Here is a 126,083-nt window from a genome sequence, read left to right as displayed (position 1 = left end):
CTAAAAAGCAATATATTGATTGTTGTTTGCTTAAAAACAAACAAGGTATCAGTATATCATGCATGTTTTCGAACAAAACTAAAATGAAAATAAATTTTTAATTTTACGATTGTTTTCAGTTAAGAGAACTCCTTGGGTCGAAAACTTTGTTTGTATCCCGTATACAACAGTATAAGTGCATTTGTTACGGATCTCTGATGTTTTGGGGATATCAACCTGACATTTATAACACCTGTTCAGTGTGGTTGGAATTTTTAAAAGTATATATAACAGAATTATGATTTAGAGCAAGAATTTGAAAATGGAAATGATAAATCAAGGGTTTGACATGGTAATTTCTCTTGTTATGAATTCCTTAAAAATAAATAAGTTTCAAAACTAATAGAAAAACTTCAATTCATAAGATAAATTTAGATGTTGATTTCGAAGCACCTGTTAACATGGTTAACGCTTCTGTTTTTATTAGTTTGTGCATACTCAAGTATTATATTAGTAATATGTCTTCAAAACATATTTTCTCTAACCAGGCTTATTGCTTGGCTTACCGACGCGAGTAGAAGGATGGGAACGGTTATTAGACTGATATATTGTTGATATCATTGAAATGTTTGCCACTGAAAATCAAACATCAATTCGTTATAAATATGCTTTCGCTGATATTTATGTAATACTTCAACAAAACATCAGATACCAATTCATAACAATCTACATTTAAACTTTTGAGATTGTACAGCCTTCCAAATACCGTTTCGATCAGTATCATCACTGAAGGGCAAATATTTGTCGAAATCCGTATATGGTGAAAATAAAATTAAGCACCTCATGTTTGTGGTTTGCCATCTTTGCTGCAAGTTTATTATTTTATGTCTGGTATTAAATTAATATAAAGATACATTATTTTTTTTTTTTTTATTTCATTCTTCACCTTACAGTTTGTATTGGACACTTTTAATGTTTTGCAAATTAAAAAAAAGCGAAAAGAATCGTGTGAAAAGATAAATGAATGACGTGTTGATAAATCAAGACAGTATATAAATCTAACTTATAACGTCTCAGACAAAATATATCTATGTATGATTTTCTGTTCAGAATAAATATATATATTTTTTTCATTCTTTAATGCCCGCGTCACACTGTCCTGATTTTTATACACGATGGACACCCGAATGCGAAAATTGTAAGTTCGTACGAAGTTGGTCCCGATCTCGTTAAAATACCAAAAAGTGACCGAAGCAAGTACGATGAATAACGAAGTATATATGATGGTGCCGAAAATATATACGATAGCAAAAGATGGACATACGAAGGTTAACCGAAGACGGGTATTTAAGCCTTATATCTCAGCCGAAGCCTACACGATGGATCACGAAGTCTACACGATGGATTACGAAAGCTACACGGTGGATTACGATGATGGCACGATGGCCATACGATGTCTAAAGGACATCGTGCACAGCTTACGATGCATTTAAATTATATGCCAAAGGCATCATCCGTTTTAAATTGTTTGATCAATATTGAATATATATTATATTGTACATTTCATTTCTAATTGAATCATTAGACGAAAGACCGTGGGCTTGAAGGGTAAAGCTTGACTCTGAGTCTCTGCATATAATTACACCAAAATAAGGAAGAGGGAGAGGGAGAGGAAAAGGGAGGGGTATGAGTCTAGCAGGAAAGTACAAGACCAAAAGAAAAATAGATATAGAAGTGGACAGTTCGGAATCGGATACCCATAGCACAGAGAAAAAGAGACAAAGAACTTTTTGTATGCTTTTCATTATGTTAATTAATGAAAATTGACAAAAAATGATATTTTACTTGTAAAAGTAAATCCTGAGCCTGTAATATTTGCTCTTCTGGTTCCATTTGAATTAATAGAAACAACGCTGTTGCCTTTCTTGTTCTCATAGAATCATATGATATGAACTCCATGTTTTTGGAACGCTTTTCTTAACTGTCGTATTAGACTGACCAGTGCATATCGCACATGGCACTTTAAATGTATTTTAGCGCAAAAATTAACTTATGAATCGGAATCGGATACCCATAGCACAGAGAAAAAGAGACAAAGAACTCTTTGTATGCTTATCATTATGTTAATTGATGAAAATGGACAAAAAATGATATTTTACTTGTAAAAGTAAATCCTGAGCTTGTAATATTTGCTCTTCTGGTTCCATTTGAACTAATAGAAACAACGCTGTTGCCTTTCTTGTTCTCATAGAATCATATGATATGAACTCCATGCACAACTCCATTTAGTTAGATTTATTGACGTCGTAGTTCCATCTTGTCACCTTCGTACTTTTATTCTAAGGTAACACGACGGGATTACGAGGTCTTCACGAAGTCGTGTTGCCATCGTAAGACCTTCGGATAGCTTCGTGATTCATTCGTGTAGACATCGTAATGTCAAAACTGACCGATGGAAACGATGGAAACACGAATGCAATACGATGTTCAAAGATGCATTCCCGGTGACATAACGATGGTGAGGATGGTGATACGAACTAAATACGAACCCTCAACATCGCACGCACCTTCGGGGATTTTTTAACATGTTAAGAAAATTAGAACCTTTCCCGAAGTTGTCCCCGAAGGCTAGAAAAAGTGGCCAATGGTTCTACGATGGTTAAAGATGGCAATACGAATAGCCCGATCTGGATACGATCAACTATCGATTTTTAAAATTTCCATAATCGTGTTGCCATCGTCGTAAAAATCGGGACAGTGTGACGCGGGCATAAACAATTCAATGTCCACAAAACACTTTCTTATCAACAAGCATATTCATTTTTAAATATTATCCTTTTTAAAATTGTGCATTATGAACAAATGATAAACGTTAAAAAAATTATAATGGCGAACAAAAATAACTAAATTATAAAGTGAACTGGTTTGGTCATGTGTAATAATTTTATTCCGTGTCCTATGAATTCAAGCTGGCTGATCTAAGACATGTATGTTCAATACGTTTTGTTCGGTTTGTTTGTTTGGTTATGATATAAGAGGAATGTTTATCATAGTTGCACACGTACAAATGTTGGAAGTACGTATAACATATCACATACGCGTATGTTTTTAATTATGTTATTTATGAAGAGTAAAGTTTCACCAATAAGTGTATTTTTTCAATACAATAGACTTCCACTTTCCGATTATAAACTTGTGAACGCTATTTAAAAGACCTCTTCTGTATGTGTGTCCGACTTTGACATCCTTAACTGATCTCGAAACGCCTGAGATAATTCAAATATTCTCCGCATTTATCATATTATATCGTATATTCTTCTATTTTTTCTTCATAATATGTATGTTTTTTGTTTTTCCTATAATGAATATAAGACTTGGCAATTAAGCTATTTTGGTAGATATCTATTTTGTATCCATACTCCTCTTTTTTTCCCTTGATACATCTAATTGAAACTTTCTTACGATCTCAAATATAAAATTCTTCTATTTGTTTTACTACATTAATGGCTTCCCTTATAGTGCGGTGACTGAAGGTAGATTTTTTTGAATTTAATCTCCCAACGGAACACACACCTATATAATAAATCATTGGAAAGAGGAAATCGTGTACTATAATAATATGCCTGTCGTCAGGACTTAGTATGGTCACAATTTTTTTAAATTGAGGTCAAAGGTCATATGTGAAAATCTGTGAAAAATGGGAGGGTTTCATTTTTGACATTTTTTTCTATTTTTAAACTCTACATAAATACAAACGATACTGTGTTGGCTTTATTAATGTTTGTTATTATACATAAACCTTAATCATTAAGATTTATTTTATAAAAAAAATCCTAAAACGACGTTTTATAAACAAAACTTCAAAAATTAAGTTTTCAACCTATAAAATGTTTAGAGCACCATAACCTTTTAAAAAATTTCAATTTCAGGTAAAAATCAAGTGTTATGCAGGACAATACTTCAAAATTATTTTTTAAACTATCATATTGTGTGAGGTATTAAATCAAAGCAATAGAACACTACAGTCAAATATGACCTTAAATTGAATTGCGGATACTTCAGGTTTTATTATAGACTATTCGTTGCTTTTGTTTTTTTTTTCACAATTATTACTGCTTCCATATATTATTATCTGTGATTGCGTATTTTACGCTGGTTTATATCTATTACATTATAAGTTTTGTACCTATATCCCCCCTTTTTTCCTTGCAACGTACCACAAACTTAAAAAGTATTCCATATAAAAAAAAGAAGATATGATATGATTGCAAATGAGGCAACCCTCCAAATGTAACATAAATTATTATATGCAGATGATCTTGTTTTATTGTCTGAAAATACAGAAGATATGCAGAAATTGATTAATGTATTAGGTGTATGGTGTAATGATAATTGTTTAAAAGTTAATTTAAATAAATCAAAAATCATGCATTTTAGAAATCCCTCAGTGTTAAGATCAGATTTTGTTTTTAATATAAATGATGAAGTCATTGATTATGTTTCTAGCTATCAATATTTAGGATTAGTATTAAATGAATTTTTAGATTATAAAGTTATGGCAAAGGCAGTTGCAAAGTCAGCAAGTCGGGCATTAGGCCTTCTTATAGTAAAATGTAAAGCACATGGTGGCTTCCAACACAATATTTTCACCAAATTGTTTGACACTTTAGTTTGGTCAATCATCAATTACGGCTCAGCTATTTGGGGTACAAGTGAGTTCTCCTGCATCTCAGCAGTTCAGAACCGAGCCATGAGATTTTATATGGGAGTTGGAAAGTATACTCCCAATGATGCTGTTTCAGGTGACATGGGTTGGAAGCCTCCATATGTTAAACAGTGGTCAAACATTTTTAGACACTGGGCAAGATGTTCAAGAATGGATAAAGACAGGATAAATTATAAAGTATTTATATGGTCAATTAGAAAAAGTAGTTATAAAATTAAAAATTGTAGTTATAAAGTGATAGAAATGCTGAAACTTTACAATATGGACAGATTTTGTAATGTAGATGATTATATACTGGATAAAAATATAATTCATCAGTTAGAAGTTAATATTTTTGATAATTATAAAACTGAATGGAGTACAAGACTTGATTCTTATGGTCAAGGAAATAAGTTAAGAACTTATAAATTGTTCAAATTTTCATACTCTACTGAACAGTATTTGTTGCAAAATATACCTTTTCGATATCGCAGTGCATATGCGAAATTTAGATGTGGAGTAGCACCTTTAAAAATTGAAACTGGTCGTTACGAAAGATTAGATTTAGATAAAAGATTATGTTTCAATTGTGATAGTATAGAAGATGAAAAACATGTATTGTTAACATGTCCATTATATGAAGATTTAAGGCAGTCTTTATTTATTGATATAATTCAACAAAATGATATGTTTTTAACTTTGTCAGATGATGAAAAATTTATATTTTTGTTCAAAAATGAAAATGTTTGTAGTTCTGTTGCCAAAACCTGCAACAATATTTTATTACGACGAAACAGTATCTTATACTGTTAAAAATCAACTGTTTCAGTTATTTTTATTATGTACATGAATCTGGTTTTATCCTTAGATGTGCATGGTGATATTGCACTTTTATGTTTTGTATAAATAACAAAACTTATGTTTTAATTCTGTCATTTTAAAATTGTATATAACAGTCTCTCATAGTTCTTTTAAGAATGGCACATGCATTCTAAATTTTATATTGTGTACTTGATATTATATTGTGTTTATACTTGTATGTATGTGGTGAGACTTTAATAAACTATTGAATCATGTTTTTTACTAATTATATTGTCCGGTAAACACAAACAAGTTGTTGTGTAAACAACCTATTTCTAGGTAACCTGGTCAATTAGGGTTCTTTGTCCTGTCCAGCAAAGACCTTTCCACGCCCCTTTTTACCCCAAAATATCAGGGTAACTAAGATAGCTTGATTGTTTAGCGAATCTGATTGGACGAATCTGAAACAGTAACGCAAAATCGAACAAGTGAATTTCGGTCCCTAAAGTGGCATTATCAAATGCGCTTGAGAAGATATAACATCTAAAACCAACTTCACTGTGTTTGTTATAACTGTTTTCAGGCCCTTACCCATACTCAATAGTCCGTAAGGTGTGCTGTTGGTTAAGTCCAACCATAACAGGCAAACGTCAGTACATACAACCCAGCATTTGACAACTCAGATAACAGTCAGAAACCCAACTCTGATACTGGGACCGTGTGTATCAGTTCAACAAGCTCTATACATAATCAACCGTTATCTCCATCATCTACATTTTCACCAACCGTCACAAGACATGTTTTTAATATTTCTATACATTTCACTCATGGCCACAGGTATGCACATGAAAGGTTCTGCTCAAAGCAAACAAGTTATTTTGAGTTTTTCTTTACAAGGTATTGTAGGAAGTCCGAAGACATTTGTTCCTAAAGAAATACCAGCTTTAAATCATCCCTTTCAATTCATCCAAGATTTAACAGAGATCTAAAATGGGGTTAAGATGACATCCATATGCTTGTTTGCAAAGATGACGGGGAAACATTATGCATGAGACGTACACACTATCTTAATTTCGCTTTGGCAACACATTAGATAGCGTCGCACTCTACTTTATGAAGCATAAAATCCATTGGCATTCAATATTTCAACAAGGTGTTTCGAACCAAACGCATGGTACATTTGTAAAGCCAATCCTAAATGAAAAGGAGTAAAACAAATATTCACACAAACGGTTGACGCAACAATTGCTTAAGCAATTACGCAATTTCTGTGATGCCATTTTCTGAGAATAGTCTTGGCTATGCAGCATCATCGAGTTACCATGAAATGAATTGCAATAAAGACGAAGGCATTGACTGAATTGAAGAAGAAAGAGACAATTCTTCCGAAGTTGGGTATACTTCTGTAGAGTTTGTAGAGAGGTCTTTTCTATTGTATACTTGCAGCGGAATTACATAAATGACCGTTATTTGTGTCTATCACATTTCACATTAAAATGTTGAGTTCAGTTTTCAGTTGACTGGCAGCTGATATGGCATCTCAAATAGTTTTTTTGCTACAAAATATTGTTATATTTGCCTTGAACTTGTTGAAGTTGTTTGACAACTGAATTTCTATAGAAATCAATGAGTTTAGACTGCATTTTACAAGTAGAATATTTTAAATTAGAATCAGCTGGAAGAAAAGATCTACTACTAAGTAGTATATTTATCTAGTAACGGTGTCATGAGGAATGACCATTAAATCGTTGTCAATAGCCAAAATAAAATTAGTAAAAGCAGTATCGTGATCTGAGATATCTGCTTTTGTTTTGTTTTTAGCAAATAATTTGTAATGAAACCAAAATGACAGAGTGCTTGAAGTTTAAAAGATGGACGGGAAACTGTTTCAACTTTAACTTTATCTGACACGATTAAAACATTCTCACTACGCTCATCTGATTCAAACTTGAGTAGTTTTTGATCTTTCCAAAATGTTTTGTTGCAACAAAATATACAAGCGCTCCAGTTGAACGACTGCAATCTAGAACGCGTACACATACCCGAAACTGAAGATCAACAGTCCGATAATCGTATGTCGTCATTAAATATCAGATTAGAAGCTTCCAGGCTCTAAAAGGGGGAACAAATATGTTTACTTGTGTAACTTTTGTAGCATGAACAATGATAAACAGCCTCACGGACTGTAAATTAACAGCTTTCGCATGAAACATATTGATGTTCACCTCAATTAATCTTTTATTCAATGCAGATACAAAAATCGACTTTCCTATACTGGTAAATTGACTCAAAATTTCAGTCCATTTTTTCTTTTCTTTGCATATAAAAGCACTGCATAATATTTAACAACTTTTGTCTTTTCTTTGGACTTAATGGAGTAAGTTGCAACGGACTTGACATATCACGGAATATTTACTGAAACTGTTCGTCAATTATTTTGATTTTACAATTAGACTTTTCTGACAAAGTATATTTTATGTTTTATAACCAAAAAACATAGAATATAAACACATACAAACAAAGAATGTAGCATATATCAGTGCACATATGTGTATATAATAGCGAAAAGGTAGTAATATCATATTTCAGTTGAGAGCAAATTATTGACTAATACACAAAATGTGACGGAAGGCAAGTGATTAAGTTCCTTGATGAAATTGAAGTTTTTTATTCCATTCTTTTTCCATTGATTTCTTAAGTTTTTTTCATATTTTTGTTCCGAAATTTTTATCACTGATTAGTTTTATGAAATACTATATGCTAAAAATATTATGGGATAATTTTTATTACTGCTATGAAGAAGAAACTAAAGTTTGTGTCTGAATTTGCAATTAAAATTACCTCAATTTTTAACAGTCTAAACTTCGCAAATTTTATAGATTATAAGAAAATGAAATACTAAATAGAATATTTCGATTTATGAAAATAGCTTCAGGAAAAACTTTTTCAGTTAAATGTAAGCAAACATACACAATTTTTCCTTTTGAAAAAGGGGGGTTGAAACTCTCCAATATACTACTAGTCATTAAAATGACTTTTTAGAAAAATGTGACCGTACGAAATTCTGACGACAGGGCAAAAACTAAATAAGACATATTTGTCTTTAAGTTAAGACCATTTTTAGCCGTGTGTTATTTGGGGAGATCAAACTCGCGATCTAGACGACTTTTTACACTTCTGTCACCGCACTTTTAGTAACTTACTAATGTATGGACTTTGCCATTGCTTAAATTAGGCATGACGAAGGGTTTTTATTATTCACAATAATTTTCAAAACCGAAGAATGAACCATTTTTTTCTAAATACAAAATAAAGACGTCCATAATGTAACAAAAAAGGTATACAAGAAGATTAAAAGACAGTCTTTCGCAGGTTGCGACCACTTTCTGCTATACAACATGTTTAAAATGCATACGATCCTCCCCGAGTCACAATTTTGAAATGTCCGATGAGATCTAAAGTGTATATTTCTTTTTCTCTTTCTTGTGTACCGATTAAAAATAATTTAGCGAAACGATTTTGGAGAGAGAGTACGTTTTGGAACTTCCTCAAATATACAATTATAGAAGTTTGTAAAATTGATTAATTCGTTTTGTCAAAGTCATTACATTATAACAAAGCGTTACAGCTTTACAATAAAACTTGTGTTCATAAAAAATATCTTAAGATCATTTCCCTTTGTTTCGACAAGTTTTATATAACAACAACTTATGAGGCGTTAAAACTAATGTTTAAAATAGTAGAACGTAATATATATTTTTAAAGATCAGATTTCTGTTGTTCCATTTATTATGGAGACGTGATTAATCTGTCACCAATTGTTCTTTTTTGTAGGTATTTTTTTTTTTAAGATTATTCTTTTTTTGTCAAAACAATAATTAAAATGGTGTCGTGCATTCCTTCTTTTATAAATTATGATTGGTAATAATCATATCTGTTAGAAGGGCTGATATTAATGGGAAACACGAGAAAAAATATGTCTTGAATGTTTCCCCGATATCGTTCGTTAAAATAATAATTTGGAGGCGTTCGGACTATCACATGAACCTCACGGATAACTGGTGCTATATTTTTTTAATTCAGTAATTTGTTTTGCCTCCTCATTCCGCTATAATATTACGATTTTAGTTTAATTGTCTTCCGATATTATTTTTTTTATAAGATAGCGTAAATAGTCAATGATATATTGTAAATAGTTTATAAGATTTTGTCTATATTTTATAAAACATCTTATATAGTTCATGAGATGTTGTATACTGTTTATAAGATATCATAAACAGTTTATAAGATAGCATAAACAGTTTATAAGATATCATAAACAGTTTAGAAGATATCATAAACAGGTTATAAGATACCGTATAGTTTATCAGATATCGTGTATCATATACAAATATAGCCTTTGTATGAGGTCGATACAAGGATATATTGACCTGAAAGAAGTATATTGACTGAGGACGAAGTCCGAGGTCGATATACTTCTTTGGGTCGATATATCCTGTATTGACCTATTACAAAGGCTATATTTGTTATATTATTAATTTCCGACCATATTTGTATCAAAATCGTCATTTAGGTTAGTTTGAATTTTTTAAATATTACATCAATTTGTCTCCTTGACAATAACAACATATTAGTAGTTATTTAATTTACTTTTTTTTGGACATCTTATGTATTTGAAGATTTTTTCCGTCAAATTATTGATCACAGATATCATGTGTTTCAAAACGTTAAACAATATCCTGAAATTCATTACATGACGTCACAAAGTATATCGGTTTTTAGATATTCTAAAAATAACCGTGCGATATGCATTTTGCCAGTCAATATGCTTTTTGCTATACGCCGTTTTCTCTCTACCTTCGAAAATATAGTTTATAATGTGACTATGCCTAAACGAATCAAATTTGTTAAATAATACGAATTAATAATATTAGTTTATAGCATATCTTATAATATAACTTTTAAAATATCTTAATATCTAGTTTATGAGATATCTTATACAGTTGATAATTTATTTCATATAGTTTGTACTATATATCATTTGATTTATAATATATCTTATAAAGTTTTCTTTATAAGATATCTTATATATTATAATTAATGTGATAATTATTGGTTATAGGGATTGCCATTTGTAAGGTAGACATTGAGTACGGAAATGTTTTAACAAAACCAGCAACTTTTGTGTTCATAGTACGAGCACAGAAGATAACTTTTAATATCACACCAAATGTTTTGTAATGTCAACAATTTTGAAATTTTACTTTGTGAGAAGATCAGACATATAACATTACCTAATACTTGTCTTACAGACAATGCTGAAGATACGCTAAATACATCAGAACAAACAAAAAGCATTGATATCTACCCAGACGCACATACCGTATAAGTAAAGAAAAACAAACTGCAAATCTATCATTTAGTAAAAGGACTTATTACTAATTGGACTTTAAACATATCTGGCGTACTCTACATTATCATGGTGTGTTTGAATAGACTCATGTTTTTGTACACCAAAGTTTTCACTCTGAATATTATGGAACAATTGTCATGAATTGTTACTAACAGAACCGTATTTAAAGCAGGTTTTACATGCCTTGGGGTAAGTATGTTTTTTTTTTCTTTTGTTCTTCACCTTGATGTTTATATTTGACAGTTTAAATGTATTGCATTAAAGTTAAAAAAAAGTAAAGGTTTCGGAAATGTCCGATATTCGTTTTTCATGAGAACTTATAATACAACGCACATGGGGATAAATAAAATGTGTCTAACAAATCAATGAATGCTGTTTTAATAACCACGACAATATAACAATTTTAAGTGACAAAGTCTGTAGATAAAAAATATTAATGTATGGTTGCAATTAGCTGTTTATACTAATAAAATTGAGAATGGAAATGGGGAATTTTTCAAAGAGACAACAACCCGGCCGTAGAAAAAAAAACATCACAAGGCCTCCAACAGGTCTTCAATATAGCGAGAAATTCCCGACCGAGACGTCTTAAGCTGGCTCCTAAACAAATATATACTACACAAAATGTAGTTCAGTGATAATGAACGCCATACTAATTTCCAAATTGTACACAAGAAACTAAAATTTAAATAATACAAGACTAACAAAGGCCAGAGGCTCCTGACTTGAGACCGGCGGGGTTAAACATGTTTTTGAGATATCAACCCTCCCCCTATACCTCTAGCCAATGTAGAAAAGTAAACTCATACCAATATGCACATTGAAATTCAGTTCAAGAGAAGTTCGAGTTTGATGTCAGAAGATTTAACCAAAGAAAATAAACAGAAAGACAATAATACATAAATAACAACAGACTACTATCAGTTAACTGACATGCTAGCTCTAGACTTCAATTAAACTGACTGAAAGATTATGATTTCATCATATGAACATCAGGCATAATTCTTCCTGTAAGGGGTTAAGTATCATACCATCATAACATATATGAGAAGAACATAACCCGTGTCATGCCAACAACTTGTTTTTGAATAAATGTGTTTAGTTCCATATTAACGCCAAAATATGCAATCTTTAATGAGCTGACAACAGTATCGTAACTATATCCCTTCTGAATAAGTCTATTCAAAGGTTATGTTAGTTTCTGATGTGAATACTGACACCTTTGTGCTTGATAAAGAATATTTCCATAAAAAAATGGATGTGAAATACCTGAACGTATAAGAAGTTTGCATGTTGAGCTATATTTACGTATGATTTCCTTATACAGATGATAAAATTTAGTAAATGTTTTGACTAGTTTGTTTTGTGTTTTCGAAAACCCTGGTGTAATAATTTTTCAGTAATGCATACATTTCTCTCGTTAAAATCTAAAACAGTGTTACATACAAGAGCGAATCGTACAAGTTGAGATATATAAACACCGTAAGATGGTGACAAGGGAACGTCACCATCTAAAAATGGATAATTAACGATAGGAAATGAAAAATTATGTCTTTATTATAAATTTTAGTAATCAGCTTTCCATTAGTGATATAGATATCAAGATCGAGGAAAGTACAGTGGTCATTGTTAGTATTAGCTTTATTTAGAGTAAATTAAACAGGATAAATGACTTTAATAAACATACTGAAGTCGTCATTATTGAGAGCCAAAATAAGTTTATATTGTTTTATTCTATAAAACAGTTCAACTGCAACAACACATTTGCATACAGCTAGCGGGCATATACATGTTTAACTATCATATTGTTTTCAAAATTATACATTACTAAGCAATGACATTGATACATTTACGTATAATGGTGGAAGAAGGAAACTCAATAGAGTGATATGTCTTCGTCGTGTTCAGTTCAATAATTTAATGGGGTATGGAATCAAGCTGGCTGATCTAAGTCATGTATGTTCTTTTGACATTTAACAAGTTTGGGAACGTTTGTGTTATGTTTTTGATATGTTTAGATTGTTTTTGGCTAATTATGGGTTGTGCCATTTGTTTCTGTTTACATATTTGATTGGTATGCACTCATACATGTAACGATCTTAACCATACAATGTACTTCCTACTTGTTTTTCATCTGAATACGTTTTGTCCCTTACTGAAGTATAAACTTTGCCATCGCCAAATTACAACATTGATTGTAATCACAAACATAAGACATACACAATCATTGATATAACAGCTAACAATGGTCAACACATCATTTCTAAACAGTGTTTGTCATTGTTTCTAGGAAACAGTTTGCTTGTCTTTTTCAGTAGTTTTGTAGTTTTTGATATTTTTTAATTTGACTCCATATGTTTTAATTTCATTTGTTGTCTGTTTGCTTTGTAATGCGTTTAATTCAGTTTAAGTTTGTTACTTTAATTTTTTTTTATCGATTTATGAGTTTCGAACAGCGGTATACTACTGTTGCCTTTATTAATAACATAAAAACTACTAAGATGGAACTCCATATGTACATAAGCTAGACGGATCAAAGTATTTAATAAACTTCGAATGCATGAATGCAACCCTCCAACTCCCCACGTCACCTTTTTAATGTTCCTGTAGATCTACAGTGCACATGTAATTTTATCAGTAACGATTGAATGCAAAATAGAGAGAGTCCACTTTTTTGTAGTTCTATCTTCTTCGTTATACGAATATAGAAGTTCCTACAATTAATTAAATTGTGTTTGTCAAAGTTGAACTGTTTTACAATAACAAATCTGTGTTTATACAAATAATCTTCAAATCATTTCCACGGGTTTATATACCATAACTTGTGAGGCGTTAAACTAATATTTCAAACATTAGAACGTGATCATAGATTTTTTAGATTAGATTACCGTTATTTTGATTGTCATTGAGATGTGGTTAATCTTTCCCCAATTACATGTTCTTTGAAGACTATTTATGTGTGTGTTACAATTGTAAAGTTTCTGTTCCCGTCAAAACACAAATTAGAAATGTTGTGGTTTTTTTTTAATTTATTTTATCTATAATATATTGGTCATATTATTATGATTCTTGAAGCTAGTTATGACGGGCAACATTTAAATCAAGAATCATGAATCTTGAACAACCTTTTAATATTTTCGACTGTCTTTTCACTTGCTTGATACTTTAAAAAAAAAACACTAGACCATTACCGCGACATCGCGATATCGCGGGTCCGTGACTGAATTCAAATAACTACGCCTTATTTTAATCCTGATCTTTAGAATTCGTATTGTTATTTCGAAAAGTCACGTTGTTTATAAAGTGCACTGTTATTCCCTGTATAATGATGAAGTTCGGGTTTGATTATTACCCGTATTTATAGAAAATCTGTTTAGTTATGTGCCTTACACAAGCGAACATTACATATTAGGTTACACGGATTAGGCAATTTTGTGACATAAACCATTGAAAATAGGATTCGACTCGGACATTGTTAATTATAGGTAAAATCAACTATGCTGAAAACAGAAGGGCTTGTAAGGTGATATTTAAAATATTCAACATTGTTTATGAATTAAGTTACAAATTTAGGAAGTACAAAATACTACATTAAAGGATGTTCGCTGCTCAGTTTCAAAATAAATAACTTTTCATAAAACTAGTATGTATTGATATTGAATTGAGGAATCGAAAAAGCAAAAAAAATAGGTCAATGTGCTTGTTTTCAAGATATTAGTCATTGCAATTTTTGCGGTAAAGTGTTATCTCTTGATTTTTCCTAGCTTTAGTTAAAATTCTGAACTACTATTAAAAATAAATAAATCTGTATAATTCGCTACATTGAAGACCTGTTGGTGACCTTCTGCTGTTGTTTTTTTTTTCATTTAGTCGGGTTGTTGTCTCTTTGACACATTCCCCATTTCCATTCTCAGTTTTATAAGACTTGTACAAATGACTTACAATTATACATAAGTTTCTTCATAATATGTATGATTTTTGTTTTTCCTATAATAAACATAAGGTTTTGCAATTGAGCTATTTTGGTAGACATATATTGTGTATCCATTCTCCTCTTTTTCCCTTAATACATCTAATTGAAACTTTCTTACGATCGTACCTATACAGTTCTTCTATTTTTTTTTAATTTAATACATTAAGGGCTACTTTTACAAATGTATGGACTTTCTAATTGCTTACGATAAGGCATGACGAAGTTTTTTTTTTATTTACAATATTTCTTAAAACCGAAGTGGGAACATTGATTCTACATACAAATTAAAGACGTACATAATGTAACAAAAAATGGTATGAAAGAGGATTTAAAGACAGTCATTCTCAGGTTGCGGCCAATTTTTGCTATACAATATGTTTAACATGAATGCAATCCTTCCCGGGTCACAGTTTTTAAATGTCCGATGAGATCTAGAGTGTATATTTCTTTTTCTCTTTCTCGTGTAGCGATACAAAATAGTTTAGCGAAACGATTTTGGAGAGAGTACATTTTGAACTTTCCTTACAATTATTGAAGTTTGTAAAATTGATTAATTCGTTTTGTCAAAGTCATTACATTAAATCAAAGCTTTACAGCTTAACAATGAAAATTATGTTCATAAAAAATATCTTGAGATCATTTCCCATTGTATCGACAGGTTTTATATAACAGAAACTTGTGAGGCGTTAAAACTAATGTTTGAAATATAAGAACGTGATAAATATCTTTAAAGATCAATTAGCTGTTGTTTCGTTTATTATGGAAACATGGTTAACTTGCACTAATTCTTCTTGTGTGTAGGCTATTGTTTTTTAAGATTTTTCTTTTTTGTCAAAACAATAATTAAAACGGTGTTGTTTACTTTCTTTTATTTATAAATTATGAGTGTTGATAGTCATATCTGTCAATAGGGCTTGTATTAATGGGAAACACGAGAAAACAATATATCTTGAATGTTCCCCACGATGCTGTCCGTTAAAAAAATAACAATTCGGGGGCTTTCGGACTATCACCTGAACCTCACAGATTACTGGTGCTATATTTTTTTCAATTCAGTAATTCTGTTTGCTTCCTCATTCTGCTATTATATTACGATTTTTCCTAGCTTTAGCATTGACCAGTTAAAATTCTGAAATACTATTAAAAGATTAATACATTTTTATAAAACTTTTTCAAATGACTTATAATTATATATGAAGAAGATTTATTAAAAGAAAAATTGGGGTTATTGGGGAAGTTTTTTTTTAAGGCATTCAAATGGATAAAACCAGAGGATTCTGAAAATCTGACAAACATTCAAAAAACATGACAAGCAGACATCCTTAACAGCTGTAGTTGCAATCCTATATCAACCGAGCTATCAATACTAACATAATAATAAAAATAAAGATAACTGGTCTAGTATGATCGTCAATGAGACAACTATTCATAAATACTTCTGTATTAAATTAAAGAAAAACTGTAGAGATATGATCGCCAATTAGATAGCTATCACAAATGACTAAATAATAAAGATAAAGATAACAGATGTGGAAATGGGCGCCAATATCCATAAATACTAAAAGTATTAACCTAAGGGGCACCGGTTTTGTATAATCGTCATAGAGTTCTCTATCCTAAATGAATACCGTATAATTTAAAATGAGAGGTATTTCCTTTTGTAATGTAAAATACATGTTCCAATAGACGTAGAATGTATTAAATGGTTCTTACACACAAAAAGCTTAAAATATAAAAAAAAATCAACAAATTCGCTTTTTAGATGATGTGATCTTTGTGAAGATCATCAGTCCACAATGTCGTTGCAAAATGCCCCATTGGTCTAGGATCGTTGGTTATATAGTAAAAGCGTTAAAGCTGGTATTGTCTTTTCAGAAACCTAAAACAGGAGTTATGCCCCTTACGGAAAGGTCAACTCTCTTCGGTCAAATGTAAAAAAAAGTTGCGCCTCATCCACTTCAACGTTCTTCACTATTTACTTTTTCTGAAAGTACAATCGTTTTTGAGATATCGACTAAAAGTGTTTTGTAATATTCTACTGTTTAGAATTTAAATACGCTTCTGGGCTTCTATATTATAAGGAGAACGTATTGACAGTTGAGAGTAATTTTGTGTTTCTTTTTTTGTGATCTTGAATTTATGTTACCATTATCTCATTTAGTCTGGTCTGATAGATGTTTGTAACATTTGATTTCGGGTACAGAGGTGCATCAACTTTTTTTTTACATTTCATTTTAATGTAAAACAAATACCTAATTAAGAGGTGAAAACTATTGACCCATTATTCGTAAACGCAAATACAATAAATGGTACCAAATTATTGACGAAAGAAAAGCAGTTTGTATTTTAGGACTGTTGCATGAATTATTTTATATTTTATTTGAAATGCAATGCAATGCCCCATATATACCATACTTTTGTATTTGCGCTAGACGCCTGTTTTGTCTGGTTATTCTGCTGATATAGAACTCAATGTAAGACATAATCCTGACAACAATACAAACTGCTATGTTCTAATACTTATCTCGCTATGTAAAGTCTCTGGTTTGAGAACATAGAATGGTTTTGCGAATGATTTTACACTTTGTGGTGTGGATGGAATGACCGTTATAGACTACTTATCTGTCCCAGTGTCACTTTTCCCGATAGTGCGTCAACTTATTGTGTTTAATTTTACAACCTTTTCCGACCATTCATCATTACATATTCAACTTTTATTACTGTGTAACAAACAAACTAAAACGGTTTCAGGAAGGTGAAAACGGAGGGGAACTGTCGCAGGACGAATTAAATCGGATGATGAATTGAAAAAACAATGTAGAGATTGTTTACTGAATACAATGCAAAAGATAAATGGTGTCGTGAACGGATTGACTTTGAAGGGCAGCAATTACTGGACAATTCGTTTTGCCGAATTCACTAGTACGTTACATGACAGTATGGCACATTTTTTTAAATATTGGAATGTCCATCTAACAACGAAGTATAACAATAGAACTGGGGTTAAAAAGAAGATAAATATATTTGAATGTCCGTCTAACAACGAAGTATAACAATAGAACTGGGGTTAAAAAGAAGATAAATATATTTGAATGTCCATCTAACAACGAAGTAAAACAATAGAACTGGGGTTAAAAAGAAGATAAATATATTTGAAAGTCCATCTTAAAACGAAGTATAACAATAGAATTGGGGTTAAAAAGAAGATAAATATATTGGAATGTCCATCTAACAACGAAGTATAACAATAGAACTGGGGTTAAAAAGAAGATAAATATATTTGAATGTCCATCTAAAAACGAAGTATAACAATAGATCTGGGATTTAAAACGAAGATAAATATATTGGAATGTTTTCTAACAACGAAGTATAACAATAGAACTGGTGTTAAAAAGAAGATAAATATATTTGAATGTCCGTCTAACAACGAAGTATAACAATAGATCTGGGGTTTAAAACGTAGATAAATATATTTGAATGTCCATCTAACAACGAAGTATAACAATAGATCTGGGGTTTAAAACGAAGATAAATATATTGGAATGTTTTCTAACAACGAAGTATAACAATAGAACTGGGGTTAAAAAGAAGATAAATATATTTGAATGTCCATCTAACAACGAAGTATAACAATAGAACTGGGGTTAAAAAGAAGATAAATATATTTGAATGTCCATCTAACAACGAAGTATAACAATAGAACTGGGGTTAAAAAGAAGATAAATATATTTGAAAGTCCATCTAAAAACGAAGTATAAAAATAGAACTGGGGTTGAAAAGGAAGATAAATATATTTGAATGTCCATCTAACAACGAAGTTTAACAATAGAACTGGGGTTAAAAAGAAGATAAATTTATTTGAATGTCCATCTAACATGAAGTTAAACAATAGGACTGGGGTTAAAAAGAAGATAAATATATTTGAATGTCCATCTAACAACGAAGTTTAACAATAGAACTGGGGTTAAAAAGAAGATAAATATATTTGAATGTCCATCTAACAACGAAGTATAACAATAGAACTGGGGTTAAAAAGAAGATAAATATATTTGAATGTCCATCTAACAACGAAGTATAACAATAGAACTGGGGTTAAAAAGAAGATAAATATATTTGAATGTCCATCTAACAACGAAGTATAACAATAGAACTGGGGTTAAAAAGAAGATACATATATTTGAATGTCCATCTAACAACGAAGTATAACAATAGAACTGGGGTTAAAAAGAAGATAAATATATTTGAATGTCCGTCTAACAACGAAGTATAACAATAGATCTGGGGTTTAAAACGAAGATAAATATATTTGAATGTCCATCTAACAACGAAGTATAACAATAGATCTGGGGTTTAAAACGAAGATAAATATATTGGAATGTTTTCTAACAACGAAGTATAACAATAGAACTGGGGTTAAAAAGAAGATAAATATATTTGAATGTCCATCTAACAACGAAGTATAACTATAGAACTGGGGTTAAAACGAAGATAAATATATTTGAATGTCCATCTAACAACGAAGTATAACAATAGAACTGGGGTTAAAAAGAAGATAAATATATTTGAAAGTCCATCTAAAAACGAAGTATAAAAATAGAACTGGGGTTGAAAAGGAAGATAAATATATTTGAATGTCCATCTAACAACGAAATTAAACAATAGAACTGGGGTTAAAAAGAAGATAAATATATTTGAATGTCCATCTAACAACGAAGTATAACAATAGAACTGGGGTTAAAAAGAAGATAAATATATTTGAAAGTCCATCTAAAAACGAAGTATAAAAATAGAACTGGGGTTGAAAAGGAAGATAAATATATTTGAATGTCCATCTAACAACGAAGTTTAACAATAGAACTGGGGTTAAACAGAAGATAAATATATTTGAATGTCCATCTAACAACGAAGTATAACAATAGAACTGGGGTTAAAAAGAAGATAAATATATTTGAATGTCCGTCTAACAACGAAGTATAACAATAGAACTGGGGTTAAAAAGAAGATAAATATATTTGAATGTCCATCTAACAACGAAGTTTAACAATAGAACTGGGGTTAAAAAGAAGATAAATATATTGGAATGTCCATCTAACAACGAAGTATAACAATAGAACTGGGGTTAAAAAGAAGATAAATATATTTGAATGTCCATCTAACAACGAAGTATAACAATAGATCTGGGGTTAAAAAGAAGATAAATATATTTGAATGTCCATCTAACAACGAAGTATAACAATAGAACTGGGGTTTAAAAGAAGATAAATATATTTGAAAGTCCATCTAAAAACGAAGTATAACAATAGAACTGGGGTTAAAAAGAAGATAAACATATTTGAAAGTCCATCTAAAAACGAAGTATAACAATAGATCTGGGGTTAAAAAGAAGATAAATATATTGGAATGTCCATCTAACAACGAAGTATAACAATAGAACTGGGGTTAAAAAGAAGATAAATATATTTGAATGTCCGTCTAACAACGAAGTATAACAATAGAACTGGGGTTCAAAAGAAGATAAATATATTTGAATGTCCATCTAACAACGAAGTTTAACAATAGAACTGGGGTTAAAAAGAAGATAAATATATTTGAATGTCCATCTAACAACGAAGTATAACAATAGAACTGGGGTTAAAAAGAAGATAAATATATTTGAATGTCCGTCTAACAACGAAGTATAACAATAGATCTGGGGTTTAAAACGAATATAAATATATTTGAATGTCCATCTAACAACGAAGTATAACAATAGATCTGGGGTTTAAAACGAAGATAAATATATTGGAATGTTTTCTAACAACGAAGTATAACAATAGAACTGGGGTTAAAAAGAAGATAAATATATTTGAATGTCCATCTAACAACGAAGTATAACTATAGAACTGGGGTTAAAACGAAGATAAATATATTTGAATGTCCATCTAACAACGAAGTATAACAATAGAACTGGGGTTAAAAAGAAGATAAATATATTTGAAAGTCCATCTAAAAACGAAGTATAAAAATAGAACTGGGGTTGAAAAGGAAGATAAATATATTTGAATGTCCATCTAACAACGAAATTAAACAATAGAACTGGGGTTAAAAAGAAGATAAATATATTTGAATGTCCATCTAACAACGAAGTATAACAATAGAACTGGGGTTAAAAAGAAGATAAATATATTTGAAAGTCCATCTAAAAACGAAGTATAAAAATAGAACTTGGGTTGAAAAGGAAGATAAATATATTTGAATGTCCATCTAACAACGAAGTTTAACAATAGAACTGGGGTTAAACAGAAGATAAATATATTTGAATGTCCATCTAACAACGAAGTATAACAATAGAACTGGGGTTAAAAAGAAGATAAATATATTTGAATGTCCGTCTAACAGCGAAGTATAACAATAGAACTGGGGTTAAAAAGAAGATAAATATATTTGAATGTCCATCTAACAACGAAGTTTAACAATAGAACTGGGGTTAAAAAGAAGATAAATATATTGGAATGTCCATCTAACAACGAAGTATAACAATAGAACTGGGGTTAAAAAGAAGATAAATATATTTGAATGTCCATCTAACAACGAAGTATAACAATAGATCTGGGGTTAAAAAGAAGATAAATATATTTGAATGTCCATCTAACAACGAAGTATAACAATAGAACTGGGGTTTAAAAGAAGATAAATATATTTGAAAGTCCATCTAAAAACGAAGTATAACAATAGAACTGGGGTTAAAAAGAAGATAAACATATTTGAAAGTCCATCTAAAAACGAAGTATAACAATAGATCTGGGGTTAAAAAGAAGATAAATATATTGGAATGTCCATCTAACAACGAAGTATAACAATATAACTGGGGTTAAAAAGAAGATAAATATATTTGAATGTCCGTCTAACAACGAAGTATAACAATAGAACTGGGGTTCAAAAGAAGATAAATATATTTGAATGTCCATCTAACAACGAAGTTTAACAATAGAACTGGGGTTAAAAAGAAGATAAATATATTTGAATGTCCATCTAACAACGAAGTATAACAATAGAACTGGGGTTAAAAAGAAGATAAATATATTTGAAAGTCCATCTAACAACGAAGTATAACAATAGATCTGGGGTTAAAAAGAAGATAAATATATTTGAATGTCCATCTAACAACGAAGTATAACAATAGAACTGGGGTTAAAAAGAAGATAAATATATTTGAAAGTACATCTAAAAACGAAGTATAACAATAGATCTGGGGTTAAAAAGAAGATAAATATATTTGAATGTCCATCTAACAACGAAGTATAACAGTAGAACTGGGGTTAAAAAGAAGATAAATATATTTGAAAGTACATCTAAAAACGAAGTATAACAATAGAACTTGGGTTAAAAAGAAGATAAATATATTTGAATGTCCATCTAACAACGAAGTTTAACAATAGAACTGGGGTTAAAAAGAAGATAAATATATTTGAATGTCCATCTAACAACGAAGTTTAACAATAGAACTGGGGTTAAAAAGAAGATAAATATATTTGAATGTCCATCTAACAACGAAGTATAACAATAGAACTTGGGTTAAAAAGAAGATACATATATTTGAATGTCCATCTAACAACGAAGTTTAACAATAGAACTGGTGTTAAAAAGAAGATAAATATATTTGAATGTCCATCTAACAACGAAGTATAACAAAAGAACTGGGGTTAAAAAGAAGATAAATATATTTGAATGTCCATCTAACAACGAAGTATAACAATAGAACTGGGGTTAAAAAGAAGATAAATATATTTGAAAGTCCATCTAACAACGAAGTATAACAATAGAACTGGGGTTAAAAAGAAGATAAATATATTTGAATGTCCATCTAACAACGAAGTTTAACAAAAGAACTGGGGTTAAAAAGAAGATAAATTTATTTGAATGTCCATCTAACAACGAAGTTAAACAATAGGACTGGGGTTAAAAAGAAGATAAATATATTTGAATGTCCATCTAACAACGAAGTTTAACAATAGAACTGGGGTTAAAAAGAAGATAAATATATTTGAATGTCCATCTAACAACGAAGTATAACAATAGAACTGGGGTTAAAAAGAAGATAAATATATTTGAATGTCCATCTAACAACGAAGTATAACAATAGAACTGGGGTTAAAAAGAAGATAAATATATTTGAATGTCCATCTAACAACGAAGTATAACAATAGAACTGGGGTTAAAAAGAAGATAAATATATTTGAATGTCCATCTAACAACGAAGTATAACAATAGAACTGGGGTTAAAAAGAAGATAAATATATTTGAATGTCCGTCTAACAACGAAGTATAACAATAGATCTGGGGTTTAAAACGAAGATAAATATATTTGAATGTCCATCTAACAACGAAGTATAACAATAGATCTGGGGTTTAAAACGAAGATAAATATATTGGAATGTTTTCTAACAACGAAGTATAACAATAGAACTGGGGTTAAAAAGAAGATAAATATATTTGAATGTCCATCTAACAACGAAGTATAACTATAGAACTGGGGTTAAAACGAAGATAAATATATTTGAATGTCCATCTAACAACGAAGTATAACAATAGAACTGGGGTTAAAAAGAAGATAAATATATTTGAAAGTCCATCTAAAAACGAAGTATAAAAATAGAACTGGGGTTGAAAAGGAAGATAAATATATTTGAATGTCCATCTAACAACGAAATTAAACAATAGAACTGGGGTTAAAAAGAAGATAAATATATTTGAATGTCCATCTAACAACGAAGTATAACAATAGAACTGGGGTTAAAAAGAAGATAAATATATTTGAAAGTCCATCTAAAAACGAAGTATAAAAATAGAACTGGGGTTGAAAAGGAAGATAAATATATTTGAATGTCCATCTAACAACGAAGTTTAACAATAGAACTGGGGTTAAACAGAAGATAAATATATTTGAATGTCCATCTAACAACGAAGTATAACAATAGAACTGGGGTTAAAAAGAAGATAAATATATTTGAATGTCCGTCTAACAACGAAGTATAACAATAGAACTGGGGTTAAAAAGAAGATAAATATATTTGAATGTCCATCTAACAACGAAGTTTAACAATAGAACTGGGGTTAAAAAGAAGATAAATATATTGGAATGTCCATCTAACAACGAAGTATAACAATAGAACTGGGGTTAAAAAGAAGATAAATATATTTGAATGTCCATCTAACAACGAAGTATAACAATAGATCTGGGGTTAAAAAGAAGATAAATATATTTGAATGTCCATCTAACAACGAAGTATAACAATAGAACTGGGGTTTAAAAGAAGATAAATATATTTGAAAGTCCATCTAAAAACGAAGTATAACAATAGAACTGGGGTTAAAAAGAAGATAAATATATTTGAAAGTCCATCTAAAAACGAAGTATAACAATAGATCTGGGGTTAAAAAGAAGATAAATATATTGGAATGTCCATCTAACAACGAAGTATAACAATAGAACTGGGGTTAAAAAGAAGATAAATATATTTGAATGTCCGTCTAACAACGAAGTATAACAATAGAACTGGGGTTCAAAAGAAGATAAATATATTTGAATGTCCATCTAACAACGAAGTTTAACAATAGAACTGGGGTTAAAAAGAAGATAAATATATTTGAATGTCCATCTAACAACGAAGTATAACAATAGAACTGGGGTTAAAAAGAAGATAAATATATTTGAAAGTCCATCTAACAACGAAGTATAACAATAGATCTGGGGTTAAAAAGAAGATAAATATATTTGAATGTCCATCTAACAAAGAAGTATAACAATAGAACTCGGGTTAAAAAGAAGATAAATATATTGGAATGTCCATCTAACAACGAAGTATAACAATAGAACTGGGGTTAAAAAGAAGATAAATATATTTGAAAGTCCATCTAAAAACGAAGTATAAAAATAGAACTGGGGTTGAAAAGGAAGATAAATATATTTGAATGTCCATCTAACAACGAAGTTTAACAATAGAACTGGGGTTTAAAACGAAGATAAATATATTGGAATGTCCATCTAACAACGAAGTATACCCAAAAAACTGGGGTTAAAAGGAACATAAATATATTTGATTGTCTATCTAACAAGAAAGTAGACATAACTTCCGTATTCTTTTAATTTGCACAGGTATCATTGACTTTACGACAATTGAATGATCCAATCAGGTGAATAAGACAAAAAAATATAGATTCATGTTTCCGCATGCCAAACCCGGCACTAAAAACATAAAACTTTCGAAACACACAATTATTTTCAGAAGATTAGTTTAGTTATCAAACTAAAAAAAAATGAACTCAACATTAAAATGACATGGTGTGCTTTAAGTTAAGATTTCGATTATAGAAAACCATCACTAAGAGTGATCTTTCAGTAGTAGGCGACTTCCGGAATGTTTTAACTTATCGACAAGACATTTATCTTATCCTCCATCTTATTTACCCGCAAATCCGAAGTTTACTAATTTTGATGGATTCAGTCGAGGATTATGCCAGGCAATGGGCTAAGCGCGAGAAGGAAGACGTAGACACTCTATCCGAATAGATTAAGGCAGTGAGGTCGTTAATACAAATCAGAATTAAGAAACTGAATGGGTCCATCAATGCCCATGCTACGTCAATCTTCAAAGATCCAAATGTTGCTAAACACCTATCTGACCTCCATGATGAATATGTTGTTGTCCCCGCAGACAAAGCCCCAAATAACATCGTTTTTATCTGTAAAAGTCATTACATTAATTGCTTGAAAAACGAATTAGGTATAGACAATTCACTTGGAAACCCAACATATACCCTCACGACACTTACCAAAGAGGAAATCCTGGATAATCATAGGTCTGTTTTTTGTTCCTTTGGTATTTCAACCAAAGATGAAGAACTGGATCATCCATCACTGTATTGGATACCTAAACTACATAAATGTCCTTACAAACAACGTTATATTGCTGGGTCATCCAAGTTCTCCACGAAACCCCTTTCTAAATTATTAACATCCATTTTATCAGCAATCAAAAACGGGCTTCAAAGTTATTGTGAAACTGCCTATTCTAGAGGTGGCGTGAATCAGATGTGGATACTTAAAAATTCCAAAGATATTTTAGAGTACATACAATCTAACTCTCTTTCATCTTGTAACAGTATTAAAACATTTGACTTTTCTACTCTTTACACAAGTATTCCACATTCCAAACTAAAAGACAAATTAAAAGAGTTGGTATTACTTTGCTTCATAAAAAAGAATGGCCAACGTAGATACAAGTATATTGTCTTAGGGAGGGATAATTCATACTTTGTAAAGAACCATTCTGATTCAAACAAAAAATTCTCTGAAACCGATTTATCAAGATGCTTGATTTCTTGATTGACAACATATTTGTTACGTTCGGAGGACGTGTTTTTCAACAGACTGTCGGCATCCCAATGGGAACGAACTGTGCCCCTCTACTTGCTGACTTGTGTCTTTATTATTATGAGGCTGACTTCATGCAGGAACTTCTTAGAAAGAAAGACAAGAAGTTAGCAATATCCTTTAACTCTACTTTTCGCTATATAGATGACGTTCTTTCACTAAACAATTCAAAATTTGGCGACTATGTGGATCGCATCTATCCCATCGAATTTGAGATAAAGGATACTACAGATACAGTTAAGTCGGCTTCATATCTTGACTTACATCTAGAAATTGACAATGAGGGTCGGTTGAAGACAAAACTTTACGAAAAAAGAGATGATATTTTTCTTTTTATACCACAATCGGGATGTTACCTTTTAAAAGAAGGACGAAAGATACAAAAGGGACAGTAAAACTCATAAATCTAAAACAAACTGAAAACGCCATGGCTAAAAATGGACAAACAGACAATCAATAGTACACATGAAACAGCATAGAACACTTAAGAATAAACAACACGATCCCCACCAAAAAACTAGGGTTGACCTCAGGTGCTCCATAAGGGTAAGCATAGTCTGCTCCATATGTTGCACCCGTAGTGTGGTTTATGTTATAACAAATCCGGTAAATAGTACAATTGCATAAAGTACTTCTGAAAAGCATTTATGTCACGTCGACCTCCTATGCAATGTATTACATTCTATTTTGCTATGAATTTGGAAGTAGAGATACATTATTGAAACAATTTACCAGGCTAAATGAGATAATGGTAACATAAATTAAAGATCACAAAAAAAACCACAAAATTACTCTCAACTGTTAAACTGGAACGCATCTATCCCATCGTATTGGAGATAAAGGATACTACAGATACAGTTAAATCGGCTTCATATCCTGACTTACATCTAGAAAATGACAATGAGGGTCGGTTGAAGACAAAACTTAACGACAAAAGATATGATTTCAGCTTTCCAATTGTGAACTTTCCATTTCTAAGTAGCAACATTCCAGCAGCACCTGCATACGGGGTATATATCTCCCAATTGTTACGATATTCCCGTGCTTGCATTTCCTATCATGATTTTCTTCGATAGAGGGTTACTGCTCACAAGGAAGCTATTAAACCAAGAGTTCCAAATGGTGAAGTTGAAATCATCCCTTCGTAAATTTTACGGACGCCATCACGAAATGGTTGACCGTTATGGAATAACCGTTTCACAAATGATATCGGATATGTTCCTTACGTCGTAACTACAATCCCCTTCCCTTTCATGAATTTGACCTACCGAATTAGACTATTTACCGGATTTGTAATCACATGAGCAACACGACAGGTGCCGCATGTGGAGCAGGATCTGCTTACCCTTCCGGAGCACCTGAGATCACCCCTAGTTTTTGGTGGGGTTCGTGTTGTTTATTCTTTAGTTTTCTATGTTGTGTCATGTGTACTATTGTTTTTCTGTTTGTCTTTTTCATTTTTAGCCATGGCGTTGTCAGTTTGTTTTAGATTTACGAGTTTGACTGTCCCTTTGGTATCTTTCGTCCCTGTTTTATTACCACTGGGTCGATGTCTCTGCTGGTGGACATTTTGTCCCCGAGGACATCATCCAACCAGTAGCAAAACTACAATTGCATGAACTTACGAAGAACTAACAGGAAACTGGCTCGGACGTCGCCCAGTATAAAAAGGTCCGAAACAGACGTCACCATGGACACGGTGTCGTCTGATACGGCAGGTGTCCCCTCATTTCCAGACAAATAACCCAAACACGACTCATTCAGATCATCGTCCTAGTGAAAACAGCAATTATACACATATACAGCCTTGTTCAGTTCTCCTTAAAGACATTTTGGTTTTTGATGACACAGTACAACACTGTCGCATTTCAAAATTTGAGACCAAAGGCTGCAAAACTTGTGCTATTTTAATTACAGATGATGAATTCACTAGCAATTTGACCAAGAAGTCATTTTTTACCAGAAGTTACGAAGATCTGAATTGTAAATCGATAAATGTCGTCTACGGAGTAGAGTGCAACCTTTGCGGCTTGGTATACATCGGTGAAACGAAAGGAAGGCTAAACAAACGTATGCGCTTTCATATATCAGACATTAACCTCAATGCTAACGACATTCTATACCAGCATTTCAATCAGCCCGATCATTCCATCGTTTCTATGACAGTTCGAATTATTGAAAAAATATACCATAGCTCGAACAATCCTAATCTTTCAACGACTCTCCGTAGACAAAAGGAAGACTACTGGATTAGACAATTGGGAACTGCAACACCGTATGGCTGCAATGACAAAATTGATGGTATAGGTATTCTATCTAGTCCTTCGTGTAACTCGGTGAATGTGATGAATATTTTCAACTCGACTCCTCGACGTAGAGATAGTCATGGCCATCGTCATTATACATCACCCTATCTGCATGATGTCTCTATTAATGACTTGCTGCCATGCATACAAAAACCGTTAGGTATTCATCACATTCGCACGAAAATTTATTCATTACCCCTTTCAAAACTTCATTTCCTGTTCAATTTATGTTTGGAATCCACTATTACAAACCCTCATTCAAACCAATACAAACTACAAGCTATAATTTCGGATATTGCTAGTCACAGACTTTTCAAGCCAGTTCGCATTGGAAAAGATGAAAAAGAGAAAACATCTTTTCTAAATCTTTCCTTTGCCAACAAAGGTCTCGATGGCGTCAACCTAGGCAATATCCTTCATCATAAATTAGTTCAATCGAAAATACCTCCTTATTTCAAAGACCAGTCTGTACCAATAATTTCTTATACCTATACCAAACCTATTGCAACTAAAATTTTCAATTACAAACGCGTTTTGCAGGATCTCGATTTTGACGACTTCAAGTCTAAACCTCCTGATTGCACTTGTGCTAGTTCCCAATTCACATATAATCCTGCTGGCCACGTTATTACCGGTGACCTTAACATTGTTAATAACACTTCTCTACGAAACGTGTTATCGAAAGGTCCGAAATGTCGTGAGCCTAAATCCATCAATTGGAAACACAACTTTAAAATTTTGATGGATTCAGTCGAGGATTATGCCAGGCAATGGGCTAAGCGCGAGAAGGAAGACGTAGACACTCTATCCGATGGATTAAGGCAGTGAGGTCGTTAATACAAATCAGAATAAAGAAACTGAATGGGTCCATCAATGCCCATGCTACGTCAATCTTCAAAGATCCAAATGTTGCTAAACACCTATCTGACCTCCATGATGAATATGTTGTTGTCCCCGAAGACAAAGCCCCAAATAACATCGTTTTTATCTGTAAAAGTCATTACATTAATTGCTTGATAAACGAATTAGGTATAGACAACTCACTTGGAAACCCAACATATACCCTCACGACACTTACCAAAGAGGAAATCCTGGATAATCATAGGTCTGTTCTTTGTTCCTTTGGTATTTCAACCAAAGATGAAGAACTGGATCTTCCATCACTGTATTGGATACCTAAACTACATAAGTGTCCTTACAAACAACGGTATATTGCTGGGTCTTCCAAGTGCTCCACGAAACCCCTTTCTAAATTATTAACATCCATTTTATCAGCAATCAAAGTTATTGGGAAACTGCCTATTCTAGAGGTGGCGTGAATCAGATGTGGATACTTAAAAATTCCAAAGATCTTTTAGAGTACATACAATCTAACTCTCTTTCATCTTGTAACTGTTTTAAATATTTGACTTTTCTACTCTTTACACAAGTATTCCACATTCCAAACTAAAAGACAAATTAAAAGAGTTGGTATTACTTTGCTTCATAAAAAAAAATGGCCAACGTAGATACAAGTATCTTGTCTTAGGGAGGGATAATTCATACTTTGTAAAGAACCATTCTGATTCAAACAAAAAATTCTCTGAAACCGATATTATCAAGATGCTTGATTTCTTGATTGACAACATATTTGTTACGTTCGGAGGACGTGTTTTTCAACAGACTGTCGGCATCCCAATGGGAACAAACTGTGCCCCTCTACTTGTTGACTTGTTTTTTTATTATTATGAGGCTGACTTCATGCAGGAACTTCTTAGGAAGAAAGATAAGAAGTTAGCAATATCCTTTAACTCTACTTTCCGCTATATAGATGACGTTCTTTCACTAAACAATTCAAAATGTGGTGACTATGTGGATCGCATCTATCCCATCGAATTGGAGATAAAGGATACTACAGATACAGTTAAGTCGGCTTCATATCTTGACTTACATCTAGAAATTGACAATGAGGGTCGGTTGAAGACAAAACTTTACGACACAAGAGATGATTTCAGCTTTCCAATTGTGAACTTTACATTTCTAAGTAGCAACATTCCAGCAGCACCTGCATACGGGGTATATATCTCCAAATTGTAACGATATTCCCGTGCTTGCATTTCCTATCATGATTTTCTTGATAGAGGGTTACTGCTCACAAGGAAGCTATTAAACCAAGAGGTCGAAATGGTGAAGTTGAAATCATCCCTTCGTAAATTTTACGGACGCCATCACGCGTTGGTTGACCGTTATGGAATAACCGTTTCACAAATGATATCGGATATGTTCCTTACGTCGTAACTACAATCCCCTTCCCTTTCATGAATTTGACCTACCGAATTAGACTATTTACCGGATTTGTAATCACATAAGCAACACGACGGGTGCCGCATGTGGAGCAGGATCTGCTTACCCTTCCGGAGCACCTGAGATCACCCCTAGTTTTTGGTGGGGTTCGTGTTGTTTATTCTTTAGTTTTCTATGTTGTGTCATGTGTACTATTGTTTTTCTGTTTTTCTGTTTGTCTTTTTCATTTTTAGCCATGGCGTTGTCAGTTTGTTTTAGATTTACGAGTTTGACTGTCCCTTTGGTATCTTTCGTCCCTCTTTTACTACAATTGGTTAATTCTCCATCAAATGTTGTTTTAGTAAATTTGTTGAAATATAACAAAGAAAAAAAAATGAAAATAATTGAAAGGAAAAGAAAATGGATTTTTTTTAAAAAAGGAAGGGGACACAACAAAAATTGTTTTTAAATGTATTTGTTCCGATCATTATAATGCCATCACTAAGACTCCAACATTTTAATTTGCAATAAGTGTATATACAGATAAAATGTAATGCATGATTTTAACAAAAGCTACCTTTGCAGTTTAAATATGAAAAAAATGACTCAATTGTTTGCATTATTTTATAAGGATTCACATCATAAGTAAACGCTAACAAATGAAAAATCACAAACAAGTTTGCATTATGTACAAAAGCCTTTCAAAAGTTGATCTTTGGTATCGGTTCAATAAACATATATATGTTATATGCATTGATGGGTCTTGTATTACATACTAGATACCCGTATGTAGAAAAGAATTGTATTACATACAAGATACCCGTATGTAGAAATGAATTGAATTACATACTATATACCCGTATGTAGAAATGAATTGTATTGCATACTAGATACCCGTATGTAGAAATGAATTGTATTGCACACTAGATACCCGTATGTAGAACTGAATTGTATTACATACTAGATACCCGTATGCAGAAATAAATTGTATTACATACTAGATACCCGTATGTAGAAGTGAATTGTCGACAATCGGCAATGTTTATAAAGGAAACGAAAATGGAAATTCTCTTTAACCAACAGGACTACTTTTAAAGGTAATTTTAGTAAGCTCTGTTGAATATTTATTTGAAATATCAATATGATATGAAGTTGTTTTTCATTTGTTTGATGTTTTTAGGTTTTGAGTTTGCCTTTTGATAAGGGACTCTCCGATTCAAAATTTTCTTTCAGTTCGGCATTTTGGTTACTTTTGTTTCCACTATTCAGACAGAACTTTAGTTAAAGTTATTTTCTATAATTGTGTTTTACATTAAATGACCTTTATGAGTAAAATACAATTGTAGATTTTTGTGACTATGGGCGTATCAGGGAGATATCTTATTTTGAAACATATGTTTTAATTTTTTTTTTAATATTGAGCGCCTGCTTCAAATAATTTACACCTCTATTTCCTCCTCCCTCTATGAAAGCCTCCATCTGCTACTGCATGGTGCTAAATACCATATGTTACAAGTATGTATACCCTTTGAGCACCTCATTCTGGAATATGAGAAGACAACTATTCAAGTTATTATTTTAAATCATAGTATATCAAATAGAAAAGCTGGACTTCATAATAAAACTTGTAAAACCTCGTAAGATGTACATATTTTTTTTGTTTAAAATACACTTATAAACAAGTCTTACGGGTATTTCAATCGTCTTTGTGTGTCACGCAATGAATGATTTGAAATAACTATCGGTGCTATTTCAATGGGTTGCTAACACTGAAAGGTTGATCTATTTAAAGGTCCAACTAAATAAGAATACATACTTCCTTATTCATTGCACACGCAATTTGAATGATCCAGTAAAGTGACCTAGACAAAAAAGTCCCAAATGAAACCTACCGAATTAGACTTATTACCGGATTTGTACTAACATGAGCTACACGACGGGTGCCAAATGTGGAGCAGGATCTGTTTACCCTTCCGCAGCACCTGATATAAACCTCAGTTTTTATGGGGTTGCTCAGTGTTTAGTTTTCTATGTTGTTTTTATGAACTATTATTTGTCTGTTGGTCTTTTCATTTTTAGCCATGGCGTTGGTAGTTTGTTTTTGGCTTATGAGTTTGAATGTCCCTCTGGTATCTTTCGCCTCTCTTTTATTGATTTATTTCCTCTGGATGACAACACCTACACTAAAACAACAATTAAAACTTTAGGCACAAATCATTCGTCTTTTTCTGAGGTATAGTTAAACATTGTTCATTAAAAAAAAAATTTAAAAAGTAAACAACATTGACATGACATAAAATGCTTAGATAAGAGAAAAGCAGCATCTATCTAGAGTACTATTTTAGCAGGCGCCTTCCGGAGTGTCATTGAACTTATAGACAGGACATTTTTTTTTTGCCCTCCACCTTATTTCAAAATCCCTTATTTTTTGTTTTCTTTTAATTGTAATTATTTTTTTTGTGTGTTTTTCTGTGTTATAATTCCATAAATTGTCGACAGCGGTCACTTATAATTTATTTGTATAAGTATTGCCGATTGACGAACAAATGATAGATTTTTCTTAATTTTTTCTATGTGATCTTCATACTGCAAAGCAAATAATGTTTTGGAATGCAACATTTTTTTGTTTTCTTTCAAGAAAACTGTTCGCATGATCACATTTAGTACTAGTACAATTCAGACTCATTTAATATATCTTAAAAGAGGTGGATGTTTTTTTTCTGAGGGACATCAAATGCCATTTCTTAGGCCCGATTGGCTCAAATAACTATCTGAAGGGTCCCCATATTTGTTTCTGATGGGTCTTTTGTTGTCTTAATATGTAAAATTGAGGAAATGCTGGAACAATTTGGCATCTGAGGGGTTTAGAAAAAAAAGCATGAGAGTGATTGAAATTTGCCTGAAATTTTTCTTAGGGGTCTTTGACAAGGTATAACCCCCTCTGCTTTTCATATATTAAATGGAATGTCCCATTACGAAATTGTTTCTATGCAGCTTTTTTGTTTACCATACAAGACTATGGATCTGTCAATATACAAGACTCAGGGCGAGTCCAGGATTTTTCAAACGAGGGTGCGGCGTTATTTCAGAAAACGGAATCTGTCTACTACTGACGAGCGGAAACTCAACTTTGCTGACTATGCGGTATGGGCTTTGCTCATTGTTGAAGGCCGTACAGTGACCTATAGTTGTTAATGTTTGTGTCATTTTGGTTTTTTGTGGATAGTTGTCTCATTGGCAATCATACTACATCTTCTTTTTTTATATTTTGGAACTTATAGACGATGTTACTATAAATATTGAAAACTCAAAACAAACAGATGTACTTATAATGGACTTCTCTAAAGCTTTTGATAAAGTCAGTCATAACTTGTTAACACTCAAGCTAAATTACTATGGGATACATGGGAAAGCAAATGCATGGATACAGGGCTTTTTATCATGTCGCACCCAAGCAGTTATCCTAGAGGGTGAGACTTCAGGCTATCTCCATGTTGGGTCAGGAGTGCCTCAAGGATGTGTTCTGGGTCCAAGTCTATTTTTATTTGAAACCCTACAAAAAGACCTTGACACACTAGGCATTTGGGAAAATACATGGAAAATGGCTTTTCACCCTGACAATTAAGTGTATTAATGTTATGTCCATCAGCCGAAATAAATATCCATTCGCATATAACTACACTCTAGACATGGCCACATTCTTGAACATGTTGATAAGGCAAAATACCTAGGCGTGACAATTCAATCAGACCTAAAATAGCAGTCACATAAACACCATCTGTAACAAGAATGTGTCCTAAGTACACGGATGCCCCACTCGCACTATCATTTTCCATGTGCAATGGACCGTGAAATTGGGTAGAAAATCTAATTTGGCATTAAAATTAGAAATATCATATCATAAGCAACAAGTGTATTCAGTTTCAAGTTGATTGGACTTCAGCTTCATCAAAAACTACCTTGACCAAAAACTTTAACCTGAAACTCGCACTTTCATTTTCTATGTTCAGTGGACCATGAAATTGGGGTCAAATGTCTAATTTGGCTTTAAAATTAGAAAGATTATATCATAAGCAACAAGTGTACGAAGTTTCAAATTGATTGGACTTCAGCTTCATCAAAAACTACCTCGACCAAAAAAAATAACCTGGAGCGGGACGAACGAACGGACGAACGAACGGACGGACGAACGGAGGCACAGACCAGAAAACATAATGCCCCTCTACTATCGTAGGTGGGGCATAATAAAGCCAACAGTACAAGGTTTTCTGGGAAGGAATCTTAACATCAGTTCCACCTCAGTAAAGGAACAGGCATATACATCTTTATTTAGACCATCACTAGAATATGCCTGTTCAGTCTGGGACCCTTACTTTACTGAGGATATTAACAAAATAGAAAAAGTACAGAGAAGGGCTGCTAGATATGTCACTAACCGAAACAAAAACACATCAAGCGTTAGTGACATGATAGAACATCTAAAATGGAAAGACATACCACACAGAAGAACAGAAAACAGTTTTTGCCGCAATATGTATCACATAATCAAAAACCCCATGAGGATGCTCCTTTTATAAATAAGGTGTATTTGTAAATGCTTTTTTGTTCCGACGTTGGAAAGTTCCGGGCGGAAAGAACTAACTAGTCGAAAAGTTCCGGAGGAACTTATTAACAGTTATTTTGTTTTCCTCCTGTTTAAAAGTTCCACCGGAACAAAGTGACTAGTTGAAAAGTTCCAACGGAACATATCAACTAGTTAGAAAGTTCCTTTTTGCCAAATTAGTCAAAACCGGAACTAACAAACTAGCACATAAGTTCCAACGGAACTTATCAACCAGGCATAAAGTTCCATTTGGAGAATTGATGCAAAGTAAAAGCGCAACATATTATATTTGAACATTTCAAGGGGGAACCAAGATACTGATTACAAAAGTCAAAAGGAACTTATCAACTAGCCACAAAGTTCCTCTTTGGCAAATAAGTCAAAACCGGAACTAACAAACTAGCCCAAAAGGTTCCAACGGAACTTATCAACCATTGTCAACCAGTCACAAAGTCAAAGGCGGATTTAGGGGAGGGGGGGCTGCCCCCCCCCTTTTTGGGAAAACATTTGGTTGCTTATATAGGGAATCACTGAAGCGTGACTGGAGCGGGCCCCCTCTTAGGTCAGTCAGTGGGCCCCCACTTATGAAAATTTCTGGATCCGCCACTGAAAGTTCCATTTGAAGAATTGATGTAAAGTAAATGCGCAACATATTATCTTTGAACCTTTTCAAAGGGGAACAAAGATACTAGCCACAAAAGTCAAACGGAACTTATTAAGGTAGCACAATACAAAGATTTTTCATCCTCAATCAGACACCTTCAAACTGATGTAATTTCTCTTATCCTTTTTTAAATTTAATAAATGAGGTACCAAAAGAAAGAAGAAGGATATATCTTTCAAATTATGATAATTTCATTATGAAATAATTATTACATAGTATCCCAAAATATTTTATCAGATATTGTACAACACAGTTTGACCTCCAAAACTGTGTCTCAGATTTTTTCCTATTATATTTCATTCTCTCATAAATCTTCAATGAAGTTTGCAACATCAATTCACAAGAGATCACTAAATTTAATTTGGTATTATATTTGTTCTATTGATGTTTTTGGAAATCTGAGACACAGTTTTGGAGGTCAAGCTTGAAGCTGTGTTGTACAAGAATCTATAAAATGTTTTGTGATGCTATGAATAACAAAGAAGCTAATTTCATTCAAGTGTGGACATCACAATATAGCAACTGATTACATGACAATTAATTATGTAATAATTCTGTCAAAATGAAATTGTCACAATTTGAAAGATTAATCTTTCTTCTTTCTTTTGGTACCTCATTTATAAAATTTAAAGAAGGATGAAATGAAATACATCAGTTTAAAGTTGTCGGATTGGGAGTGAAAACATCTTTGTAGTGTGCTACCTTAACTAGTCACAAAGTTCCTCTTTGATTAGGGTAAGGGTTCGGGTTTACTATTCAACTAGCTACATTGTTCCGGGACTTTTCAACTAGCTACTTTTTTCCGGAACTTTTCGACTTTTTTCCATCGGAACGAAATAACTAGTTGAAAAGTTCCGCTGGAACAAAGTAACTGACGGAACATTACATATTTAGAGCGGATTTTTTTTTAACGTTTTTATAATCATATAAATCGTGAGAACAATGAGAAACTATTTTTGTGAAAGTCTATCCTCCTGGTTAGTACAACTATATGTTTATTATACCCCACGAAACGAGTTGCGGAGAGCATAATGTTTTTGTCCCTTCCGTCCATCCGTCAGTCCGTCCGTCCGTACGTCAGTCCTGCTTCTTGTCATCGCAACTCCTCTCAAACCACACAACAGAATTTCACGAAACCTTTTCAGATAATAAGGACATACTATGTAGTTGTGCATATCGACGGGAAAATGCGATTCATTTTTTTTTCTAGGAGTTACGCCCCTTAGAACTTATTTACTTTAATGTACTACTGCAACAGTTTGTCATCGCAACTCCTCTCAAACCACACAACAGAATTTCACGAAAACCTTTTCAGATAATGTTGACATACTATGTAGTTGTGCATATCGACAGGAAATTGCGATTCAATTTTTTTTCTAGGAGTTACGCCCCTTTGAATTTATTTACTCTAATGTACTACTGCAACAGTTTGTCATCGCAACTCCTCTCAAACCACACAACAGAATTTCACGAAACCGTTTCAGATAATGAGGACATACTATGTAGTTGTGCATATCAACGGGAAATTGCGATTCAATTTTTTTTCTAGGAGTTATGTCCCTTTGAACTTGTTTACTTTAATGTACTACTGCAACAGTTTGTCATCGCAACTTCTCTCAAACCACACAACAGAATTTCACGAAACCTTTTCAGATAATGAGGACATACTATGTAGTTGTGCATATCGAAGGGAAATTGCGATTCAATTTTTTTTCTAGGAGTTGTGTCCCTTTGAACTTATTTACTTTAATGTACTACTGCAACAGTTTGTCATCGCAACTTCTCTCAAACCACACAACAGAATTTCACGAAACCTTTTCAGATAATGAGGACATACTATGTAGTTGTGCATATCGAGGGGAAATTGCGATTCAATTTTTTTTCTAGGAGTTACGCCCCTTTGAACTTATTTACTTTAATGTACTACTGCAACAGTTTGTCATCGCAACTCCTCTCAAACCACACAACAGAATTTCACGAAACCCTTTCAGATAATGAGGACATACTATGTAGTTGTGCATATTGGCAGGAAATTAATTTTTCTTATACAATTTGTTTTTCTTACACTTATTTAATTTCTCCAATGACAATGTGGGGACGTGGGGTATGTGAGCGTGCTCACTAAGGTTCTTTAATTTATCTAACTATGTATTTGGTTTATGAGAATAAAGATTAGTCATTCATTCATTCATTCATTTATTCAGAATACTGTGTATATTAATTACCGGTCATAATCCTCAGTCATAATCTGACACGTCTGAAACAATTAAAAGGTGTGACATAAGCCATAAATAAGTTGATAAATCCAATAATGACAGTAATTAAAATCACATGAAATGCATACACATGACTTCTTTCAGAGAACCACTAAATGGGATGAAACCAAACATAGTATGAATGTTCCATATGAGGTGATTTCCAAGTGTTGTTACTTTGTAGCCGATCCATCATCCAATATGGCCGCCAGCGGGGGACGTAGTTTAACAGAATAAAAGTGCAACTGATATTTTTCTATCCAGTTCACATTTTAATTAACGGTTATAAAACTTAAAAATACTTTCAAATGATTAAAATTACATTAACTTAATGTCAGTTGCACATTTTAACATGCTATGCTAAATAATACTACAGAAAATTTAATCCGGGTATAATTTCAGTCTTATTTTTCACCTGTCATTCAACCCAAACTCTAATTGAAAAACCCTTTCTTCTTGATTACCTTTGATCTCATCTATCCAACTTTTATTTTTACCTTTACTACCTAAAATTTTAAACAGTTGGATAAATGAGAATGCACCTTTAATGTCGTTGTTTATATTTTCAGAACAGTAAATAATAATTTCCAGGTATGCTTGAGTATATGCAGGGTATATATTGATAGTTTTCCCCCTTCATAATAAATAAACAAATAAACATTTCTTGAAGTATGCCCGACTCTTGCATGCATGATTTCTTGGTAGTTTTAAATATTTTCATAAAATATTATGTAACGGAATCAAACATTTTTACGGACTACTTTAAAAAGTTTGATACCTTTCCAAAGTGGCTTAAATTGGGCTTCATAATGTCAAGAAATATTATGATGATTATTCAATAAATCTTAATTATAAATCTATAGTTAAATGAACGCAAGCTTTCAATACGTTTTTTTCTCTATATAGATATAGGAAGATGTGGTGTGAGTGCCAATGAGACAACTCTCCATCCAAATAACAATTTAAAAATTAAACCATTATAGGTTAAAGTACGGCCTTTAAAAAGTTATATGATGTGCGAAATGGTCTAAATTGTCATTATTTCAAATTTGAATGGACAGCATTAATGGTGGCTGCCAGGAGAGGACACCTGGAGATCTGTCGTCTCCTCATTGATACAGGATGTAAGATCGACATCACAAATGTATGTTATCTACTTAGTCTGATCACATAACTATTAATCTACACTAAATCATGTTGTTAATTAGACAGGTTAAATGAACAAATATTTGTACTAATTATATAAAGTGGGGGTCTCATTTTACTCGTATTATTGTTCTGAATCAGAAAATATTACTCCTTTTCATGTTTCTTCAATTTTTTTTTTATTAAAATGAACAATTATACTGAATCTACGCTAAATCCTGTTGTTAATCAGACAGTTTTAACGAAACAAATATGTGTAATAATCATATAAAGTGGGGTCTCATTTTACTTGTTTTGTTCTACTGAATCCATTGATATAATTATTTTACACATTTCTTGAAATTTTTTTTTTTTAAGATATCAGGTTGAATGGAAGTTTTGACATTTCACAACAAAACATGTTCATTTATTGTTTATATACAATATGAATACAAGTGTGACTGGTCATTTTATTCAGTTTTGACCACTGATTCATGTGATATATATTTTGTTTATATTTATTACACAACATTGTTCAGTTTATCAGACAAGTTTTAATGTCAGTTGTAGGATATGTTGTATATTATTGATATTGATATTAAAGTATTGTACATAATAGTTACATGTTATTTGGTTATATTATAGATCCATGGAGAAACAGCTTTACATATGGCTGCTAGGGAGGGATATCTACAGATCACAAGATATCTGGTAGAACAAGGTGCCAGTCCCTTGGTTAAATCACATAAGGTAATATTTTATAGTATATGACCTGTGTTCAACTATTAAGTAATGAATCACTAAAATGATGTATGAGATATGTTTGGTCAAATGGATTTTTTTTCAAGGCTATAGTTGAAAATCATATGATTATTTAAATTGGATTTAAAATATGAAAATGTTTTATAGACTTGGATGGCTAAATTTTACTATAAAACACATGAACATAATATTTTTACCAAAATCTCCCAACATCTAATGCTTTTAATTAGACCACTTGCACATTTTGGGTGATTAGTTGTACCAGAAATGTTTATTTTTATTCAAAAATGTGTATGGATAAACAATAAGATTGGACTAAAACCAGTTTAAATAAACTGTCAAACAACAATCTGCTGTCTTGACAATTATAACAAAATTATTAATTGGTATCAAAATATTCTAAGCAATGCGTTCATCGTGTTTGTAATGTTTAAACAGATGCAAACAAAGACTTAAGGTGGGAAATGACAGATAATTTTTTGAATCAAGAAATTAACTAGACAATATTTATATGATTCAAAAGAGGGGAAATAAAAATTGGCTATTTATTTCATATTATTGGCAGCTTCAAAATATCTAGTTCAATTATTTGAAATAGATACTCATATGACAATTGCAAATTTCTTCAAATTCCTGTTTTCATATTTGTTAATTTCCTTATTTATACAATATCAATGTAAACACTAAAAACCATGAAATACTGTAAAATAACAATATACAGATATAGGAGGGTGTGGATTCAGTATTCATGTATAAGGAGGGTGTGGATTGGGAACAGATATAGGACAGTGTGGATGGGGTATACATATATAGGAGTGTGTGGATAGGGTATACAGATACAGGAGGGTGTGGATGGGGTATACATATATAGGAGGGTGTAGATGGGGTATACAGATATAGGAGGGTGTAGATGGGGTATACAGATATAGGAGGGTGTAGATGGGGTATACAGATATAGGAGGGTGTGGATAGGGTATACAGATATAGCAGGGTGTGAATGGGGTATAAAGGCATAGGAGGGTGTGGATAGGGTATACAGATATAGGAGAGTGTGAATTGGGTATACAGACATAGGAGGGTGTTGATAGGGTATACAGATAAAGGAGGGTGTGGATAGGGTAAACAGATATAGGAGAGTGTGAATTGGGTATACAGACATTTGAGGGTGTGGATAGGGTATAAAGACATAGGAGGGTGTGGATAGGGTATACAGACATAGCAGGGTGTGGATAGGGTATACAGACATAGGAGGGTGTGGAAAGGGTATACAGACATAGCAGGGTGTGGATAGGGTATACAGATATAGGAGGGTGTGGATGGGGTATACAGACATAGGAGGGTGTGGATAGGGTATACAGACATAGGAGGATGTGGATAGGGTTTACAGACATAGGAGGGTGTGGATAGGGTATACAGACATAGGAGGGTGTGGATAGGGTATACAGACAGGAGGGTGTGGATAGGGTATACAGACATAGGAGGGTGTGGATAGGGTATACAGACAAAGGAGGGTGTGGATAGGGTATACAGACATAGGAGGATGTGGATAGGGTTTACAGACAGGAGGGTGTGGATAGGGTATACAGACATAGGAGGGTGTGGATAGGGTATACAGATATAGAAGGGTGTTGATGGGGTATATAGATATAGGAGGATGTGTGTTGGGTATACAGATATAGGAGGGTAGGGAAGGGGTATACAGATACAGGAGGGTGTTGATGGGATATACAGATATAAGAGGGTGTGGATGGGATATGCATATATAGGAGGGTGTGAATGGGATATAAAGATATAGAAGGGTGTGGATGGGATATACAGATATAGAAGGGTATGGATGGGGTTACAGATATAGGCAGGTGTGTATGGACTATACAGATATAGAAGGGTGTGTATGGGCTTTATAGATATAGGAGGGTGTGTATATAGATGATAATTAAAGTGTACGTTATTAAACTTTACAATGGATTTTTTTTAAATTTCACCTACGAATTCTGCTTGTAAAATTACACCAGAAAATGAAATAAAAGAAGGGGGTAACCGTTTTCGTTTTTGAGATACGAGCCGTTGAAATTAACTACTCGATACACCAAAATTACAAAGGATATATAGGGAAAATCATCAAAATTAGCAGATATTTTTACATTATCAAAATTTTCTATTTTGTTGGACAATGGATTTTTTTTCTAAAATTGATATACGATTTACAAATGAAAGACGAATCCATCAGTGCAAAGAAAGTCCTTAGCAACCGTACTAGTTTTTATGCTACTCTCTGTTGAAGTTTAGTTTCTGGCCGGAACATTGAAATTATCTGGCGACATCATTGTCTGCAGTAACGTCGCCACAACTTCTACGACGAAACTCTATTATATCGTACAATGCCTTAGCAATGGCGTTCGTGTGTATTACCCGTCTTCCTATGTATTACAAATGATCTTACGCTATAATTTGATAAGGAAATAAACTAACTAATTTTAAAGAATATTTTTGTCGCAAAAGAAAATGCAAGTTTGTAAATTAATTTACCGCAAATGAAAGAAATTTGCCGTAGACTCTAATTTCATCTTTTCTATATTAGAGTTATTTCCGAACCTTTTTCAATGCTGGCATGGATTGTTTAATTCTTTTATGAATCAAATATCGAGTTTGAATTAGTCCCGGTTAACACAGTGTTGTCAGAATGAATTGATCGGCTTTAATACTAAGATCGGGTATACACCTCGTTTTCAATCTTACTTCTGTATGTTTGTATTTAAAAAAGTAGACCTATTTTCTGCATATTTTCATGTTCGTCATTCTGCATGTTGTTGATCTGAGGATTTGCACACAATATAGTCTACATCATAAACCTATTTCATTAGTCATGTTACACACATGCTAAAGAGGCATCTCTGCCAAAATATATTTTATTTTACAGAATTTCCAATCTCGATCACTTTCCCTTTTCTTTAACTAAATGACAAAGAATGATGTAATGTTTGCTGAATGAAGTTTCAGTAACATAAGAAAATATTTGTTTGTTCCATGCATTATTTGTTAAAAATCCACATTTAAGGATTTAAATTGATTGATTGTTGGTTGCTTAACGTCCAGTGGCAAATATGTCATGAATGTTCAGGACGAGAACAATTTAATAATAAATACAATAGGAAGTTTTTTCATATAAACAGAGGCCATCCGGGATGATGGTCTGGAAAATTTGGAGTGCCACTAGAAAATGAGACTACATGTATATTGTATATTGGATAGGGACAGAAATTTTGCCGCATGCAACAGTACACATATTCAACCCTTAAATTATAGTTGTTACAATGGTTTTTAACGGGCATAGAGTGTGGCACTCTCTGTACACGAGGCATCGGATTTAGCGTTCCCATTCTGACCGGAAGTGACTGCGAGCTTAATAAATCCTGCACAGCCAAACGGACGCTCCTCTTCGGCAAATCTTTTACTGCCGGTCAGGAGAAGTCCAAGCGACCATATTTCGTTACCCTAGTCACCCTTGGGGTAACACGGATTTAAACAATAAGCATAATGCATACTATGGTTCTTCAACTATTTTAGTTCTTATACATCCGTGGCTTTAAAATGTTCTGCCTTTAGTGTCCCTTATCTAGGTTATTCCAGAAAAACGCTTCATTTCATTTTATCTTCAGAATTTTTTAGACCGCAATGAGGTTAAAAAGAAGGACTCGCTTATATATACATTTTTTTTTAAAATAGAAAAGATCGGAGTATTTGGTATAACTACCAGTCGCAGATATTTCATACATGTATATTCAAAATGAAAACCTTACACCTTATGTGATTCTTTTGAGATCAACGTACCTAGTCAGTGCAATAACGACCCCAACATACCCATGCAGTGTTATGAAATACTATTTGTGATGGGGAATGCTTTAAATAGCGATGAATATAGAGTAACGCTTTAAATTAACTGGTGTAAAATTAATTATATAAGAATGCGACCTTATGAGAATTATCATGTTCGATGCTTTCAAAATTTACCTAATAAAATGTTACAAGAATGTACTCAGTGTAATGCACAGAGATTATTCATACTGTATTGCTACACGGGTTTACCCAGCAAAGTGCCGTACGAATATAGCCTCTGCATAATGCAAATGCACGGCTTTCCTATTTATTTCATATAAAACAATAAGGAGATGTGGTATGACATCCAATGATTTAACTACCCGCCACTGGTTAAATGAAGTCGATGTAAGCAATAACTATTAACAACCAAACTCTTTTCAACAATTAAAGGGACAAAAACATAATGTGTAGGCCACAAAAACACCGATATGAAAAATGCAAAAAATTTCCAACTAGAAAATCAACAACCTTCTTAATGAAAAAAATAGTTACGAAAAACAAATACCATGTTGTGAAGTAACAGACTTGAAACAAAGTGAATAACAACCAGTATAAAACTATTAGTCCAATAATACAAATCTTTGGAGTTTGAAATGTATATTCAACGATTTTTATCGGATACATTTTTTTTTTTTGGGGGGGGGGGGGTCAATGTTGATAATAAGAAAAGTAATATCCTATAAAAAAAATGTTGAATGTCAATGATATGAAACTCCAAATTCTTACATTATTGGACAAGTAATTTGCAGATCCTTACGGGAGTTGGACCCCCCTTTTTGGGCCGATCAATGCATTTGAATGGGGACATATAGTTGGAACCCACCCCCCCTTTTTTAATGGCTGGATCCGCCCCTGCTAGTACACCACGGGCTTCTCAATTCTTGTATTATGATGTATTACATGTATCATGAACTAAGTGAAAGCATAGAGCTGACTGAGTGCGAGATCTTCCTGGATAATCATTGAGGTCATTTCACCTCTCATTTCACTAAACATTAAATTACAGTTACAAGTGCCACAAAACTTTCCTGGCCTTTTTTCTTTAACCGTAATGATATTTTCTACTCATTTATAATCTTGAATTGAGACATATTAGGAATAATTAACACGTTACTCTGTCAAAATTACATTTTTTTTTAAATTTGAAATGATGAACACAGGCACAATAAAAGATAACAAATTTTGCTATCTCTTCGAAATTGGAATTTGAAAAAGAAGAAATGACATGTTATATTTTTATCATACATGAATCATGTGTATTTGTACTTTCAATTTCAATTGGTTCTAAATTTAGATTCAGTTTTCCAATAAATTTCGGACGGAATAGAAGACACCTGTTTATTTTCTGCACATGTATAAAAAGTTGAAAACTGGAAGTTGAAGGACATAGTTTTTACTTATTCTAAGATAAATGATTAGAGTGATCACTTTTTAGTTTACTATGAGTATATTTTTGGGGCCTAATTTGTTAACTTTTGTCTTTGTTCTTCCGACTTGTAGGTGTTGCCCTAGACTAGTCGTCAAATTATATTCTCTTGGTATCGTCTTATTTTCTAAATTGATATAAAACATGTCCTAAAATTTTCATTAGCACAAAATACGAACATGTCAACGTTTTTTTAATCTAATAATTAACTTCACATGTCATTCATTAATTGTTCGGTAACCTAAAACTGTATGTTGAGTACTGTGTGTTTTTGTTCAAAACTACGGCTTTTAAAACGATATTGTTGGGTCAATTCAGGTTTAATTTTAAAAATTAGATAATTAATAATAGAAGTAGAATCGTCACATGTTTATTTATTTATAATTCTGTTGTGAGGCGTTTTTACAATCTGTTGATATCAAAAGTTTTTACACGAAATGCCTTTTTTGTCCCATGTGTCTGAAACAAAAAAAATCAACTAGTATTAAAGTCAGGCTGCACTAAACAATAGAATGCTTTGATTTCTAAATGGAGTAATTCAGATAATTTCTCATGATTAGGTTTTTTTAAGACAGCATGGGCGTGCTTGTTGGATTTATGATAGACCGTACGAAGTATTTTCTCTTTACTGTGTCCTTTCTTGGAGTAAGGGAGATAACTTGCGTAACTAACGTCGAACCTTATTAATCCCGTATTCCGCTAGGGGCGTGCAATTACGTACACTTCGCCTTAAGGCAATGTATGTAAAGACAACTGTTTAGCCATTATATTGATATACAACAAATGTGTTTCCACCCACGGAGTTGTCACATAATAATATGACGTCAAAAAATGAACAAGTACAAAAGTACGGATGTTACATTCCAGCGACAATCTCAACAGTGGATGGGCTATTCAAATATAGGAGACTTTGGATAGGGTATAAAGACATAGGAGGGTGTTGAGGGGTTTTACAGATATAGGAGGGTAGGGAAAGGGTATACAGATATAGGAGGGTAGGGAAGGGGTATACAGATATAGGAGGGTAGGGAAGGGGTATACAGATATAGGAGGGTGAGGATGGGGTATACATATATAAGAGGGTGTGAGTGGGATATACAGATGTTAGAGGGTGTGGGTGGGGAATACAAGGAGAGGAGGATGTGGATGGGGTATACAAATATAGAAGGTTGTGAATGGGTACACTAATGCAGGAGGGTGTGAATGGGTTTATACAAATATAAGAGGATGTAGAGGGTTTATCGAGATATAGGCAAACAGTTAATGACTAGAGAATAATTGGATACAATAATATAAAGAATAGAGAATAATATAAGAATATAAAGAACTGTCAATAATCATGATACATTTGTAATGTGTCCAAAAAATGTAAAAATATAGTTAAAGATGAAATCCCCCCAAATCCCACAGCCCTTATGTAGATATAAAGATGCATTTATCATTCTTCAAACTGCAAAAAAAACAAGACCAAATGGGGACAGATGAAGCATTTATTAATATCCTTTATAAAAAAAAAGAGTTAAAAGTCTTCAGAAAATTGTAAACAATAATCTGAATGTTGTCTGAAGAGATATAGGAGCGACAATGTTATATATGTAAAGATAAAATAAAACACCACCCAGCTACTAATTGTAAGATATGTGTAAAAAAAGTCTTCTTTGTAATAAAAAAGATGAAAGCAATATAAAGATTTATCTGTTACGTGTATTTCAGGGTAAGACTCCATACGACTTAGCAGCAAAAGAGATGATCCGAAGTTATAAAGAAGTGATGGAATACTTACAGGTACAAATATAGTGTTGAATTACAAATGCTTCAAGTAGAAAATAAGTTACAAAATATAAAGAAATATAAAACCAAGAATACAAATGCTGCTAAACCAAGATTCTTAAAGAGAAAAATCTTTAAACAATTAAACATTAGTCTTGAAAAAAAAATTCAAATTGTAATGCAATTATTTGTTAACATGATTTTGATTGGACATCATCATATATTTGGGGACTTCAACTAGATAAGCCATCATTTTTCAATTCACTTATTTATTGTTATGTGATTTCTTCAATAATCAACAAAATTTATAGATGTCTTCTATTTCATTCTAGAGTGAACGCGGCGAGAGCAAGTTTTTAAAATTCGATTTATGATATTCTATCACAGACAGTTACTGTCGACTATTAACTGTGTTTTTTTTAAAAATCTTATATAGAATGCTTAAAAATGGAGATAACTGTATTGTATTTTAAGCTTGGCCTAAATAAAACTTTGCAAGTATCCTTTACCTAGTTGACTACTCAGTTATCACTAGCCTTTTAACATTCAGGTTGTGAGTTTGTGTTCTTCGTGTGGCATGTCTTCCTAAATTCACTCCAGCAATTGGGTTTCCACACATATTTTTCGTATTGCTGTCATAAGTCAGGAGCCTGTAATCCAATGGTTATCTTTTGTTGCTGTGTGACCTATTTGTTTTGCGTTCATTTTTTTTGACAGAAATTAGGCTGTTAGTTTTTTTGTTTGAATTGTTTTACATTTGTCGTTTTGGGGCCTTTTATAGCTTTGCTTATTGTTGAAGGCTGTACGGTGACCTACATTTGTTAATTTCTGTGTCATTTGGTCTCTTATGTGGAGTTGTCTCTGTCTTGAAATAGAAGTTCCTTCATTATATAAGTTCCAAATGGAAAAAGTATTCTGGAATATTGTTTCCAGTGGAATAAATATAACAGTATATGTTCCTAAACGAATAAATGATATAGAATTTTTTTTTCTGTCAGGAACAGATATTATGACATTGTTTATCATTTGTTTATAACAAAGTTTTCTAGTGGAACATTGGTTAGGCGGAACAAATATCTCATTGGCAATCATACCACATCATCTCTTTTATATTTAAGATTTTGATTTAATATTTGGTATATAGTTTTACCATGACAAAATTACAGATCTATCTGAAAATTTTTTGAAGAGTTATCGTCCTTTGACGTAGGAAATTCAGGCAAGTAATCAGTTTTCCACACATTTTTTTTTGTCATGCTTTAAGATTATGATTTGATATTTGGTATATAGTTTGACCATGACAAGTTACAGATCAAGTTATGATTTTATTCCGGACTGATGATTTTGTCCTGAGTTTTTGTCCTTGGACTTGAAAAATTCATGCAAATAATCAATTTTTCAAAAAGCCTTTTTTTATTATGCTTGAAGATATTGATTTGATATTTGGTACATAGTGTTACCTTGACAAATTATAGTTCAAGATCAAATTTTATTTTGGTTCTGATAATCAGTTTGCAGAGTTATGGTTCTTGGGATTCACGCAGGTACTCAGTTTACCACATCTTATTCCGTCATGGTTGAAGATATTGATGTAATATTTGTTATATAGTTGACAACATGACAATTAATAGATCAAATTATAATTTTGTTTCGATAAAATGAATTTTTAACAGGTGGGATTTTTTTTTCTAAAAAAACAAACTGTATGAGATATGTAAAAACTTTTCAAAGCAGAAAAGATCAATATAACATGATCTAAAAATGTCAACCTGACCAAAAACAATGGACCATAGGAGTTATTGACCTTAAATGACATTTTTTTCCATGGTTACCTAAGGCTACTCAGGCTTCCTCCGCCAATATAAACTGACTGCAATGATGAAGCAAATAATTCTGAAAGTTGTGTTAACCATCGTCAATCAATCTATCAATGAATCCAATTTAGTTTTGGCAGAAATGTTAAGGTGAGCGATACAAGTTCGATTGAGCCTCTTGTTTATTTTCATTTCTGTGTTTTATTTTTAAAACTTTAACACTTGGTCAAAATGATCAGTAAGACAGGTTTTTCCTGCATAATGTGTAATTTTTGTTTGGACAAAAATACCTGCAAGGGGATTTTACAAATTCAAAAACAACCTGTTCCCTTTAAACTTTTAAATATATCTCTCTTTTATCTTGAAAAATAGGAAAAAGTGTTCGATATGTTTCATGTAATGTGGAGCATTTGTATTATACATTATTTTCTAAGTGGTTTATAGCTAAATATTTTAATAGTTCTTCAAGTGATATTGGTGAAGATATATTTACAGTGCATATTACTCATTTTTCAGACTGTCATGTCAGAGAAATATTCCGGTGTGCCTGCTGGACAAGAGAGAGAAGGTAATTTTTATTGACTTTTATTTCATTAGTTTTAACACATTTTTATGATTATACCCACTCTAGGAATTGCAGAATGACAACATGTTTACTGTACGACTTTATCCAATTAATTGCATTGTATTGATGAGGCTTAAATTAAAATATTGTTTGTTTGCCCTTAACCGACCGACCCTATAAATTCATTCCGCATGAATTTTTTTAATTTGTATTGACCAGCAAGATTTTATTTCATTTTCCGTTCCTACAAAAGATCTTCCGCTCGCAAAACTTTTAACCGGAATCCTCGGGTTTTATCTTTCCCGTATGAGGTCTTGTCCGTTTTGTATCACGTGAGTGTTTGACATGAACAACCAGAGTTCATAGCATTTGTTTGAAATCGATGTTGAAAGCTTTGAAATCATGATACGACGAACGCTACTCTGTGTCTTTATACTTGAAGAGTAGGGTTCATTAAAAAAAAAGTTCTTGAGAAACGATGATAGTCCGTCGGAAGGGGACGATAAGCGGCTGATCCGTGTGAAGAGACAGCCATATCTCTTGCACGTAAAAGACACCCTTGTAGATTTCGAAAAAAGAGCAGGCTAATGCTGCTACAGGGTAGCACTGGCACCTGCTAAGTGGAAAGGGATTAATATTAGTTGCAATATTTCAAATCCACTATGAATAAATATGTTTAAACTAAGTCAATGGTATGCAGTTGTATAAGCATTGGCACATCTCATGTCCATGGAGATTTGTTAGCCATGTACCTTCAGTCATGGTTCATTGACTTTGAATATTGCATAACTAACTTAAGTATTGTTTTTTTTTTAATTTCAACATTTACATTATCAAAATTACAAAAAGGTGAGACACAATTCTCTGTGTTAACAGTTTATTTATAGAAATAAACAGTTGGTTTTCCCCTTTTGAATGGTTTAACACTAGTCATTTTTAGCTCACCGGGCCCGAAGGGCCAAGTGAGCTTTTCTCATCACTTGGCGTCTGTCGTCCGTCGTCTGTCGTCCGTCGTTAACTTTTACAAAAATCTTCTCCTCTGAAACTACTGAGCCAAATTAAACCAAACTGGGCCATAATCATCATTGATGTAACTAGTTTAAAAATTGTGTTTTTTGACCCGGCCAACCAACCAAGATAGCCGCCATGGCTAAAAATAGAACATAGGGGTAAAATGCTGTTTTTGGCTTATAACTCAAAAACCAAAGCATTTAGAGCAAATCTGACTTAAGGGTTAAATTGTTTATCAGGTCAAGATCTATCTGCCCTGAAATTTTCAGATGAATCAGACAACCCATTGTTGGGTTGCTGCCCCTAAATTGGTAATTTTAAGGAAATTTTACTGTTTTTGGTTATTATCTTGAATATTATTATAGATGGAGATAAACTGTAAATAGCAATAATGTAAAGCAATTTAAGACTCAAAAATAAGTCAAAATGACCAAAATGGCCAATTGACCCCCTAAGAAGTTATTGTCCTATATAATCAATTTTTAACAATTTTCATAAAATTTGTCAATTTTTACTAACATTTTCCACTGAAACTACACGGACAAATGTCTGCTTCCTTTGTTTAATTCACATGTACCAAGGTGAGCGACACAGGCTCTCTAGAGCCTCTAGTTGGAACTCTTTATAGGTTGCTGTTCGATGTGAGCCAAGGCTCCGTGTTGAAGACGGTACTTTGACCTATAATGGCTTTTCTTTTACAAATTGTGACTTGGATGGATAGTTGTCTCCTTGCCATCATACCATATTTTATATCTATGTCTGTTTTGCAGTTTTCATCTGACCTTGATATAAGAATAATGAGATGTGGTTTGATTGTTAATGAGACAAATATCCACCAAAGTTAAAATAAAGTGGATGTAAGCAATTATAGGCAACCGTACCGCTTTCAGGAATGAGAATAATAGGCCCTTACATGAAATTTATGAAACAATTCAATTGAGAAAACTAACAACCTAGTTTTATTGTTCATAGGTCAATGTTAAGTCTTTGTGTTTTCTGTATTGCTGTGTTCCTGCAAGCTACAGGTCAACTATATTGTGTGTATGGGATTATTGTAAGGTTTACAAGTCTGTCGGGCAGGTTTCATCTGACTTTGATCTCATTTTCATGGTCTATTAGTTAATATTATGTTTTGATGGTTAAGTCCCTTTGTTAGATACAATAAGCAATAGTTTAACTATATTTGGTGTATGAATATATGATAGGAAATAGCGTAACATAAACTTTTGGCTCAGTAGGCGGTTAATTGTCCTTGACTGTTTTTTTACAATTCAACTGGTTTATCTCACAAACAGAAAAAAGAGAAAGTGCTCTAATTTGTACGACAAAAACTGAAAACTTGACCCCTTAAAAAATCACGAAACTACCTCCCAGCATCTATCTTCATCTTGCCAAAAAACAGCGTGTTCTTAAACAGCAATTGCTACCAGAACAATTAAAAAGGTACAAAGTGTACGTAAAGACAGAAAATTATGATGACTTAAACCATATATTCTTCTTCAAATTTGCTCTTTCGTCACTATAATCCAAATAATTATAATTCTTGAAATGTTATTTTGATATTTTGCTTAAACGTCTCATCATAAATATTTGGACTTAGGTGGATTAAATGCCTTCGTTTGCAAATGGGCTACATTTTATTCCGTTTTGAAATGCATTTACATGATTTTATTTATCCATAAATGGCAGTTAACATTTTATGAACCAAGAACAAAATTTAGACAACTAGTTTTCTATCTCCATGCTCTCGTACAATTAATGTATCATGGTCACTTGCCTAAAAGGCAAGTTGTTAAAAATGTCAATTTCGAACTTTCTCATGGTCTATCAACTTTGAACGTTATCTTAGTATAAATCTTAAAATTTAGATGATTAGATCAATTTAAGGCGGACCAACAATGTTTGATATGCAGGTGTATTAGAATAAGCACATATCATATTCATGGAGATCATTTGGCCTTTGTTCCCACAGTCATGGTCTGTAAACTTTGAAAAGTATGCGTATATTTTACATGTTAAACTTTGTGATTAGGTCAGTTTAAGATGAACCACAAACAGTAAGTCAAAGATATTTGCAGTTATAATAGATATTTGTTTTCTGGTGCAGATTGCGGTATTGGTATGGCTCAGAACATTCAGAACCTTCTGTTCTTCATTCTAATATATGATCAAACATGAGAGTTCCATGTAATAGCAACTCTGTATCAGAACACAGTTATTCCATAGTGCATTTTTTTAGAACAATACATGTAAATTAAAACAATCATGTTTTATCAATAAAGAAATTACAGTGTAGTGTACCACTTTCAGGTTAATTATAACCCAGCTTTAAAAAGGTGGGGTATACTTTTTTACCTCTGTCTGTCCATATGTCAGTCCATCCATCAGTCTGTCAGTCCGTCCCATGAATATTTTTCGTTGTATCTTTCTCAGGGACTGCATTACAAGGATTTCTGAAATATGGTCTAGGGTTTATTATATAAGTCAGCTATACAGTGGGACGGGTTTTCAGATTCATCACTCAACAACTTGCTGTTTACCAAACACTTGCATCATTTTATATATGGCATCCAAACTGAAAAATGTCGTCCCATTTTTCTCAAGAAATTACATTACAAGGATATCTGAAATTTTGTTTCAGGGTTTATATAAGTCAATTTTACCGTGTGATGCGTTTTCATAATCAGCACTCAAAAACTTTCTGTTTACAAAACATTTTATCATTTTACACATGCCATCCAAGTTGCAAAGGAGTAGGTTCAGTAAGACCCCTTTTTGGCCCCAAAATATAGCAGTTTTACAAAATTGTGATAATGTAATCATGAAGCTATTTATTGGAAAGTAGAATGATTCTGCAACATAAATATGGGCTGTTTTAGACAATACAATGTACATATATTGAGTTCTAGCATCATAAAGTCATGTTAAAGTACTGAAATCTTCACAAAATTAGCATTTTAGTTTAATTTTAGACGGTTTCTGTCTAAAATTAAAGTGGCCGCATTCGTGTTCATTCATAATATTGAAATGCAAGTTGTATTTGACAATAATATAAAATATATCTAAAGGTTGAGCATGAACACGGTGGCGGCCACTTTCATTTTTGACAAAAACCACCTGAAAAGTGACGTTTTTTGGCAAATTTGATAGATTTTTCATATTTAAGCTTGAATCGGAGCGTTTTTAATGACTTAATCAGTTAAAATCTTTCACAAAAACTAATTAAATCAATTGAAATAGACAGGTAAGTGTTTAAAAATGGTCTAAAATAATTTGTCAGATGAACTTAAAAAATTGAGGCCAAAATCGGCCCTTACCGGACCTACTCCTTTTCGTCATTTTTTTTCTCAGGAACTACATGACAAGGTTTCTGAAATTTGGTTTCAGGGTTGATATATTAGTCAGCTATATAATAATACCGTGTGATGTGTTTTCAGATTAATCACTCAACAACTTCCTGTTAACCAAACACTTTACATCTTACATAATTTTACACATGGGTTGTCTTCAGTCTGTCCGACCGTCCAATAATATTTTCGTCGCTTTTTTCTCAGGAATTACATTAAATGGATTTCTGAAATTTGGTTTCTGGGTTTATATAAGTCAGCTATTCCGTGTGATGCGTTTTCATGATCATCACTCAACAACTTCCTGTTTACCGAACACTTAGAATTAAGTTAGATTGATAGTAACTACTTGTTATTTACAGTAATAGATCAATATTTTTTAGAAAGTTACATAACTATCAGCTCATATTAGTTTAAAGACTGTTTATAAACCATGGCCCATGTCGAAATTAAGTGATTGCCCTTAAATAAATATTTGTTATAGATATAAGAAGATGTTAAATGTATGAGTGTAAATGTGACAACTCTCCTTCCATGTCACAGTTTGTAAAAGTTAACCATTATAGTGTATTTTGGCAACATTTTAGTAGAAAGAGCGAAACTGTAAAATGAAAAAATTCTCGGTCATATAAACTCAGAAAGAGATATTTTAGTCATGATTTATATTCTGGTCTATGATGTTAAAGGGTGTCCATTGTTGAAGATGCATATAAATCCAGGTGAACCGTACAGGTTATTTAGAGCCTCTAGATTTCTTTTTTAATTCAGTTGTTGAAAGTTCATCAAGTTTATCCTTTAACTAAATTTCACATTATAAAATTGTTTCCATTTACTCAGCCAGTGAGCTTCTGTTTCTTTTACAACAAAATTTCTCCTCTGAAACTACTGGGCCAAATGAAATCAAACTTGGCCTCAATCATCCTCAGGATGTGTAGTTTGAAAAAATATCCGAATACCCTGCCCATCTAGCCAGATGGCGGCCATAGCTTAAATAGAACATGGGGATAAAATGCAGTGTTTGGCTTATATCTTTGAAACTAAAGCATTGAAAGCAAATCTGACAATTATAAAAACGTTTATCAGGTAAAGATCTTCTGAACTGAAATTTAAGACGCATCAGACAACCTTTTGTATGGTTGCTGCCTTAGAATTGGTAATTTTATGGAAATTTTAAAATTTTTGGTTAGTATCTTGAATATTATAATGATGGAGATAAACTGTAAACAGCAAAATAAGATGTACACATACGTTCACAAGACCAAAATGGTCAATTGAATCCTGAGACAATTTAACCAACCTTGGCCGACATCATCATCAAGGTATTTAGTTAAAAATGTGTCAGATAACCCTGCCTACCAACCAAATTGTCTGTCATTGCTAAAATTTAACATAGGGATCAACAGTTTTGTCTAGTTTTTTTTAAACGTTATAAATAGAGAAAATCGGGAAGGAAACATATGTTCAGAATAATGAGCTCTACCAATTGTCCATATAAAAGTCTAAATTGTTAGACAAATTCTTATAGAAGTTATTGCCCATCAATGGCAAATTTTACGATTTTTTTCATTTCTATACGCCTGTTTATGGGACTTTTTATGGTATACTGTTGTCCATCTGTCTGTCCATCCAACTTTAACATGTTAGATATTAACTCAAAAACACTTTAACGAATTTGCATACAACTTTGATGAATTATTTATATCTATTGACATGAGGTCCATTTAGTTTGGTTTTTTTTCATTAGAAAAAGATTGATTTTTCCAGTGTTCAGATTATAACTCAAGAATGCTTTCACCTGAACTTGCAAGCAATGTTGGTGAATTATTTATACCTATATCTATTGACATGAGCTCCCTTTCAAGTTTTATACATTTTAGATTTTATGTTTTCGAGTTACAGGGTTTTATTCATAAAATAGGGGGAATGTTCCAGTTTTTGGACAATAACTCAAAAATGCTTTCAGCAGTTCTCATAAAAATTTGGTAAATTGTTTAAATCTATTTATGTGAGCCTCATTAGTATTTTATAAATTTTAGATTTTATGTTTACTAGTTTTGGGGCTTTGTTCTTTATCAAAGGGGTGATTTCCCGGTATTTGGACAATAACTCAAAAATGCTTTCAGTAATTCTCATTAAACTTTGATGGATTATTTATATCTATTGATGTAAGCTCCACGGCCTCTACAAATTCCAGTAGGACAAGTACATACCAAAACTTACTTGTCCGAATGAAATTGTTACTTGTCCAATTTTTTCTTATTACAAATACCCTTTTTACATTTTAAGTTCATTAAAGTAGAACAAAACATATTCAAACAATAGAACAGAATTGGATGCATTTCTTTTGAAATACTCTTCAAAAATATGAGTCAGGTACAACTTGTTATGTCACAGGACTTAGGATCTAGTTTTCATCAATGCCTGTCTCATTAGACTCATGCGGCACCATCTGATAGGCCTTTACACTCATTGGATTTGTATCCTGTTTTTTTCAAGTTGAAAAAAGTGTATTCAAATGCAATTAATAAAAAGAAGAAGATATATATAAGGTCTGATTGCCAATGACACAACTCTCTGCAAGAGACCAAATGACATAGATATTAATAACTATAGGTCACCATATTGCAAGTATTGTTTTTTTTAGCTCACCTGGCCCGAAGGGCCAAGTGAGCTATTCTCATCACTTGGCGTCCGGCGTCCGGCGTCGTCCGTCGTCGTCCTGCGTTAACTTTTACAAAAATCTTCTCCTCTGAAACTACTAGGCCAAATTTAACCAAACTTGGCCACAATCATCTTTAGGGTATCTAGTTTAAAAATTGTGTCCGGTGACCCCGCCAACTAACCAAGATGGCCGCCATGGCTATAAATTGAACATAGGGGTAAAATGCAGTTTTTGGCTTATAACTCAAAAACCAAAGCATTTAGGGCAAATCTGACATGGGGTAATATTGTTAATCAGGTTAAGATCTATCTGCCCTGAAATTTTCAGATGAATCTGACATTCCGTTGTTAGGTTGCTGCCCCTGAATTGGTAATTTTAAGGAAATTTTGTTGTTATACGACCGCAAATTTTGAAAAAATTTTCGTCGTATATTGCTATCACGTTGGCGTCGTCGTCGTCGTCGTCGTCGTCGTCGTCTGAATACTTTTAGTTTTCGCACTCTAACTTTAGTAAAAGTGAATAGAAATCTATGAAATTTTAACACAAGGTTTATGACCATAAAAGGAAGGCTGGTATTGATTTTGGGAGTTTTGGTCCCAACATTTTAGGAATTAAGGGCCAAAAAGGGCCCAAATAAGCATTTTCTTGGTTTTCGCACTATAACTTTAGTTAAAGTTAATAGAAATCTATGAAATTTTGACACAAAGTTTATGACCACAAAAGAAAGGTTGGGATTGATTTTGGGAGTTTTGGTTTCAACAGTTTAGGAATTAGGGGCCAAAAAAGGGCCCAAATAAGCATTATTCTTGGTTTTCGCACAATAACTTTAGTTAAAGTAAATAGAAATCAATGAAATTTAAACACAATGTTTATGACCACAAAAGGAAAGTTGGTATTGATTTTGGGAGTTTCGGTCCCAACAGTTTAGGAATTAGGGGCCAAAAAGGGACCCAAATAAGCATTTTTCTTGGTTTTCGCACCATAGCGTTAGTATAAGTAAATAGAAATCTATGAAATTTAAACACAAGGTTTATGACTATGAAAGGAAGGTTGGTATTAATTTTGGGAGTTTTGGTCCCAATAGTTAAGGAAAAAGGGGCCCAAAGGGTCCAAAATTAAACTTTGTTTGATTTCATCAAAATTGAATAATTGGGGTTCTTTAATATGCCGAATCTAACTGTGTAAGTAGATTCTTAATTTTTGGTCCCGTTTTCAAATTGGTCTACATGAAGGTCCAAAGGGTCCAAAATTAAACTAAGTTTGATTTTAACAAAAATTGAAACCTTGGGGTTCTTTGATATGCTGAATCTAAAAATGGACTTAGATTTTTGATTATTGGCCCAGTTTTCAAGTTGGCCCAAATCGAGGTCCAAAATTAAACATTGTTTGATTTCATCAAAAATTGAATAATTGGGGTTCTTTGATATGCCAAATCTAACTGTGTATGTAGATTCTTAATTTTTGGTCCAGTTTTAAAATTGGTCTAAATTAAAGTGCAAAGGGTCCAAAATTAAACTAAGTTTGATTTTAACAAAAATTAAATTCTTGGGCCTCTTTGATATGCTGAATCTAAACATGTACTTAGATTTTTGATTATGGGCCCAGTTTTCAAGTTGTTCCAAATCAGGATCTAAAATTATTATATTAAGTATTGTGCAATAGCAAGTCTTTTCAATTGCACAGTATTGTGCAATGGCAAGAAATATCTAATTTCACGATATTGTGGAATAGCAAATTTTTTTTTAATTAAGAGTTATCTTTCTTTTTCCAGTATAGTAAGCAAGAAATATCTGCAAGAATTTTTTTTAATTGGAGTTATCTTTCTTTGTCCAGAATCAACTTAAATCTTTGTTATATACAATATACAATGTATATTCACTTTTTACTACCAACTGATAAATTTAAATTATCTTTACCATTCAGTGATAACAAGCAGTTTTTTTACATCTTAATATTTTATGATGTATTTAAATGAGTAGTAATTGTTGCAAACTCCATTAGAATATTTAAATTGAAATTAGTTTTGGAATAAGGGAAAGGGGGATGTGATTAAAAAATTGGGTTCAATTTTTCTCATTTGAAATTTCATAAATAAAAAGAAAATTTCTTCAAACATTTTTTTGAGAGGATTAATATTCAACAGCATAGTGAATTGCTCTAAGAGAAAACAAAAAATTTAAGTTCATTTGAATACATTCATTCTGTGTCAGAAACCTATGCTGTGTCAACTATTTAATCACAATCCAAATTTAGAGCGGAATCCAGCTTGAATGTTGTGTCCATACTTGCCCCAACTGTTCAGGGTTCAACCTCTGCGGTCGTATAAAGCTACGCCCTGCGGAGCATCTGGTTTTTGGTTATTATCTTGAATATTATTTCAGATAGAGATGAACTGTAAAAGCAATAATGTTCAGCAAAGTAAGATCTACAAATAAGTCAACATGACCAAAATGATCAGTTGACCACTTTAGGAGTTATTGCCCTTTATAGTCAATTTTTAACCATTTTTCGTAAATCTTAGTAATCTTTTAGAAAAATCTTCTCTTCTGAAACTGCAGGGCCAAATTATTTGAAACTTGGCCACAATCATCATTGGGGTACCTAGTTTAAAAATTGTGTCCGGTGACCCCGCCAACTAACCAAGATGACCGCCATGGCTATAAATAGAACATAGGGGTAAAATGCAGTTTTTGGCTTATAACTCAAAAACCAAAGCATTTAGAGCAAATCTGACATTGGGTAAAATTGTTAATCAGGTGAAGATTTATCTGCCCTGAAATTTTCAGATGAATTGGACAACCTGTTTTTGGGTTGCGGCCCCTGAATTGGTAATTTTAAGGAAATTTTGCTGTTTTTGGTTATTATATTGAATATTATTATAGATATAGGTAAACTGTAAACAGCAATAATGTTCAGCAAGGTCAGATTTACAAATAAGTCAACATGACCAAAATGGTCAGTTGACCTCTTTAGGAGTTATTGCCCTTTAAAGTCAATTTTTAACCATTTTTCGTAAATTTTATATATCTTTTACTAAAATCTTCTTCTCTGAAACTGCTGTGCCAAATTGATCCAAACTTGGCCACAATCATCTTTGGGGTTTTTTGTTTAAAAAATGTGTCCGGTGACCTGGCCATCAAACCAAGATGGCCGCCACGGCTAAAAATAGAACATAGGGGTAAAATGCAGTTTTTGGCTTTTAACTCAAAAACCAAATAATTAAGAGAAAATCTGACATGAAGTAAAATTGTTAATCAGGTCAAGATCTATCTGCCCTGAAATTTTCAGATGAATTGGACAACCTGTTTTTGGGTTGCGGCCCCTGAATTGGTAATTTTAAGGAAATTTTGCTGTTTTTGGTTATTATATTGAATATTATTATAGATATAGGTAAACTGTAAACAGCAATAATGTTCAGCAAAGTAAGATCTACAAATAAGTCAACATGAACGAAATGGTCAATTGACCCCTGTAGGAGTTATTGACCTTTGTAGTCAATTTTCAATCTGCTTCCTTTGTTTAATATTCACATAGACCAAGGTGAGCGACACAGGCTCTTTAGAGCCTCTAGTTTATACTTATGATCAAATATGATTTTGTGAATTTTATGATAAATAATTAAAAAAAACAATATTTTTGTGAAAAATTACTAGTATGGTATTTCTTATTATAAGGAACAAAATAAGGTAGCAAAATGAAGTACTGATTTGTCTTGGTCCCGAAATGTCTCCTGCCTTGCCAAACTGTCTATCTACTAAATATGTCTCATACGGTGCCTAACTGTCTGCTAAACTTGGAGCTGAATCTTTCCAAGTGACGAACTGTCCTGTAAAGTTGGGTCCTACTAAAATGCGCCCGGGAGCGCCCGGGGAAAAGAAAAAGTGCCCGGGGAAGAAGAAATAGCGCCCGGGGAAAATGTATAGATATTTCATTGGTATGAGACAACTTTGTGTTGATGAAATAAGTTATGCACATTAATTTTTTTAGCTCACCTGGCCCGAAGGGCCAAGTGAGCTTTTCCCATCACTTTGCGTCCGGCGTCCGGCAGCGTCCTTCGTCCGGCGTCGTTAACTTTTACAAAAATCTTCGCCTCTGAAACTACTGGGCCAAATCAAACCAAACTTGGCCACACTCATCATTGGGGTATCTAGTTTAAAAAATGTGTGGCATGTCCCGGTCAACCAACCAAGATGGCCGCCACAGCTAAAAATAGAACATAGGGGTAAAATGCAGTTTTTGGCTTATAACTCAAAAACCAAAGCATTTAGAGCAAATCTGACATGGGGTAAATATGTTTATCAGGTCAAGATCTATCTGCCCTGAAATTTTCAGATGAATCAGTTAATTGGTTGTTGGGTTGCTGCCCCTGAATTGGTAATTTTGATGAAATTTTGCTGTTTTAAGATATTATCTTGAATAGTATTATAGATAGAGATAAACTGTAAACAGCAATTATGTTCAGCAAAGTAAGATCTACAAAAAAGTCAACATCACCAAAATGGTCAGTTGACCCGTTTAGGAGTTATTGCCCTTTATATTAAATTTTTAACCATTTTTCGTAAATTAAAGTAATCTTTTACAAAAATCTTCTCCTCTGAAACTACTGAGCCAAATTAATCCAAACTTGGCCACAATCATCTTTGGGGTATCTAGTTTAAAAAATGTGTGGCGTGACCTGGTCAACCAACCAAGATGGCCGCCAAGGCTAAAAATAGAACATGGGGGTAAAATGCAGTTTTTGGCTTATAACTCAAATTCCAAAACATTTTGAGGAAATCTGACATGGGATAAAAATGTTTATCAGGTCAAGATCTATCTGCCCTAAAATTTTCAGATGAATCGGTCAATCGGTTGTTGGGTTGCTGCTCCTGAATTGGTAATTTTAAGGAAATTTTGCTGTTTTTGGTTTTTATCTTGAATATTATTATAGATAGAGATAAACTGTAAACATCAATAATGTTCAACAAAGTAAGATCTACAAATAAGTCAACATTACCGAAATGGTCAGTTGACCCGTTTAGGAGTTATTGCCCTTTACGGTCAATTTTTAACCATTTTTTCGTAAATCTTAGTTATCTTTACAAAAATCTTCTCCTCTGAAACTACTGGGCCAAATTAATCCAAACTTGGCAACAATCATCTTTTGGGTATCTAGTTTTAAAAATGTGTGGCGTGACCAGGTCAACCAACCAAGATGGCCACAAAGGCTAAAAATAGAACATAGGGGTAAAATGCAGTTTTTGGCTTATAACTCAAAAACCAAAGCATTTAGAGCAATCTGACTTGGGGTGAAATTGCTTATCAGATCAATATCTATCTGCCCTGTAATTGTCAGATGAATCTGACAACCTGTTGTTGGGTTGCTGCCCGTGAATCTGAAATTTTAAGGAAATTTTGCTGTTTTTGGTTATTATCTTGAATATTATTATAGATAAAGATAAACTGTAAACAGCAATAATGTTCAGCAAAGTAGGATCTATAAATAAGTCAACATGACCGAAATGGTTGATTGACCCCCTAAGGAGTTATTGTCCTTTATAGTCAATTTTTAATTAACATTTCCACTGATACTTCTGGGCCAAGTTCATTATAGATAGAGATAATTGTAAGCAGCAAGACTGTTTAGTAAAGTAAGATTTAAAAACACATCACCATCAACAAAACACAATTTTGTCATGAATTCATCTGCTTCCTTTGTTTAATATTCACATATACAAAGGTGAGCGACACAGGCTCTTTAGAGCCTCTAGTTTAATTTTAGACAAGTAATTTTCAAATTCAGATAGTAGACATTTGTTATAAAACAATAATGAATGTTTCAATTTTAACAATAATATAATTTATGAATACTATTTCGAAAGACTGATTATAATGGATCACAGTTTATGCGGAAGATTTATAAAATGTAAGACATCAAAAGGCATGTTTTTAAAAAACGATATCAAAATGAAAAATGATAAAAAAAACGGCGACTTAAATTTCACAGATAAATATTAATTTAATCAAAATTAAAAGAGTTACACATAATACATCAGCAAATAAAGCAGTACTATACATGTACCGTAGTTAAAACAAGGGGGTAAAAAGCAGGAGTTTGGTTTAAATTTAAAAATAAGCATTAAAACCCTGAAAAGCACAGCCATTGAAACAGTTTTAGTTTCATAAAAAAGATATAATAAATGTATATCAGCATCTGCATAAAAAAGTGTTCACCATGCAGTTGCGAAAATATTAGACTTCAGGCATCGTATCCACATGTATATTAAGGACAAAACAAGCAATGATTTTTTTGTTTTTTAATGAAAACATTTCTTGTTATAAAATATTATTATTTTATTCTCTCGGGCGCTAATTTTCCTTCCCCGGGCGCTTCTTTTTTTCCCATGCGCTCTCGGGCGCTTTTTAGTAGGACCTGTAAAGTTACCTTATCTACAAAGTGCATCATTGATTCGGATCAGTAAGACTGGTTTTCTAAAATAGTATACCTTTTAACTGTTAAAAAGTGCCTGACAAAAAACCAGTTAAAAATTATCCATTGCAAGTAAACATGTTGAAGAAAAATGTATTGCATTTGAATAAACAGAATACAGAAACATGTCAAATTATTTTTTGTTTTTTGTTTAATATTATACTTGTTCATCAAGGTTGGATGAAATTTGTTTTCTGCAGAATAATTGTACTTGTCCCAACGGACAAGCGTGATACAGCTTTTACTTGTCCAACCTTTTTCCCTCTGGTACCGGACAATCGGACAATGTTATTGTCGAGGCCTGAGCTCCCTTATGATTTTCATAAATGTCTAATATGACATTGAAAATTAATTGAACTTAATTCTCTGAAAATGTGACGGGCACATCATGCGATAATAGCACACCTGTGTATTGCCTTTTATCATGAAAAATATGATATTTAGAGAGAGACATGATAATTAGAGAGATACATGATATTTAGAGAGCGACATGATATTTAGAGAGTGACATGATATTTAGAGAGAGACATGATTTTTAGAGAGAGAGACATGATATTTAGAGAGCGACATGATATTTAGAGAGAGACATGATATTTAGAGAGAGACATGATATTTAGAGAGCGACATGATATTTAGAGAGATACATGATATTTATAGAGAAACATTTTTCTGTTAAGCCTCATTATGATTCAGTGTTGAAATCTTAGTTGACTTCTTATTAGAGTCAGCGTAATTAAGTGTAATGACAATTTTTACCATTTTTGCGGTTTTGCCTCGACATATCTTAAAATCAACAATAAATATATTGAATCTTTAATAGAAAATTACTAGAAAGACAAGATCTACAAATACGTCAACATGACCAAAACTGTTTACGACTATTTATTGAAGTTATTGCCATTTAATGATGATTTGTTTGCACATTATTTGGTCTGTTTTTCTGAAAACTGTAAAAAAAACAAACATACACTTTCGACCAGCAAGTACAAATCTGCAAATAAGCTAGAACATAGTTTTGTCCATTATCTTAAAAATTCTAACAGTTTAATAAAAATAGAAATTTAAAAAAAGAAAAAAAGTTCAGCAGAATACGATCCACACATTTGTCAAAATGATTTAAATTATTATCTAATTATTCATAGAGATATTCATCATTAATGACGATGTTCAATAAACACTGACCATTGTTGAAGACCATGCCAGGTGGGGGAATCTAGTATAAGGCATTAGGCATGACAATATGTATGATCCTTATCAAAAATTGCAAAAACACAGCAGCTTGTACAAGTTGTTTCCATAAATGATTGATTGTGTTTCCCGCATATTTAGCAGTTGTTTGCTGCTATTTTGAAAATAAAGGGAAATAGATATTTCAATTTTCGGCTCTCCCTTGACACCATTTGCGAGTATGGTCTTGAGGAAACGATGATAGTCCGTCGGACGGGGACGATAAATGGCTGGCCAGTGTTAAGAGAGAGCCATATCTCTTGCACTTTAAAGACACCCTTGTAGATTTCGAAAAAGAGTAGGCTAATGCCGCTACAAGGCAGCACTCGCACCCGCAAAGTGGAAAGGGATTAATATAAGTTGTAAAACTTGTTTACCAATCCACTATAAATAAATATGTTTAAACTAAACTAAGAGCTTTCACAATTTTTGCTAGATTTTTATTAACATTGTAACAAAGAATTATGTCATTGATGTCTCACGTGAATTTGAAAATCAGGGCAGATCAGCTATTTTTTGAAAAAAAATATGTCCCTTAAGCTTGGACATTATGATTATATAGAAAAATGCATGGTAACCACTCTCATGTGTTCAATTCTTGCCATTTTTTTTTATCCAACTTATATCTTAGGTGTTTTTCTGCAATGTCTAAAAACTGTTTGAAAATGAGTGATAATAATGGTATGGAAAAAAATAATTGTCGAAGTTTCCATGAGTACAATTCTTTATCGAACTGATTACAAAGATTTATATCAGCAGGGCTTCTTACAAATTTGAAAATAAGTGTTGATCAACTACTTTAAAAGAGTTATTCTTGTTGATTTAATTATATGGAAAATTACTTTGTAATTTCTTTTAAGATAACATTTCTTTTTAGATTTAGCTGCAGCCGCCTCTGGGTTTTGGATTTTCTCACAATGTTGAAGACCCCTTGGTGGCCTCGATCAGGCTATGTTTTCTGTTATTTTGTCAGATTTTTGTCTCTATTTTCGGGGTCAATTCTCTGTTTTCTCTTAATTTTACTTATCACAATCTCATGTAAAATAAGCAATACTCTTAAAGTCAATTGGTCCAAGTTATAACACAGTTATTTGGTAGTGCATTTCTTTTAGACAATACATGGACATAAAAAAAATCCCACCTGCACTTTCTCAATAATATTTTTACAGTGTGTTGTACTACTTTTGGCACAAATTAAATCAAAATTATAGAAAATTCATCGGCTCTAACTCGGAATAAGGACAATTTTATGTTCAGGGGGTCTTGAAATCTTTTGACAATTTCCGAAATGCTTATTTTTAACCTTTTTCAGCTGGACCAAATCACTACTTTACTTTAAAATTCATGAATTAAGATTGTTCACAGTGTAATTTTATCCCACCTCTTGCTTAGTTTTGAGGCATAAAACATTAATAAATTAAAAACCAATTGTTCAGAGAACAATTGAAGGTCTTTCCATCAAAACATAGTATTTTGATATGAAAGTTGTGAAACTAAGTTTAAAATGTCATTTCAATCGTCAAATGATAGCCTCTAGTACGCTGATTCAAAAAATATATTGTTTCCCTACATTTTTTTTTAAATAAGTGAGATAATTTGTTACTTCCGGTTTGAAAAATGTTACTTGCGATTATATTTGAATATTTACTTGACACTGATTCCAAAAATATCTGGTTCTATATACTTTTATATTAATAAAATACAAAAAATAGCTACTTCCGGTTTACAAAAGGTCATTTCCGGTTGTTTTTTTCAAGGTTAAATGGTTTGATACATTTTTTCAAAAGTTTCATAGCTTTATCATGTATACATATAGAATAAAAACAAAGGTCAAAATCTAGAACGTCAAATTAAACTATGACCTTGAGATCAATTTCAAGGTCATGAACTAAGGACATCAAATCAAAAGACCATAGGTCTTAATTATATTTGGTTAATGAGTTATATCACCAAACGCGTATTTTCAAAAACAAGAGGGGAGTAAACTCCTTTTTATGTTCAACGTGACCTTGCAATAAAAATGTATGTGTTACGACATGTCGCAACATACAATTAAGTAAAAATAATTTGTTGATATCTTATACGGTCTTTGGATATAAATGAAAATAAGCCAAATTCAAATATTAGAATGTGACCTTGACCTTTGACCTTGACCAATTTACATTTGTTTGGACCAAGGACCTCAAATCAAAAGATCCTTGGTCTCTAGCACTTATGGTTTACAAGATAGAAATGCATATCACTTATATCAAATGCATAAGGGGAAATAACTCTCATATGGAGCGTTCATATCACTTCGGTCAAAATAGGACAAATCAAGCGAAGGATATAACGAGCAATTTTGTAAAATAAATTTGTCATAATATTTTACGGTTGCGAAGGAGTTACGCTAACAAGGAAAACAGTGTTTGGGGAGATAACTCCTACAAAGAAAAGTATTCGTTTACGCAGGGTAAATTTCAAAAGCGCATAAACTGTTCGATATCATATACCAAATATCTAAGCAACATATTGTGAAACAAATGTTTATCGCAAGAACAAAATTAGGCGGAAGAAAAAAAAAAATAATCAGAAGAAAAACAATAGGTCTTTCCACAGAAAAGTGGAAAGACCTAATAAATTTGGAAGGGGTATAAAAAAGATTGGCAATTAAGTAACACACTGTCCACACTAGGGACTATATTCAGACAACGAAAATCAACAATGAAAATCAAGGGACGATAACTGTGTACTCGGACCAATTGACCACATTTGAAAGTGGCGGGACAAACTAATCTCCATTGAAATGAGATGTGCTAATGCTTATTTATTCCACAGTATATGGAACAAAAATTCAGATCATATGGAATATAAGTTATTTGGTATTAATATAAGTGCTTTTGATTTTACTGAGTCAATTTTGGGCCGATTTGCCAAAAAATTGTTGTGTGGGAATCTCTATGTAGTGATATTGGACATATGTTTCTTTTTTCAACAAGTGACTGAGCTTAATCATTTGTGTGGATTTAAAAAGTAGATGACCATATAATGAATGTGTAAAAACTTAAGTAATATTATATGTATACAAAGTATTAAATTATCAAAGAATTTATTGTGTGAAAAAAATATTTTTTTATAACAAGGAGACAAATCACAAAAACATTTTTAGGGTATGCTACTTTAATTTTCTGTTTGATTTTTTCACCAATTTTGATATGAATAAAAAGGACAAATCTTGCTGTATAGCTGTTTACTTTTTTATGATTTGTGAGCCCAAAATAGAAGAGAAGGGGGCATAATGAGTTACTCATGTCCATCTGTATGTCCGAGCTTAGGTCTTAAGTTAAATATTAAATTTTTGAACGAATCATGACAATTCAACTCACTAAGACTTCCAATTAAAACTATAAAAAAACTTCTAAAACTAACATTCAATGAAAACAGGCACTCAAAAGAAAAGGTATATGTGTATAGATGAGTGAAGTTATGCTTTGCTTTAATAAAACGTTTATGAAAAATATCGTTTTAGGTGATATGGTTCCAACTGAAATAAAAGTAATGGCTGACAAAAGATCTATTGATTTGTACCTCAAATTACTTGAGTCAGGATCTGAGAAAAAGAGAGACATACGTTTAGTAGTTGTTGGAAAACAAGGTGCAGGAAAAACATCATTGATTAGAAGACTGTTTGGTGAAGACATAACAGATGTAACCGAAACAAATGGAATCAAAATTCATAAAATAAAATGCAAAGCAATGTCGGATGATGGTATATGGAATAAGTTAGATGGTATGATGTTGATAATTAAACAAAATGGTTTGTCCTTATCAGGTATACTGATCATAATGGTCTGATGGTATAGTCTTGCATATATCTATTGTTTTTTTTTATTTCTGTCAAGTTTTGTTTTAAGACATTCCTGGCAGTCCGACAACGATTCATGTGACCTAAACCTCAACAAACCAAAGTACTGTGATCAACTTTAATTATTCCTGATAATATCTCTATTTCAGATGGGTCAAGATGTGCAATTCCTTTCAGGAATTTGATAGCCTTTTCTTGCATTTTAGTCAGACTAGACATTTAAGTGTTTGCACTCTTGTTAAAAGTTCATTTTACCCCTTAGCAAATTCCTTTGGATGTCAAAATTTACACCCTTTTCATTTCTAACAACATTATTAAAGGACCCAATAAAGGAAGGATTTCTCTTAAATGGCCATTTTGTGCAAATTTAGTGTTTTAACCTAGACCACCTATTTATTTTCACCTCACCTGACCCATAGAACCATGTGCATATATCATTTACAAGAATCTTCTTCACTGAAACTACTAGGTCAATCTGAATCAAACTTTACATCAACAATTTTTGTCTCGCCTGCAACTTATGGGTTGCCTTTCGGGTAATGTCTGGGGTGGAGGCATCAACAATTATTAAAATTTCTGCTTAAGTTAGTTTCATTGCAACTACTAATTAAGAAAGATCATTGATATTTAATATTTTTTTTTTTTTTTTTTTAAATTGATACTTGTTTATTCCAAATATTTCCTGTTTACAATTTCCTCAGTTGCCCAGGATGCAAACTGTGGATTCCTGTTTACATTTAAACCAACTGTCCGGGAAGCAGGAGGCTGATATTTAATATTAAGTTGCATAATTATCAGTATATATCAGTTTGACAACTATCATGAGTGACAACATTTTCTGCTAAGTAAGTTTGATATGATCTACTTGTGATTGATCAATGTTAGTTTGTATGAAGTTGTATTACTATCAGTACATATCAGTTTGAAGACTTTTTTGAAGCTCTGTCGTCCAGTCACTTTGAATAAATTAGCAGTTCTCAATGTTAAGTTAGTTTGGAATAAATGTTTGATATGAACTTGTAATGTTAGACAATGACATTTTCTATAAAGTTGCATTACTATATCAGTACATCACAGTTTGAAGATCATGTTGATGCGCTATCCTTTACCTTATGGTCCAGTAACTTTGAATTAATTAAAAATGTTGCTAAAGTGCAGGTGTCTTTTTCTAGGCGAGACATATCTCTCAGTTTAGTTTAGGTATTTACCGAAGCAAAGATAGATAGACAGATACTTTAAACAGAAATGATTTCTACAAATTATTTTTCATTGATATAGGAGTTATTGGCCTGGAAAGACAATTTTTACCTTTATTTTTTAGTATTTTGCAGAAAATGTGATAGTTATAGAGAGAAAATGTTCAAGGCATGTTGTAACACGCATTGATATACATAAAAAACAAAATTTTCAATTGATGACTGAAAGCTGATGATAAATGCTTAAATAGATAATCCAAGAAAGATCAAAACGTTGCAAAATTGGAATATTTGTGAAACTGTTAAACTTTTAATACTGATAGTACATTTTTATAAATATATAATATTTTTCAAAGAAAATTTAAAAGGTGCCAAGTTTAATGCATTTTTTATTTTCTCTTAAACCATTTAGTTTTCTATGTTGTGTTTTCTTTCTTGTTGTTAGCCTTCCATTGTTTTTTATTTTATTTTTGCACATTGTCATTTTGTTTTTTAATTTAGAAATTGCATATATTTTTGGTATCTTACGCCGTGTATAATGCTTATTTTATACCTTTATCTTAAGCTTTTTTCTCATTTCTTTTAACACAGTATATAAGACAAAAACTAATATTGTTATTTTCTAATCATAGAAAACTATGAAGAAACTGAAGCAAGACTTTTTAAAGGATATATGGGAAAACTTCAGGACAAAAAAACAATTCAAGAACAAGTAGAATCCCACATAGCCAATAAGGACAACACACCAGTAACATCTGTTGATGAATCAAAGAAATCAGAGACTGCATCCAAGCTGATAATAAAACCTCCAGAAGCAGCTGAACCTCAATCAGAACCTCAAGTAACTCCCCAGCAGCCCTCTGAACAAGCGGCAAGGGATTTCGAAACTATGCTAACTGCTAAATCTAAAGTTGATGTAAATGACAAAGAGGAATATGCCACATTTATGCTATGGGATTTTGCAGGAGATGAAGAATTTTACCACACTCATCAAACCTTTCTGTCCCAAGATGCAATGTATCTTGTTGTAACAAAACTTAATGAAGCTGATGATCCTAAGGCACAAGGTAATATTTTATATTTATAAACGAGTATGTTAAACAGTTATACTTTTTTTATTGATTTTAAAGTTTTTCCTCAAACAGACTGAATAAATATTCCTTTCACTTGTAATTTTAGATTTTGTTGATTGTAATCTAACATCTGCAAAATTTATTTTATGTATTTAAAGCTTATATAATGTTTCAAATTGATTGATCGTAGTACATATATACAATCCGCCAAAAGTTAAGCACCACCTAAATATAAATTGTTAACTATTGCAAAAAAATATTTATATTTGGTGTTGCCTATAACATACACTAAGAAAATTCATTACAACCAAGAACATTAAACTCAGCAACTTTTTATTAAAGGTCATCTGCATGTTTTCGAATACACTGTTTTAAAATCATCTTCTTACAGTCTCGTGTAAAGTTGAAATTTGACCTTCACCAAGTCACTGTGACTTATGGCAATACGTACATTATCTGTGGTTGAACATTGACAAACAAATGACCTGTCAAATGCCGGTAGGAGCACTAGAAGCATAGGTAACCATTACGATGTTAATCAAACCGTCATTGTCAGATTTTTACAACGTCATTTTGACACAAGAACTGTAAATTATAAACCAAGGTCCGGAAGACTCCGGCTAGCTACCGATCGTGATGTCAGACTGCTTATTGGACGTGCTTAAGCCAACCCATTTACTCCTGCCCCAAAGCTAAGTTACCACTGGACTCAAGTTGGTTGTGTTGGAATATAGGTTTGTCGACTTCATAAAAGCTACATACATCATTTGTACATGTAAGAGTACGTTGTGTTGTCGAGAGACCTGCACTAATAGCCAGGCACAGTATACTCGGGTTTCAAAGGGCTTATGACCATAAACGCTGGAACATGAGAAGCTAACAAAATATTCATTGGTCATATGAGAGTTGGTTTCTGAAATTCAAAAGACGGCAGAATACGAGTTTGGCTGGGGAAAAAAACTGTGTAGGACCAAAACATCATTTTCCTAACAACTGCATGTGCATACGTTGCCAGTGATGTTACAGTATCGGGTTTCTTCTCATACTATTGTAATGTGGGTATGCATATTCTGAAGAGTAGCATGAACAGACAGACATTCAGGGATTTTGGTGCTTAGAAACATTGCAGTCTCTCATTTTAATAGTCATCCACTTGCGTCAAGACCTTGTACATATACAATTGGACAATACTAGACCACACAGGGCAAGGATTGTAACCGAGTACACAGAGCCAGAACCTGTTGACACTACTAAAAAGGTTCTTTTGACCTTCCATGTCTCCAGGTTTAAACCCTTTTAAACATGTCTGGGAAGCTATTGGCAGAAATCTCAATTGCAGAGATTCACCTTTGCAAAATCTTAGCCATTTAAGAGGACGATTGTTGCTGAATTTATTTAATTTGCTCAACTAAAGTCCAGAAGGCTTGTACAGAGTGTGAGACGCCGAGTTATGGTTCTATACCGGAAGAGAGATGATTACTCATCATATGGACGCAAATGTTGACATTAGATTTCCCGAATATACCAAAGATTATTTGTAGAGACTTTTATTGATATTGGGTGATAAATTATTGCAAAAAAAATAAATCGTAGTGAAACTTAAATTACATTTCTGATTTGTGTAATTTTCAATATTTCTATGAACGCAAAAATCAATGCACAGAATCTGCATTAGTGACCAAACTTAAGTTTATGGATTGTTTATGATATATGTTACATGAAATATTACATAATCTTTGTTACAAGATGATATTTACTATTTTAAAATGAAGGTGACGTGAGAAAATAATGCATACATTGAACTGTGCAAGTTTATATGAAACAATATCTTGCCAAAAGGATGTCATATAAAAAATTGGACCCTAGGAAAGTTGAACCCGGTGAAATGTTCATCATTGAAAATTTAACCCTGGGTCAAAATCCAAAATTAAAAATTAAAAAGGATTAATTTTCCACAGCAGGACATTGGCATCCTTCCTGAAATATTGAAACCCTGTATTATTTCCCCTGTATAATTAAAATGATGGCAAATGTACGTTCGCTTTTATACAATAGTTTTTATAGCTCTGGAAAATCTATGATGGGGTTCAATTTTCCATCATAATATGGAAAGTGGGATAAAATTGACAGCTTGAATGAAAAAATGAAATAGGTGATACAGCAGAGTTTTTGACTGAAAACCCCAAAACAATCGTAGAGTTTCAATTAATAACTTAGCATGAAATAAAATCAACAGCAATTCAAAATAAGAGTACAGAAACGATCAATCAAATTGAGAATGGAAATGGGGAATGTGTCAAAATGACAACAAACCGACCTTAGAATAGACAACAGCAGACGTTCAACAATAAGTCTTCAATGCAGCAAGCAATTCCCGCACCCCGAGGCGTCCTTAAGCTGGCCCTTGAATAAATACATATTGTACGTTTTTCTGTTTTTCAAATATATATTGATTACATTCAAACAAATGTGATAATATCATATAGTATTATTATTTATCATATGAATATGTTTGTTTGTCTTAACCGTGGTTAACAACTTTTATCATAACCAAAATGTTGTATGCATGTTCAATTGAACATTACATATCTGAAAGAGGGAATGAACAGTTGGATTTCCATATTATTTATTGGAGGTTGAATTTCTATAAATATTAACAATGCAATTTCCCATAGGAACTTCTTCTTCGACAAAAACCACCACTTTTACTATGAAGTTTTGAAAACAATCATCCTTGAATTGAAAATTTATATGCACCACATTGTTTTCAAAGGTCAAAATATAGGGCTGTGTGTCATATTTTCAACGTGTTTATGCCCTGAACTTCTCAAAGATTAAACTAACACTAATTGTCTCAACTACCCCTACCGCGACTGTAAGGTTATCACAGATTTCAATATTAACAATATACAAATGTATACATATGTGTATTCACGGATAACAGTCCAAAGTTATGTCTCTGTGAGATACAACACAGAGAGCATAACTGGGAACCAATATGTAAATAAATTAATTTTCTAAGAATATTCCAAAACAGGCATGTTTTGAAAAACAGCTGTATTTACAAAGTGCAACATACTTGTAACAATCTATTTAAATATCACATGCATTCTAAATTTTAAATCTAATTTTAATAATAAATGGTGATCATTTTAAATTAGTGAATAATGCATGTCTAACAGGGTTCATATTATTGATTTCAAGATTTTCACTATCAGATAATGTCTAAACTTACTTAGAGTTTTGGTTACGTTGGATAATGGAATTATTGGAATTTCTTAATGTCAGGGACTATATGTAAATTGTTTAACGTGTTGAAATCCCAAATAAACATGCAAGAGTGTCGTTAATATATAAAACTGTATTTCACTACATCAACAAAGTAAATTAATCTACAGCATTTAGAAATAGGCCCCTCCCCCCCTTAACCCTTAAACTGACAGTATGATGTGTTGGAATCTAGACCGGATCAGAACAGATGCAGAATAGCACCTGACCTACTCTGCTCGGAATGCAGTCTAGAAACCAGTGAATCCAGTTGGGTACTAGTAAAACAAACACATGTTTGGGAAAAGAACCACAGTTTAATGCTTAGTTTTTCATATTAATAAAACCACAAACAACAGTACAGTTTTCAAACAATACACAAATTAATTAATGAACAATCTGTGGTATTCCATATAAAAGCTTACATATTATACAAAACTGTGTGTTCTTGTAAGTCAAACTACTCTAAACATATTTATATACACAAAATAAATTGACAAAATGATAATAAACCAATATTATTCCTTTTAAAGGGTGGGTGAGGATGGGATTTAAAATTTTCTAACTGCAAAAATATAATGCTTCTGCTTCATGCAACTGAATTAGCTTGAATGCCTATAAAGACACGCAACTGTTAGAACAAAGACCCAACATTAATTAATGAACTTTCTGATTGGACATTTTTGAAATGAGCGCTCTATTTTGATTGGTTCTCTTACTAAATCTCACTAAACAATTAGGGAACGAGATTTCCACTGCAGCAACTAAGAAACCCCATCTTCTCATTGGTCTAAAAGTTTGCATTAACATACAAAGCTAGGGGTACACTCATTTCCATAAATGACCGTATCCTGATATAAAGTAACTTAATATGTTGTAGATAAACGGCAATGCAATCTCAAGGATGAATTACATTTCACTATACTGTGTATTAATACTCAATTTTTATTTAACAAAATACCTGACTCAGGTGTTAATATTAAGTTGAAGAAATTACCACTCTTAAAGCATGAAAGCGTTTTATAATATCTCAAGTATTCTGGTTGAAGTTTACAACGTTAACTCAATGCCTTTAAAAAGATCATGATAGCACAGCAGTATTTAAACAATACACAAATAAAGATGTTTTATCAAATACTGATATACTTAAGTAACGGCTGTTAACATCCTTGTATTGTTGTCTCATTTCCATTCCTATCATATCTTGTTATGTGAGCAAGACACAGTGTATAAACTGTTTTTCAAGAGAGTCACCTATATATTCTTTTTACACAAATATTTTTTTTAAATTGTTTAGAGCAACACCGAAGCTGATAATACAATACCATTATGTGTAATATTTGCGAGTGAACAGATGTATATAATGTCATGCCTTCAGTTGCTGTTACAATGATTATTTTGATTTGTGTCTTCTGAATCGATTTACTATTTGTATACAATTGATATCCTAAAACTTCTGCTGTCATACTTAGTAGGAACATTTAATAAATTATTATATATATAACAGTTGTTCTTTGACTTTGTAGCCTTATTCAGACTATGGATTGACTCAATACATTGCTACAGTAGACTGGAAGAGATAAAAAATAAATCTGACAAGAAACCGTTAAGTGATAATGATCCACCCATAGTTATTGTCGGCACATGGAAAGATGCTGTGACCTCGGAAACAGACACGGTATATCATGTTTACACATTGTAAAATATTTAGACAATGCTATTGTTTTTTTTTGTCTTTAAGGGATTACTTTATTATGTTCAAGTGGAATTACTAATACCAATATAAGTTCTTTTTGTATTTTCTTACGGGTACAATAAAACATTTTGGATTAAGTGTGGAATTAATTTGTTTAAGGATGTTTGCTTGTCATGTTTTGGAATTTTTGTCAGATTTTCGGAATCCTCTGGTTTAATCCATTTGAATGCCTTAAAAATTTTATCCATGAACCCCCATTTTTCTTTTTATTAATCTTTTACATGTATAATTATATGCAATTTGCAAAAGTTTTATAAATTTTTATTTATTTTTTGTTAGTTTTTTAGAAGTTTAACTGGTCAATGATAAATCTATGAAAAGTCAGAGAGAACATTTTCCCGCCAAAATTTCAATGGCTTATATCTCAAAAACAAGCACATTGACCCCTAATTTTTTTTTGCTTTTTTTAATCTTTAATTAATCCCCTATCAATATATACTAGTTTCATGGAAAGTTATTTATTGTGAAACTGAGCAGCAGACTTCCTTAATGATCCAGTTAGCCAACCACGATGACTTACAGGGTTGAAGGGAGAACAAAAGGGTGAAATGCAAGTTTTGCCTATAGATTTGAAACCCTATTTTAAAAAAATCTGACAGTGGTAAAATGTTCACAATGTAAAGCTCATCTGTACGATAAAACTGTTAGATGGCATATTGTAGAAACTATTGTCCTTTTATGACTTATATCTATTATTTTAATTTTCTTTAATATTATTCCCAGACTTATAACAGATAAACAGAACGTTTAAAATAGACAGCAGGGTGAGATCATGTCAACATCAGTGGTGAATCTAGAAATTTTCATAAAAGGGGGCCCACTGACTGCCGAAGGGGGGAGGAGGAAATTCCGTCACGCTTCAGTGATTCCCTATAAAACTAACCCCCTAAATTCGCCTCTGAACATGGCTGAAATTTACAGTTGACTTCTTACTTTAAAGACTACAAACCATCTCTATGTGTTTGTTAATGTTTTATTAGATTTGATTTAAACACCTAAAATATTTTAAAGAAATAGAATGTCCTTTTTTTACGTAATTAGACAAATATTCATGTTTAGTCATCAATGTTATACCATTACTGTCATTCTGTTAACCCTTGTTTATACGTGTTTTCTCAGCGTGTAGCAAATAAAGCAGATTTATAATAAAAAAAGATATAATATTAAATGGACACTTGTATTCTTTTTATAACATACAGATGAAGCAACTGTTTTTCAATATTTGAAAAAAAGATTATTTAATGTTATATGTTTTGTTTTAAATTAGAATAAGATTGAGAAAGCATGCAGAGAAAACCTGTTAAAGTACACTAATGAACTGGCTGATGATGAACGTGGTCATGTGAGGTGTGCATACTTCATTTCCAATACGGACAATGATCGCAGTGCATTCCAGCAGATACGACAAAACATTCTAAATTTAGCCAAAGAAATGAGAACCTGGAACATAGATTATCCGTTAAAATTTATTCAACTGGAACAACTACTTCAAGAAAAGAAAAAAAAAATCCCAATCATTTCCTATCGTGAAATTGAGGCCATTTCAACTGATACACCAATGCCTTTAAGTAAGAAAGAACTCGTATTTTTTCTGGAATTGCACCATGAACTCCGATCTTTAGTTTATTTTAAGGATCTCCCAGAGAATATTATTTTAGATACACAATGGCTGTCTGATGCTTTTAAATGTATTGTTACAGCAGAGAAATTCCAAGCTAGTACAAAGAACCAAAGAAAGTGGAATGAATTTTACAAAACAGGCAAATTGAATAATGAGGTGTTAGAAGATATATTTAAAAAAGAGACAACCATTTTGTACAATCACAAAGAATATATTCTGAAAGTAATGGAAAATTTTGATATAATTATACGTTCAAACAAATCAGAGATAGCCAATGAAATTCCTTACTACTATGTACCTTGTATGATTAAAGCAGAACCTAAGATTGATATTCATGAAATGTTTAATGTGACAAAAGATATTGGTAAAAGATCAACTTGGATGTGTTTCAGATTTATATTTCTACCTCCACATCTTCATAATCATTTGATTGCTTCACTTAGCAGGAAATATAACATTGCAGAGAGGGTTGTCACTGGACAGAAGGAAAGACAAATTGCTCTTTTTAAAAGCACTGCTGTCTTTGAATTACAAGATGCAACAAAATATAGAAAATTACTTGTAATGACATATCCAAATATTATTCAGATTCAGGTTTGGGAATTTGGAGTAGACATTATAAAAGGCTTGTACAAATACATTGCCGACTTTGTGACAGAGGAATTAAACACCATTATGCATACAAGATTCAAAATGTCAAATGTAAAATTTGAGAAAACCTGGGAATGTGGACTTACTGAGCCAAAGAATGTGACAGGACCAAACAAATTCATTAAAGAGCCTATAACAGCATATCAATGTGATAAATGTCAAATTAAACACTTGTTCCTTGATGAATGGTCAAATCAACACAAACAGGCATCAACGGTAAGTGATTTTAAACACCTAATAGACACATTTGATTGCAAGTTTCTACATAGGAAATAACATTATATTATCAACATTCTACAAATGTATATCGAAAAGGCAATATTTTGATTTAACTATTGCTATTGTAAGATTCGATAAAAAACCTTGAAATATTCAATTATAATGCAGATGTCTTAAAACGTTTAACTATCATCAATGACATTGATGGAAAAAAAAGTCATTGGAGATCCATCAGCAATGGAAAATATAAATTCTTTCTCAAAATTGACACATACTCTTTTTTTGTTTGCTACCTGGTAAATAGGGTTATACAGTGTATTGTTACCAATTAGCATAGGTCGCTATTATAAATCTTTTCTATGATCCTCTACTTTATATCAAGATCTGACACCTTCTCTGCATGACAATTACTATATGACTCATGCAAGAGCAATTGTCCTTAGTTGATTATTTTCTTTTTTTTCTCTACTTTATGTGTTTTAATCTGAAATCTTAAGCTGACAATTTTTGAATTATTTCAGTATTTAGAATTATTATCAAATACTATTACATGTATAATATGTAATATATTAGCATATCGTATACATTAAAGGAGTTATAGCATTACACGAAAGAGTTTTAATTATGTTCAAAAGACCTTCTCTTGTTAGCAATACAACATCTTAAAGTTAATTCTATCGAAATCGAAATCTAGTTCAATGTTCCTGATGTCACTGTGCATCTTATATCTTCATTTCTTAGTTTGAAAATATTTATTTTTAGTTGAATGGGAAACAAGTTTTGCAACTTATATTAAACCCTTTCCACTCGCATATCTTCCTTTCTTAGGATCTTTGAAAGTTCAAACAATTCTCTGCAGTGTGGAATTTCTTCATATTTTACCCATCCCTTCTCATGCACTTTTAATTTAAATTTACTCTTATTTTTGTCGAGCCTTTGACATTTGTCGCAAAAAGGAGCCATAGTGATCCAAGCATTATGCTGTCCTGATCTGCCGCGTGCACAAATAGTCACTCTGTGGTTATTTTTTAATCACTATCTTGAACCATGTCAGATTTCTATGAAATTGTGACTAAATCTTGATTATGATCAAAAGATAGTATCTAGAAGTAAATTTTGTAAAACTAAATTCCTATGTATACGTATTTTACTAATGGATTGACTTCTCTGCTAGCTAAAACTGTATTCACTCTATGGTTGAAGTTTTAAACAAATTATCCTTGATTTGTCATGTTTGTACCAAACGTGGACAGAGGCTTGTGTATGATCAAAACTAGTATCTAGAAGGAATCGTTTTACAAATTAATTTCCTGGTTTTCCGTTTATAACTTATAACTGAATTTAGTTTTTCTTTTCATTGATAACGGAATTTCTTTTTGAGTTTTCCTTTTCTGTGTCCATTTGAGGACTAACAATTCGATTCATTTGTGTATATAATCTTGAAATACAATGTGCAGCAAATTAATAAGCAACCTAATTTTGACCTGAAATCGTCAATTTAACACTTCCCGTACGAAATTATAAGGTGTATTATGCCTGGAAATAAGGCGTAAACCAGGCGTAAGTGGTAGTTAAGTGTCTAGATCCAAGCGTAAGGGAGCATGAAACATACATTTGTAGTCCTTACGGGCGTATAAAAAAGCAGTAAACCTGGCGTAAATTGAAATAAGCCAGGTGTAAGTTTTCTTACGGGCGTTAAACTGTTGGTATGGCGTAAATAGAAATACCCATAATGCTTTGTTTAAAGGATCATGGGACATTTCTCAAAATTTGGCTCTTTGGTTCACGCCTGGTTGACGCCTGGACATGCATTTTGTAAACATTGCAATGCCGCCCGGATAAAGTATGATTTTTTACGCCTGGTTTCCGTGTCATATACGGGCTTCAAAGTTCGTATAGGTTAGGTTATTGGTGGTCTCTATCAATTTTGTAAAAAATGTCTAGATGAATGGTTAGTGCTTCTAGTAAATTACAAGGCCCTGTCATGCCTATCATTTATGTTTACATAATATATAGGGATTAATTTACAAAGTACTTTTAGTATTGTTTCAATGCCTGGAGTGTCAATGATAGTGATTGAAAATTTAAACAGTGGACATTTTACATAATAGTGACATCTATTTGTATGCCATACCTAGGGGTATACTGGCATGTGTATGTGCGTCCGTTCGTTTGTTTGTGCATAGCTTGTTAGGTTCTAATGGCTGTCATACAGTTTTCACTTGACCTCAACATCATGTCATGAATCAGGTAACAAGATTAGGTTTTTGTGGTAGAGTACATATCTAAGATACTATGAGTAATAGTTCTACTATGTGGTGTATATAAGGAGTTGTATATGTTCAAATTGATGCTGTCATCTTACCCTTCTTCGTTTTGTGCAGTGGATTAAGTTCAGTTTTTGTATTTAAGATTTTTTTACAATTCTGTATGCAATAGGTTACTTATATTTGGTGTATAGAAATATTTTACAATGAGTTTGGCAGCCTGACATTAAGCATTTTACCTTGACCTCATTTACTAATCAAGGTTTTGTGTTTTGGTCTATTTGTCTTAAATTACAAGCAAGTTGTCATCTATATTTGGTGTATGGAAGTGTCGTATAATGTTAGTCTGCATGTTTTATTTTACTTTGACCTCATTTTCAAGGTTCATTACTCAGTGTTAAGTTTTGTGTTTTGGTCTGTTTTTCTTGCATTACAAAAAATAGGTCAACTACATCTGGCGTATGTAATTATTGTAATGTGTATATATCTGTCTGGCAGGTATCATCTGACCGGCACTGCATTTGTATGGTCTAATGAGCAATGTCAAGTTTCATTTGTAAGCTTGTTTATTAGATATTATAAGCAATATGTCAATGTAATGATTTCAAGGTGAACATATCTTTCTGACAGGGTTTATTTGACCTTGACCTCATTTTCATAGTTTATTGGTCAATAAAAAGTTTGCATTGTTTGATATGTTTTTTTATACTATAAGCAATAGGTCAACTATATTTAGTGTATGGAAGATAACATTTGGTGTATATGTATTTAAGGGTTAATTTATACGACCTTCACTTTATATTCCTGAATCATGTAAAGTTAATGTGGTGCTTGTAGGACTATCAACAAAAAATCAATAGTCAGTAAAGGAGGCAATACATTTCGCATGTGCACTCCTGTTTCAAACTCTATAACGTATCCTTCATTTATTCCACAGGAACAAATACAGTTTGACCCTAGTGCAGCAGGTAAGGTTACATTTAACCTGGTATGCATTTGTGTTCCCTTTTGTGTCACCGAGGCAAAAACTACCTAATAGATTAAATACTCAAATTAGTTTCAATCACATTCAAAAAATAACAAGAAGCTATGAAATATATATTATACATTTAGATCTAAAGTTAAAATTATTAGTACAGGTCTCTATTCCAAAAAAAATAAGAACCTATCGAATACTGTAGAACCATAAATATCAAAGAAAAACATAATATAACATTACAAAATAACTAATGTTCTTGTAATATAGTTTTTCGTTTCTATTAAATCTACTAAATAGTTCCTACAAACTGCTGTATCTTTGTCATTTTCATTCCTGTTTATTTTGATGTTATTTATCTAAAAAATATGTTTCCATATATTTGAAAAAAAAATAATGAAAGTTTAGCACTTGCCAAAGCAATATTATTTAGTACAAAAGAAGGAGCAACTTATAGAAAATGCTAGAAATTAGAGATGGGTAAACAAGTTATATATTAAAAGAAGTTTTAACTATTGATTACAGTTTTATAATGTGTCATCACCAGTGTCATTCATTTTTAGCTCACCTGACCCAAAAGGTCAAGTGAGCTTTTCTCATCACTTTGGCGTACGTCGTCCTGCGTCCGTCGTCCGTAAACTTACAAAAATCTGAAACTACTGGGTCAACTTTAACCAAACTTAGCCACAATTATCCTTGGAGTATCTAGTTTAAAAAATGTGTCCGATGACCTGGCCATCAAACCAAGATGGCCGCCATGGCTAAAAAAAACCACAGGGGTAAATTGTATATTTTGGCTTATATCTTTAAAACCAAAGCATTTAAAGCAAATCTGACGGGAAGTAAAATTGTTGATCAGGTCAAGAAACTGCCCTGAAATTTTCAGACGAATCATACAATCTGTTGTTGGGTTGCTGCACCTGAATTGGTCATTTTAAGAAAATTTTGCAGTTTTTGGTTATTATCTTGAATACTATTATAGATAGAGATAAACTGTATACAGCAATAATGTTCAGCAAAATAAGACCTACAATTAAGTCAACATGACAAAAATTGTCAGAAATTGTAACAAAAATCTTCTTCTCTGAAACTACTGGGCCAAATGTAAACTAACTTGGCCACAATCATATTTGTGGTTTAAAGTTTTAAAAAAATGTGTCCGATGACCCTACCTATCAAATAAAATGGCTGACATGGCTAAAATTAGAACATAGTGGTAAAATGCAGTCTTTGAAACTAAGACATTTAGGGCAAATCTTTCAAGATTTAAATGTCCATCAGAATAAGATCTATAACCTCACAAATGTTCAGATGAATCCTACAACCTGTTGTTGGGTTGCTGCCCTAAAATTGGTAATTTTAAGGAAATTTTGCAGTTTTTGGTTATTATCTTGAATACTATTATAGATAGAGATAAACTGTAAACAGCAATAATGTTAAGTATATAATCAGGCTTTTCCTAGCCAGCTCATTAGCTCTGCATATCATAAATGCACATACAGGGTCAACAAAACAAAATCTAGTCAACTTACTAAACCCGAAATTACATCATAGCGGAAGAAGGCCAATATCATTACCAATACATGCAAGGCAGAATTTAACAACAGCACTGCTCATCATACTTCTATCAGGTGACATTGAAACAAATCCCGGTCCAAAAACAGCAAATGTCTTCCCATGTGGTGTATGTAAAAGACCCGTTACATGGTCAACAGAGGGAGTATGTTGCGATTGTTGCAGCATATGGCACCACCGCAAGAGTGCAGAGTAGAAGAACTAGAAAAATCCCTGGAAAAAATCACAGAGGAGAACAAAAGTAGTAACATCATACTTGCAGGCGATTTCAACTGCCCAGACAACCTCACCATTAGGAAAGATGCTCAAGATCCAGAAGTTCAAAAACAGCTCGTAAACATCACAACTCAATTTGGCCTTACACAATTCCACGAAGAAACAACAAGGGAAAACAACCTACTGGACCTTGTATTCACAACAAACCCGTCACTTATGAAAACATCAACAAACATACCAGGTATTTCTAACCCTGCAATCATCATCACTGATACAGACATCAAACCTTTCTACTACAAATCTAATTCTCGGAAAGTCTACACCTGGGCAAGAGCCAACTGGAATGAAGTGAATAAAGATCTAGATTCACTTTTATCACAGATAAGTAACAGTATCCAAAACAACCAAAATGTCAACGAAGCATGGCTGATGTTCAAGAAACACCTATTTGCCAGCCTTGATAAAAACATACCATCAAAAATAGTCAAGTCCAACAACAGACTCCCATGGATAACACAAAAGATCAAAAAGATGCTGAAATAAACCTTGTGTAACTAGGCCAAAAGAACAAAATCATGGACAAACTACCGCCATTTCCAAAAAACATGCAAAAGGGAAATAAGGAAAGCAGAAAACAATTATATTAACAACGCTATAATTGAAGGAATGAATAAGAACAACGCTATAATTGAAGGAATGAATAAGAACAACACAAAACCCTTCTGGTAGTATGTTAAGTCAAGGAAACAGGACAACATAAGTTGCACCACTAAAGAAACATGGACAGCTCATAAACGACAGTAAGGAGAAGGCGCAAATTCTACTGGAGCAATTTGCGTCCGTCTTCACAAAAGGAACAACTAAAACACTACCCAAAACAAACATCAGGGTAAAAGACTCTATACATCAAATAGCCATCTGATCAGAAGGAGTAAAAAAGCTGCTACAGAGAGTCAACCCATCCAAAACATCAGATCTTGACAACATACCAAACAGAGTAATCAAACAATGTGCCGAACATCTGGCACCAATAATAACACTCATATTCCAGCTCTAACTAGACAGTGGTACACTACCAGAGGATTGGAGAAATACAAACATCTCTAGCATATTTAAGAAGGGAGACCGACATGCGGCCGAAAACTACAGTCCAGTCTCATTGACACCAGTACCATGTAAACTACTTGAGCACATCATATGCCGTCATATACTTAAACATCTGGAAAAGCATAATGTATTAACATCACTACACCATGGCTTTAGATCTGGATATGTTTGTGAGACCCAACTTGCCATTACAATCCATGATATGCTACAATCCTACGATAAAGGAAACCAAGTAGATATTGCGATTCTGGATTTTTCAAAAGCGTTTGACACAGTACCTCATGATAGACTCTTGCACAACATAGACCAATATGGAATTAGAGGAAATATCCACAAATGGCTAACTTCATTCCTAACCGAAAGAAAAATGTGAGTCCAACTTGATGGAGAAAACTCAAGAAATGCTTCAGTTGAATCCGGAGTCCCCCAAGGAACGGTACTAGGACCCATCCTCTTCCTGTGTCACATAAATGATCTCCCAGAGGCAGTAAACTCATCAGTACGACTATTTGCAGACGACTGTTTGCTCTACCGGGAAATCAAAACCAAAATGACCATAACAAACTACAAGAGGATCTCAAATCACTAGAAAAACGGGCCGACGACTGGGGTATGTGCGTCAACGCCAAAAAATGTTTTATGCTTATCCTGAAAAGTAAAAGTCAGCGATTTTACAACCTTAACAACCACACGCTTGAACAAGTGTCATCCAACCCATACCTAGGACTCCAAATAGAAGAAGATCTTAAATGGAAAGAACAAATAACAAATACATGTAACAAAGCCAGTTCTACCCTAGGATTCCTTAGAAGGAACCGACAACACTGTCTTAATGAAAGCCGTAAAACAGCATATATAGCTCTCATACGATCGATTATGGAGTATGGATCAATTATTTGGGACCCATATACCCAAAAAGACTATGACAAACTAGAATCCATACAAAAGAGAGGTGCTAGATTCATTACCAAAGACTATAAATCAAGAGAGGAAGGATGTATGACAAAAATGCTAAAAGAACTTAAGCTCCCGTCATTACAATCAAGACGCCAACAACAACGACTGATATTCTTTTTCAAAGTGGCTGAGGGAAAGATACCAGCGCTTCCTCCTGACGATTTAATCAAATTTCACAGACCAAAGAGACAAATCAAAGCAACAACATATAATAACTTTGTAACAAAAAACATTATAGACCACCAAGTCCGTAACAACAAACGTGCGGTCATAGTTCCAACCAGTAAGACAGAACAATACAAGTTCTCTCTTTTTGTGGGCACTGCAATAAACTGGAACCATCTGGAAGACTCAGTAGTGTGCGCCACCCCGAGAAGTTTAAATCAGCAATCCTCAGCAAGCGCGACTAATTGTGCGCAGACCAACCCGTCACATAATAGCCGAAAGGAATCTGTGACATACCCATCCTAATTTCACAAGTGGGAAATACAGATACAGAATACAGACAGATATTAAGATCTACAAATAAGTTAACATGACCAAAATAGTTAGTCAACCCCTCAAGGAGTTTTTGCCTTTTATAGTCTATTTTAACAACTTTTTTCGTCATTATTTGTAACTTTTACAAAAATCTTCTTCTCTGAAACTACTGGGCCAAATTTAAACTAACTTTGCCACAATCATAATTGTGGTATATAGTTTTAAAAATGTGTCTTCAAAATGACCTACCAAACAAAATGGCCGACATGGCTAAAATTAGAACATAGTGGTTAAATGCAGTTTTTGCTTTATATCTTTGACACAAAGACATTAAGGGCAAAAATTTCAAGATTTAAATGTCCATCAGAATAAGATCTATATGTCTATAGGTTGCTGCCCTAAAATTGGTAATTTTAAGGAAATTTTGCAGTTTTTGGTTATTATCTTGAATACTATTATAGATAGAGATCTAGATAAACTGTAATAAATAATACTTTATTCCGAAAGCAATACAGCTTAAAGGATACAGCAATAATGTTCAGCAAAGTAAGATCTACAAATAAGTCAACATGACCAAAATTGTCACAGTACTCCTTAAGGAGTTATTGTCCTTTATTGTCAATATTGAATAACTTTTCGTCATTTTTGTAACTTGTACAAAAATCTTCTTTTCTAAAAACTATCATTACTAAGGGTATCTATTTTTAACAAAAAGTATCTAATGACCCGCCTACCAACCAAGATGGCTGACATCAGTAAATACAGTAACAGGTGAGCGACACAGGCTCTAGTTGAATATAAATAAGGCCATTAGTTTTTCTCGTTTGAATATTTACATTGTCATTTCAGGGCATTAACTTTTATAGCTGACCATGCGGTATGGGCTTTGCTCATTATTGCAGGATGTACGGTGACCTATATCGTTTATTTCTGTGTCATTTTGGTCTCTTGTGGAGAGTTGTCTCATTGTCAATCGTACCACATCTTCTTTTTTTATATCAACCCCATACATGTAGATTAGTTATTCATTGTTGATCGGTGGCCTCAGTAAAGATATAAATATCATGTACCAACTTCATCGATAGTTTATAATTGTATGATATGAAATTTGATTGGGGAATATTTGCCCTTTTGCTCAGATCAAATTTTTTTGTGGACTTCCAAATGTGAAATGTTTCTTTCATCAAAGTCTCTGCTGGATTGTTATCTCAATAGCAGTCTTCTTTGTTATACAAATCATGTAAGCATGCTGTTCATGTTATGTCAAAGAGAATTATATACACTTAATAAAAAAGGGAAGTTGAAACATTTATTTGAATACTCATTAATGCAAATATTATACACAACTAAACTTATACAATTACATTGAATATTCTCATTTTTTTGTCCTTAAGGACAATTGGTGTTAAGCAATTTCCGATGGATTTTACCGTTTTTACTTTTGCTTTTTGTTAATACCATGTCCCATTTCAGTGGTGAGTTGAGCTCACACAAACGTCTTTAAACATGTCACATTCTTTATTTGACTTTCATAAGTCCGAAAACATGCACAATAACTCATCAAAAATAACGAAGTCATACATTAAAATGTACGCACACAATTAATCAGGTACACTCAAATTAATGAAATTGAAATATTAAATAAGCAACGAAAGTTAAATGCCTTGAGAGCCCAAAACTTCGAAAGGATTTATCAAATACACTCAATCAATATATTCCTCCGGAAGTAAATCTCATTATGAAGTGCTCCCTCTTGCTCAAAGTCTTGTAAACAAATAATTAATGAATGTGACCAAAACAATGATAATTCTATTGATGTCATAATTCATTTGGTTTTCTATCGATTTTGTTCAATCAAGTAGGAACCAATACTTTGTATTCTTTCTTTTTTGAATTGTTTCATATCTTCTGATATAAGTGAGTTTTAAAGCATCCCATTTTGTTAATTACCGGCAAATAAGGCATTGCAATGACCTGCATTGTCATTTAGTCGATGAATATCTGTATCATTAACACCTGTGACCACATTTTCTTATTTAATTTTGTCTATTGTATATAATATTCATTTTTAAAGTGTTAATGTATACGATTGTAGATACCAAATCAGACTTCAGGGATATCTTAGATCAAATGATGACACAGTTAGTGATATCAGTGGACGACAGACGAACCATTGAACAAAATGATGATCAAGAAAACACCATGCTAGATATAGTGATCAAAAGGGGAGAACCTAATAAATCCGTGTGTATTGATGTTTTATTGCGAAATAGGGGATACACAGATCTTGCACAAAAAATGAAGTCTGATTCATCAAGCTCAGTGCCACCAACCACTAAAACAGGTAAGATATGTATGTGTCGGCATACATTAAAACATATAGATTCTTGGTGTGCATTTCACCCTTTTATCGAAATTAGAAATAGCTGTAATAAACCTAGCAACTGTACTATTATACCATACACAACAACTTGCAAATCATATGATTCGAAAGCCTATCACTCCGTTTGACAACCTGTATGTCACTCCTACTGTTAGCACTTTGCCACCAGGATATCATATTTTGTTATTTCAACTTATTCTGTTAACAAACATATCAAGCCACTCACTATGGAGAGAGTAGTTATTCCAGCTGATGGAGTCAGTATCAAAAAATAAATTGCCTATTATTATTTTAAACCACAATTTGGTTATTTTGTTTTTGTAAGAATATGCAATATTATAAAAAAAAAACATCGTAAATCTATATTTAACATTTTGACATTGTTGGGATAGTTATTTATTTGTATAAATAATGGTGCATGCTTGTATATAATTGACATTTTGACACTAATTAAAAAGAATCTCATTTTGTCCTTGATCTTAAATATATGATCCAGTCGTATCAAAAGGACATTGAACAAATTGTGAATAGAAAACTATAGCTAAGGTACCTACTATTGTTTTTATTACACTCATAACAATGCTAAAAGAAGGGTCAATATAGGTAAATCATGAGTTAATAAATAATTTACAAAATTTCGACGTTTTTAATGTATACACTATTTGTTCATGGTACAATGCAATTTCTGAGGCATATTTACACTTTAAAAAAGTGTAATTTACAATTTTTTAGGTCTTACTGTTCCCTTATTGTATGTACAACAAATGTACATCATTAAAAGGGAATCATGTGCACTAATTAATAATAAGTGCTACTGCATCAAGAATGCTACTACGTCCACTTGATTTTTTGTCCATCTGATGAGTTAAGCTTTTTTCAACTGTTAGTTCATTCTTACATTGTACTGTTATACCACTGTCCCAGGTTAGAGGGAGGGTTAGGATCCCGCTAACATGTAACAACCCCCCCCCCCCCCCCAGTATTAATGTATGTGCCTGTCCATTCAGGTCCCTGTAATTCAGTGGTAGTGGTTTTATATTTGTTGCATATTTGTTTTTCGTAAAAAAAAATATACAAATAAGGCGGTTACTTTTCTCGTTTGAATTGTTTTATATTGTCATATTTTGGCCTTTTATAGCTGACTATGCGTTATGAGCTTTGCTCATTGTTGAAGGCCGTACGGTGACTTATAGTTGTTTTTTTGTCATTTATGGATAGTTGTCTCATTGGCAATCATACCACATCTTCTTTTTTATACTTATTCCACCCTTTTCATTTGTATGGTTGGTTATTTTCTAGCAAGAACTGTTGTTCACAAAGACATCTTACTATTGAGTATTTCGCATTCTAAGACAGTAGAAAAGATTGGTTGACTGATAGACTTGTAGCTATAATCATAAAAAAAATCCTAGATAGGTCAGAACAATGAATAAAACTAGAGCACAAATAAATTGTTGATTAAAACTTTTTAATTACCATTAATATTTTCAATATTTCCGATTGTGATAGATTAATAGCTGATGATTTTGATTGTATTGAGTAAAATCACAAAATCACTGAAATCCAAGTTCAATCGAACAGTCACTGATCACATGGAAAAATCAAATGACAAAACACATCAAACGAATTGACAACAACTTTCGTTTTCCTGACTTGATACAGGTATTTTCAAATTTAGAAAATGGTGGATTGAACCTGGTTTTATAGCGCTAAACCTCTCACTTGTACGACAGTTTAATCAAATTCATATTGATAGAATAAAATGAATGAAAATTCACCAGTAGATTTCATCTGTATAAAATACAAAAATAATCAGGTTTATCAAAAATTAAACATAATTATTATTGAAACTGCTAAATGCTTTCTATGATGGCATATTACTTGAACTATATGACATGACATTTGTAAATGGTTTAAAATTATCATTGATTAAAAGAAACTTTTTTCATTATGCATTATCAGATAAATAATATTACAGCCGGTTTCAATGAGTATATAGCTTAAGGTTATATCTTTGGTTAGCTTGCTTGTTAGCTGAACCGTACAGTCATTGTTAGGTAAGGTATTCTACCCTCTTTCGGAGTATCCAAGTTCTACAGACTGATGCTGTTAAATAAAAACAAGTTTGCTATAAAGCGCAAATGTTCCTCTCAAAAATTGATTGTTTAATTAATGTATTGATTTATCCTGGAAGCTATTGGTAAAGTAGTGAATGAAAAGACAGTACGAAAACATGTTACTGAATATTTTTATTAATAACACATTTATTATAGAACTACCAGATGTTCCAGATTATAAAATACAGTAAGAAGACATGTTACTCAATATTTTATTAATAACATATTATTACATTATTTTAGAACTACCAGATGTTCCAGATTATAAAATACGTCTACAGAAGAACTACTTAGCAATAATCAACACGTTAAAACACCACGACAAGTAGATGTACAACAACAGTGAAAGTGAAAGTACAGAGAAAGTGAAAGTACAAAGAAAGTGAAAGTACAGAGAAAAGATAGACACCTGTTTGTTAAGAAAAAGAACAAGTTGTTTAAATGATTTGTGTTTTATTCATCTCTACTTTCTTTCCATACTTTATTATTGTAATAACAGAAATCCTTTGGGTTGATAAGCGCCTTGGAAACCCTCACAGTTAAATAGAGGTTGCATGATAAATACTGAGACACAAGCACTTTAATCAAGTTATGTATAGTGAGATGTTTTAAAAAGATGGAATTTACTTAAAAATGTAGATAGTAATGTCAATTTTATTAAACTATTCAAATAAACAGTGTATATCAACTGAATATTTGTGTGGAGTAAAATTTATGAGAAATGGTTTGGAAAACTTTTTAAAGTGCATGCATGAAACGTTATTGTGCAAGCGACTACAGTTATCAATGCATTTATTTTTTTTATTATTGTGTTGATGTCTTTGTCATTATAATTTTTACCACTGGTTTGTGAATATTTTAGTATATTATGTAATATATATACATATTGTATAAAAACGCTGAATATTCAGATAAAGATTAAAAAAAACGCTAAGGTACTTTAGCTTGTTAATTTATATAATACAATGAATGATTCTAGGAGAGAGGGTACAGTGAGGCATGGGAGGAAAAATAATATACCCCAGAGAACTGATTAAGGAAAGTGTTAGATTTGAATAAAAAGAAATGTCCCCTGAATACTGAAATTGAAATGATGTTCGTATGCGTTATGACCTGAAATTTCTTTTTTTTCAATGCAGGTCATAAACTGCGTTGACAAAAAAGGTTGACAGGTATATGATGTTATATTAGAGGAGTTCGGGGACATTTAATTGTAAGGTGATTTTTTCCCTCAACATCATTATTAACAAATGAAATTGATATTATAAGGGTATCCCATTGATTTGAGCTTTGATAAATGTGTGATCAGATCAAAGCCAATTATTTTTGTACAAAACAGCGTCAGCGTTTTTGGAATTTAGTTTCTTACAATTAAAGAGTGCATACATTACTTCCGTTTGACCTATGTATAGCTGTTTCTTACATCATGAAATTGTTCATTTCATTTAATGCACCTTTGTGAGACATTGTATTCCTTATCAATTCTTGTGGATTCTTATAAATTATATTTATAACTTTTGGACTAGTTTAAATCTCTGTTTATGTCTGAAATTTATTTTTAGTTACATACTTTTGATTATTTAACCCTGTATTCCTACATTGTCTATGTAAATTTTATAATTGTTTGTATATATTATGCACATTGTGAAGTATACATTTTCTGATGTCAGACACTCAAATCAATGAATGTGGTTTAGATAGTAGATGTTTTTTTGTGTTCTGTTAAAGTGTCCCTTTTAAATTGTTATACGGTGATGACTGATGTGCCCTTATTTTGACTATTTTATTTATTGTGTCTGTTTATTTAACGCATTAATGTAAATATAACGGAATTTGATGAGATTGTCATTAAAGTGATAGGGTTAGCGCTATAGAACCAGGTTTAATCCACCATTAATGTTCTACATTAGAAAATGCCTGTACAAAGTCGGGAATATGACAGTTCTTGTTCATTCCTTTTTGATGCGTTTTGTTATTTGATTTTGCAATGTGATTATGACTTTCCGAATTGATTTTCCTCTAAGTTCAGTATTTTTGTGATTTTACTTTTCCTGTACCTTTGATTATTATACGGTTTTAGTATATTGTATATAAGTTAAAATGTGATACGATTTCCATGCATATCTGATAAAAAAATAAAAAAACGTCATTCGTGTGTTGAGAGACATTGTCATTTCCTTTCTTATGTTGAACGAGTGGTTGGAAACTATAATGCTATAATGCATGAATTATTCGGAAAATTGAATTTTCATAATTGATATTCAGCACTGCTGTCATGAGGTACCTACTGCACAACCATTACTTCTAGTTTATCTGAAGGATGTTTTATCAAGCATGTAATATCATCTGTAATATATATGAGTATTGCTATATTTACTAATAAAGTTATAAATCTGAAAGATGTTTTATCAATAGATATAGGAAGATGTGGTGTGAGTGCCAATGAGACAACTCTCCATTCAAATAACATTTTAAAAAGTAAACTATTATAGGTTAAAGTACGGCCTTCAACACGGAGCCTTGGCTCACACCGAACAACAAGCTATAAAGGGCCCCAAAATTACTAGTGTAAAACCATTCAAACGGGAAAACCAACGGTCTAATCTATATAAACAAAAATAGAAACGAGAAACACGTATATATTACATAAACAAACGACAACTACTGTACATCAGATTCCTGACTTAGGACAGGTGCAAACATTTGCAGCGGGATTAAACGTTTTAATGGATCCAAACCTTCTCCCTTTTTCTGAAACAATAGCATAACATCACAACATAGAAAAACATACAATAAAATATCAATTGGCAGACTTAACTCAATCAGAAGACGTATGATTACACAATGAACGAATAAATTTGATCTGCGATATCTGAATACAAATGCACAGTAAATTAAATATTAGAGACAAACATTCATGACCAAAAAGCTAACAAACAAATTCAAGCACACTGAGAAATACTTAACCAATCAATGTTCACTTTAGAAAAAAACCCGTTTTTTTATAATCTTGAAGTTTATACAAATGTTGTAAGAATAAGTGAAAAATTGAAGATATTACAAATAATCAAAGCTGGTGTACAGACAAGATCCATATAAATAAAAAAATAACAAAAAAGCATTATAAACAGTATCAACAGGTCGAATTAACAAGAAAATACGATTTGAGAGTACTCTTAGTTACTGACAGCTAGTTAAAAGCCAAAACCAATTAATAGTAAAAAATCATGCATCAGAGACTAAAATCGACTAAAACACATCACAGGGATTTATTATTTTAACGTCATTAATAGTCAAAGAAGACATGACTTGTGCAATGCCAACAATAAATGTATCGACAGGTAGTAGTATAGTGAAGAGCGACTTCTATAGACATAAAAATTAACGTGTCTGTGTCTCTATACATCTCGCCTCAAAAGATAATGAAATTTAGTTATGTTTTAATTTGCTAATGACAAAATCAATATTAGTGCCAATGTGAACTATATTCAGAGATCTAATTACAATATTGGTACGATAACCCTTACTTATAATAATTTTGTTTAAAGGTTCGAATATCTGTAATATATATACATGGAAAAAAGTATTGCAACACCTTGATTTCTTAAAATTTGAAAAATCAGCCTCTTTTTTTTTTTATGGAATATAATAAAATATGTGTATAATATTATTGAAACATGGTTCACGATAACATTGGCATTGAAACGAACAAAAAATTACAAAAAAAAAAGATTTATATAACCACAATTTTAATAACAAAATGAAGTGTTTTTTGTACAAAAAAACGCATTTAACAAGTTTCACTGTAGTCGAACTTTACAATGTCAGACATTTCAAAATTAATCTTCAGATGACTCTTCACATCATGGTTGATCGTTATACGCCAAAGAATTAGTACTTTGTGCGCAGCCTCCATTCAAACGGATAACCGCATCTTAACGTCTTCTGATTCCTGCCATAAAAGGTCTCCGAAATGGTAGTATCGCACGGCAACCAGTAGCGATGAGTTGATATCGAACAGTTCTTGTTAAAAGGCTCTTGTATGGCCACCACTCTCATTTTAGGATTGTCTTGTATGCAATGGGTTTCCTTCTGACCAACCTTCATTATGCTTGATTTTCTCTAGCAAATGTTATAGGGGGTCTTCATTATTGTCTTTTACAGCGTTTATTGCATTTTTATTCGCAAAACGACTTTATTGGAATGGTGATGACCAACAATGCGTGCAGTTGTTACAGCGACATCCCTGCTTCTCTTATGCTAATAATCTGCCATCTCGCTGCAGTTAAGAATTGTCAAGGACCCATTATAAGGTGTCAATCACATAATTTTAAAAACTTGGTTGTTTAAAGTGCTGAAAACAATGAGGATCAAAACATCTTTTTTTGCTGTTTACGGGTACAGTAGCTGCATGTGCAGATAAAAACTTATCGAGTCGATATGTATTGATTAAACTCAGGTGATACTTAAATAATGTTTAACTAGTTCTATTTTACCAAATTATATCACAAAAAAAGAAGGAGTGTTTTTTTTAATTCAATTTCAATTTGGTGTTTTTTCCAGGTGCATATATGTAGGACTCGGAGGTGCGATGGTACTCCGAACTGCGATGGTCACGCTGAAGTGTGATGGTCCACGCTGAAGTGTGATGGTTAACACGCCGAAGTGCGATGGTCACATTGAGACGTTAACTTGTTGATATATACGCTTAAGTGCGATGGACGTTACGCTGAAGTGCGATGGTCCACGCTGAAGTGCGATGGTTAGCACGCCGAAGTGCGATGGTCACTTTGTGACGCTAACTTGTTCATAGCTACGCTGAAGTGCGATGGTTGTTACGCTGAAGTGCGATGGTCCACACTAAAGTGCGACAGTTACATTTTAAAGATAAATTATTTAAAACAAATACGCTGGAGTGCAATGGTATGCCTGTAACAATGATTAGAAAGCTAAATATGTTTTTATATAAATACAAAACTGTAGGTTTTTCCGTTTGAATTGTTTAACAGGAGTTATTGCTGTTCTGAGTGAACCTATGCTCTGTGTTGAAGGCCGTATTTTAACTTGAAATGGTTTACTTTACACATTGCAGCTTGGATGGACAGTTATGTCACTCGCACTCATACCACATCTTCTTATATATTTAAACGTCTTCAATAAAATAAAGATTTTAGCAATGTGACTATAAGTAGGTAGAAAAGATAAAACAACTTCAATTTAAGTGCATAAATTCATGCAATATGCAATGAATGAATATTTAATACAGCAAATTAGGAAGAAATAAGTATTTCGATAAACAGTGGATTTTATTGTTCTCAAGGTCTTTCACTGTGTACACTCTCCCTTTAGAATCATCCATCTGAATGTCCATTATTATACCCTTCTTCCAATACCCTGACAGAAATACATTTGTGCCTGCGCTAAGTGCTGAATTTGGTCTAAAATATATTGTGTCATTAATATTTGGATGAAATGTTTGCATTTCCATCACTTGGGACTTCCTAGGAAACAACTCAACAGGATACAAATCCCTATCCCATGCTGCTCTGTTCTGTTAAAAATAGTAACGGTACATGTATTAGTTTCAGTTCAATTTTAAAATAACTTGCAATGTATTACTTAAAACAAATAATGTTTTGCCTGACATTTTAACAACATATGTTTTATCTATTTTGTAGTTATCAATTGCTATTAAAAATGTACATTTGTATTTAATTTATTATGCTATATTCCAAATAAAATTTAAAAAAAAACCATATTAAACAAAAAAATGGCTCAAGCCTATCAATATTCGGTGTGATCCAAGGCTCCGTTTTGAAGGCCGGACATTGACCTATAATGTTTTACTTTTATAAATTATTATTAAGATGTAGAGTTGTCTCATTGGCAGTAACACCACATCTTCCTATATCTATATACATTATTCATTCTAATCTGTTCATTTATAATTTATGTAATGTTTGCATTTTATGTGTAAACAGTATTATGTATGCTTCAACTCAATAGCTACACTGTATGTATAGTACACTATTTGAAACTTATCTTAAGTGTTTGCCTTATTTAACAGATTTAAAATAATACTTTATTTTATAAAATTACCTCAGTGTAAATATTGGAATCAGAATATCTCCGTTTGTTTGAATTGGTCTGCATTGCATTGGCTAAACATCTTTTAGCATAAATTTCCCGGTAATACGGGCTTACTTCAGTCTGAAAAAGGTTAAAAATTAAACTAATTCATATATTATTGCAATATAAATTTTATTGTTTTGTATTCTACCAAGTTTAATGTTAAATTAAAAAAAAAGCTGGAACTTAAAAACAATGTCTATAAATAAATTCACATTCATTTATTTCAAATTTTAAGAATTTATTCCCATTAAGATAATGTAACAAAAATGTGCCAGTCAAAAATAAGTAATCAAGTACCTGCATCATATCAGTGTTGCGAACCATCTGTGAGTCTGTAATGTCAACCAAAGGTGTTCCATGCACCATATCAGTGTTGCGAACCATCTGTGAGTTTCTAGTGTCAGCCAAAGGTGTTCCATGCATTATATCAGTGTTGCGAACCATCTGTGAGTTTCTAGCGTCAGCCAAAGGTGTTACATGCATCATATCAGTGTTTCGAACCATCTGTGGGTTTCTAATGTTTCATATGTAGGACTCGGAGGTGCGATGTTACTCCGAACCGCGATGGTCACGCTGAATTGAGGTGGTCCATGCTGAAGTGTGATGGTTAACACGCCGAAGTGCGATGGTCACATTGAGACGTTAACTTGTTGATAGATACGCTAAAGTGCGATGGACGTTAGGCTGAAGTGCGATGGTCCACGCTGAAGTGCGATGGTTAGCACGCCGAAGTGCGATGGTCACTTTGTGACGTTAACTTGTTCATAGCTACGCTGTAGTGCGATGGTTGTTACGCTGAAGTGCGATGGTCCACGCTAAAGTGCGACAGTTACATTTTAAAGATAAATTATTTAAAACAAATACGCTGGAGTGCAATGGTATGCCTGTAACAATGATCAGAAAGCTAAATATGTTTTTATATAAAGACAAAACTGTAGGTTTTTCCGTTTGAATTGTTTAACACGAGTTATTGCTGTTCTGAGTGAACCTATGCTCTGTGTTGAAGGCCGTATTTTAACTTGAAATGGTTTACTTTACACATTGCAGCTTGGATGGACAGTTATGTCATTCGCACTCATACCACATCTTCTTATATATTTAAACGTCTTCAATAAAATAAAGATTTTAGCAATGTGACTATAAGTAGGTAGAAAAGATAAAACAACTTCAATTTAAGTGGATAAATTCATGCAATATGCAATGAATTAATATTTAAAACAGCAAATTAGGAAGAAATAAGTATTTCGATAAACAGTGGATTTTATTGTTCTCAAGGTCTTTCACTGTGTACACTCTCCCTTTAGAATCATCCATCTGAATGTCCATTATTATACCCTTCTTCCAATACCCTGACAGAAATACATTTGTGCCTGCGCTAAGTGCTGAATTTGGTCTAAAATATATTGTGTCATTAATATTTGGATGAAATGTTTGCATTTCCATCACTTGGGACTTCCTAGGAAACAACTCAACAGGATACAAATCCCTATCCCATGCTGCTCTGTTCTGTTAAAAATAGTAACGGTACATGTATTAGTTTCAGTTCAATTTTAAAATAACTTGCAATGTACTACTTAAAACAAATAATGTTTTGCCTGACATTTTAACAACATATGTTTAATCTATTTTGTAGTTATCAATTGCTATTAAAAATGTACATTTGTATTTAATTTATTATGCTATATTCCAAATAAAATTTAAAAAAAAAACATATTAAACAAAAAAATGGCTCAAGCCTATCAATATTCGGTGTGATCCAAGGCTCCGTTTTAAAGGCCGGACATTGACCTATAATGTTTTACTTTTATAAATTATTATTAAGATGTAGAGTTGTCTCATTGGCAGTTACACCACATCTTCCTATATCTATATACATTATTCATTCTAATCTGTTCATTTATAATTTATGTAATGTTTGCATTTTGTGTGTAAACAGTATTATGAATGCTTCAACTCAATAGCTACACTGTATGTATAGTACACTATTTGAAACTTATCTTAAGTGTTTGCCTTATTTATAAGACTTAAAATAATACTTTATTTTATAAAATTACCTCAGTGTAAATATTGGAATCAGAATATCTCCGTTTGTTTGAATTGGTCTGCATTGCATTGACTAAAAATCTTTTAGCATATATTTCCCGGTAATACGGGCTAACTTCAGTCTGAAAAAGGTTAAAAATTAAACTAATTCATATATTAGTGAATATAAATTTTATTGTTAAGTATTCTACCAAGTTTAATGTTAAATTAAAAAAAAAGCTGGAACTTAAAAACAATGTCTATAAATAAATTCACATTTATTTATTTCAAATTTTAAGAATTTATTCCCATTAAGATAATGTAACAAAAATGTGCAAGTCAAAAATAAGTAATCAAGTACATGCATCATATCAGTGTTGCGAACCATCTGTGAGTTTGTAATGTCAACCAAAGGTGTTCCATGCACCATATCAGTGTTGCGAACCATCTGTGAGTTTCTAGTGTCAGCCAAAGGTGTTCCATGCATTATATCAGTGTTGCGAACCATCTGTGAGTTTCCAGTGCCAGCCAAAGGTGTTACATGCATCATATCAGTGTTGCGAACCATCTGTGGGTTTCTAATGTCAGCCAAAGGTGTTCCATGCATCATATTAGTGCTGCGAACCATCTGTGAGTTTGTAGTGTCAGTCAAAGGTGTTCCATGCATCATATTAATGTTGCGAACCATCAGTGAGTTTGAAGTGTCAGTCAAAGGTGTTCCATGCATCACATCAGTGTTGCGAACCATCTGTGAGTTTGTTGTGTCAGCCAAAGGTGTTCCATACATCATATCAGTGTTGCGAGCCATCTGTGAGTTTGTAGTGTCAGCCAAAGGTGTTCCATGCATCATATTAGTGTTGCGAACCATCTGTGAGTTTGAAGTGTCAGTCAAAGGTGTTCCATGCATCATATCAGTGTTGCGAACAATCTGTGAGTTTGTTGTGTCAGTCAAAGGTGTTCCATACATCATATCAGTGTTGCGAGCCATCTGTGAGTTTGTAGTGTCAGTCAAAGGTGTTCCATGCATCATATTAGTGTTGCGAACCATCTGTGAGTTTGAAGTGTCAGTCAAAGGTGTTCCATACATCATATCATTGTTGCGAGCCATCTGTGAGTTTGTAGTGTCAGTCAAAGGTGCTTCATTGTAAAGGTTACTTCTTTTTTCTACAGGGGCCTACATGAACATAGGTCTATAAATACTTAGTAAAAAAATTATATATTATTAGATATTGAAATAGAAAATAAATTGTTTTAAGAAGTTGCAACATACATGTATGTTAAATTAAACAATACTAATTAACGTTTTAAATTTAAATTAGAATGAGTAATTATTAAGGCACTTTAAATAGATAAACTAAAACCAAAAGGATATATAAAATGTTAAAAAAATCTTACAATCTTTTCTAGTTTCTGTCTCCACAGATTTTCCATATACTCCTGATTTGACAATTGTCTCTCTTGTGAGGGCGCAATAGATAACTCGTTCATATGTGAACACTCTGGTACTGGTACAATGGATACTCCATCTGTATGCGCAGATTGTGGTGTAGTGCTTCTGTCCTTAACGTGTTCCTGTAGTAAATCATTTGTATAAATAGTAATAATTCTAAACGCTGTATTCATATATAATTACTACTTTTATACATAAATATTCTTTTTGAAGAAATATTTCATTTTTTTTCTTTTTAAATAAAAGTAATCATTGAACAAACAGTATAAAAGTATAAGATGATTAGCTTGTTTGCACCGTTTTGTAAAAAACAATCCTCAGTACAAGAGTTATATACATGTATTTCTCTTTAAAAACAGTTGTACTGTTACACTGTGACTGTCCGATGTTAAAGGTATGGTTGGGATCTCGCTGACATGTTTAACCCCGACACATTCTGTATGTACATGAATTTCTCAACACGACGGGTGCCACATGTGGAGCAGTATCTGTTTACTCTTCCGGAGCACCTGAGATCACTCCCAGTTTTTGCTAGGATTTATGTTGTTGTATGTGTACTATTATTTGGATTTATTTTCAGCCATGGCATTATCAGTTTAATTTTGATTTATGAGTTTAACTGCTCCTTTCGGATCTTTTGCCTCTCTTTCAGGCAGTTATTTTTCTCGTTTAAAAAGTTTTACATTTGTTTTTGAGAGGTCTTTTAAGCTAACTATACGGTATGGGCTTTGCTCATTGTTTAAGGACGTACGGTGACCTATCATTAAAAGCTGTTTAAAATTGTTGTGCCATTTGGTCACTTGTGGAGAGTCTCATAGGAAATTATACATGTAACACATTGTCTCTTTTTTATAAAAGAAAAATATTTAAAACAGTTATTAAAAAACATACCGTTTGTTTTAAACTGTCAACACTAAAACTATGTTCCTCGTTTACTGTATCCTGTGATGTTTTTTTGTTCACTTCACCTTTTACTTCACCATATAATTCATGCTGTTCAGCTACTTTCTGAAGATCGAGCTGCTTTTGCTGAAAAACACACAAGTAAAAACATGAACTTTATATTCGAATTAAATTCGTGTATATACTTATTAAAAACGATTCAACATCATTCTAATTTCCCCCTTAAAACAACATTTCGCTTTTAAAAGTCCTTTTTCTTTTACATCTTAAAGTTATTTTGATTTTGTTTATTAATATTGAAATACGGATTAACTATAAAAAGTATTTTTATAACTAAACATAATGCGTTTAAATTATATTGTAAAAACATATTAATGTTAGTTTTTATTATAACACCAGGTATGAAACATTGTTATAAGAGAAACAACAAAATAATTTACGTTTTAAAAGCTGTGATTGCAGTTGTTTACCAAATAAATCAATAATACAATAATACCTGACTATTTGCATTGACTACTGTATTTTCTACTGTTAATTCTTCCGTATCAACATTATCTTCTACATCCAGGTGTGCACTATCCAAAAATGATTTTTCTTCTGATGTCAAATTGCATATTGGTACCTAATATTGAAAGATTAATAAGATAACTATTAAAAGAAACAGTAATTCGGTTTTAAACATGTATGAAATATTTGCAACTGGACTTTTTTATTTAACTTATACAACTTTAGCGAACCCATATAGTCCAGCAGCTAAGTCCAATATTTTGGGACAATTGACCACTTTATGGTAAAAGCATGAAACTTTGCACAGTGTTAGTTATGATGCTTATAAACATTTTTGGATATGGAGCCATAAAAAAAAAATCCAACATGGCCGCCAATTTCAAAATGGCCACCAACAGTTATGAAGCAGAGTCCAAAAATATAGTATAATTTATCATTTGAAAATAAAAGCACACGACTTTGCATATTGCTAGTTCTGATGATTATTGATCTTTTCTGAATATGGAACAATAAAAAAAATATCCATAATGGCCGCCAATTTTAAAAATGGCCGCCAGCAGTCATGAAGCAGAGTCCCAAAATATGGTATAATTTATCATTTGAAAATAAAAGCATAACACTTTGCATATTGCTAGTTACGGTGCTTATTAATCTTTAATGAATATGGAACAATCAAAAATAATTCCTTAATGGCCTATTATCAGAAACTATGTCGGGTATATCTAGAAAGCTATTAGCGGCACTGATATGTCATTTGTAGACGAAACGTCGCATCTGGCATACAGAAATTATCCACAAGGAATATATAAATCAATTTATGATCATAGTTTTTACAACATGGCTACTGAAAAGACATTCAGGGTATCAAGTGTAGAATATGACAAACCGACTAAATCAAATAATATTGATTGGGCAAATTGTATCCTATGCCAAGACAGTATAGAGGAAAAACTTATATGCCCATTTGATTATAAACGTCTAAATGTTGGGGCTGGTTATCAATCTTTAGCTGACAATATTAAGAAGTTTCATAAATTACGATTGATGCCTGAAGGCCTTAATGTGTGCATTGAAAATTTTGATGAGGGATCTGGAATAGCACAGTCTTTCATTGACCAAAAGGCATGTTGGCACAAATCTTGCAACTTAAAACTGAACAGAACAAAGTTGAATAGAGCAGAAAAACGAACCTCACATGAGAGGATATATAATAAAGCAACCACATCTAAAAGAAAACTATACATAGCTTTTCCTTTCAGTCCACCAGTAACCCGTCTGTGTGCTATTTCCATAATGAAAATAGCCAAGAAGCCCTTGATGAGTCCTCAACATTTGGATAAGATACACGTGTGAGAGAATGTGCAGTAAAGTTAAATGACACATCGTTTCTTGCAAATTTCAGAACTGTTGATCTAATTGCACAGGAAGCAAAGTACCACTCGGAATGTTTAGTTTGCTTATATAATAGTGCATCTCGAATTGAAACGAAAAATAATAATGTTGAATATAGGAAGGAAAGTCAACTCCATGGTATTGCATTTTCAGAAATAGTCTCTTATATAAATGAAACAAGATCGTGCGATGAGACCATATGTGTTTACAAGTTGTCAGATCTATGTAAACTTTATACGGAAAAAATAGCATGTCTAGGTGCAGATGTTTCATCTCGAGTTAATAGTACACGACTAAAACACAGAATTGTATCTAATTTCCGTAACTTAGATGCTTACAAACAAGGCCTTGAAAACATTCTTGCTTTCAAAGATGACATTGGTCCTGCATTGAAGAGAATCTGATTAGAAGGCTTTGATAATGAGTTTGTCAACATATCAAAAGCAGCTAGGTTTGTTCGTAAAGATATTTTCGCATCAAATTCAGAATTTAAAGGAACCTTCCCAAATGGATGTCAGGAAGTTTCTGTACCCCAGTCATTGCTTTTTTTGGTCCGTCTGATTCAATTTCGACCTTACATTTAGGATCGTTCATATTCTGAGTCGACATTAACAATAACACAGCCTCTAATGTAAAGTTGTACAAAGAAACTATCCAACCGTCACATGAAAGATAATGAACTACCTCCAGTTTGTGCTTATTTGGGAATCATGATCTACTGTCATGACTGTAAGACTAGAAAACGTGATCTTGTAGATACTTTCTTCAAACTTAGACTGTCTGTCATCTACAACCAAGTGTAAGAAATTTCTACTTCCATGGCCAATGATGCTTGTCGTCGTTATGTCAAAGAAGGTATTGTTTGCCCTACCAATCTACAACGAAATGCGTTTACCTCGTCTGCTGTAGACAACATTGGTCACAATCCAAGCAGTATCTCGTTAAAAGATTCATTCCATGGTACAGGTATATCTTTATTCAAGCATATTTCAGAGGTTGGTCAAGGCGTTGTTTAAACATTTGACCAATCTGAACCTATTTGCAAATGCCAATCAAAGAGAGTGCCTCTTTTACCAAAGAGTTATTCAAATCTTCCACCAGCTGTACTAAGATTCAGCGAACCAGATATCCCATTAGTTGAAGGAGAACTTTCAATTGGCATGTCCTTAGTTCCAGCTGTATTAAAAGGGGAAGTCAAATGGCTGAACAGCTGTGGATAGGATTTCACACTGGAAAGAACTCCCGATATATTTCAATCCATGGATTGTGCCTTGCTCTAGGACCATTGAAATTGAAAGTATTATCACTGTTATATTCATTTGCCAGTTGTTACAAAGTCTCAGCTTTTTTTGGGAAAGGTAAGAAATCAGCTTGGGACATATGGTTCGTATATGAGGAGTTGTCAGAGGCATTTCTGCAGGTTATCGAGAATTCAAATGAAGTGGAAATTTTAAAAGTGTTAAAAGTAATAGAACGATATATTGTGCTTTTGTATGACCGATCTAGTACAGCTAATGTGGTGACTGAGTAAAGAAAACAGTTATTCACGCAGAAGACAAGAACAATTGACAATATTCCTCCAACACTGCACTTCTTCATTAAACATACTAAACGTGCAGCTTACCAAGGTAGTGTTATTTTGGGCAATTGTTTAGTTGCAAATCCAAGTATGACCTCACCAGATTTATTTGGTTGGCAAAAACTCTATGGTATCATTCTGATCTGTGCTTGCTGAAGCTTCAATGACATGCATGTAAATTCTTGAAAGCAGCATTTAAATGCACAGCATTATGAAACTGCTCACCGGACTGTGAAAGAGAAACTGATTAAGACTGTGCTTTTTCATGATATTCCTGCATTTGTATCATATTTTAATTATAATTTTGATCTGTTGTTATGTTGAACAGTAACTTTTGAGTTTTTTTTTATTTCTTATTTTATTTCTTAAAAAAGAAATACTCTTTGCACTGATTCAATACTGCATATGTTGGATATTTTTTTCATTTCAGGAAAATTGTGAAATTTTCTTAGGTCATTACCTATAGCTGTGAAAAATAAGAACTCATCAAAAACGCCATGTTGAGTTATATCGGCCATTTTTATTTCATAGTTAATGTCACCTGTTACATTAAATAATAATATGCTTGTTTATTCGTTCTTGTATTGAAATAATTGATCCATTATTTTTTAATTATTTTTATACCATATTTAAAAACAAACATCAAATTTTCATATGTTAAACGGCGCCATTTTGAATATTGCCGCCATTTTGAAAATATTATCTATGCACCCAAGTATTTATGGTACATTGTAGGCCTTTGTCGATATCAAATTATCCAGTTTCACGAATTGGGTAAATTCATAACACACAATGATGGTGTATACATACGAATACTGTCAAACTTAGACATTTTGACGCGCCATTTTGAATTTGGACGCCATTTTGATGATTTCTGTATTATAAGGTTTAAAAAAATAATAATTGACATATCTTAATTGTATTTCCTTAAGTTTGTGACATCTTCTGAATTCATTAAAATTGGAAGACTTCATCAAGTGAATTATGTTATACTTATGTCGGCCATCTTGAATTTGGCGGCCATATTGGATTTTTTTTTCGTGGCTCCATATCTAAATTTTGTCTATACTCCTTAATCTTTCACTATGCCAAGTTTCATGCTTTTACCATAAAGTGATCAATTATTCTGATATCCGCTGGACTAATAGTGTAAATTGTTCAAATTTTAAAACATAAAAATGCTTAAGCCTTTTAGGTGTTATATTTTATTCCTTACTAGTACACTGATAAATATGTCTAAAATACTTGCTACTGAACGTTTTATACCAATAAATAATACATGTACGTAAACGTATTTAACTTGAAAATTATACTTTTCAAAACTAATATTGTTATTAACTTGTATGAAATATTTGTCACTGTACATGTAAAAACCACTTTTTTTCTCCATGAAGTTATTATATATCTGATGATGTCTAAAATGTGCAAAACATATAAATCAAACATGGTATAACATTCATATGAAAATGCTTAAAACCTGAAATAATCTAAAAGAAATATATAATATTAATATTTTACCTGATCTTCTAACGCAACACAGAAATTTGGTCTTTTATAAAATCTCTGGTATGGTGTCAAAGGTTTGGTAGATTTATTTACTCTGCTATTGTACTTATAGTAAAACTCGTCTAGCATACTGGGCCAGTCCCGACTCTCAACAAAAGCTGTTGTTCTGAAGTAGGCGACAACTGTTCTGTTAAACCTTTCAACTCGACCTTTAAATAAATGCATACTTATATCTTAATGTGTTAGTAATAACTCAAAATCGCATCAAAAACATTATCATATTTGAAATCTATTTTAATTGATAAATTCGTGTAATTTTGTTTTGTCCTAATTATGTTTATTTATAAACATGAAGAACTTTTTTTATATAAAAAAAAAACCAATAATGTTATTGGTAAATGAATGTATTTAATATCAAGTCATATATAAACATTATTTTGAGTTTATATATTAAACTATCTTAAACTAATTTATCTGTTTAAAATAACTTAAATTAATCTTCTTATTCTAAAAATGCTCATCTATCACTATTTATCAGCAAACAATATGAATGCCTCTTAAAAATTAATAATATATGTAAAACATTACCTTGTGATTGTGGATGGTAAGGCCTTCTGTTAATTTTTCTTGTTTTAAATTCTGCCATAACTTCTGTTAAATCTTCATTATTAAACTCCTTTCCATTGTCAGTTTGTAAAATCCTAGGTGGTCCAAAAATGTATATACATTTCAATATCACTGTAGCCACTTCTTTTGCTGTTTTGTGCTTAATGAACCCACCGAATGCAAATCTGCTGTAGCAATCTACAATATTGCATATGTAGTTGTAACCATGTGACGGAGGCATCTTCTTGAGGTCCATTAGCCATCTACTATTAGGATAGGTTACTGGAATTGGCCTTCTTGTTCTTTGGGTTTTAGGTAAATCAACTGCCGAAAGGCACTGTTGGCATTTAATGTTCAGCTTAAACAGTAAACGAATATTTTCCCGAACTACTGGGAAAAAAGACTTCCTCAAAGTTTCGTATACCGTATCACTTTTTCCATGATCAGTTTTGTGATTTTTTTGAATTTCTTCCAAAAGTTCACCTTTTGACAAGACCTTTTTGTGGAATTCAGTCGTGCTCCTGTAAAATATACTGTCCAAGTCTTTGTCGTATAAAAAATTTGACACATATTTTCTTATACTAGTTTCTCCCATCTGAAGACCTAGTACATCCTTTATTCATTTTGCTCCCCATGATTTGTTGGTATATTTTGCCTTGCATATTGAAAAAACTTCATCCTGCACTGCCCAAAACTGTTCCGGACTTGGATCGTTTGTAACCTTTTTTTCCGTTCGTTTGTTGTAACAAAGCCTTCGTCAACAAAATCTTCTTTTCCTTCCTGCAATTCCATACCGTTTTGTTTACGAAACGTTGTATTTCAAAACGTCATAATATTTAACGTCATGGTAACTTGTTTAAAAACGCGCGAATATATAAATTACATTAACGCGATTTTTTGCATTATTTTAGCGAACGCGAACTTTTGCTATATTTTAGCATTTACAATTATTTACGAAAATTTTAATTATTTTTTTTATTAATGCATTTATGCATTTTTGCTTACTAAATTTTATTTATCATGATTTTTTTTATAATAACATATAATGTTCCAACATGACCATCGCACTTCAGCGTGGACCATCGCACTTCAGCGTCCCATCGCATCTCCGAGTTCTATATCTATATAAACCATCGCACTTCAGCGTGACCATCGCACTTCCGCGTCCCCATCGCACCTCCGAGTCCTACATATATGAGTATTGCTATATTTACCAATAAAGTTATAAATCTGAAGGATGTTTTATCAAGCATGTAATATATAATATATATATGAGTATTGCTATATTTACCAATAAAGTTATAAACATACATGTCATTAGTTACCACATCAAACTTAAAACTGTTGCATTAAAGTAAAGAATTTGTTATATGACTTTTATACAATTAGGATTTGGTTAGATAAAACAATAATTAAATTTAGAACTCTGTGTTTAATTGTTGTTGGCATTTTCCTGTAAAAGCAGAGGTGAAAGATACCACAAACACATTCAATTTCATAAGGCGAAAATAAACTGACAACGCCATAGCTGACAAATAAATAATAAAAAAGAAAACCAAACAAAAGTTCACTAAACATAGAAAACGAAAGATGATAAAATAAAAAATGGGGGGATCACATATCCTCCGGAAGGGTAAGCATATCCTGATACATATGTAAAATTACAAAAATACTGATAGAGTAAAATCCAAAACAGTAAGTCCCTGATAAAATGGCAAACTCAAAAGGTCAAACATATCAAACGAATGGATAGGGGAACAGCAGTCAACATTGTGTTATAATCGTAAATACTTTAAAACAAAACACATAGGTAACAAAGAAGCAACAAAATGCATATAGACATAGTACATTAGTTAAAATAAAAGACAAGAATACAAACAAAAATGTAGCATAATTACACAATGACAGAATACACGTCGTCGCGTTTTATTCAATTCTGGATAACTTTTTCATTCAGTTGAAGCTATCTGGGACCCTCTTTAAACAATGTACCATGCATAATACTTTTTAATGAGACCTGTTTAAACCATTGTAAATACTTCAACCGAATATTTGTTTACTTGAATTTGAGTTTCGAAAAAGCGGATCATAATCTATCAAAGTTTCCTATTGGTCGCTTTTTTAATTGTTTCCCTCCCTCAGCTCGTTACTGATGACCTACACCGAAAGTTGTCTCAATTACTGTTTTTTTTTCTTCGGATTAGACCAAATTGCGATAAGGTGTATGTATAAGTAGAGGTCTACGTCATATATAACAAACAAAAAACACAAAAAAGGCATACAGGCAAAACACATTAGCAAGAATGAAGGACAAAAATACCAAAAATGGACCAAAGAACAATAACACAATGACGGGATGTATAATTACAGAGCCACCTCAATCACAAAAAAACAGAATAAACAGTAAAAGTAATATTCATAAAGACTAAAAAAGAATATAACGTCACTACCAAAAATCTATTCTGCAATACCATCCTGTATTATTTGTGAAGTTGATACGGAATATTTACTAACAAGGCTATGATACCTTCCGATGAACCTTTAGAAAAAGGACGAGACGTTCTTTAACATACCCTTGGTTCATTAACCATTTTCTAAGATATTGGTGACATTTCACAAATTCAGAGTAGGAGCTGCAATCTCTAGAAGACCAAATAAATAGGGAAATATATAATCACATATGCAGGCGAAGTTGATATATTGCTACTAAAGTAGGGGATATGGATCATTTCAAATTAAAATCGTCTCTTTTGTTTTAGATTCTGGTATTGAGATGACCGTGTATTTCAAATTCGAGGTATAAATCTAAAAATGAGACGTGCCAGTTGCATCTGTCATTTCTACTTATGGGGATATATATTTATGGACATCAATCAGAGAAGTTTGGATTGTTAATTGGAACATCATCAATATATCTAAATGTCAAGTTGAATTAGCTGGCTTTTCCGATTCATATAAAAATAAGAAGAGGTCGGCAAGGAAATGTACATGATGCATGATACTCTTAAGCCTCGGTCACACCTTACCGGATAGCACGAACGGACGCCTAACGAATGAAAATAAAAGTTGTCCGTTGACAAAATTGTTATCCGTTGCGAGTCCGTTGATGTACTGACCGAATAAAACGGACGTGTAACGGATGCATAATGGACACACACCGGATATGTAACGCACGAGAAGCGGACACGTACCGGACAGAACGGATGTCGAACGTACATCCAACGGACGAGTACCACATAAAACGGACACATAACGGAAGCGTACCGGATAACACGGATGAACATGATATACGGAAAAATCAAAGGCGACCATTATAATACATGTAAATCGCATAAATATTCAAAATGTTTCTATGTAACTGGTTTTGGTTTGTTCTTCAAAATTCCGCCAAAAGGGTAGTGTCTGGCCTGAATAAGAACTGCTTGATTGTGTTTACGTGCCTATACTCTAAGATCGATTATGAAAAATAAGAATTTATGAACCTTAAAGAATCTGACATACATAAACGTCCGGTAGAAGTCCGTTGGTGAATTTATCTTCTAGACCTCCAACGGATGTATACCGGATACAAAACGGAAACGAAACGGACGAGTACCGTACAAAACGGACGCCTAACTGGACGTTCAACGGACATTTTATCTGTTGGACGTCCGTTCAAAGTTTTGAACATGCTCAAAATTTTCCACCGGACAGAACGGACGTCGACGGATAAAACGTACGCTTAACGGACATGCAACGGATATGGTCGGACGTCTAACGGATAAGAACAGACGTCTAACGGACATGAACGGATGGAAAAAAAAAGTATCCATTAGACGTCCGTTCGAGCTATCCGGTAAGGTGTGATCGAGGCTTTACGTAATGCATGTATAGCGTATGCTTTTTTTTGTATGTTGAATATCGTTGTGGATTATTTCTTTAAGATAATGTTTCAAACTCACATGGGGACAAGGGGGTTTACAGGCTTGGAATATCAAAAATAATTTGAACTCAGACTTGATGTCTATAAAGAGAATTTTACAATAGGAGTTATGTCATCATTCAGAACTGCGGAAACCATCATTACACAATGACGACTATAGTGTATAGCTTAAGCATTCTGATATTGATTTAGTATATTTGTCGTTCAGATTAGTCTTCTATTTTGTAAAACAAATAAAAGAATAACATATATTGCTGACCATTTGGAAATGTCATATAGCATGCATAAATAATTAGCTGGGAAAATTAAACCAATTATAATCAGAAGTAAAAATAAGTATGAAAGGGGAAATAAGATCAGCAAAAAGCACAAATACTAACTAGCAAACAAACAAATCACATATTATATTAAACTACTAAACAAAGTATGTCTTCTCCGATCCAGTTAAAATATAAAGGATTAAATATAAAGAGCGAAGTCATCATGAATCGTAATAAAAATACGATTGTTTCAAAATGCCAAATTATAAGTATCATTTAGTTTTAATCCCATTAATAGTTTTAACTGTAATTTTTGCAAGCTTATTTGTATGGCGTAACAATTCATTTTGTACACTGACCTTTTTGTCTTTCTATCAATTCGTAATCAAAAGTACCTTTTCGTTCCCAACATTTACCATTTCGTATCAACGATCAAACCCGTTTCGCACCTTATGGGCTAACTGCATTAACCTCATATTCTAAATATATGATAGCTTTGTATCATGTGTTTGTAAATCCTTGAAATCTTATTCAAACATCGGTATTGGAGAAGTTTCAAAATAAAATTGTACAATTAAAATAAGGAAACACCATCATAATATGATCGGTTCAATGACGCAGTACTTGGACTCTTCAATAGTTTCAATAACTTTTTTTTGCAGGGTTTATACTTTTTATTAAATAATTTTTTGAACTACAAAGTTTGTTCACTTGGAAATCGGGGATTGCCTGATACCCAACCCAACAATAACCTCGTCTTTTATTGATAGGGTCTACTTTGTGTATGACATAGATGATAACGCGTTATTTTCGATCAACGTCTTTGTAACTTTTAATTCACGTGTATCGTGCTTAAAGCTCATTTGTCACTGTGATTAAAAGCAATGCTAAGTAAGCTGGATGTTTTTGTGGTGTATCATTCTACAATTAATAAGAACACGTGATAGTAAATGAATACAATACATATTTCAAATCTGTCTGTCTTCTCATTGAACAGATACTTACATACAAAACTAAAGGCAACAATATCAAACCGCTGTTTAATAGTTACAATTCGAATAAGAAAAAACAAATCCTAGATACAAGTTAACTAAAATCGAAACATAAACTGTAAGAGGAAAACAAGGAATTAACAGAAACACAAACTTGCAACAAAAAACAAACGACTATGCAATATACATCAAAGAGAACTATAAGAAAACAACTGCATTTTCCTGACTTGGTACAGGACATTTTAAAAGAGGGACGAAAGATACCAGAGGGACAAACTCATGAATCGAAAATAAACGGACATCGCCATGTCTAAAAATGAAAAAGACAAACAGACAAACAAAAGTTCACATAACATAACATAGCAAACGTTAAAATAAACAACACGAACTCCACCAACAACTAGGGATGATATCAGGTGTTCAAGAAGGGTAAGCAGATTCTGCTCCACATGTGGCACCCGTCGTGTTGCTCATCTGATAACAAATCAGGTAAATAGTCTAATTCCGTAGGTCACATTCATGAAAGGGAAGGGTTGTAGTTACTACGTAAGGAACATATCTGATATCATTTGTAAAACGGTTATTCAATAACGGTCAACCAACTCGTGATGGCGTCCGTAAAATTTACGAACTGATGATTTTAGCTTCACCATTTGGAACTCTTGGTCTAATACCTTCCTTGTGAGCAGCAATCCTCTATTAAGGAAACTATGATAGGAAATGATAGCAAACACGAGAATATCGTATTATTGGGAGATATATACACCGTATGCAGGTGCTGCTGGAATATTGCTACTTAGAAATGGCAAGTTCACGATTGGAAAGCTGAAATCATCTCTTTTGTCGTATTTTTTTTAAAAGTTTGTTTTCAACCGACCCTCATTGTCAATTTCTAGATGTAAGTCAAGATACTATTTCTGTTCTGTCCTTTATCTCTAGTTCAATGGAATAGATGCGTTCAACATAGTCACCAAATTTTGAATTATTTAGTGAAAGAACATCACCTGTATAGCGGAAAGTAGAGTTAAAGGATATTGCTAACTTCTTATCCCTCTTCCTAATCAGTTCCTGTATGAAGTCAGGCTCATAATAATAAAGAAACAAGTCGGCAAGAAGGTGATGTATCCCTCCCTAAGACAAGATACTTGTATCTACGTTGGTCATTCTTTTTTTTAAACAAAGCAATACCAATTCTTTCAATTTGTCTTTTACTTTGGAATGTGGAATACTTGTGCAAAGTGTAGATAAGTCAAATGTTTTAATACTATTACAAGATGAAAGAGAGTTAGATTGTGTGTACTCTAAAAGATCTTTGGAATTTTTAAGTATCCACATTTGACTCACGTCACCTCTAGAATAGGCAGTTGCACAATAACTTTTAAGCCCGTCTTTGATTCCTTATAAAATAGGTCTTGATAATTTTGAAAGAAGTTCCGTTGTTTGTGAGGACACTTATGTAGTTTTGGTATTCAATACAGTGATGGAAGATCCAGTTTTTCATCTTTGGTTGAAATCCAAAAGGATCATAGAACAGACCTATGATTATCCAGGATTTCCTCTTTGGTAAGTGTTATGAGGGTATATGTTGCGTTTCCGAGTGAATTGGCAATACCTAATTCGTTTATCAAGCAGTAAATGTAATAAATTTTACAAACACAAAAACGATGTTGTTTTGGGCTTTATCTGCGGGGACAACAACTTTTTTGTTATGAAGGTAGGATAAGTGTTTTTCAACATTTGGGTCGTTAACGATTGACGTAGCATGAACATTGATAGACCCATTCAGTTTCTTAATTTTGGTGTTTATCAACGACCTCACTACCTTAATCCATTTGGAAAGAGTGTCTACGTCTTCCTTTTCGCGCTTAGCCCATTGCCTGATATAATCTTTGACTGAATCCATCAACATTTTAAAGTTGTATTTTCAATTTATGGCTTTAGGCTCACGATATTTTTTAGACCTTTCGATAACACATTTCGTAGAGAAGTGTTATTAACAATGTTGAGGTCACCGGTAATAACGTGGCCAGCCGGATTATTTGTGAATTGGGAACCAGCACAAGGGCAACCAGAGGGTTTAGACTTGAAGTCGTCAATATTGAGATCCTGCAAAACGTGTTGGTAATTGAACATTTTAGTTGCAATAGGTTTGGTATAGGTATAAGAATGATTGGTACAGACTGGTTTTTAAACAAGAAGGTATTTTCGATTGAACTTATTTATGATGAAGGATATTGCCTAAGTTGACGATATCAATAGGGGGCCGTTTTTAGCTTGCTGTTCGGTGTGAGCCAAAGCTCCGAGTTGAAGGTTGTACCTTCGCCTATAATGGTTTACTTTTATAACTTGTTATTTGGATGCAGAGTTGTCTCATTGGCACTCATACCACATCTTCATATATCTATGGAACAGTCCTTTTAGTATCATTAGTATCGTTAATTCAAGTTCATGAGATGAAAATATTGCCTGAAATATGGGGTATTCAATGATAAGACATAAACAATGTACTAGTCCTTGAAAGAAGAATTAAAGAATTTCGCAAGGTTCAAAATATAAATAAAAAAGACGTGGTATGATTGTCAATGTTACAACTCTTCACAAGAGACCACATGTCAAAGAAATTACCAACTAGAGGTACACTCACGTCCTTCAAATAGAGGAAGATCACATACTGTTTTTTTATAAATCTGCAGATGCGGATACGTCAACGTAAACGATACGGTTGATACGTCTGTAAATAACCTACCTCTAATACATGTAATATGAGTAAAGCCTAAACCGCGTATAATCAGCTATAAAAGGCGCCGAAATGACAAATGTTAAACAATTTAAACGATATCACTAACGGCCATATATCATGTTTTTATATATGTACAAAATCAAAATGAACGAAAAACAAATATGTAACGCAGCAACAAATGACAACAACTGATTACAGGCTCCTGACTTTTGACCGTCTCATACATACACCATGTGGTGGGGTATGATGTTTTGAGTGTAGCAGGAATTGAAAAACTCACAAAGGAAAAGATTTTTTTTTATTGTACATCAGGCCTTGCGGTCATAAAACTTTCGAGCACGATTTTTGTACTCAGAATCAAAAATCAACCAATCAAAATACTTAATTTTGTGTTTCGCGCGCTAATTTTGTACTCCGAGGGCTGAGTAAAGATTTATGGCCGAGAACCCAGAAGAACTTTATCCTTTGATTAGACTGCACATTCTGGAGTTGGTAATGAAGGCATTCACAAAACATATGATGTTAAAAAAAGTATCATCAGAGAAATTATCAGACTTTTCATTCAGATGTGTGAACAGTGTAATCTGAAAAAAATGTCGCTTTGAAACCAACAAATTAAATGTTCGTTCTGTTAAATCTACAGACTTTCATAAGACTTTAATTCCCGTTGTCAAGTAAACTTTGGTGACTATCAGTCATTTCCATATCGAGATTATAAGTGGATCATGCACTACCAGGATCTATTAACCAATTGCAGTGTTTTGCGCCCTCCAAAGACACCCGTTCACCTAATATTTAGAAAGGGAATATGAGGGACAGTATCAGTGCTTATTAAGTTAAATTATTTAAAATTATTATTTTGACATGCGTTCGGGTCTTTTATGTCATACTAAATCTATCATCAACGTCAATAGCTAGTTGATAGCATTCTTTTTATAAAGTAAAATAACAAATGCACCGATCTCCGAGGAAAATTTAAAACGGAAAAAAATCCCTAATCAGAGAATGTTTCCGAGTAAACTGTGGCGTCCTTCTCCGTGAATACAGCTAAAGTCCGCTTCTAAGTGCAGGATTTTATATCTGCATTACAGACCCATTTGGTGGCCTAATGCTGATTTCTGCTATTTTATCGGGATGTTGTGTCTAAGACACGTCCCCTTTTTCATTCTGTTTTCTATTTTCCTTTGTTGTTTAGTGAATATTTGTCTTACTGAGATCCATATTTCACCACAGAGTTTGTACATGTATATATTTCCTGCTAATTTACTAGTTATAAAACGGTGAATCAATCAAAAGTTTCGTTTTTTGTAACCGAATGCACGAGTCGCATTTGACGTATTAAACACAACTTCTCCGTATTTTTGTCTTGTTTATGCGGCGCAAAATTACAAATTTGGAAGTTTGATATCTTTGATGAGTTGCAATTTTCAATTTTTTGTTGGAAATATATGTGTTAATTTCAAAAATGTCAAAAAGCGAATTGGTTGGTTTTTTTTGCTTATTGACTTTTCGTTAATAATTATCCATGCAGTTTATTTCTCGTTTGAATTATTTCAAATGATCATTTTGTCATGCGTTAGGATCTTTTACGGCTAACTAAAGCTATCATTATCTCTAGTTGTTAAAATTCTATGTATAAAGTAAAATAACAAAAACACAGAACTCCGAGGAAATACCTTTATAAAGTATGTTTCAGATTTAAGTGTGGCGTTTATTTCCCTGAACTATTTTACATAATTGTTTGATGGCCAGCTGAATTCCGCCTACAAGTGCAGCATTTTCTAGCTACATTATAGACCCATTTGGTGGCATAAGGCTGATTTCTGCTATTTGATCGGAATGCTGTTTTCCTTGTTTTTTTCGGTGAATATCTGTCTTACTGGGATCCATTCTTCATCCAATAATTTGTACATGTTTACATTTTCTTCTAGTTTACTTGTTATAAAATGTTAAATCAATCTAAACTCTCGGTTATTCTATCCCAAATGCAAGAGGCGCATTTGCCGTATTAAACACACAACTTCTAAGTATTTTTGTTTTGTTTATCGGCTTCAATTTCGAATTTGAGTACACCCTATGACCGTTTTGACTCGAGCAACTGATGCGGCGCAAAATTACAAATTTAGAAGCTTTATATCTTTTATGAGTTTCAATTTTCAATTTTGTTTTGGGAAGATATTTGTTAATTTCAAAGTGCAAATTCAATTATCTCTAAATACCGGATACTTGAAATTTATCTGCAATGCTCTACTAACATAAAAGAAAATATTCAAGATAATTGTATAATCATGCATTAAATCGTTTAAAAGATTCGCTGCAACAAAAAGTAAAATAAAAAAAGGGGGGCCATTATCATTTAAAAAATTAATGAGAATACTAGACTTTATATTTTTATTGAAGGACATGTATAATTTTGTGCTGGTTACACAATAAATATTTCGTATTCCGAATGGACTTGAAAGACAAAGAACGATAATTCAATCAATATTTGCTTTTTTTAAAGTTCATTTACCTGGAATACACCGATTTACATACACATGGAAATTGTTGACAAAACAAACCAACGAACAGATGTATTTATGTTTGGAAGATGTCTCTATAAAGTGTTGGCTGTAGACACATAGGAATGAAAGATCAACTGGTTATTCAAGTGACATAGTCAATTTAAATGTAAGTATAAATAACTTAACATAATAAATTCGATTAAAGTTCGTTTACCATGTTACAAAATACACTATTCATTTGCTCACATACATTGAGATTAAATAATTATGGTATTATCAATAACAAACAATAAAACAAATAAAGAAAAATGTATTAGTATAGTGCAGTGACACTGATTTTCTTATTCAAATTAAACAAAAAATAAGAAAATGGATGACTGCAAAAAACAGTGCATCCCTTATTATCATTAATGTCCATGAACAAACATGCCACCATTATTAACATTAAGACAGATGTCCTTGAAATGAGGCAATCATGTAGGAAATTGCAATGTTTTTACAATGGTGATTTGCTGCTCAACAGTGTGTACAATAATATTGAATGTTATCTTACACAATTTCAATGTGTGTTTAATTTCTAATTAAAGGCATCTCTCCAACGGGTATTTAATAATTACAAATGTGTATTTTACGTGTACAGTACTCAATAACACAGTATTTGAACCCATTATAGTTGCTAGATTGTTATACTGTTGACATAATTTTGAAAGAACAATAATTGTTCATGTTCACACACTTATACATGGGAGATTATAAACAGATCATTAGCCATAAAGCTAGCAATACTGCTTTAAGTCATAATGATGGTCTGATTAGTACATGTAATTGTTTAATTTGTATCAAAGACTTGCAAAGTAAAAAGACCACGTACATAGCCGATTTAGTGATATAAGATTGATACAACCATTTATCATTTATCTTATTATTGATAGATAAAAGAGAAGAAACAGTCAATATACAACTAAACAGAAATATAATTCAAGGTTGTGTATTGATATCAAGTTATTATATTTGTTTGTTCGATATTTGTTATTTGATATAGGTATTCATATATTTACTGTTACTACATAAACAAAGACAACAGTAGTATAAAGAAAAACACAAATAACTGAACTCCGAGGAAAATTCAAAACGGAAAGTCCCATATCAAAAGCTCAAACAATTCAAACGAATTGATAACAACTGGCAGAGAGCGGTGGTGTAGTGGTTAGTGCATCGGACTACTACACAAAGGTTCCTGGTTCGATTCCCGTTTGGGATGAAAATTTCAGGAACTCAATTTTCGGCTCTCCCTTGACACCATTAGCGATTATGGTATTGAGGAAACGGGAAACGATGATAGTCCGTCGGACGGGGACGATAAATGGCTGACCCGTGTTAAGAGAGAGCCACATCTCTTGCACGTTAAAGAAACCCTTGTAGATTTCGAAAAAGAGTAGGCTAATGCCGCTACAAGGCAGAACTCGCATCCGCAAAGTGGAGAGGGATTAATATAAGTTGCAAAACTTGTTTCCCAATCCACTATAAATAAATATGTTTAAACTAAACAACTGGCATATTCCTGACTTGCTACAGCATTTGCATATCTGTTCGAAAGAACATAAATGTCACCGTGTATGGAGAGGGTTGCAATCCTGCTAACTGGTTAAATCCCACCACAGTATATATGTATGTGTATGTCCAAAGTCCGTACAGTGACCTACAGAGGTAAATTGATGTGTTGTTCAGTCTCTTGTGAAGAGTTGTCTCATTGGCAATCATACCACATCTTCTTTTTTATATAAATATATATAAAAAACATATAATTCTTGACTTGATACTGTAAATATTCGAAATCAATAATTGACAATTGATTAAAGTTCAGGTTGAAGAAACGATTCTTCAATAATGAGTTGAAAATACTAAGCAATAGACACTTTGGTATGGTAATCGTTTATTTCGTATATTTATCCAGAAAGATTACCAACGCAGTTTAGAAAAGGTAAAAAAACGATTGATAGAGGAATTATAATTTTGTTCTCCTCTATGTTTATGTTGATACGAAATTGGTAATGATTTTAAAAAAAAACGAATACACCTTAGTAAAATCTAAGAACTGACCATTAGTCTGTTTGATTTGTTTTTTACTGATTCACTTCGCGTTAAAAATATAATCATTGAAAATAACACGGGATAATTCAACTCTATATGATTATTGAAATAATCAGAACGCATTGTAATGAAATAAAAGCAAAACGAGAATATTGATGGACACAGCAAAAGTGTCTCAGTATGCACAGGAAGTAATACCATACAGCATGCAATACCTTTTGGTTTTAATTTTTTTTCAGATTAAAGTGCGCTTCCCTGATCTCTGTACAATGAAAACTGCAGTATTACTTTGGTGTCTTCAAGTGAGTTAATTTCAGTGTTTTAACAAATAAGTATACTTCACACTTCAATTGTCTATAGCCGTAGCTTTGTCCTGGTAGAACTGGATGGTGTAGAATGTTCCTCACGATTGATCAAATGAAGACTTAACTTAAAGATACGAAAATGTGATTTGATGTGGTGTGGTTGTATAATCTACGACTCAGACACAGTTTAACTGTTTACAAAGATATAAAACTGCAAGGCAAGAGACGAGTTGTAAGATATTTTCCAATACGATCAGCATTTGTTTGGATTGTTGTTGTACACATCCCAATATTGCTAGGACTATTGTTATAATCTTTGTAGTATTTATGGCCTCTATCTTACAATTTGTTGAATTTATTTTTCAAATCAACTTTAACAAAGCCGGAACGTAGCATAAGTAATGCAGTGGTTTGTTTTTGTAAACTAATTTCAATTGTAAAATTTAAAAAAACAAATAAGAAAACTTCACGCCATTATATCAATTGCCAATTTAGCAAAGTTATTATATCTCAGGTCATTGCTGTGCCGTTTGAATATGAATTGAAATGTCCAGCGCCAGGACATTGGCGTCTCCGAGCAAGGAAGTTTTATTGTGGTCAAAGTTATGTGTGTTTATTGCGTTCACCCGAGAATTCGTATCGTGAGACCTGTGATGGACTGGATTATAGCAGCACAGGTAATACTGTTATTAATTATCCTTGAATACACCTAACTTGTGTTAACCATATTACCAATGTGTGTTAATTGGACAATATCTTTTGCTACATTTCAAAGAAGTCACGTTATCAAACACCTTCCACATCAATAGTCAATGTATAGTTACAAATGACGATTTGTTTAACTTAGTACAGGCGCATGCAAATGCAAGACAGTAAGTATTTATTTCAATAAAAAGTCTGTACTAATCCAATACTATAGACATTTTTATTGAATTGTTAACTGGAGTCTGATGTGTCCAACTTTTTGTTTTTGCAGGATGCTAAAACGATTTGGTAATAATAAAATTATATGGTACATGTATTGAGCAATGCAACTACATAAAATTGCATTAATATTAACACATACAAAGATTACTGTGTTTGTTTTTCATTTTCTTTGACAGATGAATACATTTAAATCCTGCGTTCGATGTTTAATTCTATCACCTCATTTGTGTTTATTGTTGTTTTTGCGAGTATTAAATATACATACTTTACAAAACTCCAATCTTAGTATCTATGATGAGTTTATGCACCATTAAGTAGGTACTTTGCTACAATGATTAACTGCTTTATATTACAAAATATGTCTCTTCATATTTCTTTCATATCGATTATAGGTAGCAAACTTATATTCGAACCATATTTCAACAAAGCAGTGACAGGATGCAGATACTCCCGGTATCAGCCTTTCCCATTTTCAACTGACGGTAACAATAAGTGTGTGTATCAAAAGTCATATTGTAATGAAGAGGGTCAAATCGTCCACCGTGAAGGAAGTATGATAAATGATACAACATCTGGATGCGATTCATCAGAAGGGTACAAATTTGTTGCCACGCCAAAACACAACTGCTATTGTTTACCCTCAGAGGAAGATTGTTCATGTCACAAATTCATTTGTGATGATGAAGGTAAATGTGAACCACTGATTTAATATTTGAAACAGAGACCAAATCTGGATTTCTATTCTAAAAATACACACACACAAAAAGTTATACTGCAAACATGCAGTTGCGAATTTCTGAACAAAATATGAAAATAAATGCTGAAAAAAATGTATTCCGGAACAAGAAATATTTATGATACACTGAGTATGAACATAGAAAATAGAATTAATTACGAAGGATTTTAATAAGATATACTGGATTGGTCCCGGACCTGATTGATTTTAAAAGATTAATCTTAAAATATACCCTAATAGAATGTCGATGTAAAAAGTAAAATAACAAAACTACCGAACGTAAAGGAAAATTCAAAACAGAAAGTCCCTTATCAAATTAAAAATCAAGAGCTCAAACACATCAAACAAATGGCAAACAAGTGTTATAATCCCGACTTTGAACATTTCACCTAATGCTACTGCTGTAAATTTTGAAAAATAGCCAGCAAATATTTTGGTAAAGCTAAGAACATTTTAATTTATTCTACTCGTTGGTTATGTACTTTTTCTTCTGCAACTAGTTATATTATGGAACAGTTATTTATTATTATTCATGAAACACAAAAACCTAATGCAAAAGATAAATTATCGCTGATAACAAAGAAAATACTTTTTACTGATATTCGTCTTATGAAAACAACATTAAAACCTTCATTACAGATAAACATTTAATTATCTGTTTTGTTGTGTTGCTTATGAGATTGTTATCTCAGAATCAACACGACGGGTGCCAAATGTGGACCAGGATTTGCTTACCCTTCCGGAGCACCTGCGATCACCCCTAGTTTTTGGTGGGGTTCGTGTTGTTTATTCTTAGTTTTCTATGTTGTGTCATGTGTACTATTGTTGGTATGCTTCCCCTTTTCATTTTTAGTCATGGCGTTGTCAGTTTATTTTCGATTTAGGAGTTTGGCCGTCCCTCTGGTATCTTTCGTCCCTCTATTAATTCTCACAACATTTGAATATGATATCTTTCAACTTCCTGTCTATTTACAAAAATGTTGTTAAATCTGAGTTGATTTAATTTGTCATACGGTATATATGAATTTGCATGTCAATTGTTATTTTTTTGTATCATAACCAACAAATACAAACCCATTATTCTTGCAGGATATGAATTTCAATTAATTTCCCGTTATTTTTGTCATTGCAGCTAACCTGTGTCCCTATATTGGTACTGCTTTTCGGAATAAGTCATGTCAAAAAATTATCGTCAGACCGTAAGTAAAAACGCATTCATTTTTTTCAACAACCCTTTTTAACTTTATAAAAAAGAAGATGTGGTATGATTGCCAATGAGACAACTATCCACAAAAGATCAAAATGACACAGACACTAACAACTATAGGTCATTGTACGGCCTTAAACACTGAGCAAAGCCCATACTGCATAGTCAGCTATAAAAGGCCCCGATAAGACAATGTAAAACATTAGCACGACTTCCGTTTTATTGAAAGTATTTTATGAAAGATGTATGTTGTTATTCTGCGGTTTATAGGATGTAGTGCCCTGCAGTTATATTGTATTATACATTAATGCGTTTCTCTTGTTCTTTTAAATGTTTGTACTGTTTTCCTAATACGAAGTGTTGTCATTTTAGCGTAATTTTTTTACCTTTGCCAGATATGCTGGAGTAAAGGCTAGCAATAAAACAAGGTTCAACCCACAAGTTATTCTTAAAATGTCCTGTCTCAAATTTAATAATATGGAAGTTGTTATCAAATACTTCGTTTCTATACATTTTGGTGTTTGTTTTTGTTTTCAGATTTGGTTAAAGATTGCAACCTGGATTTGTTTTTTCTCGCCATCGATATATGTGTATTGAACACCAATAATGCTTTTCTACCTCAGGAATATATTGCCTGAGCTGTAATTGCCAAAACTTTTAGGAATTTTTTGTCCTCAATGCTCTTCAACTTATTTGCTAATTTTTATTTTTTTATGATTCGAGCGTCACTGATAAGTCTTTTATAGACGAAACGCGCGTCTGGCGCAAATATAAACATTGTATTCATGTATCTGTGATGAGTTTATATACTACTGTTGCACACATAAATGACAACAATGCTTTCAATTATAATAAAAACAATTAGCTAAAACTATTCAGACCATCAACATTATGTTTGAAAATAGATGTATCTGAAAATCGTTTTAGTTTCTAGGTAGTTTTTATAAGCCAGCTATGAAGTGCTCGGTTTTGTTAAAAGTATTTCAAAAAGTGATATTATTTTTTTAACTTGAAATATTATGTATCACTATTAACTTCATGATAAGTTGTGTGGTGCCAAAGTATATTTATGTCACATCTGGAGCCTCTAACTTGTGGTGTAAAATATTTTATTTTTTTTGTATCAAATGAAAGCTGAATGACTGGTGATCATTGGAGAACTCTTTTTGACGTACAATTTTAAATATTAAAATTTTAAAAAGATGGTACATTTGGTCTGTGTGTCAGATCTGAAGTTCCTGTTTTAGTACATCTGAGTCCCGTTAACCAGTACTTTCTAATATGTCGTTAAAAGGTATGTTGAGTTTTTCAGTATAAGACGCTATAAAATGTTGTTTTGACATGCAACCGAAAGATGTCTGCCTGCTTGAAATGAAGGAATTTAACATAGAAAAAAATGGGGCTATTAATTAGTTGTGTACTTCCTTGTGAAAAACAATTACTTGTCGGACTTTAATTTTCTCTGATTATATTACTATAGTTTAAACATGATGCGGTAACAGCTTAATACATGAATTTTTTTTTACTAATAGCATATATTCCACATGTTTTTTTGACATATGTAATATGCTTCACTCTTAACTATCTTACTAGTATTTATATATATATTAAGGTTTGCATGTTCACTACGTGTCAGGATATAATGTTTAAATATCAAACTGAACTCTTCGAATTAATGGTTGTAGAGTTAAGAAACCAACAGCTATATTTCCCGGGTTTTGTAAAAAGCGTTTTAGTATATTTCCCCACTGTGTTGGCTCCAAAGAATGTATGACTTTATTGTCAGATTAAACAAGCTATCACAGTTACAAATCTATATGGGAATGCACATCTATCTGTGGCACAAAGAACAAGCGAGTTAAAAAGTTAGGTTCATTGTTGTCTCTTTAATCTCTGAAGCTATTTATACTTTTTAAATGGTCATTATTTTGTGTATCCTTTCACATTGGTCAATGTCTAGTTGATATTTTTCTTAATATCCTAAAACAGGTCACAACAACAAAACTTATCTTCGTCATTAGCAAACAGATTTGAAGACGTAAGAAATAATTATGATGAAGGTATGTTTGCATTTGTATAGAAGGAATCATATGTTAGCATTCTTAAAAAAATACCAACATTAAATCAAATTATACAAAATACAACAAAATAACTATCATATATTAATAAATTCAAATCGTAAAAAATAATTACGAAAAAAAAACAGACACCGAAGGGACATCAAACTGATAATTTAAAAACTGACAATAGTGAATACCATGGCTTTAAAAAGAAAACCAACAGAGAAATACAAATGACACCTCAATCAACTGCATGAACTCGAGATGAGAACGGATGTGTTGCCAACATACGCGGCTGATGCAATGCATGGATCACTAGTCCTTTGAAATCAATGAAGGATGCATATAACTTCTCAAAAATTCCAGAAGAAAATCATCAAGCAACTATTTTTTGAAAAAAAATGAATGCACGATCGGCAGTCTAATGTTGTTTTATTTGAATTAAGCTGATTATTTTGTATTTGCTTGAGTGATGCATGGCTAAGCTTTTGCAAATCCATGTCATTGTGTTAACTGAATCATAAACACAAATGGCATCATATGAACGAAAAGGTTACTGGGTGGATGGTAAAACAATGAACTTAATTGTTTGATAGAAGCGAAACATGTGTCTGAAATATTTATTTGATTTATAATCAAATTTCAATGGAAAACATATATTATTAACTATGTACCCATCTCACCACTTAGTCCAGGTTGTTTTAAAATGTATCTTCGAGTTGAAACCTCCGTTATTCGAAGCTCCCCTCGAAAGCTGCGCGGGTACAGTGGTATCCATGAGCACTCCCTAACAATATAAATGTCACTAAGATATGTACAACCTACATGTACAAACAATACCCCAGTTGTCCCAACCCATCACCATGGAAGTGCTGTTATAAGTGTGTTAGTTTATGGATGTTTCTCGTGAAATAGTTGATCGGTCAGAAAAAAATAAATTATACTATTTAAAAACATAAATATTTATATCATATTCATTGTACCTTTATCCTATGGTTTATAAATAGTTTTTCTTGTTTGAATGTTGTCAATTTGGGACTATCTATCAATTTTACTCCTTCTTATTAAAGACTGAACTGTGGCCTATTATGCTTAACCTTTACGCCGTGGCGTCTATGATGGAGAGTTTTCTCATTGGCAATCATATCATATTTCTTTATTTTAATATCGTCTACTATAAACCTCATACATTTATTTCTCTTTACAGGTAGAACTCATAGATTAAACTGTATTTACTTTACCGTAGCATTGTTGATTGTCTTGACCATTGTTTTACCAATATATGGTAAGTGTACACATAAAATCAGATGGAAATTAGATGTCCTGCAATTACCAGTTAGAAAGTGACACACAAAGATAAAGAAGTTATCTTTCTTGAAACATGCAAAATATGCATTATTAAAAAGATACGAAAGTTATTAAACTGACATTCAAACTTCTAACTAAAGTTAAAAACATACCAACACATTCATGTCAAACACTACAATCGATCAAAAGATAATAACAGTATGCAAAAAATACAATACCCAACAAAATTTTGGTGGTAGCAGGTGTATCGGAGGGTTATCAAATACTTATATTCAATACAATGTTTACAGATATTATTTTTATTTCTGTTATTGCAAAAAGGTTACATCATTTTATCATTTCGAAATTGAGTAATTTTATCAAACAACAGGGTGTCTGTTGACTTTCGGTTTCCGGGATTATAATCATTTCAGTGGTTAGTATTTCGGTACTGACAAATATTTCTTAAATTACCCTTTGATTAATTTGAAATTATTAAGAAACTAAGGTTTCAACTCCCTGACGCAAATTTGGTCTTAAATTGATTTGGCTATATTGTAGGTGTTTTTGTCACAAAGCTTTTTAACTCATGAACTTACTGAAAGTGTTATTTTCACTTATTGGAGCATCGAAACTACCCATAAGACTGACAGATTACTATGGCATTTAAATACTGTGTGTGTCGACATCCTCTTCTTTTAAAAATATGGTTTTCTCTGGCTTGAATTTAAAACTGTGGTAATATTATCTGGCTATCAAAACAGTCTTTTACTTTTACTTATTTCTCAATTAGTCTTGAACGATTCTAGAAATCATCTCACA

General features: G+C 32.5%; 1 protein-coding gene and 1 long non-coding RNA gene across 2 annotated transcripts; both read left to right on the top strand.

Annotated features, from left to right (window-relative positions):
* Positions 1-4,405: 4,405 nt before the first annotated feature.
* Positions 4,406-81,831, top strand: LOC134700558 (uncharacterized). The gene is made up of 10 exons (XM_063561937.1): positions 4,406-5,428; positions 40,145-40,249; positions 47,277-47,348; positions 49,664-49,715; positions 67,937-68,197; positions 70,101-70,535; positions 75,335-75,486; positions 76,832-78,052; positions 81,260-81,290; positions 81,824-81,831. The coding sequence occupies exons 1-10, from the start codon at positions 4,406-4,408 to the stop codon at positions 81,829-81,831; spliced, it is 3,360 nt and encodes a 1,119-aa protein (XP_063418007.1).
* Positions 81,832-118,978: 37,147 nt separating this feature from the next.
* On the top strand, positions 118,979-120,402 carry LOC134700519 (uncharacterized). Its single transcript, XR_010103910.1, has 3 exons — positions 118,979-119,041; positions 119,559-119,721; positions 120,364-120,402. It is a non-coding gene; the product is annotated as an uncharacterized LOC134700519 (long non-coding RNA).
* Positions 120,403-126,083: the final 5,681 nt, after the last annotated feature.

Source organism: Mytilus trossulus, unplaced genomic scaffold (genome assembly GCF_036588685.1).
Source record: "Mytilus trossulus isolate FHL-02 unplaced genomic scaffold, PNRI_Mtr1.1.1.hap1 h1tg000158l__unscaffolded, whole genome shotgun sequence".
Classification (NCBI taxonomy): domain Eukaryota; kingdom Metazoa; phylum Mollusca; class Bivalvia; order Mytilida; family Mytilidae; genus Mytilus; species Mytilus trossulus.
This window is presented reverse-complemented; position numbering and strand designations above follow the sequence as displayed.

Bases quoted from the DNA above. Each gene is read 5' to 3' on its own strand.
- LOC134700558 (XM_063561937.1), top strand. From the start codon at position 4,406: ATGCATTTTAGAAATCCCTCAGTGTTAAGATCAGATTTTGTTTTTAAT. The intron at 5,429-40,144 runs GTTTGTAGTTCT...GTTATATTATAG, and splicing joins TTTTGTTCAAAAATGAAAAT to ATCCATGGAGAAACAGCTTT. The intron at 40,250-47,276 runs GTAATATTTTAT...CGTGTATTTCAG, and splicing joins CCTTGGTTAAATCACATAAG to GGTAAGACTCCATACGACTT.